This window comes from Oryzias latipes, chromosome 10 (genome assembly GCF_002234675.1).
Source record: "Oryzias latipes chromosome 10, ASM223467v1".
In the NCBI taxonomy this organism is placed as follows: domain Eukaryota; kingdom Metazoa; phylum Chordata; class Actinopteri; order Beloniformes; family Adrianichthyidae; genus Oryzias; species Oryzias latipes.
The window spans coordinates 13,830,286-13,953,489 of NC_019868.2; the positions used below are offsets into that span (position 1 = coordinate 13,830,286).

The following is a 123,204-nucleotide window of genomic DNA, read 5'->3' on the forward strand; positions in this document are numbered from 1 at the left end:
TGCAAAAAGTACCGGTAAGTCCAAGAAAACAACACATTATTTGATTTTGCCCAAAAGCAGCATAAACATAATGAAAAGACCACTGGGAAGGCTTTTGCAGTTGACCAAATGATGATTGGAGTGGGACTTACATTTTTTTTCTGCTTTCCCAACTTTCACAACATACCTGCCTAAGATCTGATTTGCTGAATAGCGCTTCTTCTTATCCTTTGCTACCTAATGTTTGCGATTTATTTCATTCAAGAATTTCAGTCCAGTTCATAAAACTTGACGACAAAAAAGTAGGAGTCGCTCCAGACTCAATGATTTGCAGGGGTCATAAACACTTCAGCCTGTGTCAGTCAAAACTTAAAGAAACAGCAGTAATGCTTCTCTATAAACCGTCAAATGGTGTTTTAAGAGACAATAATCCTGATCTACAGTGAACCGCTGTGCTGTAAAACAATACATCCAGGGAATCTGGGAAACGTCTCTCACTTCTGTGAAATGGCATTGACTTTATCACTCTACTTCGAGTCGTATAAATCTAATGCAAAATACAGTAAACCCCTTTTTTGCACCTGACAGAAATGCATCAACACAGACAAATAGTTCCCGTCATTTTCTCAAATATTTTTTGCGTCTCTGTGTGTTCTGGGGTTTAACTTTATTCATTTATTTTTTTTTTGGCACATTGTAGCATACATGTAAAAACATTGCTCTGGATCCTGCAGAGAAACACAGTCAGAATGACTATTAAAGAAAGCAGCAGATACAGAAACTAATCAGGTTCACATGAGGACATGTTCTCCTCTTCATGTCACAAACAGTTGACTACTGTTTGGGCGCAGCTGAAAGCCAAGGTGACACCACAACCCTGTTTACCTCCAAAATAGTATGCAAACATGAAGTAATCGTTTTATGGCTTTAGTGATCTTTTCGGGATTCTATTCGTTCTTTTTCAGAGTTTAAGAGACTTCCACCCAGAGCTGCAGACGGATCACTGAAGAACCAAATTCATGCCTCAAGTGACATCTTCTTCCATGCCAATCTGGACTTCCAATCAAATTCCATTAAAACTGATCTTCAGTGGCAGTTTTGTAAACATTGGATGTGATGTGGTCTGTTTAATTACAGAAAAATTACATTTTTTTTAACAGAACAGATCACAATAACAGATTTATTCATTTGTGCATGAGCAATATCATGTTTTCTGGAGAGAAAAAAAACTGGATCTGTCTTGAGAAATAAAAACAGAAGTCACATTCAGCCAAAAGGAAAAGGACAAAAGCATCACAGTGTGTGTCAGACGGGACTGTCCTGCCTCATCCACATCAACCTCTCACACATTTTCCTTCCTCTTGGCTGAATGTCTCTTTTATACCATGCCAACCTCAACTGTGCCTTTTTTCATTTACACGTGTCTCAAGCTCAGCCTCAGTTCTCTTTTCGTTCCAGTCTCTAGCTGAATGTCTGCAAATGTCTCATATGAAGCCATAATTATAGCACAGTCTCAATTGTTGGCACAGGGCGGATGATAATGCGATTATATACACTTGTTTCCTGCTATGAAAAGTGAAAATGCTAGAAAGGCTGTTTGCAGGAGATCACACAGTAAGTAAACCTCGAGGCAGCACAGAGAGCTGTTAGCAGAGATTAAACCTGAATGACATTAGAGAAGACAGCTCAAGTGGGTTTCATCTTACAGTCCCGCAAGCAGGTTATTGCTCTGCTTCATTACGGGATGTGATGTCCACATATAAACAACTTGCAAACTAGCTTTTGCTGATGATGACATCCTTTTTTAGGCAGTTTTAGCAATAACTTCCCCGACCCTGCTGATTGCATTTTTACCATGTTTGTACCTGCAGTGGGATTCTATATAAATCCGCAAAGATTAGGTGTCTTTCAGCAACAATTTTTTTGTCACTCCTCGATCAAATGTAATATTCATGCTCAGCTTTTCTCATTGTTGATAATTGCAGCAGCAGGCTTTGTGTTTTGACCTAATTAGAAAATAAATCATCTCCTGCAGGAAAAATAGAAAGTTTTAATTGGGATGATCCAGTGTTAAAAAAAAATAACAGTTCAGATTATTGTTTGCACAGATTAGGGACATATTGATGAGAGTCTGGCAAATAAAAATATTGTGCTTTCATGGGGTTGAGCCAGCACACCAGACGCCTCAGTACTGATGTGCAAAAGGAAAATAATAAAACATCCAACTATCATTAAATGTGTCCATCACTGCTCAAAAAAAGATTCATGAGGAAGTATTAGAAGTTGGTTTCATCCATTTTTACTTAAAGGAGAGAATTTGTTCTGCTGGATAAGAACAGTCTTAACCTCTTATCAAAGTGGCTGATATTTTCAAGACCTTAGAATAATTTGTTTAGTTAGCACATCTTGTTTTCACAAAAATAATTACATTTTAATATCACTTTGCTTCAATATTTCTTCACTGTCTCATGATTTGAAAAATGTTCCCCTATCTTAATGTTGTTTGTTTTATAATATCACTTTTGCTAATTTATTTGCAGATTGGTTAGGTGTTAAGAAATCAAGAGGCATTAAGAGATTCTTGGGTAGAAATTTCAACCACATGTAAGATTAAATGAACTCAGTGGGCACTATTGCTGACTGAGGTTTTTATCCATACTAAATATTTTTATTAGAAGGAAATAAGGAAGTAGTATTTCAATTTGATTTGCTCTAGCCCAAGGTTGCTGTCACTTCTGGTTCTGGATGAAAACATAAATAAGAGATCAAATCACAATTTTTGCATCCCATCCAGTGCCTAACCCTATATCTAGGAAAAAGTATTTAGTGTAAATAAATATTTTATTACTTGTTTATAAAGTTTCAGCTTAGTGCTCCCATTGTACGGTGGCCTTGAAGTGTAAATCACATCAACAAATCACTCATCACAAAAACACATTACAGATCACAATGAAAAATAAAAATAAAAATACAAAAAAAAAATAAACATAACATTTTAAACCAAAACAAAATTACATGAAAAACCATTACAAGAAAAGCCACTGGTTGTCTTAAGACTGCTAAACAGTTACAACACAAATGTGTTTTAAATCCAGATTTTTACCACAGTTCAAAATGAACAAATGTCTGAAAGTTAAATGGACATTTTTTTTCAATTAAATTGGTGCAGAAAATGACTTTTATTTAGATACTAATTGTGGATGATATTCTTTTAGCCAGCTACAAAAGATTTCACCACCCTGAAGCAATCATTATATAAAATCACTTTCATTTTTACTTCCTGCAGGTCCAACAGAAAAAAGACAAAATTTTTCTAATCATTTTTTTTGGTTCTGTCCAATATTTATTCACTCTACCATCATATCACTTCAACAGGCCCACTCTAAAAACCTGTTTTTCTCTCCACATTGGTCAAAAATGTCAGTCACGCTCCATTCTATGACCCCACTCAGCCCTCATGCAAACCAGACCTCAATCCCCCCCTCCCATCAACTCATCCTCAGCTTAAATTGATCCTTTCTTATCTTCAGCTCCCATTAACAACATTTTCCTGCTTGTTTCTCTCTTACCAAGTGTCCACTCTAAGCGGTGAGGCTGGTCATGCTGCACTTGATTCCAGCCTTTAGCAAGTCATTAAATCCCTTCACAGCACAAGTCAGAGATATCTGATTAAAGCCAATTGCTGCTAATTAAACTGCTATATTTCTGTGACTACTCTCCCTATGAACTCCATTTTTTTGTCATGAACTCCTGTTTGAGCACATTCCTGTTTTTTTCTCTCCCAAACTAAAATGAATGTAAGAGAATGTGTTGCAACGCAACAACCTTGTTGTTATGCTTTTGTTGATCTTATATTTTATCATGTCCTTGTTCATTTGTGCCATTTTAGGTGAAGCAGCTGCTGCCTGATGAGGTCAATGCAAGACCTTCTCATGTCTGCAAAAGAAGAAAAGCCTCCCAGCTGAGCGTGCCATTACAGACGATGTGCTCCTCAAAGATCCAGGGCATTTCTAATCAGTTTGAAATGTGTTAGAAATACCCTGATTAACAACCGGCCCAATCCCTGTCAGCAGCCTTACAGCAATGTGTCGAAACATCGTCATGCTATTTTCTTTAATTTTTTTTTTAAATCAGATACCTGGTGACATTTCTGGAGCAAGCTGCTGCATGACAAGTTTGTTGATGCAGTCTCATCCCTGTAAGATGTCAATTTTAGTTCTTATCTGACTCTGCAATTCATAAATCTACATGAAATTAAGAATTTCAAGCTTTAGAAGCCTACCTGATGGCAGCAGCCCACTCTGCAGTAAAATCTTCGACCACTAGTGAGCAGCATGCCCTCTGATCAACCAGCACTTCATAAGACCTTTTATTCCTAGTTGGTGAGTTACTCAACAGCCCCAGGCCCAGTTTAAATCCCTGCAAAGTGTTTGGACCACGTCTCTGTGGCTCAGCAGCTCAGAGGAAAAGATTGATAGCAGCCTGACTCAACAGCATGGCAGCAACACATTCTGTAATGCACTAATGTAGTTCATAAATATCGACCACAGAGCTGAAATGGCAGGTATAAATTCCAAAGGGATGTCTTATGGCTGTGATGGAGGACAACAGCCGGCAACGGGAAACAGATGAAACTGCTGACACTCAACAAGAAGTATCCAGGTGCGGGAGTCTGATTATAACATGGGAAAAGAATAGATTTAAAACATGCCAGTGCAAACATGAGATAGGAGCTGATGCTTATCTGATTTGGAAAAGTATTTCTGCCTGCGTGTGTTGATTTATGTGTGTTTCAGTTAAACCTTTCAAGCATCGTCTCAGTTAATTTCTTATGAGAATATGCGTAAAAATTAAAACAATTTAAAATTTTAACAAAAATGTAATCTAAATGTTTTTTTATGCCGATTTTCTTAATATCAGGTAAAAACAATGCAGTGCTCCTTGTTTATGGCAGAGTTTTATCATCTCCGTCATTATTTTTTGCTGCTTCTTTCTGCTCTCTTGCTCCATTCGCCTACTTTTATGTCTTTGGTCACGCTTCCTGACCCCACGAGGAGACCACAAGGTAACCGCTGTTAACAGTACAGCAGCTGTACTACTGTTGTCTGAACAAGAGCTGAGAGTGCAAGACAGTTGTTTTGGAGCACTTGTAAATGGAATGTTAGACATTTTAACTCTAAAATTCGACAAAAGCAATCAAAATCAATAACGAAAAAAACAAAGTAACAATAATGTTCATCCACAGCCTCAAGGCCATGGAATAGGCGAACAAAGTATAGACAAATTAGATTTTTAATTTTATCATTTCTTTTGACAGAATTAATTAAACGGAAATTAGAAATGATTAGTTTTATGTGACTGTACATCATGTTAATATAAGTAAGGACAGAAAAACACCAGAAACATGGTGCAGTCTCATGCATTAAAAGGTTTGACTGATGACTGTATTCAAGATTAAAAACATGTTGTGGAAAAAATGTACCGAAATAAAATATGAAAGAACACAAAAAAGAATCTAAGGAAAGAATGTTCAAACATGTCTGTGATGAAGTACTGTCACAGGTTGCAGAACAGCACCTCAAAAATGGTTTGTCTCTTTTCTCCGAGCCTAGTGGCAGTTTATAGTTTTCACCGGACACACCCAGGCAAACAAATATTCACATTTTAACACAACTTATCATTTCTTTAATTCTAAGGGTGCACACTTAGTTTCAATTGAATCTTACTCACCATCTAAGTTTCCCTCCACAAACTATAGCATTGCACACATCAGCATACATATCATCCACAGGAAACAGGAAATGACGTCAAATTTTAGAATTGTTTGGGTGTTTTGGTTTTTTTTGCTTTGTTTCCCTTTCTGTCTAACTGATTCAAACTTATTTCTGTATTTCATTTGTTGCTATTTTTTTTAAATATCTGTAATTTTGGTGTAATGTTTAGGAATCCTCCAGGCTGCTGCAAGGCATGAATTTCTTCTAAAGAAGTGTGTGGTGAACTGCCCTGTGGGAGGGGGTAAGCTTTTATGAGGGGTGAATTTTTCCCAGTTGGGACAGAGCAGTCTTGGTTGCAGTGGTGGCAACAAGCTATCCCAGAGACAGTTGTATTCTTTCTCTGATATTTTCTTTTTCTTTTGTGAACAATAAAGTCCCATTGTTAGATCTTTGGAGTCTGTTGGCTTGGTCATTTTATTTTCGAGTTTTTTATTTCGTCACTGCTGAGAAAAACCCTGTCACAGTCTCCAGAGAAATTAATTAGAAAAAATGGGTTCCAAGTATAAAAGAAAATATAACAAAATGGAAAAATAAGCTGATTGCGACAAGCCGGGTTAGGCTCCGACAGCCCGTGATCCCAAAAGAGACAAAACGGAAGAAGATGAATGAATTAATGAATGAATTAATAAATAAGGTGTCAGAAGTCAGAGCTGTTTCTCCCCCTCTGGTCATCAGCGGGAAACCTCTCCAGAGTTCTAAACACACTACATCTCCCAACCCCAGCACAGTTTCTAGATGCCCCACACCTGACTCTCATGTGCAATCACTGACAGTACACTTAAGCACTGTACTGAGCGTCATTCAGTGCAAAGTATTGTTTGTGCCACTCTGCCAGCATTACAGAGTGGCATATTCAGACCTGATCTTCTGATTACCTGACCCTATTTTGTCTCCATCTCTGTCTCCATCTCCATCTCCGTCTCCGTCTCCGTCTCTGTCTCCGTTTGCCTGTCACAAGCCCAGATTCTCGCCTGGATCCTGACTACTCTAGTCTCGTCTCTGATGCGCCCATGCTCATTATTTACCCCTGCCTGCCTGACCCTGATTTAGCTTTGTGGACTTTTAGCTAAGCTAATAAACCTTCTACAATTGGAACCAGCTGTCTGCCTGTTTGGTGACACAAGCAAATTACAGAAAGGGCATACGGGTAAAAAAAAAAAAAAAGAGATGGGAAAAAGGTTGAAAAAGAAAAAGAGTTACTACATTAGAGCAACTACGAATAAAGAAATAAACTAAAAACTTCTTTCAAAAATTGTTTTTACGTCCAGCAAAGGTTAAAAAAATGAGCATTTAACCCTAAAGGACAAAAATTAGAGTTTCAAATAGAAACCAGAAATAATTTTAACATTTTTGCAACTTTTAGTGATTTTTGTCTTTTGTCATACCAGCAGACATGGGCAGAGAAGTAAAAAAAATTAATGCTTAACCAGAGTAGCCTTGCTTTAAAATAAATTTTCCGTTCGAATAAAGGAGACTTTGCTGTGGGGTCACCACAGCAAATCACCTTCTACTGATTAGCACGTATTAAGTAATATTTTACATTCAAATGTGAACATTAATAATGTATAAAACCTTTGAAAATAGCCCCAAAAAAAAGTGAAAGTTCTTGTAAAGACTGTAAAAAAAAGAAAAAAGAACGAAGCTAGGGTATAGGTACTGCTACAAAATTATGTTGTGGTCATTTGATTTTTCAAAAAAAATTAGCTGGCACAGAGAATTATGTGAGCATAAGATTTACCTAAAATGATTTGTGTCATTTTTTGATGGTTGAGTAAAGTAGTTTTTTTGGCAAAAACTACAACTTAAAAAAATGAACTTAACTAAGGAAAAATCAACCTGAGGAAGGTCTGACAAAATCTGAAAAGTAGACTGACAGAAAAAAAGCTGATAGTTTCAAGGGAAAATCTAGCCTGACAGGGAAAAACATAATTTTAACACACAAACTAACAAAGAACAAAGATAAAAGTTGAAAAGCTCAAATTGCTTGAAGAAATTTCCTCTACAACCCCATATCATTTTATAGATCATAATAGAATATCTTTTATTTTTACATATTTTTATACATGGTCATTTTCACTGTCTTATATATCGTAAATTTTACTAACTGATGTGAATGTCTTAGTCTGAACTTCATGCTTGAATGACAACAGAAGAAGAGACTGAAGAAAATATAACATCTGCTGCTGATACAGGAGTCAGTAGCAGCAAAAATAATGCAGGATCCGCCAAAACAACCTATGCATCAGTGTCTGGCGGTGACACTGATGTAAGTAAGAGACTAATAATCCCTGACGTACCAAAAGCTTGACTAATCAACGAAATATATTTGAGACTTGATATCTGTTCTTCGGGAGCACTCACTGATCAACAAACACATGGAGTTTAAATTAGAAAAACTCCAATATTCAGCCTCTCTCAGACCACTAATCTCACCAGCCAGCCCCTTCAAACCCTTCGTCCTCCTCACACTCATGCAGCCTCTCTTAATGGAAATTGATGCAAATGTCAAGAATCTAATTTATGTGTAATACAAGGATGAGAGCAAAAATATATATTGCTAAACCCAATTCCAGTTCACTGGCTGTTACTATACAGACAGGATTAAGTCAGTATGTGTGCACATGCACATCCATGTTTGTTCATTCCAACCCCACACTGTGAAGGGATTTGGCTGCTCCTCACACAGTTGTGTGCGGGTTTAGACCTGGTTATGGGTTAAAACAGGTTCACCTCCAAGTCAGTGTTATCTGTGTGCACGCAGACATTGTCTTTTACACAAAACTTAGTTTGCAAAACTAAAATAATTACAGCTTTATGTCACATCTTCATTTAACTCCTTCATCCCATGTCGTTAATTTACAAAGCACCATTTACTCCATGACTTCACTTGATAGGAAAAAACACTGAAGAATATTTTTTCATAAATTGGAAATAAAGTCAGGCATGAGGGGGTTAATTTTGTGTTTAGAAAATGTAAAAAATTATGATGGAAAACTCCACGAGTCAGTGCAACAATCTGAAACTCAGCTTGTATGACTGATGGAAAACTATGTCATTAGTAAAATGTATTATTATGTGTAATTTGGGTTATTATCTTTTTTTAAAAGATGTAATAATGTATCATTTACAATGTTTATCCTGAATGATAAGTGAAATTGTTTACTCTCAGTATATTTTTTGATTAATTTTTTAATGTAAACAGTTTAGCAAATTAAAAAAAACCCATAAACTTTGGTCTAGGAAAAGTTCATTATCCGTGGCATGTACAGAAAAATTGCAAGTGCCATCTGATACCTTCATCATCCTCACGACTTCCTATCAAATAGTAAGGAAGCAAGTAGGATTTATAAACTCTATGTTTGAGGAGGAAGCTGCAGGCCAGTACAGATATGGAAGCATCATATTACAGTTTTTTTGGATTTCTGATGCGTGCACTCATTCACAGATTGTCTCTGGAGTGGTCATATGGCCTCGCTGGCATCTTAACAGAAGGTGAGGTGACGGGCCCTAAGGTTCCTAGACTGTTTGATGAATTTGTGGTCAGCTGGCCCATTTTCACTTCGTACCCGGACAGAGCAAACTGTGGCAGCAAATGCATGTCCCATGAAGACGTTGCTGAATAAATGTTACTTTTTTCCAACATGTCATATATCAAGTATAAATACATGCATCTGCTAGAAGAAATACTAAATCTACAACAGAGGTTGAAAAAGAGCCTGAGCTTTGGTAACATATGTCTATTTTTAAAAAATAAACCAAAAACTGGAGATTAAAGAACTGTTAAAACATTTTGTTGTGATCATTTGTTACTCTCATTTCCGTTTATTAATCCCTCTTTGCGAGATACATAAACCCCACCTCAGTTTTAATTTTAAAGGATAAAACCCACAAAACATAAGTGACTGAGGAGGGGGGAGAAAAAGAAATAGTGTCTTTCAGTCCTCTACTAAATGACAAAACAATTAACAAAGTAACATTTAACCAGGCATTTTTGCTGGTAAACATTAGCAGCAGTGACAGGTGAGTGCAGTTGGCACAGACAAGTTGTCTTACCTAATAAAAAAACACAGTGAAACAATCTGTCTCATCAAATGCATACTAATTGCAAAAAATCTTTTAATGGTTAAATATTATTGCTTGTTGCCTTGGTAATGACTGTAAACTGCTCAAAGCCAGAGCTTTAAATTTACGCAAATGACACAGAGAGCAGCAAACTCCTTTTTGCATTATTATAGCTTCTTCAACAACTTTTTTTTTTTATTTAAATAAAGCTTTTTTCTCAAACTAAACTTGGATATTTTTATTTAAAGAGTCTGTTGCTTCTTGTGCCATTAGTCTCTTCCTAAATATTGTAAACTCTAACTGTATAGATGGAACTGGTGAAGAAAAAGGGCATCCCAGATCCTTTATCTCCACAGAGCTTCTCTAAAAGGCTTTACTGTCAATGTAAGGATCCGATTTTATAGCTTTTTACTGGTTTTAAAATCAGAAACAAACTAGTGTCTTCCTGTCTTTGATGGTTCCAAATAATAAGTCATTTTATTTCCATTACATTTGATCAAGAAACAAAAATGTAGCTATTGTTTGATGTTAGATTTTAAAAAATGAGTGAAAGAAAGAAACTGCTGTTACAAAGATTGACAATAACAGTGTTTGCTCTAACACCTTTTTCTTTTTCACAGTTTGATGCCGTTGGCTGTAGAACTAGTCTTGTCCTCTTGGCCACTGTTCTTTTTAGCTGTTGCCTCTTATTACTGCTTACTCAAGTTTGGCTAACCTTAGCACTCAGGTTTGAGGAAATAAAATATTAGTTTAAACGTGGTGTGGAACAGAGAAAGCAGGAGAAGACGGGTGATGGATGAGGGCAGAATGAAGCTTGAAAAGTCTGGTTTTCCAGTCAAGGTGCAGTGAACAGTGTGTGAAACCTTTCATGTGGCAAAAAATCCCAGAGCTGTGTTTGTTAAGGGAACTAAAGTTCATTTCTCAGTCAGGTTAAAATTTGAGTTTGATGCTCTGGTTTCAGTTATGCTCCAAGTCCTCAACAATGGGGGTGTTGTAGTTCTGAAACAGAGGCTGCACGAAGAGGCCCACTGTCCCAACCACACAAACACAAACAAAGATCCAAAGGAAGAGACGGTCAATCACCATTGCGACGTATTTCCAGTCTTCAATAATCTGCAGAGATGAGAAAATTTGATAAAAGTATAGAGAATTATTATTCGTAAACCGACCGTATACATTAAAACACAATAAAATGTTGCGTAATAGTAACACATTTATCATCAAAACTAGTTTTCACTTTGTCAACAGGTACCTCTTACCATAACGAAGTCCAGATTAGTCTCTGCTAACAAGCTGGCATTGACTTTCTCAAAGGGAAATTTCAGATTACTTCCTTTTCTTTTGTGTAACCCAAAGTAGTCAGTAATCATTTTTTATGCCAGCCGTTTTAGTGGATGATGGTCATCAATGAAACTGAGATTCTGCAGCTGAATTCAGATCTGAGTCTCAGTGACGATTCTGAAGCCTGGTTGCAGTACATTGTAAGGAGTGGCATGTTTTGTTTCTGTTAGAGCAAATTTAATCCCATGATATGCACTTCATATTATTGCTTTCCATGTGTCTTTTCTGCTAAATTTGGGTCTTCTTGAGTTTTCTTAAAGGTAACCTCCACAGTGTTCGGGTAGTCTTTTACTTTGTAACAGTGCAAATTCATTTCGATTTTACATCAATTAGTTAATTAATCTTATTCATGAAAACTAGCTTGTTTTGGACCAGCAGTGAACTAAACATAAAACTTCCAAAATGTGACTGTGTCTGGTGCGACCACATTTATTGATTGGTCTTGTGCACTGCTGCCTGTGTCTCTCTGCTTGGTGCTCATCATCATGGTTAGATCGGGCTGTTAAATCACCAAATGGTTGCTGACCACAGCGCTGACTGAAGCTCACCAACCCCCTCAAGAGATTGGTCTTGTGTGGAGGATAAATCCCAGACACTACACTTCCAGGGAACGCACCTTGAATTGTGAGTTTTATCAGCTTCAGAAAAGATATGATTCAATTTTTACATAAAAACGTCAAATAAAATATTCTGAAAGAAGAAATACTTTGAGAACGATTTACAGCGTAAGGTGAAATGCTGACCTGATCACTGTATAATAATTTGAATTGAATTAAAGAGAACCCCCTCGTCTCAAACAACCACAGAGGCTGCATGTCACCTTCAAGGTACTGCTTTACAACCATGAGAGGACTTTGCGTCAGTAGACCTACATAGCAACTCTAAGCATGTTTGCATTCGTATAATTAATTACAGAGCCATGTGTAACAATTTAATCAGTGAATCAATTGATATTCCTATGAAGCAACCTCATCCATCCGTCTGAGGCAAGTTGTTAATCGAATTAAACTGTACCTTTAAAAAATTGTTCAAAAATCAAATAAATTGATTATTTTGATCCTGGAAAATACCATTTGGATTGAGTTACGGTAGGTTTATTTTACTTTAACATAAAAATGACCAAGTGCATCACAGCGGAAAACACACACATGATGACAGTGAAAAATGATCAAGCCATCATTGCAGTCCAATGTGTGTAAACACTAAACACAATTTAGCAAAGACATGCGGCCATACAGTGTGGTCTATTGTAATAGTAATTAGGTTTAGTTTGTCTTATTTTAATGTGGTTAAACAGCGGGCTTACCTTTATGAAACTAAAATATGAATGAATTCGCTAATAACTTTTGTTTACTTGTTTGTTTGCACACGTTTAATTTACACTTGATTATCTTGCAAGAAATACAAGGAATGTGGAAAACTTCACCTGCACTAATCAGTACCCAGAAATGTATCTATAAGTCGCACTGGTTAAAATTTTGGCTAAAGATGTCCTGAATTGATTTAAGGTCAGTGAATCAACATCCACTATGAATTTGATCAGCAACAAAAAATTATGAGTCGGAAAGTAGGAGTGAATCATTTCCACCCCTAGGAGCCTTTTTTTTATAAACTGGTAAAAACTACTAAACATATAGAACAAATACATACCCCTTCATCATCATCTTCACTCTTCATCTTCTCAGCAATGTAGCGCACCCCATCCACTGCATCCTCCACATCAATGTTGCTCTTAAGAGTCATCCTCCTTCTGAACTCTGTGTTTTCTGACAGGTCACTGATCCTCCAGCCGTAGCGCTTGGCTGAGTCTTCGTTCACAAAGACGGAAGAGGAGGAATCTGCCACTCCGCCTCCAATCCCACCTTCTGCTCCACACAGCTTCTGCTCTGCATACTTCTGCTTCTGGTGCTTTTTCCGAAACCTCTCCCGGATGTTGGAGCTGCCAGGTCTCCGCATGAACAGAAAGGAGGGCAGCTGGTTCAGGAAGACACGCTTCACCCATGGTGGCATGGTGTGTGTGCTGGGAGAGCGATGGTGCACGTTGAGCACGCAAACGCTGGTGACAATAGAGAAGGTGACCAACACCATGGCGAACATCAAGTACTTCCCAATCAGAGGCACTGCTAGAGATGTAGGTGGCACTATCTTTGAGATCAGGAGTAAGAACACAGTCAGGGCCAGAAGAACTGAGATGCAGAGCGTCATCTTCTCACCACAGTCGGATGGGAGATAGAACACCAGAATAGCCAGGGATGTGATGAGGATGCAGGGAATGATCAGATTGATGGTGTAGAACAGAGGTTTCCTCTTAATGATAAAATCATAGGTGATATCCAGGTATCTGATATCGTTCGGATCTTCATTCTTCCTTCCTGGCAGCGACACAATGTCCCACTCACCGCTCGGTTTGAAATCGTCACGTGAGGCGTAATCGCTGAGGAGGATGAGATCGATTTCTGTGTGGTCGTAGGTCCAAGAACGGAACTTGAGGGTGCAGTTTTGCTGATCAAAGGGGAAATCCCTGACTTCAATTTTGCAGGCAGACTTGTAAATAGCAGGTGGAAGCCAGGCCACTTCTCCATTGTTAGATACTACAGCATTGGAGTAAAAAGAAACTTCATAGGTCCCATCAGCACTGCAAACAGATGAAAAGAAAAATTGTAAATGACTTTGATATTATTATTTTTAACATCTTCACAAAAGGATTTTAATTTTGTTAGAAAGTTTAGCCTGATAACAAACCTCACCAGAAAATATTTTCAGAGATTATGACGCACAAATCTCCTATTACAAGTACAAAACCTTTTTACAGACAGACAATATTTTAGCAACAAATCTAAGTTCATATAAGCAACCCCACTGGCTTTTTTTTCTCCTGTAAGTTATTCAGCATCAAAAATTTAGATTTCTTTTTAAAACCGCTCAGGTATGAACACTTTTCTACATTTAGGACTTCTCTGCTTTTTCCATTTTTTCCATTTTTTCCCCATTTAGATGAATAAGTTTAAAATCTTTTAGACATTGTCTAAACTCTGGTTGTTTTCAAGTTCCACAAACTTTTAGTACTACTGGTAGTTTTGGTTTTATTCTCTTTTAAATGATCCTAAAATTAAAGTTTATTTATACTTTTTCTGTGAGAAATCTGCAGATTAACAGAAACTGTTTCAAACAGTGGAATGGGTCAAAAGTTGAATTATTTTTTTCAACACATTAGGAAGGTTTGACCTCAGAGACATCCCAGCAGACCAGTGGCACATTTAACTTCTGCTGAGACCAACTCTTTTTCTTCACTTGTCCATTACTGCAGGTGTTGCATTATTAAATGAGTTCCATCAATTATAAAGTAAGCCAGGAATCAAACAATCTGTAATGTGATGGTTTACAAAAGCTAATTAAAAATAGAGTTACTGCAACTTCTTCCTCTGACTTTTGATTTCCCAGACCAAAAGACATCAAAATCAAAAAGGAGCTTCACCGATTTTGAGTCATCATATTGTTTCAGTTTATCTTAGTTAACCAATTACATGAGTTTTTATTGGCCTTGTGTTTTATTTTGATGGTGATGTCCTGTTTCCTGTTTTTTGTCTGTTTTAGAGAGCATTCATTTATTTACTGAGTTCAGATGTTCTTTGATTTGAAATTGGATCTTCCTGTTAGAGTAACGTTTTAAATGGAGAGCAAATAATTGGGTGTTTTAGAAGGGAGGTTTCTGAACAAGTCAAATTAAAAAGAGGAGTAGGATTTACACTCTCTGTGCTTGTAACAAATATTTGTTTTTCATTTGCTCAAACAAAAAAGATTTTCAATTTAAAAATGCTTTTTCTAATTTAAAATTGAAATGTATATCACATAAAAAGCACCTTTATTTGAAATACTATAGTTTTGACTTTAAATTAAACTCTTAATGGAAAATCTTTACATTATTTACATCAAATTTAATTATTTTAAATTGTAAACAGCAACACTGATTTTCTCATTGAACAACCAAATTCCAGATCTAATTGTCAATTGAGAATTTTGGTGCCTTTTGAACAAAAAGTATTTTTTGTTTAAATTGGGTGTCTATATCAAGTGTGTAAATAAGTACAAAACCCTGGTTCCATTTAACTATACATTTTGTTACTGCATTAATAGTAAATGTTTAAAAAATAATGACTCTTCAAAAAAATAAAAAAGCAAATCAATTCTGGGCTCTGACTTCTTTTATGGTTGACACAAAAGCCCTGCAACTACATAAGAGATTAGCCACTAAGATTTTGAATAAGTCTGTTCTAAGATAACATTTTAATAAGTTTGGATAATATAAAGTTATGTAAAAATCAATTGTAATTAAAAAGTCAAGTGTTTTGCCTCAAGTGGTGATACTGCTGGAAAATATTCTATTTTCTTTCATATTAAGGTCACAGAACCAATGACTATTTTTTGGATTGGTTGGTTCAGTACCCAGAGACTTTGGACGAAGATGTAAACTCTCAGAAGGCCTGTTCACACCGGGACGAATTTCGCCGGCGATTTTCGCCGACGTTTAACGCCTCGTGACTAAACAAAGGGCACCAATGAGAGTGTGCACACCGACGCGAAAAAACGCCACGCGCCAAAGCGTCAAAAAAAAAACGCCTCGGGTTCGTTTTTTTTTTTCGACGCGTCGCGTCGAAATCTATTCGACCAATGAGAATGGCGCTTTTGCACACGTGTCTGGAGCTTCTGAAGTTACAGTAAAACACAACTTGGGGGCGCTCAAACACAAAACTGCCTTGCTGAGCACACATACCAGCGAAGAAGATAGACGCCAAGTAGCGTCAACACTGCCGCAAAGAAATAATGACGGACATTCTAAAATATCCCCGAACCAAGTACCAGTTGGAGCTACTGATGCTTGAAATATTCATGTTTTCTTTGTATTATTCTGACAAGCGCGTAAATACTTGCTCTCTTCTTCTGAGTGAAAAGCGACTTTAAGAATCGTAAAGTTGCGCAGCGCCACCTTGTGTACAGGAGTATTTCTGTTTACATTAAGCGCCATCTAATGTCAGGGAATGAAATTGCATGTTCGCTCGTCTCACCGTCAGCGAAAATCGCCTGGGTGTGAACACAAAAAACGTGGCGAAAAACACTGGCGAATAACGCCTGGCGAATATTCGTCCCGGTGTGTACGGGCCTTCACAAATGCAGTTATTGCAAACAAGGGATCGCAACACTTTGTGAAAGCAAAACATTGTGTACTGCTGGATAGAACCGTTGAATCCAGACAGTTTCAGATAGAGCTGTATGTAGAGGTGGACAGTTCACTCAGCCACCTTCAAAGGTTCTTTTGCACAAACATTCCACTGGTTTTAGTATATCATTACCTTTTTAAATGCTTTTAGTTTTTTATGTGACTGATATTCTCTATCGTGCATATTTTATGCATAAACACAATATTTCTTCACAAAAGAAAGGAAACATACTTGTTATAAAGAACAATATCCGGCAGCCAAATGTGTTGTGATGGGAGACGGATTTTCTTGATTCCATCGTATTCATCAGGATCCCACATTAATCTGTAGTCGTTCCATCCCTGATGCAAAAGAGAACATGTCTAGGAATAGATTTCATTTGAGACCATGCAGACGGGGCAAACAAAAGCTGTATGTGCATTAGAATAACAGGTCCAATATGCAATATATCAAGTCAGAAAATATAAACATGCTAGTTCATCCACGAAGGTTCCAGTTGAGTCAGCTGTCAAATTGTGTTTTTTTACAAAGCCATGCTGCTGTGTTCGCATGGAGCCGACCTCACCAGTGAACCAACTACATATAGTACAAACTGCTCTTCTGCAACAAACTGTGAAGACGTACCAGTGTGTTAGCATGAATTTTTATGTGTTGCAATGACTAATACATACATAATACCATTTGCTTGGCCCCTGCAAGCGGCTGCAGACATAAGTGCACAGACCATTACAAAGAAAAAAGATTTTAAAAAAATACTGAACACAAACCTGAGTGAGCCAACAGTTGGTGGTCATGATCTGCTCCCTTTCATTCTGAAACACAGACAAATATCCCTGCAGGGTTGATACGATGACATGTGGTTCTTTTCAGATGATCTTGTGTGTGCTCACAAACCATTTAAAGTAAAACATGAACATTTGGTCAGTACAGACATGATTATCAGTGTCGGTACAATTATTACAGCTGAGGGAGGTCCTGGTTCAACTCCCAGCTGGGGCCATTCTGTTTGGAGTCTGCATGGTTTGACTGTGCATGACCAGGATTTCTTCAACTGGAAATGCAGGGTTTACCCAGCTTTGACTAAATACAGCTGGGATAGTGTTCGTCGTGCAACAAAGTTTTTCTCAGGCTAAAACACTTTTTTAATCATCAAGACTTCACTAAAAAAATATGTGATTCCTTAATAAACATTGAAGTAAAGAAGGATTTTTTTTAAAACTTCATAAAACATCAAAGCCCTGGCAAGCGTATTTATTACCAGATATTGGTCAAATTAACTCAGAATTACTAAAGAACCTGTCCTTGTGCTCCTACTTTTATTTTTACAACACACTCCACTCTCATTGCTTCCTTTGTAACCAAATTTGGATTTAAAGTAACCCCCTATTGCAAAGAAATGTTTTGTTGGTTGCACAATTCCCTTTTTTTAATGTGAACCCCAGAGAGAACGTTTTCAAACCAATGCTAAAAGCAGGTGCAGAAATATGTGCCCTATATGTAAGATTATAGCATTTCAAGTAAGTTATGAGCGAATGCTATTACTGACAACACAAGATCAGAATACTTTGTCAGTATTCATAATTTCTATTTTGGCTTTATTCCAGCCATTTTTTGGATCGATAGATCAATTAACAAATATGTTTATGTACAGGTGAATGGATGGATGGATGGATGGATGGATGGATGGATGGATGGATGGATGGATGGATGGATGGATGGATGGATGGATGGATGGATGGATGGATGGATGGATGGATGGATGGACGGACGGCAGACAGACGGATGGATGGATGGATTTATGGATTTATTAGTGTACTTCCTCACCACATTAATGAGCTGGGCCAAAGACACTTGGATGTAAATGGTGACCTGCTGGCTGTTGTTGACAGCTGGTCTGATCAGCTTGTTGTACCGTTCCGGTGACAACAGGTGATTTACTAGTCGCTCCTCTACCTCTGCACACGAGGCAGCTGCACACACAAAAATAAGGACATAATCACAAAAGGAAAACTGTCTTGATCATAACTGAGAATAAGACCTTGAGAAAGCTGGGATTCAGTTTCAGTTGTTAACATGTTGATCCCTTTCACTAAATCTGGGTTGAAGTTTGTACTTCAAAGAGCTCCCCCACAATTGTCATTATTCAACTTCATTTGATGTTAATTGGTGTCAAAGTTATTAAAAACATGTAACAGATCCATAACTGGAAACTGACACATAATGTGCAAAAACAATCTAAAATCTTGTGCCATACAGTCACCAATATGTGCTGCTGTGATAAAACATATTATGTAAAGACTTTGCAATAAGAGCAACCGTCCATGGCATCAACATACACGCGATTTTAATTCCTCCATCCTGCAGTGCAACTTTACACAGTACCATAGGGTCACATTTGTCATGGTTTTGAGTTTGTTGTCTTGTTTTTCGTCTTAGTTCTTGTTCTGTCTTGTTTTCTGTTTCCTGTTTTATTTTGAAAGGTCCTGTCTTGTCTTGTTTCTTGAGTTTTACTTCCTTTGGTCCCCATCAGCCCTGATCGTGTCCACCTGTGTCTTGTCTGCCCTGTCTGTATTTAAGTCTTGTCTTTGCCTTCCTCCTGTGCTGGTTCATTACCTCTGTTATGGTGTTCATGTCCTGTCTAGGCCATGGTCCTGTCTCTTGCCTCGTCCACGTTTCATGCCTCGCCAAGTAAGTTTTTGTTTTTGTTTTTGTTTTGTGAACCTGCTCTGCAGCGCTTTTTGTTTGTTTTCTTGTATTAAACCCACTAGTCCCTGATCCTCGTGCCTCCGCCTCTGCTTCTGGGTCCAACCGGCTCTCTAGCCACCCCCCTGCACATGACAACATTGTCACAAACAACACACACACACTAACACCACAGGCCTGATTTCATCCATAATTTACTTCAAACCATAAATGACTGGGTCAGAGAGCTTTTGTTACACCAAACAGTTTGAAATAATCCAATTTAATTCTCAGTTCCGTTATTTGTCCTTTAAACCCCACAATTCCTGCTGGATTATAAGTAATTATATATTATAGGAAATACAACAGAATATTCCTCATTGTATAGTTTTGCCTTGGTCGGGTAGTTAAAGTCTCACTCAGATGTCAGATGTGAATATCTTCTTACTGCAGCAGACACATGGAGTTACTTTTTAATGGGAATATTCCTTGCACTGTTCACATACTGTCCTGGCACATGATGTTCAACTGTCAACTATATTTTTGACACGTGAGAAGCAGCTATTATGAAGAATGAAGGTCTTAAAGTGGGCGGGAGCAGTGGAGACATGCATTCCTCTCACACCATCCGTCTGTAGAAACCCGTGACTGACTGCCCTCCATCTGAAGAGGAGACACAAGCATCTGATCTGAGCAGCTGTGACAGACACTCGGGGGTAAATATTGTCAGACACAATGGCCTGTCTGTCAGGAACAGACACAGACGTGTCACAGGAAAAGGGGACAACAGGAAACACATCACAACAAACCACAACAACATCAAACTGAGGGACAGAACTCCTCCCTGAATAGTGGAATTATCTGATAAAGGAGAATGAATTGAGGATTTGTTCATTTGTATAATGAGATTTAGACATAATACTCGACAACCGCTCTTGGTGTGCACATTTGTTCAAAGCACACAGAGAATTTGGTATACCAGTCTTAAACACACTCACAATTAGCTTCAACTACACAATCAAATCTCTGCTATTTCAAATAAAATGACAGTTTTTTAACAGGTTTGCAACATCATTAGATGTTTAAGAATTTCTGTTTCCCATTCTCTAAGAGAATTTTTATTTCTGGACATTAGGTAATGTCAACTCCTGCAGTTAAAATGAGGAAAAAAGCAAGAGATTGTTGGTTGTATTAGTATTAGTATTAATCCTTCCTTTCACTGCAAAGCAGATTGGCTGATGAGTTTATCAAACATTTACCCAACTACCCAACCAAGACAAAATTAAATTTAAAATTGTTTTTTTTTCCTGCTAATTCTTTGTCACAATCCGTTTTTAGTTTAGTTTTAGTTTTAGTTTTTCTCCCATTTGGTTGAGCAAGCAGTTCAAGGGTTAACCTTGAGATCCAAGCTCTTGTTTGATTCACCTTTTTTATTTCGTAGTCACAGGGCCCCAGGTAATCAGAATTAACTACAGTGGTAATCAAACCCACAATGTGATGTCCTCGAATGTAGACGCCAGTTCTCAAGAGGTCTAACGTCAGAAAGGAGGGTTTGAGGTTGAAACACAATTTTCTTTGGAATTTTCATGTGTCGAATTGGTTTTCTCCTGTGTTTTTTTTTGTCATTAACAGCTTTTTAAATTTGTTTTTTGCCATTAACATTTTACTTTTTGTAACAATATTTCATGAAAGTTGAAATTTAGTTAAATAAAATTAAGATATGCAGCTTGATATACAAGCTGTACATCTTACATACAATCCCAATGTAATCTATGGGGTTTTTGTTTTGTTTTTACATTCATGTGTTGCTCAGTCCCTGCAAAAATAAAAGCCCATTCTATGGTGAGATAAGTCTCTGCTTTTCACTGACTCTTCTCATCCAGACAAGAGTAGGAGCTATCATTGTTGCTTAAAAATGTAAAAGATGCGGCACAAAAATAAACCCATCTCAAAAAGAAAGAGAAGACAGTTGCCGTCATGGAGACGTTGACTCCGCACAGTGATGTAAGCGGGAAGGGTGTTAACTTTGACAGCATTTGTTAAGATGAGTTTAAAACTGGGGGACACTGGAGTGTTGAGTACCTATCAGCAGGTTTCATCACACTCAGCATGCTGCACACACACAGGCACACACAGACACTCCTGTCTGCTTCTGCACTTTCCACACCTCAATAATTCATGGTCACTAAAATAAAAATACCTGCATTTCTGATGCACAGAGGCTCCAACACAATCAGAGATTACTCTACAAGTCTGTCCCGCCCACATAAAATCCACACAGACGTCACGAAAAACCAAAAAAACAACGATGATTCAGATATATTGTTGGTTTGTGTCATCAGATTAGAATAATGACAGCACGGATTCACAGTTTACATCTTGCACATTTGTTTTTAGGATGTTCTATAAAGTGGACCAAAACAAGGTATTCTTCATCTGTCCTTGACCTGAATTCACACAGTGTGTCTTGCCATCCAAGACAAGCTTTATGCCACACAAATGCCTTTAATGTCATGTGACCAAATTCCAACTAGTCACTCAATCTTACACAACATGAACTACTGCCTGACAGATCTGTGATAGACAGATCTGAGGGGAAATGTAAAAATTGATCTTCTTTCTTCACTTCTTGCTCCCCTGTTTGCCCTGCTTCTAGAGACAGTGAATGTCATAAAGAAGCTTTTTTCACTATTTCTGATCTCGCACTGTTAACTTTACATAAAATTGCTGACTGTAAGACCATGCAGCCTTTAATCCGTCCATCCATCCATTCATCCATCCATCCGTCCATCCATTCATCTATCCATACATCCATTCATTCAATCAGTGACACCATGTAAACCTTTTTCTCCCTCAAAAAACTACAAAGTGATAATTAGCCCTGCTGATTGCTGGTACAAACAAACAGCTGCATGTTTCAGCCCACCTGTGTAACTGCAGGAAGATCATAAAAAATAAGTACAGAATGCAAAACGTGGATGTTGTGTTTTCCAGTACTCTCGAATATTTAATGAGTTTACAAAAGCAACAGATGAAAGATGTTACCTAAATAATAAAAGCATCTAACTGGCAAGTGAAACTGTAGGAAGCAAAGAAAATATATACTATAGCAGCAAAGAATTCTGGGAAAAGAAAAGTTAAGCCAAGGGACACTTGCAGAGAATGGAAAGGGGAGACAATTGCCCAGACATGAGGAAAAACAAATCCTATGGTGACGTATTAGGTTTATGTTCTACAGGAACAGCACAGTAAATGTTTGCTTGCAGAGAAAGAAACTGTCATGAACACCTCAGCTGCTGACAGAGCACGGGTGAGTCGTTGAGTTTAAGATAGACCTAAGATAAGATAACTGAGATAGCTCTGTTTAAATACAATTTTGCAAACAAACATCCTATGCTGAACCACTGTCCAGAGCTACTTTGCTTTCAGATATTTTATTATCAAATGACTTCATTTTAGTTTATATCTTATATTTTTTGCTACAGTTTAACTAGAAAATTATTTATATTTGTGTTAATCTATACTATTATTTATCATATAATTCATTATAAATGACACTCAGTAGCTGCACACAATTTTCTGAATATTATCAATCTTTCCTCAACAGCTCTTTCTGCATTTCAGCACCAGGGACAGCTCCTGCAACAAATCACAACTCTTTTGTTTTCAATTTGACAGGAACGAGAAACTCCAACTTCCACCAATCATTCACTGACAAGAACGTCTGCGTCAAACGTCTGGTACTTTCACAAGCATCAAGGTTTCCCATCAGGTGTTTTTTTCAGCGCGGTGGGGGCCACACACAACACCTACAGTACACGACTTTTCATGCACACCGCTGAACAATCTGCAGCGGCTCAATGAGTCATAAATGAAGTTAATGTGTCTGAAGCTTTAAATCAAGTGTAACATTTGCACAAAAACAAATTTGCGTAAAAACCAGCTAATCCTATCACGATTCAGTGGATGCGTTTAAGCAATACGCGGGTTAATTGTGGCGAAGCGAAAATCACGTGCTTAAATAAATGTCTGACGCACGAAAATATAACGACTTACCTCACTGGCCTGCCTGATGGTGCTGTCTAAAGGCAAACTACTAACAAACAATGCCCGAGAATTCAAATATATAGCACTAAATACAACTTATTTGCTGAAAGAGTAATAATTATTCAATTAGAGCGCTTAGGACAAATACAAAGCGGAGCTATGGAAGCTCCGCAGGCACAGCAGGAGTCGTGCGCTCCGTTCCAGAAACGCTTGAAAAGATGAAGCTACTCACTTCCTGCAGTGAGAACCAGGAGAGCCAGTGCTGTTTTCACCGGGACTGCCATCTCTTCCTCCCCGACAGTGCGAAAACTTACAGCAAAAGAAAATCAAGAGTCCCGACTAGTGATGCGCTCTGTGCTCAGTTTGGAAAAATGTCAAGGAAAAATAAATAATAGCTCTCTCGCTGAGGGGGGGGATCTATAGAGAGTCAGTAGTTTAAGCTTGGAGGTATGGAGAGGAGTACAGACAGTTGACTGAGCCGTGAGATGAAGAGGTTGGATGCTTTCTGCTAGAGCGCACCGACTCTGGTCCTGGTTGTGTGAATGCGCGTGTGGAGCTCGGAGTCCTCCTCAGTTCTTTTGGAGCGATGAAAACAAGGCTTCCCGGAGAAATGTGGCTCAAGCAAGACGAAACCCTGCTAAATAAATAAAACCCCAAATTAATTAAAGACTGGGTGTTCTGGTCCTTCCATCGACCCCTCTTGCAAGTGTGGTCCCCAGCCGGGTCAGTTCCAGTCTCTTATCGACGCACTTTGAAAAGTCTGCTTGCTGTCCAGACATGACAGCAGAAAGAACCCCAGGAATGACCAAAGAAATTAATCTTCTAAAAAACGTTTTTTAAGAACCAAAATTTCTTTTGATGAAATTCCCTCTGTGTTTTAACAGCCCCATAGAAAGCAGAGGTAATTAAACTGTCTTTATAAATGACTCAGTGGATATGCTGCTTCAAAAAACTAAAACAGCTGCTTTGACTAAAGATAATCGATGTGCATATTGCAGCACAGCTGCGAATCTGACTAAAATCTCACCCAGACAAAAGATTTGATTCAGTTGTGAATTATGCAGTAGTTAAATCACCAAACTGTTTAAATTTATTTTGGAAAATCATTGCTTGTTCACCTGATAATCTGTCAGGAAATTTTCCTTCAATTGTAACAGTAAGGAGCTCAATAAAGCTGAGCAAATTGAGCCTTGATGAATCCAAGTTTTATTTTGAACAAACATAACATTTCTAAAAATTTAACCAAGCAGAAACAAATAAAAATAATGCTGGCAGACCTTCTCTTGATCTTTCTTTTGTCTAAATTATTTACTTTTCGATGGTACTTTGATTTGGCAAAATAATTTTGCACTTCTTCTCAATTTGGGACCATTAGTCTAGTTGTTTTTATCTCAAACCATTTAATATTCTCATAACCTTATTTATTGCCTTATTTATTGCCTTATTATTGCCCCATTTGGAGGTGGTGTGAGGTTAAGGATTCTCCTGTTGCCTTTTGGTGGCACTGGATTCCTCTCAGTGCGCGGACACTTTGAACTCTTTTTCCACCCACTCATACAATCTACACTCACTGGCTACTTTGTTTGGCACCCATGTCCGACTGCTTGATAACACAAATGTCTAATCAGCCAAACACATGGCAGCAACTTAAGACATTTAGGCATGTAGACATGTTCAAGATGATCAGGGGGGTATTCCAGAAAGCATCTTTAAACTACCCTGACTTTAAGCCTGAACTCTGGCTGAAATCCGCCTGAACTTGCTTACTCTGGGTATGTCGGTTCCAAAAGACGATGAGATGAGAGTTAGCGTAATTACGCTCGACTTGGTAACCCTGGGTTAGTGCGCGTGCACGACAAGTACATAGAGACATTCTCAATGGATCGCCGATTTCCAGAGTCACCATGGAAATGCGTGGAGAAAAAAAGAGAGCGCTATACTTAAGTGAGACGGAGTCTGAGATTTTAATGACGGCGTATGAAGATTGTATGTCCATCAAAAAAGTAATACGGCTGCATCATCAAAAGAGTTTCTGCTTTACAAATGTAGTATAAATGCAAGAGTTTCTGATCTTATTTTCATTGTGACGCATATGTATATAACTTATCCAACTTAAATTAAATCAATTGGTAACAAGTAATAGAGTTAAATTTATTCAACCTAATCTCTTACGTCTATCCAACTCAATATTTTTTACAACTCAAATTTACATACTTGTCTAAGTAAATGTAATATGAATCCAATTCAATTAAAGTTTTTCCATCTTAGTTTATTGTAATTCTTGAACTCTCATATGTCTAAGTTTGAGGCTGCAGATATTCTCATTTTTATAACAATAAAATAAATGAAACAAGACAGCTTTTGAAACATGTAACTTTACACCATTTATCTGAATTTATCATAACCCCAGTAACCAATAGGGGTGCAATATAAACTCATCATCCTCTCCCTTCCTCTCATTCATGGTAGAGAAAGAATTAGATATAACAGTACAAATAACTGGGCAAAACACAGTAAAACAGCTAAACAACTAAACACATTTGGTCAAAAACCCACACTTAAACCCAAAATCCGTCCTGACAGGCAAAGGTAATGGCATCCCACAATTCCTTGCAGTGCCGATCTAACAGCAGCACCAAAGTTACACCAACTTAATTGAATTAATTTAAATGGTAGTAAAATAAATGTCTGATAACTACGTGTTATTTTTAAGCTGACTTAACTCAAAAAATGATTTATCTTGACTAAAGCAAATAATTAAGTTGGATCAAAGTAAAAAAGTTTATCTTTCCAACATCCATACATGGTCTTATCACCCTCTCTCGGTGGAAAAAGTATTATCTGAGCTTCTTCATCCACTAAATCATCTTCAAATGGACACGCCATGCTGCTTCACCTCTCTGAAAACAAACTAACCTTCAACTAAACCTGCTCCAGACCAGGTTATGTTCAGAGCATGAGTTGCCAGGGGAACTAAGCATACCCTGAAACATACCTCTGTTTTTGGAACCGAAAGCGTTGTACACTTCTTTAGCCTCAAACTTACCATTGGAGCTAGCATAACCTGCTTTCTGGAACACCCCCCAGATCTCAACCCAATAGATCACCTTTGTGACTGCGACTGTGTGATGCTGTCATGTCAGTACAGACCAAACTCTCTGAGGAATGTTTCCAGTACCTTGTTGAATCTATGTCACCAACGATTGAGGCAGTTCTGACGACAAAATTGGGTCCAATCAAGGTGGACCTAATAAAGTGGCTGGTGAGTGAATATGTGCTTTGTGTTGTGTAGGGTCAGATGGGTAACTGAAGCCATTTTCAGCCACAACAAAGTGAATGCATACAAATTACATCTTGCATGTGTCATTATGGGGTGGCCGTGGTGCATAGGTAGAGCAGTCAACCTCTAATTGAAAGATTGCTGGCTCAGTTCCCGCCCTGCCCTACCATGTCTCAAAGCATCCCTGAGGAAGAAACTGAAACCTGTATTGTTCCTGGTGGTTATAGGTTGGCACCAGTATCAAGCAGCAGAGCCACCATCAGTGTATGAATGGATGAATGGGTGAATGATTAGTAAAGGTAGTAGAGCGCTGAATACACCGTTTGATGTTCACCCTTTTTGACTTGACATTTCTTTTGGTTGAACCATCCAGTTTATGTGTGATCCAACAATTTATTTATCTCTATGAATTGGATTAGGTCTAATATTTGTTGTCTTACAAAGTCCTACTTGTCGGTATTTTATTGTTTGTACAAATGTTGTCAGAAACCGATTGGAAAAGATGCCGTGGAGCCCCACACGCAGCTTCAAAAAATGTGCAATCACTGGAGGATGAGCACACAGTCCCTGAAACGATAAAGACGGCTGTAACAGCCAAATTATATGATCATAACACACTCCATTCCAGCAACACTTAAGCACTATGCAAGCATCAGTCTGCCAAAGTCCCCTCCCGTGTCTCTTAATGAGCATTATCTCTGCATCCTCAAAGCAGTGGAGAGAGGCCAAGGGGAGGCTAGATGTAATTAGAACTACTTAGAGCTCTCTGTTGTGCCTGCTGAAGAGCCAGCCAGCAAGCGCACAAACACTGCCACTCATTATGTGGATAACATCTCTGCCCTCACATTTAGGGTATACTGTAACTGACAAACACAACATTAGCAAAATCACACGCATGCCCTCAGTATTCACTCTGACCTGGCACGAAAAGGATCAATTTCACTCCGGTGGACAGAGTGACTCACACACTTACCCTCTGTCTTTATAACATACCCTGCTGTCAATTCTTCCTTGCATAAACGACGTTCATTTCTTTTATTGTATAAAAACCATCTAAAAAAGAATCTTAATTTTCACACACCAAAAAAGTTTTTATAAAAAAATACATTTTCTCTTGATCTAAATATTAATTGTAAAATTAAAACCTCTTACATTTGGCTGTAATTGTAAATTATTTACACCGTCCTTACAATTGCCAGTTTTATATTTAAGAGCATCTTAGTCCAGACTCTTAAGAAAACACTTGACATAAAGTTTTATTCCTGTTTAACATTGCAAAATGTCATAAAAAAGAATAATGAAGCTATGTTTAGTTTATTTAAATATGTTTATTATGTATTTGCTTTTTATGGAGCAATTTCAGAACCCAATTGTGGTAATTCTCCATGACAAGATCCTGGTTTTAATGCTAAATGTAATTATGCTTTTGTTCATATGAAGGGTTTTGCAACTCTCTGGTCTTAATTGTTTTTTTAATAATAATAATCTTCTGTAAATTTGTTAACATAAATAAATCTTGACTTAAAGTTTGTTTTCTTCAGTTACATTGGGCCTCGCACATTTCTAGGTGTTGCATTTTGAGGTTCCTTAACAAAAAAAATGATTTATGTTTTTGTCATAATTTGCCAACAGTGTACAAGAAAACAAATTCCTAAATATCAATAGCCTATGTGATACTGTTTTATTTAAATTAATTTTTCTAAAACAGTAAAGAACCTTCAGATAAGAAGGTTTTATCTTTCCTAATTTTTCTTCTTGTGGAGTAAAATTCAGAAGAAAAAAATGCAGCTGAAACACTTTAGTTGTTGTTGTGCCACATGTGTGTCTATTTGGAGTTACAACACCACAGTCTCACTAGCAGAGCGACCGATAATTGCGTCTTTTGGGTGGCAGTCAGGTTTTGAGCCAACCCCTATTTGTGCTGCACATGTGTGTTTGGCAGCAAACAGCTGAGTGGCTCATACATGAAGCAGCTGGGCCTTTTTTACTAAAAAACAATTTACCTGCTAGAATTAAGATTTGTTAACGTTGCTGGAGTAGCAAGACTTGGAAAAGCATCAAAAACTGAGTTTAAAAAAAAATGAATAGATCGTGTCAAAATGTACTTCCATCTATCCATGCTCTAGTTCTGCTTTATTCCTATTTAGGGTCTGCCCAGCTACTGAGGGGTGAATGCAACCTGGACATTAAATCTGCCTGTAGCCTGGCAACACTAAGACAAACATCAATTAACCCATCGAGCATATTTGGACCATGGGAGGAAGCTGGACTGCCCAGAGAAAACACAATCATGCACGAAAAGAACATGCAAAGTCCCCACAGAAAAGACCCAGCTGGGATTTAAACCAGGACCTTCTCACTGAGAGACGAGAGTGCTAACCACTTCACCTCAGCGCAGCCTAGAATTAACACAGAAAATGACATTTTGATTTATCAAAATATTTTAACTTTTTTGTCCGGTCTGTTAAATATAGTTTTCAGCACACAAATTTGAATATTTATAACTCAAAGTTCCACTATTTGTTCAATCACTAGTTGTGTTGAATTACTTTATTAAAACCGAGCAAAGGTACATTTTGAATAAAAATTTGAAGAAAAATGAACACTTTAATTCATAAAACTGAAAATTGAATGTTGAACCTGTGGATCAAAAATGAATCAAGTAAGGGAAACACAGCCGTACTTGTAAATATGATTACGTATAAATGAAACCCCTAAAATGCCTCTGCCTCCAGGCAAAGAAGTCAGTAAGAGTTCCTGTAAATGAGCTGACGGATTCCCCACATGCATTAATGTTTGGATGAAGCTATGTCATTCATTGACATTTGTTTCCTTGATGGGGGAAATGAAATGGGCTCTTTTGAAAACCAGTCTGGTGGCCCGTCAGGGCAGGTCATTGTCACTGGCTCTGGTGGGACAGAATCAACATGATGGGGCCTTATCTTGTTGCATCTCATCATCTGATTCTCCTGATGCAGCATTTTGTTTTGTTTTTTTGCAAGTCCTCACTTTGTGTCCTTCTGTATTTCCTTTTGAACTCATTCAATACAGATTTTTCTCATGTCTTTTAAAGATCCACTTGAATGAAAATTGTGTTTTTGATGTTTTTAACATGTTTTTGTTGCATTTTTCTGATGATGGAGGAGGGAGCCGGTTTAGCTCGTGCTGGTTTGCGGCGCCTTCCGTCCATGAAACCTGGGTTCAACTCCGGGCTGCTCCCTGTTCCCTTCTCTACTTCTGTGCCGGTCCCAAGCCCGGTTGCTTTGAGAAGGTTGCGTCAGGAAGGGCATCCAGCGTAAAACATTGCCAAGTTTACCATGTGACTCCTTCGCTGTGGCGACCCCTGATGGGAAAAGCCGAAAGAGAAACAACAAACTTTCTGATGATGGAGGACATAAGCTCTACAAAGATAATTCCGCTCAAAATGCCATTTCTGAGGGTTTTTTTTTAAATCATTGTGAATCAGGAGAAGAAGAAAAAATACAGTTGGAAAAAGCTTGTAGCTGTGATGTAGAACCTACATCCAGGTTTTCCTCATCTGAGCTGGTATCTGGCTCAAAACTCTACAGCTGGATATTATTTCTCTCTTTTTGTTGTGCCGCTAATGTTAGGTTGGGGGTGTGAGGGGCTGTAAGCTAGTGGGATAGAGTGTAAACAAAGGGATGATGGGAAGTGGGGGACTGCTGTAACTCGGAGGCAAATTTTTAATTAACTACTGCTGATCTGCAGAAACTAAGTCCTTGTCTTTTAATTTTGGCTAAAAAAATAAGCATCATCATAATTACAAGACTACTGGGAAAGCTTTAAAAATAGATCAAAAGGTGAAAGGAGTAGGGGTTTTAACAATAGGGGCAAACTGGATTCAATTAGATGACTTTCATGTGTCAGAAACATTGTGCAACTCTTGTGTCAATTGCATTAGAAGTTTTTTGTAAGTCCTTTACCACTGCAACTTGCTTGACTCCGTTCTGTGTAAAGAAAGATAAGCTGTGTTCCAAAAAACCTCCCTTGAGCATCTAGATCGTTTATTTCTTATCATTATTGCTGGATTTTTCTTCAAAGCAGGTAAACGTCTGGGATTAATCTAGAGGACGTTTCTTAATGGTAACCATCAGTGCGTTTGAGTAAGATACAAAGGTTTAAAAAGCAAAAGTCACAGTTTTGATTAATAAAAATAACACTTTTTTATTGTACTGTAAGAAACATTTTCCATCATTTAAAAGCAAAATGAGACACTTTTTCAAAGGAAATATTTAAAACAACATTCTGGAAAAATAGGTAAATACTCCCCTTATATCCAATAATAAAAACTTCTCGTTTCATCAATACACATTACACTTTTAAACATGCTTATGGTTATCTACAAATTTTCATGAATGTCCATGGAGATCTCATTTTAACCCTTGTGCTGTCTTAGATGACCCCACCCTTACATTGACGTGTTCTCCCTACCATGATAAAGGTGGATAAAGGTGGAAAGATTTCATGTAATCCATGGACACCAGTGAAGATCACAAACCATTGAAGAAAAAAGGTTCAGAGCACTGTCTAGTGGGTCTAGATGACCCAACTCCCAATGTTGAAGTGCCTAGGATAGCACAAGGGTTACGTGTACTTATAGGATTGATGGTGCCCATGTTGAAGCATGATGGTTCTGCTTCTGCAGCAGACCCTTTTTTATGAGGACTCAACCCTTAACCAGAGCAGAGGGAGCTGTGCATAATCCTGAAACAACAAAAATCTGACAGGACAACACAGAACATGACAACATTTCACAATCCAGCATGTATTCCTGCACAGACATGAGCAGGCAGCAGAAGAGGGCACTTTGAAGAAACTGTGGCTGATGGTTGAAATACTTGCAAAAGACACGTAATATATAAATATACAGTATAAAAAAATACATATATTGAGAATATTTATTTATTGCTGACAACTTTTATATATTAATTCTTGTTTTTAAGAAAATAAAACTGAAACCATTTTAAGCCTCATGAATATCTACTGTACATATTTTCAAGGCAATTTTCTACTTTGTTGCTTCAAAAAATACAACATTTCTACAGCAGAGCAGCCTTTACGTGAATGACCTAGTGAGAAAAATACAGAAACATTCCATAAAATTAAAAGTATAGATTCCCTCTATCATAATAATAATAGATTGGATTTGTCTGCGCTTTTCCAGACGCTCAAAGCGCTGACAATGTATGCCCATTATTCATTCCCTTCTCATTCATACTTGGTGATGAAACTAACCTGTCTCACAATGGTCTAACACCAGCTCACGTTCCCTATTACAGATGTAGCCACAGCTGCTCCTGGGCAGGCAGACAGAGATGTGGCTGCCAGTTCCCGCTTACAGCCCCTCTGACCATCACCGGGGTATTTATGCCCATTCACACCCCGATGAGGCAATGCTGGAGGCAGGGAGGATGGGGTGTCTTGCCCAGGGACATGACGATGGTTGGATGGGGGTGCAGGGATCGAGCCGCCGACCCTTCGATCATTGGACAACCTGCTCTACCGCCTGAGTCACTGCCGCCCTCTTTAATAGCTTAGCTCACCTTCCCTCTGTGAGAATCCCAGATTGTGTGAACGCCAGTATACGGTCTTTCATTTTGCATCCCCTTGCCTCAACTTGAGCATGAATGCGCAGGAATAATTAAATGTTTATCTTTTTTTTCCTGGAATGACTTTGTTTTTTGTCAGCAGGACGGATCGGATCTGTCTGTATTGTTGAGCAGGTCATACTGAATTTAATAGAATGTGTACATCTGAGAAATAACCAAACCTATTTATCTTTTTCATTTTCAGAGGTGCGGTTTTAGCCGAGCAGCAGAGATGGAAATAGGTCATCATGTGAGCAATGAACACTTCTGACACTCCCGTGTGGACAAGTCAAAAGGAAAAAGAAGATTGTTGTAAAGGTGTTCTGTGTAATTCACCTTAAATTGATTTTCCAGTTTGCTTTTTCCATTTACATACAACAAAAAAATACACTTCAACCGATGCATGACTTTATCAAAATGTCAAGACAATAGTTGCAGCTGTAGATGTGTTTGAACACTTTTTTAAAGTAGTTCCACATTATCACCATTTTGAAAATTTTGTAAACATAAAGATTTTTTTTTTTTATTTGGAACTATGCCCTTTTGAGCGCAAACTTGACTTTAATGTTTTAAGTTTTGGTTTGAACAAGCCTTCTCAATTATTTCAAAACACATTTTTCATGAAATAACAGAGAGAAAAACTGATTTTCATTTTATAAAAAGACAAATGGAAGTCAATATTTCTTGTTTGGATGTAAACAATTTAAAAAAATTATTGCAGGACCACTGACTTTGCCCTTTTTTTTCCCTTTTAAATCAAAACGCATATTTGATGTTTCCATAACATCAACACAGTATATTTGTTTTCCCTCTTCTTTTAACATTAAATTCCGAGAGGACTCCTGGCATTAACTGTCATCACATGTTCTTACAGTAAACTGCAGATATTACTACACACTGTCACTCAGCATTTGCTCATGAGGTGCTTCTAAAACTGTCACTCCAGGTTTGAGTCTCATATAATAGGATTCAAGCACCTTTTATGAGTTAGAAGGAACTATGAATGCTGAAAGGTTGTAAATGTTTTAGAGAAACGCATGTTCCGCTCCAGACAGTATCTGTTTGAGAAAAGCTTTATGTATTTCAGCATGAAAAACAAAATTTCACACAGCGTCTTCTGGAAGACCATAGCTACATTCTAGACGAGTCTGGACTTCCTGCAATCCAGATCTTTATAGTAGGGTTGCCTAACCTTGGTCCTCATGATTTGCCACACTGCTCGTTTTCCAGTCATCTCTGCACTGCTTCCTGCTGATTAGTTGACCTAGGTGTTTTCTCATTCTGATGGGTTCTGATTCTCTGGGGGACCCGGTAACCAGCAGCAAGAAGTGCAAGGAGAGCTGCAGGGTGGTAGATCTTGAAGGATTAGGGTTGGGCAGCCCTGGTCAAGTGGAAACATTTGATTATTTTGATGACAACCACAGGCTCTTCTGAAGCTGGAAACCAAGCAAGAATTGGGATTTACTGTAAGTTCAGCTCTAAAACATCAGAAAAGTATGACTTTGCTTTCCAACTGTTCTGATAAGAAGCGGAGATTGTTCGCTGTCGTGAAAATAGGTCGTCAGATGTCCCACTGATTTTGAGCCCTAGCAGGCAATAAAACTAAAAAAATACGTTTTCTGAGTTTAAACATGTGTTATAATATTATATATGATCTGTTATAAACAAAATACAAATGTTTTAATTTTGAAAGTACTTAAGGTTTCTGCATTTAAATGTTTTTGTGTGAACAACACAACTCAGATACTTTTTGCTGACAATTAGCTGGTTAACAAGCTGTAGTCACAAGCTCATCCTAACATTTGTCCTTAGGGTTTCATATTAAACCCTGGGGAAAGCTCCAGCAGGGATAACCTGTAAGTGACTTCCATTTATGCTATTCTCAGTAATAGTCAGCTCTTGAATGAAATAACTTAAAAGGAATGACATTTCTCTTTGTGCAAACATTTGTTTAAAGGGTAAATATTTATTCATTTGGAGAAGAGAAAGTCTATTTTTAGCTCATGAACAGGCAAAACTGATTTTACGAAAACAATATTTTCAACGAAATATTTTGTTTAATTTTTTGTTCAGCTCTGCGAGTTACGACGAGAATGCATATTTTTCATGTATTTAAACTCATCATACATTCATAAAGCGCCTGCAAGTTTCAATTTGGAGCATTTCTCTTAAATAATACAGAGTAGCAGCCTGTCTTGCTCCATCTGTTACAAAGAGAGAGAGAAAAAATAGAAAAACTGCCTCATAGGTTAGTCGGGTCATGACATGATCACTGTCAGACTGTAACTTACGTCTCTCATATCACTCGAGTTAGTCACTGTGTTCCAGCCGCCAACCCTCCATGAAATATAAGCTAATCCTTTTTCCTTGTAACCCTTTTGCTATCCTAGGCACTTTAACATTGGGGGTGGGGTCATCAAGACCCCACAAGACAGTGCTCTGAACCTTTTTTCTTCAATGATTTGTGATCTTCACTGGTGTCCATGGATTACATGAAATCCTCTTCACCTTCATCCACCTTTGTCATGGTAGGGAGAACACGTCAATTTAAGGGTGGGGTCATAGGATAGCACAAGGGTTAAGAGACTTCAGCTTTGTCATGAGGTCACCCTCTGAGCATTTCTGTGAGGAAATCTGACGTAAAGGTCTGACAGAACATAAGGGCTAAAATAAAAGAAAATGACCATGAATCATTAATCAGATAAAATGGCTCAAATGTTTCAGTTTCTGACAAAAAGCAATAAGTGATGCAATAACAACATTTCATTTGATTTCCAGGGACAGGGGCAGAGAATCACACACTGCAAAAACTGAATCTTAAGAAAGTAAAAAGAACCTTGTTTTAAGAAAAATTCTCTTGACAAGGAAAATCATCTAATCAAGAAAGTTTTTAATAGCAATCTTTGTTTGAAAAAACGTGTCTCAGATAGTAGAATTATTTTTTGAAATCAGAATTCTTGCTAAGAGCATTTATCTTACTAGATTGGCAGATTTATTTTTGCTTATTTAAAGAAAATCTGCCAGTGGGGAAAATTTTTAGACTTATTTCAAAGGAGCCTGTTTTGCAGTGAACTACCATGCGTCATCCATGCTAAAATAAGAATAGTTCTTTTATTTGTCATATTGTTGCATATATGCAGCTCCACCTCTTTAAAAAATGCTTCACGTTTCCTTTGACATGCAAGCTTTCAGATATTTCTGAAAGGAGCATGATTTTTTCTAGTGGTTGGAGTGAAAACTATAAATATTTCTACTTCCTCAAATGACTTCATGAACTTTACTCATCTTTGTGGTTCCCACCATTTCCCTGGAGAGAGAATTATCCAACAGACTGAGGACGACCAGAGGGGGTCTGCTGTGTTCTTATATTCTGTGCAGTGGTTCCATGGTTTGTTTTTACACTACACAATGATATTTATCATTGGATCCTGCCTGAGATATTTTTTAACTTCAGCTCCAAGAAACAATTTAAATGTTTCTAACTCTCTCATGGAGATCTAAGTGGTTTCCACTCCAAATATTCAAACGTCTGGCTGTGTCTCGCTAACGTGTCGTGCTCCCCAAGTGACAGCGATGTCCTCTGACAGCTCTGAATATGATAACATGGCCAGCAACCATCCACCATGCAGGGAGGGGAATCCCTATGAAATAAATATTGCAGACACTTCACTCTGGGAGGCAAGAAAAGGACCATCCAGGCTGTAGATGTGGTCAGATGTATCTTCTCTTGGCTGAGTGAGGACAGTTAAAATAGAGTAAAGAAACCATAAAAAAGGGGAGGGTGGGAGGACATAAGCATGCAAGTGCGTGCATTCTTTTAAGAAAATTTTAAAGAAACAGGCAGTCAGTGTCCTCACTTTCTTTTTATAAACCAGCAGGATGGAGAATCCATGTACACTGACAGACTAGGGCAGCTGGCATGAAACACACATTCTTTTTCCATCTCTCACACACTCACACACAGTTTTGCAAGTTTGAACAAAAAACACTGTGGAAAACTGCAGGAGCATGAAATCTTCTGCTACCATAAAGCAAAAAGTGTATTTTCTGTTCTTAGAATAGCAGCAGAAAAGCATGCAAACATTAATATTTTACTGCAAAATATCTAAAGAATTCCTCAGGTGTAAAATCAACCCTAAACACACAAAAGAAAAACCGGAAAAAGCTTTTTTAAGTCAAAGTCTCACTGCAATCAGCTTTTGAACAAATGTAAAATCATTCCCAGTGGTCTTTTAATTATGATTAAGACAATTTCAGCCAAAATTTAAAAATCTGTGTCGTTTTTAAAGTTTCTGCAGAGCAGCAGGAGTTCATTAGAAATGTGCCTCTGAGTGGGGCTTTTGGCACGGAGTAAGTCTATCCTCATTCCCCATCATCCCTTTGTTTACACTTTCTCCTGCTAGCTTATAGCCTCTCACAACTCCAACCTTACATTCCTTGAAACAAAAATAGCAAGGAAATATTGCAGCCATCCAGACGTAGTTTTGAGCCAGCTCGGATGAGAAAAACAAAGACATTCATTGATCTAGATGTCTGCAAGTGGATGCATCAGAATGGAGCAGAGCAGGTGGCTGGGGCCCCGCTGACTATAGCACCTACAGCACTGCTAAAAGAGTTTTTTTCTAAGTGCATTTTTGCTTGCTTGTATTTCACCACAATTTGAATACAGAAATACTCATAAATCAAAACTTTTCTGAGATATAGGTCCTAAATGTTTTGCCACAAGAACATGTTAAAAACACAATTTTCATTAGAGTGGGTCTTTAAATTCTGAAGCAGCAAATAGGATTTCTTATATCTTCCACTATTAGGCCAATGTGATTGTGTGCCGATGTACAGTACAGACCAAAAGTTTGGACACACCTTCTCATTCAAATGAATGGGAAGGTGTGTCCAAACCTTTGGTCTGTACTGTATGTTTATTCAGCTGAGAAAGTTCAATGCAAACAGTCCTTAAAGACAAAAAAGGGGCCACATTAAGCAGGTATTAGAAAATGCTAACTGCTTACCTATTTTTATTAATGTAGTAGTGAGGTGGTCTCAGTGAACATCTACTCAAATCATGTAATTGTTAGAGTAGCTAGACGTTTATGTAGAAGCTTCAGCAAGTCAAAAGCACAGGGAGTGCTCAATTTTTCATTCATTCTCTCTTTTTAACATTCAGCATATGACATGTTTGAGCACAAACAGTACACCCCCTGACACACAAGTAACCGGGTTGGGCAATTAAATCGAACAGAACATCCAGACAGAACTTCTACCAACAGCCACCCTTTTGGACAGGAAAAAGAAAGGAAGGAATTTGCATATTAAGTGCAAATGCTGTAAGGTTTTTGGTGCAATTAAAAAAAAAAAACCTTTCAAAGAAAATAAAAAAGAATCAAAATTTCTCCAGAATTTTGTGACAAGAGAGGTTTGTCTGCTGCAGAGTTTAGGTGAGTGTGCACAGATTCCATCAGGACATGTCACGTGGTGCAGTGGGAAGTGGGAAGCAGGAAAGGCCAAATTATGAGTCTCCCGGAAGTAACTGGGCTGACAGTTTCAGACCAAAGTTCCCATTCCCTTCCGCTTCATCGCAGGAGAGCCAGGTTAAAGGAGTGGGTGGTGATCGCAGCAGAAGCAAAGAGGAAGAGGCGGAAGATGCATAAGTAAAAGGCAGCAGAGAGGAAGAGCGTTAAGTGCACCCAGCTGAGGGGAGGAAGGGGAACAATCCTGGGAGAACACAGTTACTGGAAGTAGTAGTAGAAAATAGACTGCACCTGATGGAAGAGATGATGAGAAAAGCAGGGGGGATGACTCTTCAAACCATTGAAGTTTCTTTTTCATTTGATAAATAAAAAAACTTCAAAAACCCTCACTAACACCATCAGAAAGTATTTTTGTCACATTTCCAGTTTAAACATCCCAATATAGATACAAAAACTAACTTAGTTACAACTTTTCTGTGAGATGTTAACTTGTTTTAGGACATTTAATCTTGAATATCCTGAAAACATTTTCTTTTAAGTAATATCTCTAATGAAACTAGTTTTTGTCTCGTGATTCTAAAAATTCTTTTTTTTTTTTACTTATGACTAGAGGAAAAACATCTTGTGTTTTATATCTTTTAATTTGTTTTGAGAAGAATATTTTTCCAGTGAAGAAGTGCATTACCAGCACTGCAAGTGCATCATAATTTTACATATGTCAACCTTTTTGTTGTTGATCTTGGTGTCTTTGAGGTTAAAGGTACAGTATTGTTCTTTAAAAGACCCTTCTCCAAACAGCAATGAGGGATATCTAAATACCGGTATTTGACAGGATGGTGGTTCCTGGGATGCAACCAATGATACCTCAGTCCAAATGATAACATATAAGCTGGGACTTCTTCTGACAACAAAATCTGACTGTCAGCCTATAATGAGGCTTTTTTGTTTAAGTCAAGTAAATGTGAGGTTAAAGTGGTACAAAGAGAGGATGAACGCTGGCCGTAAGTGTTTTTTAATGAGTCCTGTAAACTGTGGACATTGAAAAACAATGACATTTGTGTTCTGTGTGCCGCAAGCAACTTTGTGCGAGTGCGGGCTGGATCTGGGCCATTTGTGTACAAAGCCTGGAGGAGACACCTGGCCTTTCGAAATTCAACTGAGCAAGTACAGGAGCAGTTCCTGTGAAGTAACGGACGACAATAGATAACAAGATGGCTGCTGCAAGAAAAACATGCGACATGCATTTGACAAAAATCTTGTATTTGATGGTTTTATTTTGGTTCAGATTTTAGTGGGACTTTCTGACCATCAACTGGGGTTCTATTGAAACATTTCTACTAGACTGCTTTTTAATAGCATTTGTAAATAATCCAAAATGCAAACGTTTCCGCACAAAGGGAGATTTATGTTTATAGTGACTGGTTAAAAGAGAAACTTTTTTTTTTCCAATCTACCTAAAATTAGAAATCCAGAGAAAAAAAAAAAAAACCATCACATTTACTAGTCACAAATATGAAGCTCTAAAATTCCCCTTTGTTTGCTAACAACCAGCCGTCCGCTTCCAGAATGCATACATAAGGATATTAGTTAACAAAATACAGATTTAACCTAAGAACTCTGCCGTCATCTAGTGGCTATTTGATGCTATTGCAAACTTTTTTCCCAAAACAAAAGATTGAAAACACATATTGCAGTCATCCTGAACAAACAACAGCAACTATATACATTTATTTCCATATAGATACAGGTTTTTAGCTTATGTCTACACTGAAAGGTGATTAGAAAATTTAAAAAGAGAAATTCATACCTTCCAAGAAGTATGCATTTCATTAGGATAAAATAGTTGAAGTATAAAAGTTCATAAGTTTTTTATTTGGTATACATTTTAACTGATTTACACAGTGTGTGTATATATATCTATATACACATATATACATGTATAACATGTGCCACTGTTCAGAAAAAAAAGAGGGAAAAAAAAACGAGTTGTTTGAAAACAATACAGGAAAAAAAATGTGCTTCATTTGAAATCAGTGCCATGTAGCACATCTAATGAGTGACCGGACTGATCAGATGACTGTCATACAGTAATTCTTAGCTTTACTTGCAGAATATGCTTAAAGACAAAAAATACCATTCTCATTATTATTATAATAAAATCTACCAGGAGAAAATCCAACAGGCAACCCAAGACTACAGTGGCAGCACGGACGCTTAGTGTCAAACTAGAGAGAAAGATTAAGTCTATAACACACACACACACACACACAATATGCATAAGACAGTGCATACACATACAAAGTAATGTCACTCTTTAGAGCAAAAACACTTGTCTGGTACACAAGAGAAACTCAGGCATGCTCCAGAACGTCAGAAAACATTTCTCTCACACTTGCATACGCAGACACCAGAAGCACAGTCGTGTACCTCAGCCCTGCATTACTGGGCAGACCCCAGATATGCTTGCACATGTGAGGAGCATGCAAATGCCCCCCCACAGACACACGCAGACACACAAAACCTGCAGGAAGTTGGGTCATTCACTGAAAACGTGAGGACCTGAGGACCTATGTGCACGTACAGCAAAAAAAAAAAAAAGAGGAAGTCATCTTGATGTAAACCACCTGAAAATCTATGAAGGAGGGAATCAACCAAAGAGGAGGGTATAACTTGTAAATATGTAAAGCCGTTGTGTGTGTTTGTTTGTGTGCTAGTACAGACATGTGCTTTGAGTAAGAAGGAGCAGGCAGTGCTGGATGTGTTTATTAAAACAAAGTCTCTGGCTCCCCCCTGTGGTCACTCTGAGTCTCTCTGGACCTCCGAGGCATCTGCACGACAAATGGGACAAGTTCTGTTGGCCTGAGGAAGAACAGAAGAAAGAACATTTAGCTTAGAGGCCATTGTGATGTTATCATATTGTGATGTTATCATATTGTGATGTTATCATATTGTGATGTTATCATATTGTGATGTTATCATATTGTGATGTTATCATGGTGAGTAATTCAAAGCAGCACAAAAAAGGTTTTTAGCTTGTTTTAACAGTACTTCGTTCAATTTTTAATTGTATTAAAAGCGCTTTATAAACAAAGATGATCATGCTGATGATGATGACCCCTGATCACTTTGGGGGGAAAAAATAATAATACAATTCACCATACAAACAAAAGACATAGAAATAGTGCTCCTAGAAAAACACAGAACACAAAAGTTTCAAGTTTTCGTTGGAACATCATCAGACAAATGTCATGTTTACTAACCCTTAGCCACTTGTCAACACACTTCCCATGAAACTCATGGCTGCAGGGCAGGACTCGCAGCAGTTGACGCGACTCAAAGTCACTCATACACACTACGCACCTGCAACAAAACACAAATGAGACTCCAGCAAAGTCTGTTCACACATGACAAATCCCATGGCCTGTAAATGAGTACATTGTTATTTATTGGACATTCTATGTAAACACCGCAACTGTTAGAACAGCATTCATAACAAAAAAGTACCGATAAATGTATAAAACTACTTATACAACCTTTTTTGTGCCACCTGTAGGTAAGAGAATAGGATAACTGAATCAAACATGTTCAGAAGGAATAGTTAACTTGAACTTGGATTCTGACTCCATAAAGGGGACCATAAATGAAATTCCCCCTTCTCGTCCCTACTCGGAACGCAGAAGGCTCTGAACGCACGGAACTCACAGTGTTTGTTCCGACTGGTGGTTATTTGGATTGAATCGATAAGAGGGAAGCTGTTCGATGTCCCCTTTGGTCAGTCCTCTCAGCTTAGCCTCTCCCAGTTGCTCGGCGAGGTTCAGGAGGGCCTTTGGGATAAAATACCATCAGCGCCACAGAGAATAACAATCTGCTGCAAACAAAAATATAAAGATTAAAACTTAAGGAAGCTAAACCTCATAGTTCTCTACTTCTCCATCATCTACATCCAGCTCTAGGCTGATTGCAGGACCTGTGGGCTGAACAGGCAGCATTGACCTAAGGAGATAATAAAAAGGATTCACACCTTTGAGTTCATCAGGTATTTCTGATGTGAAGCAGACACAACAATGAAACTCAACTTATTCTATCAAACATTCATTTTTTTTGTTGTAGCTTTTGAATTTTTCTTTCCCCCCTTTTTCCAGCCAATGAGATTCCGACACCCCCTCCCAAACTTGGATGGTTCACTCTGGTCTGTTGTTTCCCAATTGAACATAAACTGAATCAATTTCCTGAGATCAAGTGAAAATGAATTTCTACTTACAGGAAGTAACGCAACAGGCTCGGGTGGTAAGGCGAAAGTGGAAGCTGCTGGGAGCGGTACCGCCGCCCAGGGAGACGCCGAGGAATGAAGTTAGGATAGGACTGCAGAGACAATTGTCATGAGAAGAAAAAATAAAGAAAAACAACATATAGATAACCCAACACCTTAAACCCCAATGCTCACCATGCCAAAGAACTCCTGTGACAGAGGATCATGGGAGAGGAAGGGGAGTTGTGTGGAGTGTGGGGTCAGAGCAGGGTGGGTGGCGGGGGGATAATGGAGCCCCGCCCCCAAAGACAGATGCTCTCCAAGCAGCTCCACATCATTCTCTATCCTCTGTAACGGCTAAGAGGGGAAGAGCGGAATGTAAGCATAGACGTTTAGCTCATGTTCCAAAAGAAACAATATTCACACCAAAACAGAAGCAAACAAGGAATAATGAAGTCCCAAAGCTCTTATATAATGCTCTGTTTTAAACTATTTCAGTTTAATTCAATTTGAAGTCTACCTGTCATATAGTGATTAAAGTGAAACAAAGCACCACTGAAAGTGACTATCATACGTAAAGAACTACTATAGCTGAAACGGGCTGCCCAACCCAGGTTCTCTACTTCTGTTTCATCCCTCCTGAAAGCCAGAGGCGGTGCCTTGAGCACTGGATGATCATTCTTGTTCATGCGTAGTTGGAGAATTTACTGACAACAAAGTCACCCGTGACCTCCCAGTGACCCACACGAGGCTGTAAAGTCATATAAAGGAGCATGGCCCCAAACCCTTCTCGAGAGAATGCAAGGAACCCAGAGGGACCGGGAACTCTGCCGGACATCCGGGATTCACAGAACCGTAGTTACATACATAACTCTCAATTTACAGCCATGCCTGTTTCCCAGATGTCCCTGCACTGCTGATTACCTGGATCAGGTGTGTTCAGTCATTCAGAATGTAGAAACACCTGAGCCAGTTAATCAGTACCAAGGGTGGTAGACCTAAAGCACCAGGTTTGGGCAACGCTCCTCTGGGTGGTTTGTTTATAAAAAATAAAAATCAAATAAGGAAAAGTGAGGTAAAGAAAGTCTACAGGTTGCTTGTCGCAAAAGAAGCAAAAATGTGAAAACAGTCAAATCAAGTCCTGCTAGAGGTCAATTTTGACAAAGTCGCAAGCAAAATAAATAAATAATAGAAAAGATCTGGAACATTCTTTACCCCGATGAGTGACTGAAGCTTTGCAGCCAATTCATGTGAATAATACAAATAAAGAGTTCATTAGCACCATTGAAGCCCTGTGTTTTGCCAATGCTCCACAATCAGAAGTTATTTCTGTAACTACATCACCATTTCCATCACTTCAGAGTGCTCACAGACTAATCATAGAAATTAATTTAAGCAAATAAAAGCAACTTTTGTCTACTGAAAATCTATTTCTCGGGGCATTCATATTCCAGTAGCAGACTTTATATTATAACAATAACATTAGTGGGAAGAAGAAAAAAATTCCAACTTTTTTTTGAATTTCTAGAAAAACTTGATCTAATTTTAATGTTTTCATGTGTTACTTTCCCCAATATGTGCCAGAAGGTTAAATTAGACCAAGAAAAACTTTATATATAAAACAAGAGCATTATACTCCAGAACAGGAAAATCTGAAGCATGAGCAGCAGGTCCATTTTACTCACTGAACGGGCTTGCTGGGCAGGATAAGGTCCAAACTGTCCAGGCTGTGGCAAGTGAGGTGGATGATGGGAAAGGTGAGCGGGGGCATGACTGAGGTGAGGAGGAGGAATCAAGAAGGCTGGGTCACTTGATAGTAAGGATGGGAATGGGTATGGCATGGGTAAGTGCTGAACAGAACAGGTCTGAAGTACCTAAGACAGAAAAAAAAGAGGGGGGGCATATTAGCGCTACCTTTTTGTTTACTAAATCTAAAAAGAAAACTAAGTTCTGAACAATGCAAATTGCTACGAAAACTTTTTTTCCATTTAGAAATGAACTCACGGGAGGAGGGACGCTGCAAACGGGATAGTGTTGCCCACTGAAGACGACCGAGCATGCTGGGATCTGCTGTGGGCCGGAGCGAGCCTGCAGGCCAGGCGGCGCTCCAGGAGGAGACACAGGAAAGGATGCTGGAACTGAACTCTGAATATGGACACCAGAATAGACGGTGTTTAAATTCAAAGCACAAAAAAAAGAATTTGACGGTATTAGCAGAAACTTACTGCCACAACTTTGATGGGAACAGATAATGCTTTTGTATTCAGCTCCCAAACTTATTAAATGTTTTTATTTAAACTGGACTCTATCTAAAGACATAAGTTGATTATGCTCTGAAAAAATATCAGACCGTGCTGTTATTTTGAGTAATTTTCCAACACAAACAGGTCTTAGCCTTGGTTAGACTCAGGATTTCTGTTCTGTGTATTAACCAAAAAAAATTGTTTTCAATTCGTGCCAAGCCAATGTAAAAACAAATTAGACTGGATGTGGTTTAATGAAAAGTAAGAGATTAGCTTAACAGCTTTCAAGTGCTGTTAATGGTGCCAACATGAGAGCTTTAAAGTGCTCTTATCGGTGCCATTTCATGTTATTATGTTCGTGTATTTTTTCCCCACAATCTCGGGGGAGGGGGGGGGGCGTCCCGCAGCTTCAGGATGCTCAAATTTAAGCCATCCTGCAAGAGTCAAATCTATTCATTTTCAGGCAGACATTTGTTTCATTAGGTTTCTGATTTGACAAAACTGAAAATAAGCTGAAATGTCACCAAATTTGACTAATTATTGAATCTCTAAAAATGAAAAATAAATAAATAAATAAAATTATGACAAATTAGCTGGTCTAACTTCAAGGCCGTTACTGCAGTGTTTGGATTGAACCCGAGTTCAAACAGGACCAACCTGCTCGTGGAGGTCAAGCACAACACTGCTCTGCTGCTGAGGCGGGTGAGGGTGCTGTGGATGGGCCCCAGGGTGCAGGAGCCTGGGAGACAGGTTCGGTGACTGGTGGAGAGGCCTCGGAGAGGGATTTGGGGGATGGTAGCCTGGACGTTCATCCAGCCCTGGGCCTCTGGGGGGTTGCTGGCTGTACGGTGGGTAACCCTGAGGTGGAACCAGGTGTCTGTAGTTCTCATCTTGATGGCCCAGTGCAGGGCCATGATGGGAGTGGTGGTGGTGGTGGGCGTTGGGGTGGTGATGGTTGTGATGATTGTTGTTGCTGTTGTAATGGTGGTTGTTGCCGTTGCTGTGGCCATGGTGATGATGGTGGTGACGTGTCAGTCGGTCTCGACGGCCACGCTGGCGTCTCATTGGGGGGCTTGGGTGAAACAAAGATTCAGTTTTACAAATGATTTAAAAAAAGGCGTTTTGTTAACATCAGCATTGGGTTTAAATAAATATAAATAAATAAAAACATATCAAGCTATGTGTTTTTTAACAAATGACAACATTAATTTAGAAATGAGTGTTATTTATATATAGAAAACAAATTTAACTTTCATTTATTAACAATTACAGGAGCTAAATCACCAACTACCAAATAAGATGTAGATAATTTGGACTATCAAATACTTATTATACAGACAGGAAAGTTTCCAAAATGTCTCACTTTTTTTTTTTAATGATTTTTGTGATTTATATCTATATGGTCAACATAAACTAAATCTGCCAAGCAAAAAAAGTACGGTAGGTTGTTTCGAATTAGAATGTCACAAGGTCGGCATTTTGTAAATATTTTGTGTCATAAAGATATGTTTGGCAATTTGTCCGTTGTGTTTGTGTCCCAAACAGACCTGCGGCGGTTCCTAACAGGCGTATGGCATCTCTCTGGTATGAAATGAGGGTGCGGTCTTCGACTTGGAGGCAACTCCCATGGGCGAATAGGAGAAGATGGAGTGGAGGGAGGGGCAGAGCTCAGATCTATCATAGACTGCTGGGAAAGACGTTGTCTTTTTGGGGTGGGACTGTCCTCCATCTGTCCATGAGGGGAAAGAAAAGGGCAGCGGAGAGGAAGGAACAAGTAGAACGAACAAAATGAGGAGAATGAGTTGGAAAGGGGGAATGATGGGAAAGCAAATGTTATTCAAATCAGGAGCACGGCGGAAAGGAACACACTGTGGTGGGATCTCATACTCACCTTGTCCCGATCCTCAACGCAAACATTGTCTGGATGGAAATGCAGCACTCCACCTGGAAATGGCAGAAAGCACAGAAGTGTGAGAAACATCAACTGCAACACAAACATGGACAAACTGCTAACAGTATTGCACTATATAGATGCAATTCATCTCATTTGTAGTGCAAAGAAACCACAATAATCCTCCTCTCCTTTGGTAAATGGCGTAAATGGTAAATACTTATATAGCGCTTTTCTACCTACAAGGCCCAAAGCGCTTTACAGTCACAGACCCATTCACCCAGTCACACACACATTCACACACTGGTGGCGGCTCCGCTGCCGAACACTGGCGCCAACCTAGGCAAGGTGGGGTTCAGTGTCTTGCCCAAGGACACATCGACTCATGGGCGTGCAAGGCGGGGATCGAACTTGCAATCTTACGATCATGGGTCAACCGTGAAGGCCGCCCCTTCTTTGATTCTGAGCTGCTCCCTTTAGCGGTCCCCACAGCCTCCATCAAACCTCATCCTCTGGATCCTCTTCACTCACACCAACCAAAAAAATTATACCCCAATATGCTCAAAATGAAAACATCATTTAGGTTTTCATGTGTTTTACCGGAACTATTACTATGTAAAACACAATACTGGTCAGAAAACATTTGACAACATTAAAGAGTTGGTCTTAAAATAGAATTTTGGATTTTTTCCCCCTTTACTTTGTTTTTATTTTATTGATTTATCTTCACTCTAAACATAATATGTTTTAGTTAAAGGAGCTCAACAGCAATTAAGTTACCAAAAAATTAGCTCAATTTTTTAGATGGCGGAGACTTGGGGTCTATAAATGATTACAATGAGCAATGATTATCAAACGTTTAAGCTTTTCTCAAGGTTAAGGTGTCAGTGAGTGCAATAAGTACAGTATATCACTATGATTTTTTTAAAAAGTCATTTATGTTCAATTTTAGATAAAGTCCATAACAAATCCTGGTGAAAAATTGTCAAACATTGAAAGATGTTTACTTTACAATTTTTAAATAATTTTTTTAAAGGTGATATGAATACACATAAACTTTATATTTTTAATGTAATGAAGTCCCACAACCAGAGGGGAACTCAATAGCTATCAATAGTGAGATGGCAATTGTGGACTCAATCAATAGGTAGTCTGGTTAGTTATCAGTTAAGATCCAAATTTTGATATACTTACAGTTTATCAAAATTTGGATCTTAACTGATAACTAACCAGACTACCGTAGTAGTGATTGAGTCCACTACTCATTTGTCTTACCCCAGGTATATTATTGAACATTTTTTATTCAAGTCAATAAAAGCTGAGATTTTATTCCTCTGATGTATTATCTTAAAGTCCCACTCCAATAATCTTTTGATTTATTCTAAAAGTGTTTCCAGTGGCCTTTTCATTACGATTATGCTGTTTTTAACTTAAATTAAAAAAAATGTGTGTCAGCAGAGCGGTAGGAATTCTTAGAAATGCATCTTGGAGTAATGGGCGGGACTATTGGCGCAGAGCAACCCCGCCCCCACTTCCAATCGCCCATTACCAAGTTGGGTACACTCTCTCCCGCTAGCTTACAGCCCCACACACCCCCAAGCTAACATTATCAGTGCAACAAAACGTCGAGCACTATTAGAGCTATCCAGCCGTACAGTTTGAGCCCGATGCCATCTCAGACGAGGAAAACTAAGACGTAGATGGATCTAGTCATCTACAAATGGATGCATCGGTATAAAGCGGTGCAGGGGGCTTGTGGCCCGCACACTTGTGGCTCATTTTGCATATAGGTACACACACACACACGCGCGTGCGTGCCATTTTCATTCCATTAAGTATGTAATTGAAACATCCTCAGTTTAAAGTATCAAATTCAAACCAATGCATGATTTGTCATAGAAAGAATAATAGAGCTCTGGTTTTTCTCTCTAATAACCACATTTTTACTATTAAATCTATCTTCTAAAAGCAAAATGGTGATGTGAGACAAGTGTCCAAGGTGGTTTCTATATTTTAAATAAATAAATCCTACAAGACAGGCTATGTTTTTTTTTCCTTTGGTCAGATTTCTTTATAAGAATATAATTAGCGTGTTTTGTTTCTATAGTTACAAGTCTTCTTTGCAGTATTTACGCCTGGCTTTGACACTTTAGGCATTCAAATCAGGGTTGTTGTTTTTTTTTTTTGTTTTTTTTTTTTTGGGGGGGGGGGTCGCATCTCATCAGGGGGTGTATCCCGCGTGGGAGTGATGCGTTTTGCTTTAGGCCCGGTTTACTGAGATGGCTTACCGGCCCCGGGGTTCCGGTGGGCTCCGTGCACGGAGTGGCGCGGTACCCCCGCGGACAGGTAGCTCCTCTGGATGTGCTGCTGCTGCTGCTGCAGCTGTTGCTGCTGCTGCTGGTTCTCCGGGTAGCTCCGACCACCGTGGTGCAGCGCCCAGCTCGGGCTGCTCTGCGGCGGGTAGCTCCCTCCTCCTCCGCCGCCGCCGCCGCCGTTGCTCATCACATTGCCGTTAGCGGCCGCGTTCCCGTTGGTCCCAACACTCCCGTTAATGGCAAAATGATAGAAGCCAGACCGAGATCGAGACCGAATTCTTGGGGGGTCCATGGTTTGGAGGGAAGAGGGCGGTGGCGGATGGGATGTGAGATCAGGGGGAAGGACGAGGAGAAAGTCGCTCTGCAGCCTCCTCTCCTCCTAAGCCCGCGTCTTGCCTCTTAAAGTGGGAGTTTACACAGAGGTGTGTCTGTGGCATTTAAAGGATGTTTTCATCTAATGAGACTAGACATAGAAGCAGCAGATTAGGGGACAGCCTTTATTACAGCTACCCAAAACACTATCTCATTTATTTATTGCAGCCCGGTTTAATAAAATAGCGCCTTTGGGTGATACAATCAAACTCAAAATAAATCTGAGCTAAACGACCAGTTAGTAAAACAAACCAGATATTTCCTTCGGTCCTATTAAGCTAGCGCCCTCGTTCTGAGTCTTTTCTTCCCTTTTGTTATTTTTCCCCTTCGTTGAATCCCACAACATTCATTAATTTTTCGCCTTTGGTTTCAAATATTCAAGGTCCATTACCGTTTAGCACCTGTGTTTTGAATTAGCAACCCATTACTTTTGCGTGTTTTTAATCAAACGAAAGAGAAGAAAAAAAGCCAACCGTTAACAGGCAAATCCGTCAACATGAGCAAAGATGGCTAACTCAGTCGAGCATTAGCAAACTAAATGAAGCCAGCTGGCACAATAGTAATAATAAAAACAACGTAAATATTACAAGCTTTTAAGAGTAAGTTCCAACTTAACTGCGACGACTCGCCACCAAAGTTACACCCCTTTGCATTGACTAACTACACCCGCTGGTTATTGGCAAAACTACGCTTTCCAAGCTAGCCCAAGGCTAACAGGAAGGAGATCTAAGGGAAAACAAGAGCAACTGTGCCATAGTTACAACCAGGCTACGTACCGATGCTTATCTAGCACTCTGAGAGGTCAACAACAAGGCTACGCCGACCAACATAAGGCGAAGACTTGATACCCTGTCCGCCAAGTAAAGCCGACGATGTTTCTCATTTAAATCCCTCTTCGCATTCGCTATCGGGTGTTTTCTCTGGTCAGCAGGGAGCGGAGATCAATCAATGGGAGTCTCGCATCTCTGCCGAGTCTTACCCAATCGATTACAGATAACCAGTCAGGCTGTAATTTGCGTATTTTAATTCAAATGACTTAAATTTGAATCCCAAATATTCGTACAATTATACTCTCCTCCATGTAATGATATATTTTTAAACTTAAAAGCTAAATAAAATCGATTTTGATATTTTTTATCTTTCTGGAATTGATTACTTTTGCCTGGCAGACCTCAGGCAGCGCCTGCGCCCATTAATAATTCAGCAGTTCCACAGCACAGCTACTATTAAACAAGGCTTCGAAGAGGGAACTAGCAAAAAACACGCGGACTACACGCACCCATCTAAAGAAATACCTCTTATCCTAAAACCCGAAGACCATTACAAACATCCAATCTTTTTTTTTTATAGATGATGCCATTGTAAAACGGGAACCTACAGGGAAGATGCAATTCAGATCAGAAGCAGGAACTTATAGGAACATGAAAAAAGGCAATATAGAGCACGTATTTACAAAATTATCTATTAAAAAAGCTGTTATATCTAGTGTAGAAGTACAATCTATCCTACATCTTATTGGAAATTTTAAAAAAAGTAATACAAACAACAAAAGAAACAACAATTTATCTTTTTTATAGTGAATACGAAGAGGTCAAATTCTTTATTAACAAATAATACATTTGAACTATTTATCACCGTCTGTGACGGACTCTCTGATTTGGAGAGAAAACTTTTTCACCTCCAAAGTTCTCATCTCCAAACGGATGCAAGTCCTTTTGCTTCTTTTTCTTCTTACTTTGTAAATCTTTAAGTTTGCTTTGCCATTTTTTTCTACCAACTAGCTCCTGGTTGTTTTTTTTCTCAGAAGGGTGCACGGACTGCCTGGTTTTTGGTTTTTTTGATAGGTCAGCTGTCCCTCCTCTGTCCTCAGAGTCATAGCGAGACCTCCCCAGGAGCCCGCCTTCCCTAATCGCTTGGGCCTTCCTCCTAAGTTGCTTTATTTGGCGCCTCTCTCTGCGCCTCTCCGGCCACGTCTTCCTCCTTCCAGCTTGGCCACTTGCCCCTTGCTTGATCTTACATCTTCCCTGGAGCAAAGAATCCTTCTCACTCTTCTCATCTGGTATTTGGCCTGAAAGAGAGCAAAGCAGATGTTGATGTAAGACGTCCCACATTCTTGCTCTCATTCTCAGTTAAAAATGTTGTCACCCTTAGCCCCTGTCTCCATCCTGGTCTGGCGCCGAAGAACATCCTCAAGTGAGTCATAATGGCAAACATAAGGCAGCGTCGGAAAGGTCCCCCTGACCATCCTTATCCTTGCACACTCCTGACGTCACACAACACAGATGAGTCACAAAAGGCTCAAGAGAAACCTTTAAACTAAGAAAACATGAATCAAATTCTCCCTTACATAGCCGTAGTGTCCACGTTTAGAGCAGTTGTAGCAGTGGGCACAACTTTTCTGGCTAAGACGAGCGACAGGCCTCGAGCTGAGAGGAACACCTGACCTGACCTGGGGAGGAATAAAAATAAATTAACTACGGTATTTGTTTAAAAGCACAAAACTTGTTTGCATTTGCCAGAAAGATTTAGCTAATTTTACAATAATTTGTCTCCTTTGTCAAAAAACAAAAAAAAAAAAAACCTTGAGATTTCATTTTAAAGACAATCAGATTTGGAATGTATTCATTTTTTTAAAGAATTATTCAGATGATAAAGATATCTTAAGGAATTACCAGCCATCTGTGTACCTTATAGTATTTAAACTGACATCCATTTACTCTTTTGGAACATCCCTTCTAAGTGTGTAATTTAAGTGTAAACTCTCTTAATCAAGCAACACCAGCCCTAACATGAAGTCTTATTTAACAGAAGGTTGAAATCCTCAATTGTCAAGCATTGTTTAAAAAAAAGAGAGAGAAAAATGAGGATGAACGCTAATAAATATGACCAATTATTTTACACTTTTAGTCACATTTTATATAAAAAAAACCTGAGTATCTATTTCAGGTGAGATTCTATATTTTATTTTTAGTTCCTGAAATGTTCATGCTCAGAACTAAAAGTTGCACAGAACCAAATGCAGCCCAACAGAATGCCGTCTTACTGTCCGGTGGTACTGGCGCCATGTATCCGGGCAGGTCTGCAGAAATCCACAGCAACAAAGACAGAAAAATATATGATAAACATGAGGAGGGAAACTTTTTTCCCCTTCACTGATAATGTAGAAATAAAACCGAATGTCATGCTACTGAATCTGCAGCACAACCCTGACAGATCCCTGCAACAAGTCTGTCCTACTGAATGGAGAATTGATGTGCAAACTCACAAAGGAAAGGTGGCCTATCATCCCACAGCGTCTGCAGTGTTGGTTCCACACCGGTGGTATTCTGCAGGGATGGAGCCCATGAGCAGGCAGGCCGCAGTCCGGACAGGGGCGACCCGGGCAATTTTTCTGGACGTGGCCTTGAGTCCCACAAAGGACACAAGTAGAACTTTTCTGCACGATCAGAGAAGGAAAACATTTTAGCTTTACTTCTTTTTTTTCAATTAAACTTTCTAAAAGTTTTTTTGTTTTTGTTTTACCTTGTCAAAAGAGCACCTTTTGGCCACATGTCCAGACTTGAAGCACCGGTAGCAAAAGGAGGAGCGCCCAGGGAAGAAATATCGGCCGAACAAAGACTGATCATAGCCGTACTATTAAAAAAAAAGAAAACAGAACATCAGATTTTTTTTAATGCCAATCCATTTTAAAAGGAGGACAAAAGTTACCTTGTCTTTGTCCGAAACAAGCCAGGTATGACTTTGTGATGTAACACTCTCATCTGTCACATCTGTGATTGAGAGAAGGTCAGTAAGGGACTGTGTTGCTTAGATACAATTATTTACCAAAATAAAAGACATTTGAACATAGGGAAAAATTCTGTTTTTTTGGGCAAAATGTTCACTGATCTTTTTTTTCCTGTGTGTCTTTGGAGTGTAACAGCGTAAAGACGTGTACTGCAAAGATCACAAATCCCTCATTCAAATGCAGTGGACACCAGGATAGGAAGCCTGCAAGTCCAAACATAGGTCATCAAGCAAATTTAATTCTCTATGCAAATTCAAATAAAGCCCATATTCAAGCTTTACACAACTGAAGCCACTAAAGTCAACAGATTGCAAAACAGCCTGTGGGTTTTTTTTATTTATAACTTTTTAAAAGCAGAGAACATTTAAAAGATTTTTCCTTAGCATAACCCTGAGGATTTTATTAAAACTGCTTGGTGGTGCAGTGCAAGCAGTTTGTTTGTTGGTGCTACAGTTAATACTCTCCAAGCGTTATTAAGACATTTTATCTGTGGTTTTATTTGTCGTTTTAATGCTTCAAATAATTATATAATTTTAACTCTCACCAATGTAAAGCACAGCACTTTTAGATACCAATCCCCTATTTGGAGGTTTTGGTACGGTCGTCTTTATTAAACTTTTAAGTTTTCTTTTTTTTGTTTACGTCAGCAGTTTTTGTCTTTTTATTAAGTTCATGATACCTGGTTATTTTATTGTTCTTATACTCTTATGTCATTGTTTTTATATTCCTATTACATTGATTATTATACTTTTATGACATTGTTTTTTTTCTAATACTTTTTATGTCATTGTTCTTATACTTGTTTGACTGCTCTATTTTTATCCTTAAGTCTTTTATATGTTTTGTGTATTTTTGTGGCAAATGGGCCTTGAGTCTGTAATAAAGCTTATATATATGATAACCTTATTTTTTATATATATAAAATGAGACTGTATTTACCTCTTTGAGGTGATATTATGGTTAGCAATTAGATTGACAGCTTGGGTTTATATAAAATCGTACCAGTTATTAAATCCATATACATAGTTTTTGTTAGACTTAGGGCTTTGTTGCTTTGCACAGTGGATAAAAAAATACACATTAAAACATTTTAAAGACTCACTTCAATGAAAATGATGTTTTTGGTGTTTGTAACATGTTCTTTTCTCATGATGGAGGACATTAAAGAAAATTAAGGTTAAAGTTGCATTTATGAGTATTTTTTATTATTCAAATAGTTGTGAATCAGGAGCAGATATAAAAAACTGCAGCTTGAAAAAGCTTGTAGTTGTGACATTGAAACTACAGATCAGCAGGCAACAAGCTCCCTGCTCCATTCCATTCTGATGCATCCACTTACAGACAAATAGATCCATGTACGCCTTTTTTTCCTGGTCTGAGCTGAAATCTGGATCATACTGTACGGCTGCATAGATCCAATATTGCTCACCATTTTTGTTACACCACTAATGTTAGGTTTGGAGGGTCTGTAAGCTAGCGGGAGAGAGGATAAACAGACAACAATGCCCCTACCCACGACTCAGAGGTGAATTTCAAACTCCTGCTGCTCTGCAGAAACTATGTTGTAGAAAATAGACACATAACCAAAATTTAAAGACCACTGGAAATGCTTTTAAAATACATCAAAAGGATGACTTTAAGTTGTGTTTTTCTTATGCCTGGGTCCATTATAATTACCTTCTGCTTTTTGCAAAGCACATTGTTACATTCATTTCATTCATTGATTTCATCATTGATGTGAGCAAAAAGATAGACAGAGAAAATAGACTGACCTTTGCAGTCCTCCTCTCCACAGTAACTCAGGTTGAGTTGGATGTTTGAGTCCGCCTCATCTTCTCCCCCCAAGATCATCCACTCCTCAACAGAAAAATCACTGTCCTCCTCTCGTTCCTCCACCTCAGCTTTGGTGGCCTGCTCAGTGTCCCGGGGAGCCTTTCCAGAGGTGATGGAGAAGGCCAGCAGAGGCAACGCAGAGCTGTCCTTGCTGAGCTTTGCAAAGAGTTTGTTTGAATAACTGAAGTCAGGTTCTTCCTCAACCTCTGAGCTACTATAACTTTCAATAAAGAAAACGTCGTGTTTGGCCTCCATTCTCAAATGTGTACCATCCGTAACTAAATGGCGACACCCAGCGGCACGTTTGTGTACTGCTGTCAAGCTTGGGTGGCTAACACATGTCATAAAACTTCTGGATACCGATGGGTATAAAAATCATCAGCTGATCATTAATGATCCTTTATCCCTGCCAACACAAAACAATGGCATGTAATCAACTATATCAAAAGAATTTGGATAACGACGTGAAATAATATTAACCACGCTTATCCGGCAGCTAGCGCTAGTAGCAGAAGAAGATTTGTTAAACTAACTTATAGGCATAAAATAAAATAAAATGTTTTAGTTTCTTATTGATTGTTTACTGAGCTTTTATAGTATCGTTCATGTCGATGTAATTCCTTCAAGCGACACAGTTACTTCCTCCACGCTTGTTTGCACATTTTATTCGGCTTTAAAAAATGTTGGTCAACCAAAACTGAACCCCGCGTTTAATCACCGCCCCTATACGCACAGAAACTATGGTCCAAACACGGTTGGTCCAACACAATGGTGCATGTAATAATCACATACTACACACACTGATGTAATTTTAAAACCTTTTTGTAACACTGCTAAAGTTAAGATATGTGTCTTTTAATAATCCTAATTTCACTGAAAGACCATTTACATTTGTCAGTTCTTTGCTGGGTTCGACTTTTTTGCCCAAACTCCTGAAAAAATGTCTTCGTCTGTAAACGTCATTAGGCATTTTACTGTGTTTGTTTTTCAGTTGTAATGATTTACTCATAGTTTTGTGCATCTACAACTGTTTAAAACATGAGAAGAAATCAGATTTATTTATTTCTTTTTAACTTGTTCTGTCCAACAACTGAGCAAACAGATGACAGCTGAAAGCTGTTGTTTTACTATTACAATAAGAGGTTTTATAACTTCGGAAAACCAGAGTGTAAACTTGTATAAACCCCTTTTTTGTTTTTTATTATTTTTTATTTATGTGTTACTTTTAGTGTCTGTGGGGAAGGAGAGGGGGAAAGTGTGAAGGGGGGTGGTGGTAGAAGAGAATAGAAGTGAGAGAGGGGGGGAGGGGGGGGGTGTGGGATACAAGCGCTGATTTGAATAGGTTAGTAGGTTATTATTTTTAGCTGTGTAACAATTATAACATCTGCTGAAAAGACTAATATTACATCCAAAGGCGATATTCTGACACTATGATGAGCGGAAGACATCTGTCCATCAAAACACTGTGGGTTAGGAGGAGGGATGAAGCAAACAGGGAGCATTGTGGCAGTGTGCACGTGGAGATACATGCATGCTGCCGAAGTGAACCGTGTGTTCATAAGTGGAACAAGATCCTCCCCAGCCAGACCAGGGGAGGGGAGGGAGAGACCCCCAGTCCATGAGCACCCCCGGCGACGGGACCCACGCAGCCAGGGAGGTGAGGGAGAGGTGGGGGTGGGGGGCACCCAGGGGGGGGGGGGGGGGGCACCCACCCGGGCCGCCCACCCACCGAGCCAGGGACAGCACTGGGAGGCACGGGCGAACCCAGCGTCTGGGCCCCCAGGCCACAGGATAGGCGCGCTCCGCCGTACCAGGCGGCAGCCATGGGCGCCACCGAGACGCAGGCCAAGAAATTAGATTTTTTAAGCGCTTATGTAAATATGTGTTTAAAGCGAAAAGGTTAAAATGTAGGCCATTTTTATTTATTGAAACCTGCTAATGAAATGATCTATTATTTTAACAATTTTATTTTAACTTTTTTAATTGGCAAGATTATACCCAATTTAATTGAAATGTCAGTATTTTTCCCATTTCCCATCAATGATTTATTTTACATTTTAACTGTAACATGCGTCTGCCTATTTGTGTAAATTAATCTCCGTGTGAAAATGTATAGATTTATTTTTAGAATGATTTTAGGTCATTGTTCAGCTTAATTCCCTGAAATATGGGAAAAGTGTTAAATAAATCAAGTTTAATTTGGTTTGTTGGTCGGGGTGGGGGGGTGGGGGTCGCTGACCACCACTCAGGTGCTGAAAGCGGCAGCGACGCGGTCACCTCTGCTGTGGTGTAGCTGCTCAGAACTTCAAAATAAGGCTTGATGTACTTTGTTGGGGGACAGGCTTTATCTGACTTGAAGGTACCAGACTTTGATGCAAACCCGAACGCATCTGCAGCTTAATGAAGATACGGTTATTGAACTTTTGTAGATTTTAACTAAAACATCTCTCTCTATTAATAAATAATCTATTCACTGAAGTTTACGCTCGACATGAAATTCTAGGCTAGGATGGAATCCTTTGGACAGAACTGGATTTTTACGCACGGTCAGTTTCGTGGTGTTCCTGAATGTTTAACAGCATCATGGCGCGTGGATCTACTTACGTCGTCTGTCGCGCTTCTTGCCAGGGCACGGTGGGGTGAACCAGCTTGGGGGGGTCTTCATCAACGGGAGACCGCTGCCGCAGGTGGTACGAAAGCGCATCGTGGAGCTGGCGCAGCAGGGCGTGCGCCCCTGCGAGATCTCCCGTCGCCTGCGCGTTACTCACGGCTGCATCAGTAAAATTCTTAGCAGGTAAGGAATCCAGAGACGTTCTCATTTTATTTAGATGTGTTTATGTTTCAACATATCCATAAAACGTCAAACACCAAAAATGTCCAAAGTTCTACCTTTCCCAGCACGTGTTTGTGCATCCACTTAAATAACGTGTTTTTAAACGCTAAACAAAATGACATTTTGTTAGGCTATAAATTGTTTTATATATCACTTTTTATGCCAGCCAGCAAAAACTGAATACTCTCCGCTGATACTTCATGTAAGAAGCCCAAGTTGCAGATAGCTTCCGCTTCAGATTGAGCATTGTGCTTTTAAATTGGCAAAATTTACTAAACTATGCGCACATTACAAAACTGATTTATTTTCAATTTTCAGAAAGCTTTTGCTTGAACTGACAGGCTTAAAACTACACTCCTGTTTGCTTTAACACCAAAAAAATCTTACATTTAAATAGAATAGTTCACACCTCCTATAGAATCTTTGAAACGTTGATAGCTTTAAATAAAGCAAAGACGTGAATTTCCTTTGGTAACAGACAGCAATAAGTACAAAATCTCAAGATTTCCATCCTCTTGTTTAGATTTTATCAGCATCTCAGTGGAGCACAATGATACTGAAAATTAGTTTTTTTAAAAGCCTGTGAGAAAGTTCAATAAAATAACACCACTGAGCAGCAATAGCAAAGATTCAGCGTTCTCGCCTCACAGTGAGAAGGCCCTGCTTCAAATCTCGGCTGGGACCTTTCTGTGTGGAGTTTGGATGTTCTCCCTGTGCATTCGTGGGTTTTCTCTGGGCACTCCGGCTTTCTCCCACAGTCCAAAACCATGCTTTATAGGTTAATTGGACCCAGGGTGTACCCTGCCTTTACTCAAAACTAGCCGAGACAGGCGCCAGCATACCCATGACCCTGAAAGGGATATAGCGGGTTAAGATAATGGATGGATAAACATTCTAAAAAAGATTGTAATTTAAATTAACATGAATTAGGTTTGGTATTCATTGGTCATGCAGTTACATCCCACTGCTTTCTTCTCAGCATCTCTACTTTTCCTCTCCTCCAGTGGATCATGCTGATTGATCTCAGTGAAAACATGATCCTCAGTGCACTCTGTTTGGTCCAGTGGGAGCTCTGTAGCAGATGATGCCATTTTTTAAGCCATGAAGCAAAGATCCCTGCACTGGATTTTTATCTATTTATTTATTCGAGCACAACAATAACTGTATTTTCTAGACTTTTTTTTTTCTATAAGAAGTTAGCTTATTACAGAATTATTAGGGTACAAGGATGTTGATTTGAGCCTGGATTTCACTATTTAGGGCACAACAGTCAACAAATTCAATTGACTGAACATTTACCAGGTCTGTTTAAAAAATATTTAAAGAAATCCAAAGAATCAAAATACACTTTTATAGGCTCAAATCAACTGAACCAAAATATTTTAAAATAGAGAATTTGTAGTTGGATTTGTAAATCCTCTTTTTCTCAAAAACAATTAAATATTTAGCTACAATCAACTTTAAAAATCCAAGTCCACATTAACTGCCTCATGTTTTTTTGTGATGCTAAATATAGAATAAACTTAAGGACCAGGGTATCACATTTTTATTTACTCATCAGGTTATCACCAGTAGATGGAGCAATTTCATTTTCATGTCATTCATTTATAGAGCACCTTCCACCACCATTCAAGAAGGCCCAAAGTGCTGTAAACAATATTGCACCAATAAGCAATATAATGCTAAAATGATAATAATTCAGCCTGGACAAAACAAAAGCATGCATAACAATTTCACGGTTTGGCTTTGATAGGAAAGACTTGATCCTAGCCAAACGTCACAGCTGAAAAAAGCATGACCTGGTTATTTATGTGGAGGTCCAGCTTCAGGGCAGCATCAAGTCTCATTCCCAGATTTGTGACTACTGACTGCTCAAGTGGGGAAAGAGAGAGGAGGTCAAGACCACGATCCTTAGAACCATCAGGGGGAAAACACAATTATTTTAGTCTTTCTTTCATTAAAACCAAGAAAGTAAACAGACATCCATATTCTAATGTCAGCAAGGCATTCAGCTAGTGTTCATTTGTATTGTAATGGTTTAATTTCTAATCACGTCACCCTTTAGCTTCCAAAGTTGCCTTGGACCCCTGCAAAATTCCAGGTGTCTTTCATTGTGATCCTTCTCTTCAGCTACTTGAAAACAGAATTATTATCATTTGGAGAGCCTCTGCATGTGGGGAGGGTGCATTGATGCAGCAGCAGGGATACTTCTCAGTGGAGATGAAGTTTAACCCTAGAGCACTGTTGCTGGGTGATTTTCACCCGAGCAAAACCATTTACACAAATTTCAATATGTCGTGTGTCAAGGAGTCTGTGCCTTCACCAGGGAAGTCTCAAATGTCCCAGGAATGGGTGGCCCAAAGACCAAGTTTCAAGTATCATTTCATTATTTTTTAGGAATTTGTGTTCTCAAATTCCTAATTTTTCCGTAATTTTTGAGCATGTTTTTAGGAACTCCTATGTTTTTCTTTTTTATTTTGTTACAAATACCACGGTTGAAAATAAAAGAAAACCACTGTAATTTATCATGTTTTGATTTATTTTTGTTGGGTATATTATATCGGGTAAAAATCACCCAGCAAAAGTGATAGTGCACCTTTTTATAGCGAAAGTATTCTGAGGTTAAGAAAAGCTTTTGGTGGAACACTGAGGCAGTCATGTCTAATGCCGTTTATCAGCTCTCTCAAAAAGTTAACCGTCATGACAGATATTATTTGGTTTCTTCCAGGTACCACAAGACAGGAAGCCTCAAACCTGGACTCATGGGGGGTTCCAAGCCCAAAGTGGCGACCCCAATAGTGGTCCAAAGGATCCTGCAACTTAAACATAAGAACCCCTCCATGTTTGCCTGGGAGATCCACGACAGGCTAGTACTGGAGCGAGTATGTGACCAAAACTGTGTGCCCAGCATCAGCTCCATCAACAGGTAGGACAAAATTCTGTTTCCAGAATGTGGAACTCAGATCTAAAATAGGTTTGGTCTGTCTATACAGGATTATCAGAAGTAAAGTCAAGTCTGAGTCCTGGGAAGCTCGTGAGTGTTTTTCTCTCTTGCATGCATTGCTCTTAAAGTTTCAAAGCCACTTTTCCCTCATCATTTGTCATCATGGTAATCAGCCTTCACTTTGAAATCAAATGTTAAATCTACAAATATAAATTGTTACATAAACAGTGGAATGTGTCTGTATTTGTTCGGAAAAATCTGATACCAAGTCCTCTAAAATGAAGTAAACTGAACATTTCTATTCACACTTTCCAGCCGTTGAAAAGTACGGTATTTAAATCATCATCCACACTTATTAAGGGTGCATCTAAAAACATATCGAAGACAGTTTGGATTAAAAATAAAAAGTTTTAAGAAAACTTTCTAGAAAAAGGGCTTTTGATGAAAGATATTTAAAACATTTAAATCCTGTCATGTGGCAGCATGATGACCCTAAGAAATTGTAATTATTTTCATTGATCTATTTAGTTTGGTTATTTTATCTTCCAGCTTTTAGTACACAACAGCTTAATTAATCAACTCAAACTGTCTTGTTCCAAAACCAGCAGTCAGCCTAATCCTGATTCTTCCACTGCCGTGCTTCACACAGTCATGCTATTATTGTCTGGAAAGCTAACTTCTCTGTTTAAAGAGCAATAAGTATACAATTCTATAGCTTTATAAAATAAACTGCACATTTTCTCCAGATACATCAATCTTTTTACCTCCATTGTTCTCTTTGTATAACTCAGACAAAGCTTACTCATATACAAATGTTCACATTTTAGAAATAACAAACCAAAACAGCAAAGAAATGTCAATTTTATAGAATTTCTTATTGTGAAATCTCCATGCGAGGTAAGCGAAAAAGTGTATCCTTAATTGTTGCTGAACTTTCAGCAAACATTGACTTAATTTGATTCACCACCAATGCTTCAAGGATCTCACAAATGTTTCTTTTTTTAAACAAAACAAATCCAAACTGAGATTTTTTTTAGGTCTGATGATGTTGACACAAGAAAATCCAAGAAAAACACAAAAAACACAAAATAACAGCAACCACACATACACATATATAAGCATGGATTTGATCTAAAATATAAAACATTTTATCCTGAATTGAACTGTTTTTCTTAAAAATAAACAATGGCATTAATAGTCACTTAATTCACTTTATAGACATATGTATTACATTTATATGTTGGTTTTCAGCCATTTGTTAGGTTTATCAAATCAGAATTAAACTTCCTCACACAGCTGTGTCTCGGGTTGACTGGATGAAATCCCTTAAAATTCCCAGTTGTGGCTGGGGGTTCTCCAGACCACACAGCAGACTGATGCTTAAAGCCTTTGCTCCGTGTTAATGTAAGTCATATGGAGACGGGTTCCACAGCAGGAGGCCCGCCTCAGCTCCCCAGGCTTCCCTCCGATCCACCATCAGGCTCTGTTCTCCTCCATGCAGCCTTTCATTACAGCCCCACTTAGACCCCGAGCTCTCCATCACAGCAGCATTACAACAGGAGATGAAGTCGAAAACCTTGTATGGTTACAGTTAGGAAAGCACCCATGTGTGCGGGCTTTTTTTTAAATCATTCTGCTTATTAAATTGGGTGAGGAAAAGCAACATTTATAGAGGGAAGGAAGGAGGATGAACCTGCCCTTTTGTCTTACAGGAGGGGACATTTCCAGCTTTGAAAACCAAGAACAGCAGCGTTCCTGTTTGGACACTTTGGGACAGCCTGACCCCCACTTGACCTTTCACACCAACCTGACAAATAATTAATCCTGTTAGGCTACTTTGCATGAATGTCAAACAGCTGGATTTTTATGTGAGGTGAAGGAATGAAAATCAGAGACTAAACAAAACAAAATTTAAATACCTAATTTAATCCATTTGCATTATTTGTAACCAGAGTCAATGTATCGTCTCAGAAAAGCTAATAACAATTCATTAGTTCAACATGTGTCTGTTTGCATCTTTGGATTTTTTCCTTAAGGCAGTGGTTGAAAAGAAGCACCATTAAGGGGCCCCGTGATGAAGAACAATGTCTGGTTCCTCTTCTTTCTGTGCGCCTCTCTGGGATCTCATCTGGGATGAAGGATTTCATGGGAGGATGGTAGCCGCTGAGAGGGACCAGCACTGACACAAAGCATGTCCTCAGCGGTGTCTGCATCCATGCAAGCAAATGAACCATCGCCCCCACAATCCCATAACCCCACCCCCCATGTTAGGGTCTCTGAAGCTTGCCAGTATGTGTCTAGTTTAAGAGTAAGGAAGAAAAAAATTAAGAGAATTGTTTTTTCTTAATAAGTAAGCACTTGAAAAAAGTAATTAATGCAGATCACCAGCAATTAAATCAGGGGTCTCCGACATAAGGCTCCAGAGCCACGTGTGGCTCTTTTCTCTCCATAGTGGCTGAAGATAAATAGAATAATACAAAATTTTCAAAGCAAGGGTTACTAAATCAGCATCCAATTCAGATTTAGTTTATAAATTAATGCTGAGGTGCACCTCGAAGTAAAATAAAGGTTTTTGCATTCCTGCTAACATCTAGAGCCCGTGTTTGCTCTATACGCCGCCTCCGGAATACACAGATTTTCATTAGGAAACCTTTCGTAAAAAGTCTGATTACTCCGTTTATTTTATCAGTTGAAAACACACATCATCTAATGCTGCACAACATGGTTAGTAGCTATCCAGAGGGGAGTTGCTTTTCTCCTTGATCATAAACCAGCAAATTCCTGTTTATGTTCGGGTTAACAGCAGTATTAAGTAGGAAAAAGGATGGCGGCTCACCAGAGAACAAGAGAACCTGCCATTAGTGTCTTGTGTTGTCTAGGAGAACATGAGCTGCACTGGGATGATCCTGTTTGGCACAAGGCATCTAATTTTAACAGGACGTCATGCAACCTTCTGCCAAATTGTAAAAATCAAAATCTCAGGAAAATACTAGTTTCTCTTTATACAGTACAGACCAAAAGTTTTTTACACACCTTCTTATTCAAATGAATGGGAAGGTGTGTCCAAACTTGGGTCTGTACTGTATATATGACTTTTTCATGTCAAAAATGTCCCTGCTGGACACAATTTCACATTTGTTTTTAAAAGTCACAATTCAATGCCAGCAAATCAGCATTAAATTTTCCTGAAGGGTAAAAGTTAGGCTCCTTCTAGATTTTTTTACTTTTACTTTTTTTTTACTGTTTAAGGCTGAAGACCCCTGGTTTAAGTGGAATATCAGGCAGTAGCATTGAAGAAAAAGCTCCACATAAAGTGGAAAAAGTCAGATTATTTGAATTTGGCTTGAATCAAAGTGATGTGATGTGAGTGGTGGAGGGAGGGTTTAGTCCGCTAAACACAATAAGGAAACAAAGATAATACTTAGGATTTTATTTCAATGCTCTAAAGGTCAATAATTTGACAACTTTGAAAAAAGATAAAGGAAAGTAATGATTAATCTGATTGGAGCTGGAGTTACTGTATGTGTCACATTTTATGGGGATAGTTAACACCGTTGGGAGGAAAATCCTTTCAACACTTTAGGTCCTAATATCGTTCTTTTTTTTGTCTGAAAACAGAGGAGCCATTTGAAAAAGTGTGTCCCGTGTCCTCTTAAATACCCGAAACAGGAAAGTGTGTTTGTGTGTGCACGATTTTGTTGCTTGAGTAGGTGGTGCAAAAACAGTCAGTGTCTTGAGTTCTGCTGTAGTTCAAAGTACAAAAGGAGATCTTGATTTGGGAGTATTCATGCCACCACTTCCTTGTTCGTAAATCAGAGCAGCATTTCCTCCTTCCCAGTCCTTACAGTGCAAGAAAGTATAGGAAAGGAGGCAATTTCATCAACAGAGGCTTACAAGTCACGGGTCAACTCAGATAAGAACTAAAACGGTTGAGACAACCCTTTCCCAGGAATCAGTCGAACTCTTCGTGACGACTGTTCTGCTCAGAAAAACAGGAGTAAACGGAGCAACAGTAAAAAACAGAGGAAGCCTGTGGATTACACAGTAACTGGACAATGTCGCTCAGCAGCAGGGTTGTCCACAAAAGGAGGGAGACCATCACTGCTCTGCCTCTCTACTTTCAAGGGCGCATGCAGAAGAAACGCTCCAAAGATAAGGTAGGAGTAAAGACAAATGTGCTAATGTCAGTCTAGATAACAGATTATAGTTGTGAAATCCACCTATTGTTATGGCACATAAATTAAAGTACCTCAATTGTTGGCTTTGAGGCTCAAAAATAATCTTGACTATGTTGGATCCAGAGAGTCAGTAACTGTAAACTCAGATAAATCACAACCCTTGTCATTCTGTCTTTACCTATTGCCACAAAAAAAAAAAAACACCAAAGATACACACATCTACATCAATATCTTTCACATCAATAATTGTTCTCATTTTTGTTCTCAAACACTTTTTCAGTCTGATTAGTTTAGTTTAGTTTATAGAACAACTGCAAGAAAACTTAGTGTTCGGTTGTTCCGCTTTCCCTGTTTGCAGACATTATTGGCCTGTTAGTTGCTGAAACATTAACCTGAATCACAAGAGTTAGCTATCTGAGATAAAGTGACGTGTTTTTTTAACATGACAGTATGCATTATATATCAGAATTTTTATATACAGCTCAGAAAACAAAAAAATCACAAATGTTTTTGCTTGCAAGTAGATTCAGAGTTAAGGAATTTAGGATTTTAGGATATAGGATTTATATATATATATATATATATATATATATATATATATATATATATATATATATATATAGACAAAACATCAATGGAAGCTTAAAACTTGAAATAAAATATTTTCTTGTTTGTGGAAAAAAATGGATTCTGAATAGTTTGAAAATTTCCTTCTATAGTTAAAGTCATTTCAGCTGCACCTACAGTAGGTGTGTGGAATTTGTTCTGCGCATTTGCGCCATCCTCTGGGGGAGCGGTGAGCTGCAGACACAGCCGCTCTCAGGAGCCATTTGGTGGTTTAACCCTCCAATAATGCAGAGTGTCAAACAAGAAAACATTGAGTCTCCTTTTTAGTCTTTGGATTGACTCAGCCTCGACTGGAGTTCACATCCTTCCAGTCTCAGGGCGGACACTCTACCATAAGGCCAGAGCTGGCTGACAAAACGAAGATGCAATACATTTTTTCATGACAGAGACTTTACATCATTTGTAGTTAATTTAGTATTTATCTATGTTTGAGATCTGAGGACCCCTTGGTTCTTCTATCATGTGACATTTTTTAATCACCCTCACTGTTTAAAGGTCATCCACAGCAAGTTGAAATTGTTTTTGCAACTTTCAGGATTTCAAGCCCTACTATGTGGAGCTCAGAGGAGATTCTCTGTTTCTGTACACAGATGACACACAGGAATCAGTAAGAAAACACCCAGATTATTTAGCATTTCTGATCAGTAAACGGTAAAAAAAAAGATTTAATTAAGTGTAAAACTATAAAAAGCCTGATTAATAGCAAAAACATTTTCATGCTTGCGATTATCACAGTACACTGAAAAGATGGACCTGTCACAGCTGAAAACCATGCAGTTGGAGTCTTCCTACAAAAAGAAGGAGGAGACTGTCTTTATCCTCTCTCTGCCCAAAGAGGAGGTGCAGCTAAAGGTTTGTTGCAGTTACTGTGAAATATTTCATTGAACTTTAGGGTCAATTTTAAATAGCTTTTTTATTTATTTATTTTTTTTCCCCCATCACTTCTGTGTTTTTTTTTTCCATGCATACATCTGCAGATGGAGAATGCCGACACTGGGGAGGAGTGGAGGGGCTACATCTTGACCATGGCCAAAGTAACACATGCTCATATATATATATATCTACACATAAAGTTACATTTACTGCCAACAGTCCAAGTTCAAACTGGTTTAACTGCACATGTTTTGCATTTTTTGGTAATAAATGATTGACTATGAAATCAGAAGAAAAAAATGTGTTGGTTAAAGGTTAGATGATAGTTTGGCTCACAGTACTTCAAGAAAAGATACACTTAAAAACATACAAACTAGGGGAACTTCTACCTTGTAAAGGGGAATAGAAAGTGCTATTGAAAGCCAATAATTATTACAATAATCATGAAGGTTTCTAGAAACCCTTTGGTAGTTTTTTTTTCTGATAAAAAGGTGCTCCAGTCTCCCACAATACTGCTGTAATGTCTAGACAGTTTGCAGATGATCTGTGTTTGTGTGTTCCGGCAGAAAGAGCTTCCCAACAAGCTGGAACTGATGCCGGGTCAGAGAGTAAAACTGGAGGATGCTCTGAAACAAGAGAAAAAAAGAGTTTCACACCATTCTCGTCCAGCCCTCCCACCCCGACCATCTTTCCTGCAGTCTGAGTCCATGACCGATTCTCCTAAAAGCACAAAACCGGGAATGCCAGAGTAAGTTCAAGGACTTCCCGTCTGAACGGAAAACCAATAGAGAGGTAAACATCGGTTCCTTTAAACCTGCAGATGCTTCTATGATGTGACTCGAAAGGAGGCTGAGCAGATGCTGGAGGAGAACCCACAAAACGGAGGCATCATCCTCCGCCCATCAACCCTGCCCAACAACTATGCCCTGACCCTCAGACAGCGGACGGCCAGGTCAGAAATCCTACCCCCCCCCCCCCCACAGCTTTTCTGAGTGTGGAACTTAGAACTGAACTAAATGGGACAAAAATAAGACAAGGAGCCCTTTCATTGTCTTTGAGTGTTGTAACATATTTTTAAAAGCTTATAGAACTTGTGATCAGATAAAAAGAGTCAACAAGAAAGTCCTCAACCATCCAAACTGTTTTAAAAACACATGAAGCATGAGAAAAACTAAAAAAAAGTCTATTCAAACCACTCCCAAAAATAGAACAGACTGTTCAAAGCACTTCTTTTTTATTTTTATTTTGTGTTATGTCATAACATTCTGTTTCAGTGGGTATGTCAAAAAGAACTACAGGGTGACCTCCACAAACTCCGGGTTCGTCATTGAGCTGGACACACCAGTGAGTACAAAAAAAGGACAGTTTTCAACGCAACCATCGCATTTCAAAAATGAAGCAACATCTTCCTGGCCTGCAAGAAAACACAGTCAGCTGATCAACACTGCAGTTGTGTGGTCATTGTAGGGAGAGTGACACATGGAGTACAAAACAATAGACAAAAGTAGTACTTGCCAGGTACTTATAGTTGCAGTAAAAGTACCAATGCTGCTAAGGAGCACAGACTTTGAAGTAAAAAGGCCAACAAAACACAATAAGAGAACAAACTGTTACAACTGGAACAAAATAAAACTCTGAAAATGGTTTGGCTGCTTTCTAAAATGTCATCTGGGTTTGGGTTAAAGAATATGGCTGTCAGAGACTTCATTAAAGCTAAAACTTGAAAGACAAAAGATTTAATACAGAAAAGAAGTGAATTTTAGCTTGATTTTTGCAGTGCAATTATAGGGAAAACAAAGCAAACTTTTGGTTTCTATGGTTACGTGCATACTCAGAACTTTGAACCGTTTGTATTTGATGTAAGTTTATCAGTAAATATAAAACAAAGAGTAAAAGAAGAAAACTGGAAGGCGTTTATCAGTTTATCAGTATGTTTGGGCAAACAGATGAAATTAAAGATTCATGACGTGTTCTGTGTACAACATGAAGGAATATATGCAATAAAAATGAACATGTGGCTTTTGTTCTATAGGTATCTGTATCCTCGTTGAATGAAGTAATCGAATACTTCATGGAAAAGACCGATTACCGTGTTCATCCATACACTGCCTCCCAGGCCTACGACACCCGCATCGGTAAAGCAGAAGGCGGCTTTTACAGACGGTGGATCGTTTGTAAGCCTTCCTGACAAATGTTTCCTTCCTGCAGAGGTGATGCCGACCCCCCCACACCCATCTAAAGCCATACCCAAAGCACAGGTGGCCCCGATGCTGCGGTCGCAGAGCAACGGGGAGCTGGATCCTCATTCAGAAGAGTCCCCGTCTGGTGAATACATTTATCCAGACGATCACAGGCCTCCCAAACCAAGGCTCGATCTGGGTGACTGACTCCTTTTTATTTTCATTTCAAATACCACTCGTATCAAAACAAGATTAAATAATTAACCCGATTAATGACGCGTGATTTTGTTTCTACTAGTTCAGGAGGACGATGAATTTAAGGAGGCAATAAGGAAGCGAAGAGAAAACCTGTACAGCTCATGTGACGATGGAAACATTGGGATCAAAAGTCAACATGCAGAAAAACGCCTCAGTGGGACGGCAGGGTGGTCTTCTAGCAGCTCAAAAGCCTGAACCGTGACCTTCACAGCCCTGGAAGGTGTGGAGAGCAACCATAAAAAGTAATCATTCACGTCTGAACAGGAAGAAAGGGGAAGACGGAAATGTAAAAATGAAAAAATTAAATGTACATGAGCTTTACCCACTTACTGGCATGCTAGTGAACTAGGAAAAAGTCAGTTTTATTAGTTCAGTGATACAGAATGACACACTAAATGTTTCACAGAAAAGATACATGTTTAACAAACGTGAGTTTCAGTCAGAATCAGTGAATTGAATCAAATGTGAACCAGATGGAACAGAACTGAAGAGAGTTTAGACACAAATTACTTTATATGTTATGAGATAAAAAAAAGATGTATGTATATTTCTATTATTTAAGAAAAGAAATCCAGTCTAAAATAGTTTGTAAAAATTTAGTGGAAATAGTGAAGTACTGTTTGTGAAGAGCGTCACACTTCACATTTTACCAAATTTATTTCATTAGACGTTTACTCTCTGCGAATGATCATGCTTTCTCATCATTTTTGTGTTTAAATTAAAGCTTGTTGTGTAGCATTTCTTTGGCGCAGATCTGCAATACATTTTGGAAAATCTAAACCCAGACACATTTAGGAAAGATGCAAACGAAGCAAACTGCAAAGAAAGTACAGCAGTTTTTAGCCAACAATTGTGTCATCTTAATGTTTTTGCTTTGGTGATGCACTTGATGAAATGTGTTTTGCTGTCATTTATTAACAATAATCCAAAACAGTTTTCTGCAATTCAGAATTTGTAGTTTTTTTTTTAAATTTATTTTAGGTTTTGTGAAAGTTACACACACACACATACAACAAAACCCCTCCAAATCTGCATTTTTCCAAAAACGATAGATCCTGTTCAGACACACTGATCAGGTCTTACTTTTCTGATTTGCAGATAAAAAGTCATTTATTTCTGCTCACAAAAAAACACAAACAGATTAAATTGTGCTCATTGAAAGGAAATAAGTACAAATGAGGATAATCTTTGTAGTTTCTTTTTCACACTTACTAGTAAAGAATATTTATCCACAGCTTTCGTCACCTTTGTAGTAGATTATGCTGTAGGTTTCAGGTTTAACACCCAAAGACAGATTGAATGTGAAAACTGTTCCATAAAAAAGAAATAAAGATTTCCCTCCATCCTCATCACCCTTTCTCCGTCCATCCATCCTGACACGGTAACCATTTCTCTCACATCTGTTCAGCATTCTCATCCCTCTTATCTGGTAGCAGCCTTCTCGTGGAAAAGACTAAATATTTGTAATAACTTAACACATCAGGATAAAAACAGAAGGAAATAAATTAAGGTGATTGCTCCACAGTGTGGACCTGCCTCAGCTGCTGTGGTTTCTTCACTTTTCAGTAAGAGACAGTTGCAGGATTCTCTCCAGCTCCTCCTCTTCTTCCTTCTGCTTCCTGCAGCAAAACAAGAGAGGAACCTATCAGAACCGTGATGAAAATGACAGTTTTGACAAGGTGTTTCCAAATACTCAGATAATCCCCGTCTGTTCCCGAAAATTCAAGTACAAATGTTTGGGATGCTTGAGATCGCTTCTGTAAAAATACTTCAGAGACTCAGCGGGTTTGGATGGATGGATGGATGGATGGATGGATGGATGGATGGATGGATGTATCGATGGATCGATCTCAGGCAAAGTGATTATCACTATAGAATTTGTAGTACAATGTTTGATATTTAGTACACAATCAAAACAAAACGTCTGTAAAACATATTCAGTGTTGGCGTTTTTGTTTTTTGGCATTTTCAGTAAGGATGAAAAAAATAGTCAGTTTATAAAACATTTCTGTCAGTTTCAGATTCAAGGACTTTTTAAGTTAGAAGAGACAGTTTTTATTTCTGCATCTTCTTTTACTGCGTCCATGCAATCTCTACTGTACCTGGAGTCAGCAAAACTTCGAGGATGGATTTTGTTTTTCTGTTGAAGTTAACCAGGAAGTTGACAGAAAACCGTTTGAGTGTGACTTGGTTTAAAGTGATAAATATCAAATTTATTTTCAAAAGCTTTTGTGCATTTTTATGTTTTGTTGATTTTGATCTCCTGTTCTAAACAAAAGTATAAATTAATTAGACTTCATACCTCCAGTAAAAAGACAAACAAAGCAGCCGTTCAGAGATATTTCTATTAAACAGTAGGAATTGTGGTTTGATCTGAGAATTGATGATCTTGATTCGTGAATCAAATCAAAGGTGTTGCAATATTTCCATTGAAGCTTCATTTATTAAGGGGGGTTTTGCTGTGGAGTTACCGTAATTTCCGGACTGTAAGCCGCTACTTTTTTCCTGCGCTTACAGCCCTGCGGCTTATTCAGTGACGCGGCTAATTTATGGATTTAATTGGCGGCCGCCATGTACGTACTTTCGATCTCAGTGAATGGTTTGAATTCTCTATCTAACACCAAGCACAAGGCTTTTATTTTACTACACACCTGTTAGCAGCCAAACAGCATGGACTTGACTTCAGGTCTTAGACACTTCAGTCATGGTTCAACAAAACGAAACACGCATGCCCAGCCGCATCCCAGAATCCTTTGGTGCCATTAGACCCAACGTGCACGTGATCGCCATTACGGTATGATGCAGCTTTCAAGTTAAAAGCAATCGTTAAAAGCAGCGTAAAAAAATCCACCATCACCAACGGGTTTGGAAAAGCTGGTCAGCTGCGTGACAGAGAAAACAGCGCATGGAGTGAATTTACCTCTGAGTCATAGTGACTCGGCTGGCTGCACGTAAATATGTGGGAATAACATCAGCCTTTATTTTGTCGGGACACGACTGGAAACACAAATCGACGTGATCATTTTAAGGTTTCTAAGGACTGAGCGGAATTTTGCTTCCAGCTCACAGCCTCCGTGTGAGCTGGAGAAATCTTCTCCTGCTGCTCTTATAGAGCTGCGGGGCCGATGGCAGTCTGAAGTCTCCCACACGTAACAACGCATCCGCCCGTCATACACAAAACGATCAGTATTAAGTCCGATTGCTCTGCACAGACACGATTTGCTCCTTCCACCGGTGCAATGGGGACGAAGTGCTCCTTCTTGGAGCCGACCTGGCCAGAGCTGTCGGGGTAGATAGGAAGGGGAGACGAGGAGCGCGCGGGGCGGGAGCGGAGCGCAGAGGCTTCTGACTTCTGACGCACGCGCCGCGCTGAGGCGCGCGCTTTTCAGTCGCCGCTGCCTTATTTTACCGGTGTGTTTTTTTAACCAGCCCTGTTACTCCCATAACGCTGCCGCGACACAAGCGGAAGGAGAGCTTTTCCCGTTCACCCCTCCATGCACTGCTGATACTTGCTCATTCTTAAACACGTACAACAGTATGGCGAGCCGGGCGTTGGCCCCGCCTTTAGCCCCTAAGACTCATGGGAAATGGGGAATCGCAGATGTAAATTTCCTCATCATAACTGAGGGATGTAATGTTGATTATATGGTTACTGTTTGTAATTTTATGTATGATACCTAGATTGTCAATAAGTAAAAAAAAAAAAATGAAATAAAAACACCATAACTGAGGAACTTGTGAACAGAATAGAGGTCCGTGCTGTTTGACAGATGTTGACATACTCAAATACATGAGCCTGAGGCAAAGCTGACTCCACCCACAGTGTGCTAATGAATCACACTTACTCTGGGATTCAGGACGTGATCTGTCAGGATGACAATGTCGCCTAACACATGCGCAGCTTGTACTCCGACGCGGCTTGTGTATGTATAAAAGTAATTAAACACGTGAAAATGGGAGGGTGCAGCTTGTAATTGGGTTCGCTTTGTAGTCCGGAATTTACGGTACTGTTGTCTTAGGAAAGGCCGAGTTTCCTTACAAGGTTGTGAGAGTCCAAGTTGTGCTCTTAGGATATTGAAGGTCTGTGCATCAGAAAGGCTCTAATGGATTCTAACATGTGCAACTTCTTCTCAAGCTAAATTCTAACAGATTCTCATATTGACTTGAAGACTATTACAAAGCCAGAATTTCATTACATTTAGGCCGATGATGTTTTTTGAAGCTTTACTTGTCAGACGTAGTCCAAATACCGGTAAAGATTTGAATATTATATTTGCAAAAATTCAGGAAGCTCACCTGTCTTTTAGAGTTTTTAGATGCAGTTCTTCTTCAAATTTGTTTTTCTTTAAGGTTAAGAGACGTTCTAGTTCTATTAAAGCTGTCAGCCCTTTGGCTGTGATGCTTTCAGAGCAGCATTTAGTAGGCGCATGTCGACAAGTAAAATGAAAATTGCCAGAATAAATAAAAGAGATTGAGTCAAACAAAAATAAAAAAAATATGTTAAACGCAAATCTGAAAAGATTTGCAGCTACATTTGCAGCTCTACTATACATCTTTTTTGTGAATTGTCACTATAATTGTGTCTAACTGTTTCAAGTTAAATTATTATCAATTTATTTCAATGTTGAAATAACTGGAATTTTGTGGGACAAATCGTTCCACCCTCATCCTTTTTTTTTTATTTGCTAGTTTAAGTACCGTATTTTCCGGAGTTATAAGTCGCTGCGGAGTATAAGTCGCACCAGCCCAAAAATGCATTATAAAATAGAAAAAAACCACAGATAAGTCACACTGGACTATAAGTCGCATTTTGTCGGGAAATTTGACAAAACCTGAGACCAAGAACTAATAACTTTCACAAACTCATGTGACACAATCATAGCAGACTGTTTATCTCATAATTTCACAGTAATTCTTTCTCATATTTATTTATTGCTTTCATGAAGCATCATTGGGCAACTAATACTCTGTTTTCATCCTGTATTTGTAGATACAGTTGTCCTTTTTATTGCATTTCTGAATCTATGAAATCATTGGAAAATAGAATATTATGTTTTTAGCCTTCAAGATCTTACTGTAAAAAAAGTTTGCTGATTCTCTGAGTCACTTAACATACTCTTAACACTTAACATACCTCATACATCAAATTGACCCAGGAACATCATCTCTGTTCCTCACAAATGAACATAACAGGAGGGTTAACAATGTATTTATTTCAATTTATTTCTAATATAAGTCGCTGCGGAGTATAAGTCGCACCCCTTGCCAGGCTATGAAAAAAAGGGCGACTTATAGTCCGGAAAATACGGTACATGAATTCCAAATGGTCATTTTCTTTTTTTGCTACTATAATCCACAGGAAGTGAAAATGATCAAATTCTTGGAGCTAGTTTTAATTTGAGAGCAAATTTCTTTCAACAAAAGTTACTCTATAAATATGAACGAATAATGTAAAAATTGAATTTTTTATGTGAAAATGAAAGTCAAAAGGTTGTTTTTCTTTAAAGGAAAATTCTTTGTTTCAACAAAAAAAGGTTTTCACTACCTTTATAAGAATGCATATCCGATTTTTCTGGACAGACAGCATGTGCTGTCTGGTCTTGGCCAAACACTACTCTAGTCCAGCAGATGTGACTGCTTCCTTCTGAACAAAACTCAAAACTAAAACTAAGTTGTTTTTCTTTAATAAACTGCTTTATATTGTCTTCAAAATACTTTTTTTTCTTTTTAGAAAAAGTTTGAAGATTTTTTTAGGTTAACAACTAAACTAAATTGTCTTTATTAAAACAGACTTACATTTTTTCATAAAAAACATTTTCTTTCTTTTGAGGGAATGCAATGTGTTTTCGTAGTTCATCAGAAGTCGCGTTAACTCCACTCAATTCTTAAAAACGACATTTCATTGGGTTTAGTTCTGTGTCAAACTCAAAAGCAAAATGTTTTACAACATTCAAACCTTTTTTATGCTTCTTTGACTTTTCTTGGCTGCACAACTCTGGGTTAAAAAAACATACCGGTATTTAAATGTATTATCTCAGGTGGCGAGAACGAACGCCTCACCTGTCCATCTCTTCCTGCTCCCGGCAGGACAGCTCCATGGCGATGCGCATCTGTTCATCGAAGCTGCTCGCCACACCAAAGTTTTCAGACAGGCGCGGGTCGCTGGTTGGGTTGTAGGAGAGCGGCGGGGACGCGGCGGGCTCCAAAGGGGACACGGAAGACGACTGGTTGGAGTCGGCCATGTCTTCTCCATCTCTGCTGGCCAGAGAGAGCGTCAGGGACTCCTGGATCGCCCTGAAGACAGAAAAATGAAGAAATCATGTCAAGTTTTATTAAACAATAAAAAGTCAATTATCAGGATAGCTTCACTTCAGATTTTCATTAAAGGTTGAATGAAGTTCTGCTCTCAAGAGAGGATAGAAGAAGAAAAAACTAATCACAGAACTCTAATTACACACAGTTAATTAAATACTCCAAGAGTCAAACCTTTTCCAAGCAAAGAAAGATTTCCTATGAACTTGCAGTTTAGTTAATGTTTATAAATTGTAGGGGCAACTAATTTAAACATTTCTGACAGATTGGAGTTGATCAGTTTATTTTATGTATCAAATTCAATACTTTAAACCAGGGGTCGGGAACCTATGGCTCGCGAGCCATATATGGCTCTTTTGATGGTCACATGTGGCTCGCAGACAAATCTTTAATTATACTTTTTTTCCATTAGACCACTCCTTCTCAGGCGCGATGCGATGCCAGAGGCGCGCAGTAGTAGCGGTGCTTAGAGAGAAAAAACTGCGCCAGCACTGTCACTTTACTATTATCTATTATTTCACAGAGTTTGTACCAGCCGGAAACCTGTGAATTGCCGTGCCTAAAACTGCGCGCTCCCGTCTCTGAGAAAGAGCGCGCAGTTGCGGGGACGGGATGTGTGAGGGAGAAAGCAGGGGGTGAGGGTGGAGTTGTGGGCACGGTCAGTAAGGTGAACCGCGCAGGGATTGTAAAAACGTAAAACCCGCTGCCCGTCACTCACTGCAGCGTGTGAGTGTGTGTTTGGCTCCGTATCTGCATGTGAGCCGTCTTTGTCACATCTACAGAACATTCAGACCTACGATCACGTTTAAAGTCTCAACGCCTGCATGAAGCAGAAACTCACCACGTATCAACCAGACTAGACCATCAGCAAAACCACCACGAGAAATACTCATCATTTATTAGCAACAGCATAACAATGTTATTAAAAAGAATCCACAGACTTATTGTACTTTAAAAATGTTGAAATTACATCGAATGCACACATTCATTTGTATATTTAGTTTTAAACATATTGTTGCATACTGAGTTTAACGTGGCTGTTGGGCCGCGTTATAAGTTCTGGAGTTCATTAAACGCATCAAGCAGAGATCTGATTGGCCCTCAGTTCTGTCGCTCAGCCTGTTGTTAGGTAATTTGGACCAATGGGGTTCAGCGATGGGCCAAACAAGGGAAATGGGAGGGCTGGAGCGGGAGCAGGGGAATATAAAATTGGTAGAAGCGCTCTCTCTCGTCTCGTCGGGAGAGATTGAGGAGTTGCTGAATTAATTGTACGGCGCTTGTTGCGGTCTACAGTAACCAGAATAAAGAACCCTGAAAGAGGTTAAGTCTCCGTGCCTCAATGTGGGAAAGGGACACTACATTATTGTATGGCTCTTTCGAAATTACATTTCAAAATATGTGGCGTTTATGGCTCTCTCGGCCAAAAAGGTTCCCGACCCCTGCTTTAAACCAAAGACCTAGCTAAGAGGTCAGCTCACCTCTCCAGCTGAGAGTCTTCCTCATACAATGGAGACTGGAGAACCGGACGGCTATTAGTCAAGGCCTCCCAGATGGTCACCTGAAAAATAGGGTGCAGAGATAAGAGAGGGAAGACTCTCACTTCACTGAGCATTTCAATCGATGTGCGGGTAGAATGGATCTCACCTGGTCGCTCTCTGTGCCGGCGTCCAGCAGACTCTGCTGAATTGCAAACTGCAACAGGTTGTCGTCCTCATCCCTCATTGGCTCACTGCGGCCTGGGCCGAGCGTGGTGTAGTCTGCAGGCGGTTCAAAGACGGAGGGATCGACCTCGCATTGGAAGGGAGGGGGGCACTGACCTGAACACACACCGGTAAAACATAAAAGATTACTACACCAATTCAAAAAGCAAAACAAATTGCATTTTAGAACTCAAAACAATTTTTAAAAAATGAAACCAAACCAAACTGAAATACTTCAGAAAACAAGAGTAATTTCCAGAAATCAAAATGAAATGTTTAAAAACTGAAACTGGAAGAGATTGGTACTATATAACATCAATGGTTGGATGATGACGTTTGAGTTTTTTCAGCGTCAGCGAACTAATGAAAGTGTTATGATTGGTAAGGGGCAAATCCAGTATCGCTTCATGGCAAATAACATTTTGTTGAAATGATGGACAAAAGTCATCATCCAATCAGCAAATTCCCTTAGTACCCACCTTTTCTGATTTTGTAAGAAAAAATAAAAAAATTTGGAAAACAAAGTAAATTTCCAGAAATCAAAATGAAATGTTAAAAAAATGAAACAAACGAAGAAACTCAAACCTTGAGAGAATCCTTAGTTATTTTAAAAGAGCAAAAAGACGATCACTGTAACGAATACATCCATGATTAAAAGGTTACCAGCTTCTTCTGGCGTCTCTGGTTTGTGCAGAGTCACAGAGCTGACGGGCTCATCGCAGCCACATAGGTTACTGAAGGTCACTCTGGCATTCAACACGTGGAACAGGGGAATCTCTGCAGGACAGGGGGACAGCACACCCCAAACTTCAAAAAATGCTGCATTTGTTTTACCACTAACAACAAAAGCAGGACTGATTCAAACCTGCAACCATCTACCTGCAGGTTTGCGGTTCTCACCCACCTATTTTAACTGGGAAGCCTGGCGGCAGACGCAGGGTGATGAAGTCACGCAGCTTGGCAAAGTGGGCGTTTGAAATTGCCATGAGGTCTATGATGGGGGTCACCTGCTCAGCCAAGGACAAAGGATGAGTCTCACTCAACCACAGCGTCGCTTTAAACCTAAGAAAAGGAGACGAAGTAAAGGAAGAAAAAAAAAAGGTCAAATGATCAGAACCATCAAAGGAGAAAGTGAGCTGCTTTTTACAACTTCACTGTACTTTTGCACTTTGCTGGTGAGCTCGGTGGGTCGTCCGATGTCCCGGCCGTTCAGGTTGAACTCCGGGTCAAAGTATTCCTCAGCTGTGATGGCTGTTGGGTTGTGAGGACTGGCACACTGTGACACATTGCTCTGTGAGTGACAGAAACATCCATCTGTTAATGTGACGGCGCATGTGGCTGGAATGTAGTGTGTGTAAGTGTGCAGGTAATAAAAAACTTTACCCCATTATGAGTTGTATGTTGTTCAGCAATCCCCAAGAAAGACTGCAGAGGTGTTTTTGAACCTGAGTATTCAAAAAATATATATTCATATATGTGGACAAATTGGATGTTGTTTTAAGGAAAATGTGTTTTTAAACACACAAAATGATTTGTTAACATGAACTTTAGACACGGAGACAATAGTTACTACCTTGATTTGATTTGATTTCTCCATCACACCCCTTGATAGAGAAGGACATTGTGTTTTACCTTTACATCTGGACTTGTCCTGGTCTGAAAGATGCTCCGTCCTTGATCGAGTCACCAGCTCTACGTTGGTAGCACTGTAAACCTGGACACAGAGAAAAATAAACCCTCATGAACACAGATTTTTTTAGAACACATATATATATAAATAAACCTTTTTGTTCTGTATATCTTGACTTTAAACAATCGTTTGTCTGGTGCAAACAGTTCTCCTTTAATTGTCTAGAGTTTTTGGGATATTTCTAATGTTTTTTTTGTAACTTTAGGGCAAAACATTTTTAGAAGAGGGTGTCAACAGAGAAAACAGCTCTTTGTAAAGTGAACGATAAGTGTTTGTTCAAAAGTAGAGGACTCCACCCAGAGGCCACTCTGGGATTTTTCTATATATAAGGATTCACACAGACAAATGTTTTGTCACTAGTTTCAATAAAATTTGATTAAGGAAATACAAGAACCAAAAGTTTTCCTTGTATTCTGAGTACTTCTTGCTAACTTTTCTTTCTTTCAACGTTTTCAAACATTTTATTCTTATATAAATATTTTGCATCACTTAATAACATGAACTGACATTTCAAATAATTTTTAAAATGCATTAAAATGTTTTATCAACATTACCGCCCAGTTTCTTCAAATAGGGTCAGATTACCTTTGCTTCGTACCCGCTGACGACCTCACTCTTCTCTGAACGCCAACCCCAGATTCCGGATTTATTCCTATGAATTATATGAAAACAAGTTGTAGCCTTAGAAATATTCCAACATTTCTGTGTGTATAAGTACAAAGAAAGTAAATATATAGCGTATAAGCCTGAACTGTTGAGAAGTGTAATATAGTTTGTGTGCGGTTTACCGCTCGAAGGCGATGTTGCGAGTGTTGAGGTGTGTGGAGACGATGGGAGACGTGAGCCTCTGAGCTGTATTCTCTTGCGACGGTTGCATGGCCGCAAGGAGGGAGGGAGCGTCACGCGGAGACAACACGAGCGGCTCGGTGTACACCACCTGCTTCTCATGGTCCACCTCCATCACCACGGCACCGTCATCTGAAACCGCCCGGCGGGGTAAAAATGTGTGAAAACACGCCGAGGCATAAAATACGCTGAAACTTCTGAGCAGGCTTTGAATGTTTCATGCATTTGAAGACTGGCAACTATTTTTAACCCAGTGACGTGCGGTGAGGTTGATGGCTGGTGAGGCACTGACTCCTCTGGAGTCAGATTTACAATGAAAGACCTAAATATTTCACCTTTCATCCAACAGCAGCTAACGGCTTATAAAATACACACAACAAAATATTTGTACAACAGAAAATATTTATTTTATAAATGGATAGAACACTCTTCTTGTGTATAAATTATTCATATGTATTGTAAACAAATTATAGAATACAGATGTGTTCAGCACACATTTGACCCTCAGTAACTATTTCTGGTATTTTTCCAACTTCAAATTCTGGTGCTTTAATCAGTGTTATCAAATATTGTCTGTGAAAATGATCATAAAAATAAAATAAATGAATTTACTCAAATTTTGTTCCCACTTACTCCCATGTTATTTTCAAAAAACAAACATTGAAAAACATGTTTGGCCTTACTTTTTGAGTCCATGTCTTGATCCTTCTCCAAAAAAAGCTCTATGATCTGTTGGAAAAGTCTTCCTTATTTTCCTTTAGTTTAATGAGTTTCTCCCTCTCAATATAGACGTCTCCTCTTTCTGTTCTGTTTCTACGGCACCAGTGTAGCTACAAGCAGCTGTCACCTCATGTCGGGCCCCTGCTGGTGAGGCATGCCTCACCTAAAGCATTTTCTACAGACCTATAGCAGGGCTTCCACCGCACGTCTCTAACATTGAGCCCTGCCTTCAGACATGACGCACAGCGCTTCAGCGCCTCACACGGAGCTGTGTGGAGACGATGGGAGTTTCCGCTCCGTATGCGATCGCGCAACACTCAAATTCTGCGATTTTTACCTCAGAAACTGGAAAAAGTCTTGAGTTGACTGAAAACGTATATTTAACACAGATCAGGGGAAAATAATATTTACTTAATTTACCTTTTTCTATTTTATCACGATTATGACAGGTGAGGCTCTGCCTCACTTGCCTTACCTGACCGCACGTCACTGTTTTAATCTCAGCTCGTGGTAACAGAGGCAAAAATCACAAACCTCCGCCTTTGAAAATATAGCTGCGCCGCCCTTTCAGCCAAGTCATGTGCTCAAAACCAAGAAGAGTGGTGTCCACCCGCAGGCACGAGCCACTCTTCCACACCCGGTAAACGTCACTGGGACACACTTTTGACACCAAAGGCACTGACACAAAAGTTCAAGAAGAAGAAAAACGATCAAAACATGTAAAGTTAGCTTTGATATACCTGTATTTTACTAGAAATAGTAAATATACATATTTTATAGTTACATTGTCAGTAGTTTGTTAGTTTATCTTTTTCATTTTTCACAATACTTTTAGTGATTAATATCCATCCATCAATCAATGTTTATTTAGCTATTTATTTTGTTATTCCCAATTTTTTTTTACATTTTTGTATTTTTATTCCTTTTACATTCAACTCCAGTGTTGTCCTCAGGGGATCCTCCACATCAGTGATCAAGTCTTCTCAGTGAACTGGGTTGTGACCACGGGATCTCCCGGGTCTGGCTTCTTGTTTTGAGTGGGTGGGTGGGTCGGTGGGGGTGGGGGGGGGGGGTGTCCTGTGGTAGCACCCTCTGTGAATGTGAGTTGGGATGGGGGTCGCTGATGTGGACAAACCCCCCAAAAATGTATAATTTCCCCACTTCAGTACCAAGCCAAATTTCTACTTCCCAAATATGTTAACAATGTAAAGCACCTTTGTGTTACATTTGTAGCAAATGTGCTTAAAAAATAAACTTTGATTTGATTAGGAGAGATTTAATACTACATTAAACAATGAACGAGTCAAACTTGAAAGTAGTTTAGTTTTAAACAACGAAATCAAAAGTTTTAAATGCTAAAACTACACATTTTGTTTATGTGTTGGAGAGCTCTTTGGATGGCTCAGAACTGTACGGCTGGATAGCTCCATTGCTCGCCATTTTTGTTACCCCTATTAGGTTGTTGTGGTGAGGGGCTGTAAGCAAGCAGGAGAGCGTGTAAACAGATGGATGATGAGAAGGAGGCGGCTTTACTTTGCACCCACAGTCCCGCCCACAACTCAGAAGCAAATTTCTAATGAACTGCTGTCGCTCTGTAGAAACTATGTCCTAGAAACAACATGTTTTTGTTTTGTTTTTTGGCTAAAAACAGCATAATCATAATTTTAAAAAAACTGGGAACGCTTTTGCAATAGATGAAGATGATTGGAGTGGGACTTTAATCCCTAGTAAATTAGTGCTTTGAACAAACATGGAGTGCACAATAATCTGTCCTGAGTTTTGTCCATTGGATGAAGTCTGGTGCTAGAGGAGCTGTCCAGCTAATGTGGTGCTGAAATTGACCCATGTAAAATAAAAATAAAGGAATATTTTCACAATCATCTTACCCCAGCTGGTGAACTCCCACTTCATCTCCACGTAAAAGTCTCGAGCCTTAGGGAGCAGAAGACAGTTTTGTCAGATGTAACCCAAAGCTTTCCACCACTAAATCCTGGTGGATCAGTCTCTCTTTAATAGTTCAAACTGTAAACACTCCTGTAACACCTGAGCCATTCGGGATTTGACTAGGTTTTTTTTTTGGACTGTTAAGCAGACCAGGTGAACTGGTTTACCTGTCTCAGTTTGCTGAGTAGCTCTGGGATGCCTGCCAGTCTCTCAGTTGCTCTCTTGAAATCTCTGTACTGAAGCACCAGCTGCACCAGCTCGGGGTCCCCCGTGCTCACGGCCTCCTGCAAGACTAAAACACACGTGCACGTTTGATGACAGTCGGCTTCCTCGTCCTCCCAGCAGCTGAGCAGACGCCTAGCACTCACTGGTCCAGCCCTGCGCGTTGCAGTATGTCGGGTCTGCAGCGTGTCTGAGCAGCACACGCGTGGACTCCAGGTGGCCCAGACACACGGCCAGCTCCAGCGGGGTGCGTCCTCGTGGATCGATGCGCTCCACGTCGTGCTGCAAAGAGGAAAACACACAAGCATCATTAGCGCAATGCAGTGCACCCACCGCATTCATTAAAAAAGCACACACACACGCATTAACCGGCAGCACCAGCAAAAAACAGCTTCCACACTTACCCCTGTCTCCTGCAGCTCGCTCTCGAGCTCCAAGTACTGATTGTTCCAGACTAGAAAATGCAAAGGGAACGCCTCTTGAGCCATGGCTGTCGCTGAGTAACGAATTTCTAAGACTACGATTTGTGCAGCCAAAAGATTGCAGAGAAACCACAGCCCTGCCTAGAACTGCTGGTTAGCCACCTAGCTTAACTAGAGCAAAATAACTATAAATAAATTAATTAAAAAGCATATGCCGGAAAGTAAATATTCGAACTAAATTATATGTAGTGAGCAATTAAAATAAAATAAACTTAATGTGTATCTAAATTAGTGGGCTGAGTTAGTTCGGCTAACTCAGCCCACTAATTAAGTGTCCGTTAACTAGCAGCTAGCAAGTTTAACGTTAGCTAACTGGCTAACAACATTGTTCCCTGTTTGTCTCGGCACCTGGTTTCCATGGAATAAACACCATCTGACTTAGCTGAACACTAAAGCACCGCAGCATCCGTTCATTCTGAAGATGAGAATGTTCTCGTCAGGAGGGGAGGGTTGGAAAGTCGGCTGTCAAAGTTAGCTAGCCCCCCCAGTCAAGCTGCAACTATCCAGTTTCCATCGTCATCGCAGGGCTGGAATCTGTCAAAACACAGCCCTTCTTCTTCCACTCGCTCTGTCAGACAAGTTCAGATTAGATGACAATGGCGGCTGCTTGTCGCTCTTTTTCCGCCCATTTTAGCAGACAGCACCGCCAGAGCACATCTGCCAGCCTTGAGCGGATCGCAGCTTGGCCAGGAATGTGGTGTTGTTGCAGCCGCAGCTGCCTTATTTACCAGCCGCTTTGTTTCCAGGTTATGGAGAAAGTGGGCGGGGCCTGGATGCACGGATGCTTTTCCGATGTAAACAGTCAGCAATAAATGACAATTTATATATTTTTTATTTTTCTTGAAAAATAACACAAATAACATGGTGTGGAACGGGGGGGGGGCGTCAGAAAATAATTACAATGCTACACAATTCCCATTTTATAATCTAAAAGAGGGGAGAGAGAAAAAAAACACATTTACACAAAAGTAAATATTTATATAAGTATATTCACTTTGAAGCATATGGCCAGGAATCTAGAGCTTTCATACAGAGACAACACTTGAAAAGAAATGAGCAAACTCTCCAAACAAAGTCTTTACATCGAATTTGACAAGTGAAAAATAGATCACATTTGATTTCCATCCCTTACAAAAGAAATATGTATACCACAGCGGTGTGGTGCTAGGATATCAACTAAATGTCGTCTCTGTACAAAAACAAAGCATTACGAGTTTGGGAAGAATAGCACCTGAACTTTAACTGCAGTTTGAAAATGCACCATGTTTTTCTTAAATGTATCCTTGGCTTCTCATCCCTCGCTTAATGCAGCCTGCCGTAATGTTGGGGTGAGGTCTTGCTGCCATGTTGATTGCCTATTTACGCCAACTTTGTACCATCTAACACTCACAGCCATGTCCTCTTAAAGTTTATACAACTGGACTGTTGTTGCACTTAATGACTGGTAAACACAAGCTGTTCCAGTTGTCAAACGTGAAAGTATCTTTTTTTTTAACCTTTAAATAGATTTATTTAAAAAAAAAGGGGGGGGGGGGGAGCAATTGTGCATGTTGCATTACTGAAACAAGAAGTCTTTTCTTTAAGCATCCAAATCGTTCAGAAATGAGCTTCAAATATATAAACAAATAAGACAGCTGTGAATCCGACAAATCAATCAGAACTATATTTAAAGATGTATTTGCCAATCTCCTAAATTGGGAGCTTGAATCATGACCATCGAGGAAGTTGTTCACAGGGCGTTAAAACAAATACAGCTAAGCTAGGGGTCTCCTGCGTTCTTGCCAATAGAAAAAAAAACATTATGCCTCTTAAAGAGAGCATTATATTCTCTTAAAAACAATACAAAATCATCCTGAGTTTCTTTATAGGTATGCAGGAAAGAAAATCTGTTTTTGCAGCCGAGTCAACCCAGTTTGTTCCTCGCATCCAGCCAAGTGAGAAAGTCCAAGCCCTCGCCCTGCAACTGTAGACCCCACCCCCCTTTGGATGTGAATTTTACTGCCCGAGTGTCATGCAGACTCACACGCAGATCCACACCCAAAGCTTTTGCATTTCAAATCATGGCTGCAGTGAGACAGAAAGGCAGGAATCTAGGATATCCTCTGGATCAGTTTTTCATCTGACAGGCAGTAAAGAGTGTTGACCGACAGCTCTGAGATGAAGGCCTCACAGGCCTTCCTGGAAACCCCTTTGCAGCCTCTCAGGTCAAGCTCCGAGATACACGAGAGACGGCGCAGGAACTTCAGACAAGCATCTGTCAGTTTGCTGCAGCCTAGAAAGAAAAAGGGACAATGCACACATTAGCTCGGCTAAAACAAAATGTGTGGAAGTGGATGCTTGCGGTTGCTGAATATAAACTAAATTCTGCCTACAGCCTCTTCTCACCTCCTAGATTGAGTTCTGTCAGTGTGTTTCGGGTGGAAGAGCCCACTGCAGTCAGCAGGTTGATGGAGTGGTCAGTGAGGACATTGCAATGAGAGAGATCCAGTTTTGTTAAATGGGGCATGTGACGGATCACCAGCCTCAGAGTGGAATCGCTGATATCCAGGCCTGCAAGGCGCAAACACTGCATGCTCCGAAACTGACAGCGGTTATCACAGCCTGGACCCCATTAGCCATTAGCACAAAAGGAAAAAGCAGAGATACGAAAACATGATTAAGAGTAGTTCAAAAGGAAAAGAACCAGATAAAAGACTGGACCATGGGAGACTTGTATGCGTTTCCATGTACCTGTGGGGTTCCCATCTACTCACCTGGAGGAGTTACCAAATCCCTAATCTGCAAGTCTTTCACTCCATCTGCATATCCCAAGTCCAGAGAGCGGAGGAGAGGACAACCAGAGGAGCAGAGAGCAGAAATAGATGACCAGGAACAACCTGCCAGCATCAGATCCTTCAGCCCTGCAAATCAGATTATATCAAATGATTAAATTCACTTTTACTGTTTTGCAAAATTAAATGTATATCGTTTTAAAATGCATGTACCAGGTAAGCGACCAACAAGCCAGTTGAGTTGTTTTTTGGAAATGTTGGTCCAGGACAAGTCAAGGGTGACTGGCTGCCTCTTGATGATCCCCGTCAGAGTTTGAGGAGTAACTGTGCGCTTGCTGCTCAGGTCGATTCGAGCCCAAAGTCGCTTGTCTAAACACCTTAGGAGAGAAACGCATTTAAAAAGGCTACCATTGTCTTTGAGTTATAAATATGAACAGATCTGACCAACACATGTGTGATGATGGCACTTGTTAGGCTGTGTCATTATTAGAGGAAAAATAGATCCAAATCGCAGCATTAAAAGCTTCTTCAAGGTTATAATAAGTTTAGATGAGAGTTATGAAAAACGCAAGCAAGAAGAACATTTCAGTTTTAAGCCACTATTGCAATAAAACTTAAGTAGAAACGTAATCATTTTGTTCTGGTCTCCTAAGACTGAAAATGGGAGTAAAACACAGAAATTTCTATAGTACTGTTACAGCACAGAAGCAGCTCACAAAGCCTGCTTATCTGCTGACACGTCTGAATTATTACAAATGTCATTCTTAAAAAATTAACTAAAAATAAAGAATAGTAAGAAGATGATCCAACATGACTGTGAAATTAATTCTTCTCAGTTAACTCTAAACAATGAAGCTTCAATGGAGTATTGATATCAAACATGACAAAATCAAACAATGGAGGAATCACATATTATATAAAATGAGATTTTTAGGGTTATAAATCACCCCAGAATGCAGCTACGCTAACTCAAAGCTCTTGGTAAAACACACTACCTTCTATGCTAGCTTGTCATTCATGCCGCTCCTTTGTGCTTCAAATAGAAGACTTTATGTTGAGAGTAAAACCACAGTGATAAAATAACTGACAGCTAAAAACCTTAGAGACAAACTAAAATCAAAGAGGTTAATCGAGGTTAATACTACAAATCAGCCACAAAGAAAAGATGCAAACAAAAGCATCCATCCTAAATCCACTTGGTCACAACTGAACTCAACCTGAACGCTGTGTGTTTGGCAAAAATAACCAATCAAACCTGTAATTCCGTGTTTGCTTAGTTAGTTCTATGCATTCTTTTTCTCAGTTTGATGTTCCTTGCAAAGGCTTGAAGTCACTCTAATCCAAATTTATTCACAGTTAGCTCTGATGACTTAAAAATGAAGGAAAGCTGGGAATTGCTGCCAAAAAAAATAAAATCAGGATTGAACTATGCCCTATTATACATATCTAGTCCAAAATCAATTTTCCCAAGTCATTAAAACCATAACTATTGCTAAATGACTAGCGATAGTGAACATAAGTTGGGAGTACTTACAAACTTTACAGAACTAACAAAGACTAAAAACGATTGTATGAAAAAATATTCACAAAATATTCTAGATATTTTCCAAACAAAGATCAAACTGATCTTTTTTTTTTTAAACAGCCCTGGAAACAACACGGGAGAACAGACTACAGTAACGTAAAATCTACAAAATAAATGTTCCTGTTTGGGTTTGGTCATGTTTACATGCTCTAATATTTCCAGGCATTGTGTCAAAATCTTCCCATCTAAAATTTATCTTAGAATAAATCTGAATAAAAATTCAGTTAAAGGGATTTTTATGCAACAAAACTTTAGTTAGGCAAGAGCTCCAAAAAATCTGTAAAAACTGAGTCTAAATACAATAAACGATCAATTAGACTAGAAAAAAAGGCTTCTTTACATCAAGACAGTAATGCAGCCATCTGTCCTGATTAGGTTTGGGGTGGGAAAAGTGACACAGTTTCCATGAAATCGTTTGTCACAGACATTTACTTCAGACCAAAAAAAACTTGGGTTGTCCTTTCTGATCAAGGCTGATCTCAATATCTCAGAAAATAGTGAGTTATGTGGAGATAATTTTATATCAACACTTGTGTTATGGTTGCATCAGTGTAAGTGATCTTTGCAAACCGTGTCTATAATGAGATGATTGCAACATCCAGGAAACCAACAGTCTCATTGATTACCCCGAAACTACCTGAATTTTTGATTTAAGACTGTTTTATGATCAAATATTTGATATTATAGTTCTGGTCTTCAAAGCTAAGACACACAAACACACAGGTTGGAGCCCGTAGTGACACAGGTTAGTTTTAGCCTACTGATGATGTGTTGTTGCAATGGTTATCCTACTCAATACCGACGAAAGTAGAATTAAGAAAGAAACATAACCAGACAGAACAACAATAAGCTCCTAACTTTAAAGCTGCTTTTGCTTTTTTAAATAAAGATAACTTGGAATGAAACTTCGTCAGTGAACAGTTCTTCTTACCATTTGTACCAGTTCTTGCAGACAGCCATGCACAGGCAAAGATCTGCTCGACTTAAGTAACGGAAGACAGACACCCACACCTCCCGCTCACAGGTCGGGCCGCTCCCACTGCTCTCCCTGTCAGCCTCACCCCCTCCATCCTGCAGAGCCGACAGAGGGACGCGAAGATGATGAAGCTCGGCTGATGAAGATGAGGAAGCTCCGTTGCTCAGCTTAGCTGGCTTATCAAGTCTTATTCCTTTGGAGGAGCCCGTTCTCTCTGTTTGGGAAAAGCGAGAGCCTAAATTGCCGCTCCGAGTGAGAGGCGGCGTATGTCTTTTGGAGAGGTGATCAGAACACGGGCCATTGTTTCTAATTGGAGGTCTGACAAGGGTCCGGCTTCGGTTGTGTGTAGCTGAGGAGGCAGTGTGAGGAGCAATGGCTTCTAATTTAGGGACAATAACTGACGGGTCTTGCTTTGCTCTGATTGGTCTTTGGAGTGTCACTTTAAGATTTATGCCTTTATCTTCTTTCAAAGTGTCCTGATCCATCTCCTCCTCTGCACCATTTTGGTTAGTAGCCTCACTACCATCCTGATCTCGTTCTTTAGCCCCTTGTCCTTTTCTCAGCCGAGGCCAGTTCTCCTTATCCCCTCCCCTGCCATTGTCCAGCACGCCCTCCTCTTCGTCCTCGTCGTCGCTGCTGCTGCTGTTTGTGCTGCTGCTGCTGTCCTCGCTATCCTCCTCAATATCGTTCCGGCTTCCCACGCTTCTGATGCCTCGTCCTGCTCCTCCTCCACGAAGCCTAACCCCTCTTCCCCGGCCTCTGCGCGGTTCTCCTTTGGGCTCAAGCATCAGGCCGTGAGGAGTCTGCTGACGCTGTAAGGATCCCGTCCTCCCAGCAGCACCGTTGTAAGGCGAGCCTCCAGCCCAGATGGAGCCCCGGCCTCTGCCCTGAAGTAGTCTGCTGGATGGAGAGCGCAGGCGAGACAGCAGCCGGGAGCCCAACAACCTAGGAGAGCGATCTAGAGACGATCGTCTTCTCTGTGGGGACAATCATGTTGTAGGTATTAAAATCTTGAAACCAAGATCTAAATGAAGCAACATTAATAGAATGAAGAGGTGCTGGAAAATCATTGCCAAAAAGAGTTTCTTACTGTTAATAGTTTAGTCCGTTCTAGTTTTATCTGGAACAAAGAAGACAACTGCAATTAATAAAAGCCTAAAAGACAAGGAGACACAGAAAATCTGGGCAGAGGCACTAAAGCTCATCTCTGTAGCATCTATAAACCAGTTTACTGCTGAGAAGAATGTCATGAAAAATAATGTCTTCCTCCCAAAACAAAAATGGTGATAAAAATGAAACTTAAACTTAACATTTATTTTGATTGTGCCACTTAAACAGATCAACACAACTGGTTTAGTTAGTCATAACATCCAGACACTGAGCTAAGCCCCGCATCAATTGTAAACACTTATTACAACACTAGAAAGGGTACGGAGAGTCAGATTTACCCTTTTCTTGAGTCTGAGCTCCAGCGCACTGGCTCTTTTGCGGCTTTGCTGATGCTGCAGTAGCAGTTTCTGTGAAGGCGGGGGTGCTGTTGGCCTGCCAGGTGTTCCAGTGCGTCTCCCACGTCTTCCCCCGTCACCCATGCCGGTCCTTTCTTGATAGGAAAGTTTGGATGTTGAGGCATCTGACTCGTCACTTTCCTCACTGCTGGAAGACTGACGTGAAAGAAAAGATTCAATTCTACATTAGCTATGATCATTTATAAAATAGATGCTGCTGAAAACTTGCATAAGAAAGAAAGAACAAGGTTAGAATAAGGAGACAAAAAAAAACAGAGAAAGACAAATGAAAGCCCGTTTTATATACCTCTGATGCTGAACCTTTTCCTTGATAACATTTGGGACATTCCCAGCAGCTGGGTAGATCTTTATTGACCTTTCCTTCAGCAGGGTCCTGAAATATACATTTACAGGTGAAACCCAAACTACGCAAGTGCACCTTTTCAGGTAAGTGACCATATGATCTGGTCGCTGACAGAACAGACCAAACACTGGCATCAACAAGAGATTCTAGTGGATTTTTTATGTTGATCAAAAGTCTTAAGTTCAACATTCAGCTTCATCTGTACCACTGCACTTCTTTTGTTGCTTCTGTAATTCCAAATTTCCCCTTTGCTGTGTGAACTGCTCTGCTGTAGAAATGGCGTATACTTATATAGCGCTTTCTACCTTCTTACGAAGGCCCAAAGCGCTTTACAGTCACAGTCCCATTCACCCATGCACACACACATTCACACACAGAAAAGCAGAACACTTCTCATCAGTTATGTTGGGAAAAGACAATCAAAATAGCATCTAGAAAAACATCTTCCAAGTCAAATGTGCAAGATCTATGTAAAACAAAAGTCTAGGTCTTCCAACCTGTCATACATTTTAAAAAAAAACCTGTAAAAAGTTTTCCAACGTTATAAGAAAATTATTTCAATCCAGTTACTTTGCCCTCTCCTTTATTGCCCTTTTCTGCCTGATCTTCATCTAAAATGTATAAAAATTCTTTTGGTTTCATTTAGGGGTTCAACGGATCACAGATCACTAGCCACCATTTGGCACGCAAGTTTCAAATGTAGTTATACAAAGAAAGTTGTAAAGATTAAAAAAAAAAACATAAATGAAGAAAGAGACAAAAAGTTTAAAGACTTACTTTAACACACTGCAGATGGACGATCTGTGAGCAGGCAGTACACTCCATGAGGGAGTGAGTGCTCGGGTTGGATTCATCGAACTCCCCCTCCCCACATACGGCACATCTTGCTGTGTTCGGCAGTGCAGGCTGCAGTCAAATTTAAAAGACATTTCATTCGATATTCCTTATTTTTTTTACATCGTAGTTTAAAAAGAACAAATATATTATTATGTACAATAAAGATTTTTATGTTAAAAAAAAAACATGATTTGTAAAAAAAACAAACAAACATGATTTGTACTTTTAGGTACTTTTATCGTCATAACACTTGTGTAGAATGAAACACACAACATCTGCAACTTGTGTTTAGAAAGGTTATAAACAGAATAACTGTAATGAAATAGAACGATGGGGGCAGTTTCTTACCGCTAAACACTGTCTCATTATGCAGCTCTTTTTCATTCGTCCAGGTCCCCCAAATTTCCGCATGTCGTGGCAGTATTGACAGTCGCCACACTCCTTTCTGCAGCAGGCAGAACAGCGCTTACACCTCACCCGTCTGCGCCTCAGGGCTGAGATGGAAGAGCGTTTGGTAGGCCTCTGATGTTTGTGGAGCGAAGGACCAAGACGAGGACGGTAAAGAACAGGCGGCGGAGGAAGGAGGGGCTGGTACCAGGAGGGCTGAGGGAATTCAGCAGTGACAATGAACAAATAGGTCAGTACAAGACAATACCTGTCGTTTTTTGAATCGTCTTTGTGCTTGGAACCTAGCGTGCATAAGTGCATAAGACGATAGAATCCACAGCAGTATTACTTCTGCTTTGTGCGATTCTTTGATTTGTGGAGCAAATCAAAGAATCCTATCTTGGATTCCATAATACTTTTCTTAAGGCTTGTAGTTGTACATAAAAGTTTTATTGTTGCTTTATTAAAGTTGAATGGTACCTTGGGCATTACTGCAATCCTATAGAGGTGGAAATTCATAAAAGGTTCTAACTAAAAAAAGGAAATGGAAGTGGTAGATGGATTTTCTACAACTTGTTAATTCAAACAACAAGTCTGTTCTTAAAATACAATGTGTTCAAAAATGTTTGTCAATCAGATGTTGCATTTAAAATATTTGACACTCTTCTACTTCATAAACAAACATCTGTGAAGAAATGTGCTCTCTGCTCACCCTTTCAGGCCATTTGACAATAGGTTCTCCGGTATGCGCCAACTTGACATTGTCCTTTGCACATTCCTTCAGAACAGCCTGAGCCCAACAATAAGAGGTGGAAGGTGAGAAAGCATTCATCACGATTGAATGTAGCTAAACTTGCAGAAAATCTAAAAAGGACCCACCTTCATGTCATCCAGCAGGGCTGCTGCATTCCTAATCCCAGTGGGAACACACTTTTTGTGGGATGGCAGCTCCTCCAGCTTCCCCAACAGATTCCACAGTCCCTCCAACTCAAATGGAGTTAGGACATGCCGAGGAGTGATAAGATGGGCCTTCTGATCTTGATGAAACTCTTCTTCCTTGACCTTGATTTCATTTTCCATGTCGCTGTCAAATCCTTCAACGGCTTCGGTCCTCGAAGGGTCGCTGACTTCAAGGTCGGCTGGAATCAGTCCTACAAAAAAAAAAGGACACATTTAAGTCATTAGTTTTCTATGCAATCAACTCATACTGCCAAGTGAGGGGGAACAAAAAAACAGGAAAAAACATATCAGCAGTAATCCATAATGTTTATATTTTCTTACCGATGCCAAGTGAATATTTCTGGAACTCTGGTGTGAGGTGGGAGATGTTGGTCAAACAATAAAGGTATCTTTCCAAAACATACCAGCACATCTCATAATAAAAAGGGTAGCGAAACTTTGCTGGCACCTAAATGATCAAATTAAAAATAGAAATCTTAATCATATTGGATAACCACAACTGTAGTTTACAATTTTAAAACAAAATGCTGATATATTAGTAAATGTATCTTGTGTAAAAATGTAGAGGGAAATGAGTCTAACCCGTGTGCGATCCTCAATGTTGTAGATGTTAAGCTGCATGGGGATGTTGAAACTGTGAAGGAAATTCCCACCAAAGACCAAAGTGTCTTCTGGAGTGTACACGGCATGAATCCATCCTACATGTAAAAACACAGCAAGTGGGAATAGGGGTTGGTGCACAGCCTACAGGCTAGAGAAGACGTGGAATAGTTATGAAAGACAACACACCTGAAGGGATTATGAAGGTGTTGCCTTGCTTAAGCTCTATCCTCTGACAATCGCAGCATTTATCCCCCAAGAAGATGTCACCCTGCTTTCCTGACAAAACCCAGTTCTCATACATCTCCAGGTTCTGAGGAGTGGGTGGAATCAGCCAAAACACCTGTATGAGGTTAAAAAAAAAGAAACAACATTTGAAATGATTGAAGTCTACTTTGATTTATCAAACTTGCATTGACATTAATTTTCTGAGCATAACGATAAAATAAAAAGTGATAACGTGAGAATGTTTAATTAATATTTTAATGGACTGTCAAGTCTGACCTTTCCTCCTCGAAGGATGTGGTACCAAACTGAGGTCCCCCCAAAATCAATGTGGAAATCTGTGAAACAGCCTTGCACACTCATGAGACAATACCTGGGAGGAAAACATAGCCAGCATTTAGAGTCAAAGTATAAAGAAAACTGCAAGAGAGAAAACTAGACCAAGAATGAAACTAAGATTGTTGGACATGTTGAAGTGGCATCAGTACTGCACTGGTCACATTGTAAATACTGAATGCAGCCGAGTTTGCCATTTTACTCACTTTTGGACTTTAGGATAATGCATGTCTATAATGGCATTAGTTGAGTCTCTCTGTCTCTCCTTCAGATGACGAGGCCACATGTTGTCCACCCAGTCAATAAGGTCCACCTGGAGAAAGAAAAGAAAACCCATTTACTTACACCCATATGCAGTTCCCATTCTGCTAAGCATTAGATCAACCACATAGTGTTGCACCGACAGAGCAGAAGCTGCAGCGAACCTCATACTGAGCTAAAATAAGGATTCAAATAAGACAGCTTTTTTTTTAAATACTGCAATAAAACAGGATGATCTTCACTGAGGATACAATTGAAGGCAAAAAGCTTTTGACTCACTGAAGCCGGCCGCTTGACCAGATTCTCCAGCCTTGTGTGACTGAACTCCAGACTGATGACATTGTAAAGTTTTTCTCTTTCTGATGGTGGCGTCTCATAGTAGCGCCGCCACTGAGCCATCGACATCTCGATTCCTTTCTGGGTGTTCACATCCATAACATCGACAATACGCCGACTACCTGTAAGATAATCAAAAATAGAGCAATTAGAGGGTCTGTAGAACACAGTTTTAGCTTTGGTAACAATGACCCATTAGATCATTTTTATATACGTGTTGCGTAGCACGTCACACCTAGGATGGAATGATTTAGCAATACTAAATTAACAGTTAATTTACTAGACAATCTTTCCAAAAAGCTTTGACAAGAACTCAAAACTCCACAAGATGGGCCAGGAAGATGTGAATGGGAAATAAGGGAGACCCTTACAATCTCTTCTACTGGTTTTCAGATGTTCCTGCACTACATACTGCTGTCTCTGTAAGGTACGTTCAGCCAACAAGAAGCTGCTGTGGCAGAGGTGGCTGCCAAGGTTTCTTAAAAACATTTATATTTACTTGGGAAGTGAAACCAAATTTGAATAAAATATTTCTTGATGCACATACTATATTTTGAATGACAACCAAAATCATGTTAGTTCCAAAACCACAAACAAATACAACTTACCAACAAACAGTTTGACATCACTGACACTGAAATCGGAATCTGGCATTCTGTAAAAGAGAACATTTGTTTTAGTTCATGCTTTCACAAAGTTGATTGGCAACTTATTTTTAAAATAAAATAGATGATCTGCAAGTGTTTGGAATATAGCATACTAAGCAGTCATGCAATAATATTGACTTACTGTAAACCGAGGCCATCAGATGTCTCAAAAACAATGGGATCCCTGAGCCCTTCCCTCTGAATGTATTCAAATGTGAAATCTAGACATAAAACAAGAGATAGGAATAAATCTCAAGGAGTCATAGTTTAAATTATAATCTGATTACTTCTTAAAACTAATAGTTTAAATTCCTAAGGCAAGACAATTTGATTTGTGAAACATAATTCATGCACAGGTTATTCAAAGTGTTTTACAGAAACAAAGTCAAAAGAGAACCACAATAAATACTATAAAACAAACAAAATGCTATTCTGATTTAAAACTAAATTACAACAAATGAAAACCCAATCATCAGATATCTCAGTATTTAAAAACCGACCATCAAAACCAATATAACTCAATCAAGATAAAAAGTTAAACGACTGATGAGCATCGACATGACTGAGCGACAATAACCAACATCACGCGTGCTTTTGAAGATCCTCTCCTTACAGGCCATGCGAATGCAGGCAAGTCCCTGATGTTGTCTGGTTACGGTGGGCCACAGAGCTAATGTGCTTTATCCAATGCCCAGTTGATTCATAAGTAAACTCAAATAAAAATGAAACAAGAAGCTTTATTGTCAAAACGTCTATCTAAAGTTGGTCATAAAGGTGCTTGTTGCCAGTGCAACAACAGTGGCTTCTGTGTGAATTTGAAAAACATTTCAAACTGCAGAATAATGAGAATTCTTTAGTAGTTCAGATAACTTAGTTTTCCAAAATGTACAAATTCACAATGATGGGACATAAAAATGAAATTAAAGCAGTGTAGTGACAGACCATGTGGTACAGCAGATCCTATGGTGCAAAACGCTAATGAAAGCAGTACTATGCTGTGGTGTGACTACGCTACCCAGAATGCCTGGAGGGGGATGGTTAGAGGGGTTTATGGGACGTTCTGTATATTTTCTGGCAAATTGTGCTGTTATGCACATTGCCTCTTATCTGCAATAACCAGCCTTTGCAGAGAGAGCAACACAACAGAAGCGTTAAACTTCATTCACAACAACTTTCAACATTTTTCAGTTATAAGATAAAGTAACTAAACAGCACATCATAACTTTACATTTAGGTTCAGTATGCATCACTCCACAAGGTCCCGACTATGCAATTCATCAAGTAGCGTGACTTTGTAGCTTACCAAAAGCACACTGAAACATTTGGACAGGTTAGTAAGACAATTAAACAGTTTTAAGTTATGATCTAAAAACATAGTAGTTATTATTTTAATTTTCCAACAAATGTAGTGAATTTGTAATTCATTTGGGAACATCTCACCTTTTCCTTTCATGTATTTGATAAGCTCGGAGCCAAACTTTCCACATTGCAATTTCTCCTCCAGATCAAAGGTTCTTTTCCCTTCAATTTCGTCATCTGAAATGCCATCATCTTGGTAGCGACGGCGTGTACCTGTGCGCTGAGGGCAAAGACAGTTGTCATTTTGGACTATTTCTTTATATTTACCCTTTCTTCACACAAGAAGAATTATAACACCCAAAAAACAAAATACTGTTTAAAATAATATCATAATACTGTTACAAATGTGACATAAAAAAACTCTTACAAAGAGATTATGTATAAGCTTTACAGTCAAATACTTGTTTCAAAAATGTATTTTAGAAAAACATTTATATTTTTCAGTAAATACATTACACTTAATTTATGGTGTTTTATTTACCTTAAGTAGTAGCATTAGGTGATAAAAACAGGGGATGTAACCTATCACTATTTACTTTTTTAAGGTAAATAAATCACAAAGAAAAAAATTGTAAAGCACTAATTCCCCAAATCCACTAAAAACCAATAACAAAGCACCACCATGGTAGGGGGTTAATCTTAAATACCCCCCCTTGCCACTCACACTTATGCAAGACTGCACGGCCAGACAGATGGAGCAAGCACAACACTTCTGCCCTCAGATCTCCCCGCCCCCATCCATTCATCGCAACAGGCAGCATCATCATACATCCACGCTTCTTGTGAAAATTTAATGACAGATTCATGACTGATTTGTGTTACAAATATTTTTAATGGGGTTTTTAAAATCTAAATAAATACCTTGCAGTACAACTACAAAAAAATCATTTATTAATTGTTATGATATGTATTATATAGAGAGAAGGAAGAGACCAAATTAAAAAAAAAAAAAAACAAGAGAAAGCTATCAAACAATGTATATTTGCGTCCACGCCTGAACAAACAGCCTAAATATATTTTATTTTCAGCAAGGGAGTGTGAAAGTTTATTGCCCCACAGTTGAGGGTTGTAAAGAGGTGAAACAAGGTCACATAGCTGCCGCTGCCGTCAGGTCAAGTGGTGAACTTGACCTTTTTATGAACCCAGAGAATTGAAATAAGTTCATTATCAACAGAGCAAGGAAACTCAGACTGGACAAACAAGACTACTGTCGTGAGTCTGTGTGCCAAAATAATAAGGGGCCTTTCCGATTCTGATATTTAGCTCCCTGCATCAACTAATTCGCGTTCCTGGGTTGTAAAACATATGTAGAACAAAAGGCTGAAAGCCACGCACATCCCAGGGGGACTGCTGTAAAGGTAATATAACGATTAAAAGGGTACCAGTGTGGTTAAGCTACTTACCAGGCGTTTGCTGTACCGTGTGTGATTATCCTCCATATCTGTAAAACATAAAATAAAAAAATAATCTGCCTTTGAAAACTAAAACAGACTGGTCTGGTTTGGTCGCTTATGACTGTTTTACTGTATAAGTGTTGGGTAGAATGAAAAGGATAGAAACATTTCTCCCTATTATTGAGACTACTACTAGGCAGCAATGCTAACGCTAGCTGAAGCCTGCTAAGGTTAGCCTTACACAAAAAACATCGTTAACATTATGCTTTTGTCACTATATTCAGCCACCAGCAACATGGCGAATCTCTGTTTCAATATGAATATTTAGAGCTCCTACGTATTTACAACCGACGTTTAAATGGCATCACCCGAAAGCAGTAAATAGCCCACTTGACTATCGCTTTCTTAAATCGTCAGCTACCGCTGACGCTAGCTAGCTAGCTGTTGTTAGCCTGCTTACGGCAGTTGCAGGCTTTTATCTTTACCTCTGTGTTTTCACTCCGGTCGGATGCTGTAGTCAAAGTTGTGAGCCCCGGCTAGAGCGTCTGAAATCTCTCAGTGAAGTTTCTCCCATGTTATGTGACAAAAGCTCAATCACGGCGTTTTGTTTGTTATTGTGCTATAAAGTTACGCCGATTCGACGCTCCAAGCCGCCATTTCAGCTGGTCAAAAAACACAACTCACATACACAAAACCGAAAAAAGGAAGCCGCTGATGTCCCGCCCCTCTTTTGCACCACTGGTCTGAAATATTACCATAGAGACGCTCTGATTGGCTACAGCGGGTGACCTTTAAAGAAGATTACACCAACGGATGCTCGTTTTATCTTCTCGCATGGAGCTTCTTCGAGATCACTTCTTTTTTTTTTCTTTTTACAGAAGTTTTAATTTTCCTCATTCAAGTTAATAATACGGCCTTTTTGTGAAACCAATATAAAAACATTTGATCTTTTGTTTTTGAATGTATATATGTTAGCTTTTGGGAAGATTGTTTGTGTTTGTGCTGCTCAAACTTTCTTATTCTCATTTAATTACAAAAAAACACTTAATATAACTTGGTATGGCTTCTGGTGATAAATTGTTTGATTTTGCATTTCATATTTTATTAACATCTGGGAAATGTTTCTTTTCCTTTCAATGTTTCAAGAGCAGATTCCTTAAAAAGTAAACCATTATTCAATACATTCCATAAAGAGATCTGTTTATATTTTAAATCACCAAAGTTTATGAAAAACAAAAATACAAGAAAGCTGTCTACTTTCATTAAAGAAAAGATGTTGTCTGACAATCTCTAGTATTATATTATGACATTTGTATTAGACCACAATTCTAAATTGTTTTATTTTTCATCTTTATTTTCTTTTGTTTTATTCATGTGGATATATATGTGATCTTTAAAATTCTAAAAAAATAAAATAAATAATAATTCAGAACCCTAGATGGGACATTCAAAAGAATACATAAATGGTTCCCTCATACAGATAATCTTTGACCACAAATTCTATTATATATATTGTAGCAATATTTTAGTATTTTGTGTGCACAACTTAGTTTCCTTGCAGACATTAACATTTTATTATTTTGTCAGCAGAAATATGCATTTTGAGCGAAGAAAATTGAAGTCTGTGCACTCAAATTCATATTTTAGCATCGTCAATTGCTACTATTAATTTGTGGCCACAATTTTTTATTTCAGGGATTTTCTTTTCTTTCAAAAAGTCATGTTGAGGGCTCCATACAATAATGTCACATCTCACACAATAATGATAATAGAAAAAAAAACACCCTAAATGAGATGTTTTATTGTGCAATATTACCTTGTGCTATACAAAAATGTTTAAACATTTGCACACACAAAAAACATGACTAATCTTTATGGTTTACCTGACATATTTTGAAGTAGAAAAAGAAAACCTATAGGGAATTCATGCATATTTTGTAGTAAAAATGAACTTTTTTAGACACACCCTTAAAGGTTTTATTCATTTTTGTCACGCAAATTGTGTCCAATTTGTCTTCTAACTTTCAGTTGTAGAAATCTTTCTATTTTTGTCAATTAAAGTGTACTGCACATCATTGCAATTACTTAAAAAAAGGATGATCACCCTCTTTTTTAAAATACTTTCCCATAGTCGTCCGTTTAAATTAACTCAAAATTCAGTATTTTATACAAGTGGTTTTATAGTTTTCCTATACTAATAATTATTCTGTGTATCAGCACTTAAAGTGAAATTCTCTCCTGTCGCTGAAGACTGTTTTTGCCTTTCCCGATGTCCTCCAAATCGGGGCATAATAAACGAACGCACCCTGATAGACCCCGCCCCTCACGAAGAAGATGGGCCAGGCTATCCAAAAGAGAGCCGGACCGGCATGAAAATGAGGTCAGGGGGCTCCTCGTTCCACAGCAGAAGCATCTTATTCTAGGCTTAATGTCATCAAAGCTGCGAGAGTACACCCAAACGCAACACCGTCCAACCCAAAGGAAAACAGCGAACAGCTGCGGGAACTACCCAACACAAGGGGCGGAGCACGCACGCACGCACGCACGCACGCATTAGGTTGAACTCACAGGAAGCTTTTATTACATAACATGCTTGAACATACAGCTGATGAGCAAGTGGAAGCAGCTGTTACAGAGAGGCCATCACAGACAGATCGAACACACAATACAAACAAACATTGCATTTTTTTGTTGATTAACAATAGAAGCAGAAAACGTCACCAAACTGAATATTTTTAAGCTAATAAATAAAAACCTGCATGGCACAATAATAACACGTTTCTTTAAATCCTTGAAGACTTCATCTATAAATGAATATTTTTCTAAAACGCACCCCAGAGAGGCGCTAAACTGACCCAAGTGATCTGAACACATCATCCATCCATCCTTTTTTTTTTTTTTTTTTGTTCCATTGAATCCTGTGGAGGGTTCCCGGGTTGCTGGAGCCTATTCCAGCTGCTTTAGGTGCAAAGGCAGGTTACAGGTCGCAGTGCCTCCCAATATCATGCCATGTGTAAATCTGGCTATTTAATAACAGCCTAAGAATAATCTAAACATACATAATAGCACATTTTCAAACACTATACAGCTGGAAAATAATTTCAGGTTGGTATGGAAGGGAAAGCGTGAAAAAGTTTTTTTTGTAATCATCGGTAAAATTTTGTTATTTATCGATAAATTTTGAGAAGAAGAAAAAAAAAAATCACATAAAATGGAGGAGAAAGGGTTCATCTTAGGTAGGGTTTCCCCTTGGAGACACCTGGATCACTGGGATTAAAAAGAAAAAATAAAGATAAAATAAGTTTGAAACTTTGAAGTAATCAAACACATATTACGTTTAAGGTTGTGGTTTCACCTGTGTTGTGCAGCTTACGAAAAGAAGCTGTACATATAGGAGAACCCGACAATTCCAATGATGGCACAGCACAATGTAATCATCATTTTTTTCTGAAGGGTAAATGGAAACAAATAGTCAGACAATTGAATTTTACTGTGTCAATACAGTCGTCACTTGGGTTTGTAGTCAAAGGTTGGAGGAAATGTTTGGGAATAGAGGAACGTAAGGTCAGAGAGGTTTATTGTGTGGATTTAGGAGAAGGAAAAGGTAACAAAGCTTACCTCCTCTTTTCCAGTAGCCTTTAAAAACAAGGACTTTGCAACACAGTGGTTAAATTCCAGAGCAAACCGTCTGCTGACAGCAGCTACTAAGTCATATAACACACTTAAAACAAGTCCTCAGCTACACCGTCAGCAAGAAGTTTCAATTCACACAAACAAAAATGGGCCGTCAGCAGGTCAAGGGGACATTTTTATTTCTTTTAGGAAAGCCAACACGACCACAAAACATCCTCAGTTAACGACACTTATTTTTAAAATGTTTCTGGACCCACATTCTCATTGGCTGGTAAGACGAGGTAAAAATGTGTTAACGTTTGCAGAAGATCATGGAGAAGGAAAAGCGTGTGGGGTGAGCAAACATCGCCACCATTTCAAAAAACACCTGGAGAGGCTGGTAAAAGCAGAAATAAAAGTTGCACCGACTGGTTTTTAATTAACAGGCACCTTTTTATGGATGCCTCCAGTAGATCTTTTATTATATTAAAAAAATAACCATCAGGTACAAAATTTAAGTGACTCCAATCAATAAAATAGAAGTCAAAGTTATTCCATTAACAAAGACCAACAATTTCTATTCCTTACATGCACTTAAAAGTGAAATATTAACCTCATGACATCACTGACTTATCAAAACTGGGCTCATTTCTATTACTTTTTAAATGGATTTATTTAAACATTTTATTGAGAACAATACTTTTAAGCACAATAAAAACACAGAAATTAATTTGAAGATGTTAAAATTGTTTTTTGTTCGGGTTTTGTTGAGCTGTCCAACACTGGTACAAGTTAAGACAGGTAAAAACATAAAACCGCATTGGATTCTGGGCGATTGTTGCTTGTGTAAACACGTTTTATGGAGCAGATTGTACCGTTAAAAAGTTATGCTGCAGGTACGCTTCTATTTTGTAAAGTCTTCTAGGCTGCCATTAGAAAAAAAAAATAGTTTATGAAGTCCATATCTGTCATTAAACATAACACCCCTGCAATAAAATGCTGTTCAGCTCTTAACAAAAGAAACAGTCTCATACGTTTATATTTGCATGCTTAGAAGAAAACATTTTTTGATTTCCACTTTTAGTTACACTTACCTTTTGTTTTTTGAGAAGCTAAGATATAGACAAAGTTTTTAAAAAAACGTGCATACCCTGAAGTGTTCATGAAACACAGTAGACTTGAAAAATTTATCCTTATTCAGGAGAAGAGAACTTCCAGCATTTATTTTTGCCATTATACGTTTTATTTCATTTGCTATTTAATAATCACACAAAAAACATTGTTTTAAAAGTATTTCAATACTTATGGGAAAGAAGATAACCACTGCTATAAACATTTCTGCAAACATTTTTGGCAATAAAAACAGTTTTACTAAATGTCATTTTAGTTAGTCAAAATGAAACTTCAAGTTATCTTTAGTTAGCTGTCCTTTTGCTGCAGTTTTATCAGATATTTCCCATAATCCCTCATTCACACGGTTAAATTTGACAACAAGAGCACCTCTCTAAATTGAGGAATCATAAGAAAGTACTAGCAAGTTTAATTTAGTTAAGTGAACGGTGACATAAAAAAGAAAAATAGCACAAAAATAAATCTATTATTTACAAGACAATTACATATAATGGAGCTTACTTTGAAATTCTGAAGTGTGAAAGTGCTGGAACTCCCCTGGACAAACTAATCAACTAACTCCTTGTAAAGTGAACATTTGGTAGCTTTTCAGGCATAAAGTGTGTCAAGGCTCATGAAGGCAAGGAGTAAATGATCAGGAGGTTGTGTACTTCAACATGGTGTCACAAATGCACAACAAACACAAAGAGGGGAACAATTGGAGTCACATCTTAAAACAATGAAATGTTCAGCGCCACTGGAGTGATGAATTTTTCTGCTTCCCCCTTTTTTCTGACTCCAGAGGTACAGCAGGTAACGTACCTGATGTCAGCTTCAAGTGTTAATTCCTCATTTGCAGCATAACATCCTCAAAACAAAAATAAGAGTCCAAAAATGAGGGAATCTGTGACTGCACTTCTCTTTTCCAGTGTTTCAATGCTACACAGTTCTGTTTAAAGCGTGAATTGTTCAATCTTTTGATGCACTCATGAAATGTATTTTTTTTCCCACAGCCGGCCAGCTGATGCACAGTAGAGTGGAGTGGATGATGAATGGATGCGATGGTGGCAGTCCTACTTTATTGTCTGGGTGAGGATGATGATGAGGACGACGACAACAAGCACAGCACAGCATGCACCTATGATGTACATCTTCTACAGAAAGAGAGACAAGAGGGAAAGGATGTTTAACGTTTAACTGCTGTGAAAAAAACAATGAGCCAAAAACACACCAACCCAAAATCTCAAGTCTCCACCAACACCCCTCTTTGTGTGGTCAGCAGTAACCAGAGGCAGATCATGCAAAGAAGTGAAACTCCACGCCCAAGAACTTGCGTGCACACAGAAACACACCTTAAGTAAGCTCCCTGGATATTCAAAGCACTCAGTCATGCAGCCTACGGGGAACTCTTCAGCATGCCTTACACCCACACCCACTGTTTTTCTACAGCAGGTCCGAGGTTACTCACCTTTAACTCTTCTCAAACTCAACGATTTAATCCCACTCCCAACCCGATACTGAGGGTTATTACTGCCAGTAAGATGACCACAATCACCACTATTATGACCGTTTTCTATAAGGAATAACCAAGCACACATCAATTACACATCCTAAACATTTATGAGCATGAATGCCATTTCTTAAAAGTGCATGTTTATAGCATCAACGTCAGCGTACATGAAGTTTATGGAAGACATGGATCAAGATTTAGGTTTCCCGTCCAAACAACATTGACTGTTACCAAATAAATGGCATGTTCAGTAAGGGACCCTGCTGAAAGGCAACATTAAGGTTAAAAGGTTAAAGCAAGAGACAGACGAGACTTAAAAAAGTGTTTGAGGGGGTTCAGGCTTCTGTTGGGAAAGGCAAAAGGTGTCAAACACGGCAGGTTTCAGGGCGGGGGACCATCAACGGGTCAGTCAAGGTGCAGATGAAGGGTATATGATGTCTTCATGTTGTCCAACATCTGGTTTCCCAAAAGCACTTTGATCAAATGAATTCCATACTCCTTTTAGATGCAATATTTAGGACAAATACGTCTATAGCTGTCATCCACCTAGGTGTTTGAAATTTGTTCTCAGAAACAGCCGTGATCAGAATCCATTTGGTGGTTTAACCCCCCAATCCAACCCTATACTGCTGAGTGTCAAGCAGGGAGGCACTGGGAACCATTTTTAGCTTTTGGTACAATTCAGCTGTCGATTTGAACTCTTCCAGTCTTAGAGCGGACACTCTACCACAAGGCCAATGAAATGGTAAAGGTCACGGTTTGTTTTATGACAGACTAAACTGACAGGAGCTTTTTGTGCCGTTTTTAAAAGGTGATTACAGTCAATGGGCAACAACGGACATGCCAATGAAACTATCCATGTTCCCTTTAGCAACTCACAAGAACAGAAGAGAGGCGTTACAGTGCTGGATCTCAGAAGGTGGTGAGCCAATAACAGGAAGAAGATGACAGAGAAAAACAGTCACAAACCTACCAGCCATCTTGTTTTTTGGGTTTTTAAACAGCGGCATGCAGAGGGAACAGGGAGTTTTTGACAAATAAAATACATTCTTACTACAATATGATTCATGTTAAGAAAACGCTGCCTTTTCCCCTCAGAGCCTTCAGATGTTGCTTTTGGGAAACCAGACTGCTGTCGTTGACAACCGTCACTCACACGGCGAGCTTCTTGCTGAAACTTGGCAGCTTTTTTAGTGTCTGCAACCGCCCGCTCTACAAAGCCCACTGACTGGTCCATGTTGCTCTCAATCCTGTCAATCATCCCCCCCTTACAGGGTCAACATCAGCGGCAGCAAAAATAGAGTAAAAAGGAAAGAAGTAAAAGAAAGAGAATAAAGTCACACAGCGTGACTTTTGTGTGAGGTGTGATCTACAGGAAGACTGCAAGCTTTGAATGTGCCAAACAGAGTGAAGTGCAGGGTTGAAAACGTAAAAAAAGAGAGGAAGAGGTAGCAGCAATTTGTTGCAAAAGCAGGCCAAATGACATTACCTTGCGTGCTTTGGTTTGGTACCTTACAGCTTTTTTGGTTTGTTCTCTTGCCTCTACTATGTGGTCGACTGACTGGGAAACATTCTTCTCTATGTTGTCTATAACGTCGCCCTGAAAAACAAAAAGGTTCAATAGCATATTAAAAACACTTATCAAAGCATCAAAACTAGGCAAACAACAAGTCATTGCTTTGATTTAATAAACTATATTTCAACATGATACAGTATATAAGGAGACCAGGACAGGCAGCCGCTTAGAGCAGCAACAGTTAAGTTTAACCAGCCAACAAGTGGAAGTAACTTCATTCATTAATATCTCTAAATACAATCTAAAATGAAATGTTTCATTCGTTATTTTGAAAAACAAAATCTAATTGAACTGCAAAGAAGGGGGGAAAAAAATAAAGATTCCTGTAAAAAAGCACAGTGCAAAGACAAAGTGTGGAAGATAAAAGCCCTTACCTCACTCATGCTTTTTCCTCAGATTGCGTGATTTAAAGCAGCAAGAAAGAGGTGGTCATATTTAAGATTTTGTGCATACAAGGGCAGAGTGTTGAGCCTTTTGAGTTTATGACAGCTAATAATCTTGATGGAAACTAAAATAAATAAATAAAGCTTGACATTTATTATAATACGCTCATATTCCAGTAATGCTGGGTGATGAGATGAAAGGTGGCAAAGCCGGAAGAGGATGCAAGAAAAGCAAGGAGCTGGAAAAGACAAAAAGAGTCACGACGGCCATCAAAAAGACCAGAGGGGGAATTTAGGAGTGGTTCAAAGAATGAGTATGGATGAACTAAGGGTTAAAAAAAATTGTACAAAAGTTTACCTGGCTCTCCACTAGCATGGCGATGTCTACAAACATATCATGCAGCTCCTTGATACTACTTTCCAGACGAACAATGTCTTTATGTCTTGATTCAATTTCACTCAGAGCTTGTTTTGAAATCCCAGAGTCTACAATCTGCAAAAGAGAGTCAATTATTTGCACCAATCAACATCAAGATAAACAAAAACTTAATGTGCAAATCAAAACTGTCAGCTAATATGTATCTAATATTTATCAAGCACTTCGTAGGCAATGAATCAAATGAAAGACACCACATCAGGCTGATTTAATTCACATCCGTTTGAAAAAGTACAATATATTAATGGCGTTCAACAGGGGTCTGTGTTTGGACCAACATTCATCAAATCCGTTTTGATGACATATGACAAGTCATAGACAGATATTTATTAACGTAGATTAAAAACAAAAGGAAGCATACACTAATAACTGGCTTGTTGTGGTGCTATGACCAAGTAAAGCTCACCATCATCTGTCCCAACAGCTGAAACATTCGGGTTAAAAAGCTTCACTGAAGTCAAATCACACAAAAAGTTGATGTTTGTGGCTCAAAATGCCACAAATTTCCCCGGTTCCAGTGGACGGAAACACATTGGTGTTCATCTACTGCAAGTAAGCGTGAAGCCATTTTTCACCAGTTTGTTTTTTAACTCACACAGAAAAAATAAACTTCATGAGCCTCATTTTACCCATAAGATATTACTAAAATAAGTTAAAAGGCTGCAAACGATAAATGTGTTACTAGAACATTGACCTTGTGTGGATCATTATCAGTCAGTTTTCGGAATTTCTCCAAAAAGCCTTCAGCTTATCAGCTGCAGCAGGAAAACATGCAGGAGAATTTTTTCTTGTTTCGGCTTGTTTATTATCCAGCAATTCAAAGCAGACTGGAACTCAAAATTCTTGCCCCCACATGTGAAACTGAAGAAAAGAGCCACAGCGTTTGATAGACATTGCATTGAGACTGTGGGCTTCTTAGTGTTTCATAGAATTTCCTAAAAATCCAACGGGAGGCAGACCACCTTCTACCTTTTGGTAGAAAAGACAGGCTCAACTAAATTTGGATTAAGTTTGTGATCATGGCAGGTTTCCCTCGACCACAATGGAAAATACCAAACGCCACAAAGAAAGAGAGCGTATGAGAGATTGATGAGGATGCAGGAAATCAACATCTCAGCATTTTGAGGATTTAGTTTGTAAAAGGAAACCATTTTAAGATAAACAACATAAAATATATTAGTTAAATAACATTTTGAGCTGTATTTTTTAAGTCTGCTTTTTATTAAAGAAAATAGCAGATAAACACACAATGTTGTGCTAAATTCTTCAGTCCTTTTGGACAAGTCCTATTTCACACAGGCCACAGCCTTTCCAAAGCCAGAATATGGACATGTAAACCGAGTCTGCTGGCTTTCCTTTTCCTGTCCTCTTAACCCCCCTGTCCAATTGCAGGTGGGCCATATCCCATGAGCTCATTTGCTAGGTGTGTCCCCTTGTTCAAAGGAAGCTATTTTTCTAACATCACTGCACCCTGACGTTTTAAATCAGGATGAAGCCTTAATGCAGTTTGTTTGTTTGAAAAGCTCAGTTCCTTTTTTTTTTAAACGAGATTCAACAATAATTGAGCAGAACAAGTTGAAACAGGAATGAATTGGACTGCATTTAGTTCCAATTTCATTATACATGTTTTCTTTGTAAAGTGTCCGTTTAAAAATATGAATTTAATCAGCGTCCTTTTGCACCATTATAATCCCAAACCCTCTACTGTATCACACATCCCTCCCTTCTTTCAGTCCTTTTATTGACTGAAAAGGGAAAGCCTCAATATTACCTTGCTTTGTTAAATCTCACAATTTTCCTGCTGAGAAAGGAAAGCGACTAACCTTAAATAAATCAAGAAAAGTCCCAAATGTTCGGGAGATTTTAAAATCACGGGGCGTCAGATCAGCTTGAACAATCATCGACGTAGTGAGAAAAGCCTGCGTGCTGTTAACGTGAGGTGAAATAAAAGGTGCTCTCTTACCCCTGCAGTGAACACAGCGGCATTCCCGCTCTCCAACATCTCCTCCAGTTCTTCATCTGTTGTTGCTTTACCAGCTGGAAGACACAGAAAAGCATGTTAGAGAGTGGCGTGCGTTTCCTGTCTGTGCAAGTACGTGCAACTCACTGATTTCCAACTGTCTCTGAATGCGTCCTTTACTCCGCTCCCTGAAGTCCACCTGAGCTTCGTTATACTTTGTCATTACTTCCACAAACTTCCTGGACAGCACTGCATGCTGGAAGACATGAGAGAACAAGAAAAAAACATTTTTGAATTTAACAAAATACCTGTAAACATTTTTAAAATACACTACTCACAATAAGTTGTGAAAAACTCTGTGAACGACATTTTGACAGTGTTTGTTTGTTTCGGAACAAAATGGGAAAAGCGCTCATGTAAATAATAATCTCCCTAACATATTGTGATTAGTATAACCAAAAGAATTAAACAGCCATCAGAACATCAGTTTCATAAAGAAAGCAATTAAAGTTTTGGATATTTCCAGTTATTTAAAGGGAATCCTTAAATTGGAAGAACTGTAATGAACTGAGCTGTCAAGTGTTGCCCCTCATTTCTCGTGTTTGATTTGTTCTGTGTTTCTGAAAATAACACCAGACCCAAAGTTTCACACTAAAGAATGAAATAATGCAGTCAAAGCATTTCTGTTCATAATAAAAAAACAAAACATTGACTTAATTCCAAACGTACCTGTGATTTGCGTATCCGCATGTCAGCCGACACCCTCTCTTGCTGCTGTTCTGACTCCAGGTTCCTCTCGATGGCTGGAAAAGAATGCAGCCAAATACAGCCTTTAAGAAATCTGCTAGATTGAAGAGAACACTATTTTATCATAAAATGACAAAAATGGGAATTTTTCTCCAGATGTTAAGTAGAAGACACTCACTCTTAAGTTTGTTTCTTGCATTGTTGGCCATCTTCTTGATGTCATTGGTGATAGCTTCCAAATCATCTTGGGTTTCTGTTGGTAGGAACCACAAGGACAATACTTTTAACCAACTTGAAAGAACAAGAACTTTTTAAAGTGTGAGATCTGTATTGCAAACGTGTTTTTACAAAACATGCACAATACACAAATTTAGGAAATTCAAATGGGAAATTCAAGTTACAAAAGTGTTGTAATTTGGTCGGTCATTTCCATAGACCCACGCAAAAACCGTTACTTTTGTGCAACATCAATCCTGCACTATAGAGGACAGAGGCCTGCAAGTTCAGCGAGAGGAGTGGAGCTATAAGAATTTCTCTTAACTTGATTAATTGGTAAAAAGAGAAAAGAAAAAGAGAAGAAGAAAAAAAGAGCACCAGATCAACATTTTCTATCTGATAGTCTTCAAGATTGTTGCCGTAGACATGAAAACGATGGATAGTCAATTCAGTTTATCAAAGCTAATCTAAAACTCTTCCCTCTTAAAGTATATATTCACAGCCTGCAAAATTAATCCATATATTCAACACTTTAGAGAAGAGTCCTAAAAAAGTCAAATTCTCTTCAGTTTTTCACCATTTAAAACAGAATTTGGACCAAAAAAAGGCAAAAAAGGCAGAGGTCTTACTCTGATCTGATGTGGGTGCAGATAGGATGACGGAGAACAGCTTTTTGACTTCAGCCACGTTCTCATCAATTTTATCAATACTACCCCTGATGTCCTCAATCTGAAACAAACAGAGAACCATGAAATACATCACAGGTGACAATACTAAGACATCCAAGCTCTGTGAAGGTTAACGCACTGACCTGAGAGAAGAATTCATCCATAAAGGCTGCATTGTCCACAGCGATCTCCACCTCCTCGTCATCTTGATCACAAGTCTAACAAAAAAGATTAATAAAAAAGAAAAAAAGGTGTAACAGCAGCAATTATTAAATACATCAAATGTGTGTTAAAAAGACAGACTATTGCAGATAATTGAGCATTCGTCTTGTTTTCTACAATGCTCTACAAATGAGTCAGAAATTTGTGCCAAACTATTTTCTTTCCACTGAAGTTGGGACTTTTTCCACACTATAATCTAACGAGTGGCTTATTTAGCTGCCAGAAAGGGTCAATTTATAAAACTCCATGTCAGCCTGCAGTATTTAGTTTACAGATCATGTAATCCTCAAATGTTTTCATTATGTGCTACATATTGACAGATTTTCCAGTCTTACATTTTATACAAGTATTCTTTGTGTGCATCCATTATGTTGTGTGGCTTTGTGTTTCTAGGGTTGTTGACAAGGAATTTTCAAACTTATTTAAGTGGATTTTTTAAATCTACTACTGTCAGAACATGAAAAAAAATACTTAAGTGGATCAGAAATGCTAAACTGGTGGACTGGTTAGAATATATGCCAATCAATGGCCAAAAAAGAAATTGTAAATGTTTTTAACTACATCTTCAAAAAATGATTATACAACTTTATATGACGAACAAATGTGACACATCTAAAAAAATAAAAATAAACAAATAGTTTTTTTTTTATTTTCACAATGGCTTAAGGTAAAAAAATAGAATAAAATATCAGGGACAATGAGACTTGAACCAGTTTTAATGGATACACGAGAAAGGAAATGTCATTAGTTCTATAAGGTTTTGAAAGGGCAGTTTGCATTCACCATAATGGAATGGGCAGACCCCTGTGTCCTAAGCTAGAGAAGTTTATGTTTATGTCAAAAGGCAGAAATTAGGTGGCATTTTTAGAAAATTAAAGCAATATAAAAGTTGGGATAACATTTTATAATATGATCTAACAAATAGACATTTTTCCATATCTGTATAAACTGAGCACTCATGATGCTGAGCAGAATAAAAAGGTTTGGTAGCAAAAGGTCGCAGAAGGTCATGCTGATCCATGGCACATGATCAGAAAGTATGTTTGTATCAATCAAAGCATCTTTGGAAAACATTTAAACTATGTTAAAAGAAACCGAGTGGAGGAATTTGTGGAGTGGTGATATTTAGGTTTCCTCGCAGCCATGAGGACAGAGCAAAACCGAGTCGCCTATAAACTAGAGTCAAATGTGAGGCCATCTGTCCAACAACTAAAGCTAGGTCAAAACTGGGCCACGGGACATCACAGTGATCCTAAGCCTGGAGGAAAATCTGCAGAACATTTTACACAGAAAAAAAGTCTCACAATACAGCTAAAAACCTTAGCCCTCAATGGTGTGGTTGGACTAAGGATCACAAAGATGGGGACTCCTTCAAATGACTACAACTAAAAGACTTCTTCAAGCTATGAATCATGGGATGTTTTCAGATCATCACACCATTTTAGTGTAGTGTCCTTGTTTCATTTAGTTTTATTTTTTAAACTGTTTATTTGCCATCATAATTAACTTAAGAGCTAGTAATGACCTGATATGTGTCCAGATACATTAGTCGTTTACCAAAACACTTAAATTTGGGAAAAATACAACATGCACCCCTCCACTTTCTTTTTCAATCTCTCATCCTTTTAGATTTGAGATGTGTAACAAGATAATATTCAATAACAGTTGAAAACTGTATTTTTAATAAGAAATCTGAGACTACAGACTTCAACCCATATTAGGGCTGCTAGATTATGAAGAAAACTCGCGATTTGCGATATTAATGATCAATATCGCGATAACGATATGTTTAGATACATGAACAAAAAGCAAAACAACTAAATACATCATTTTAATTTCACTGCAACAGTTTAATTTAAATAAGAGTCAACATAACTTACATGATACTTCATATGACCCTCGTCTACATACGAGGCGAGCATCTAACATAAAAGGGATCCATCCGATTGGTCAAATGCATAAAAGGATTTATTTGATTCGCTAAATACTTCAAGCTGCCATAAGATTGTTTTGGCACATTTAAGGTAACAATTCATTGCAATTTTCGGCGACTTTTGCGACATGAGTGTTGCACAGCTTGGTATCGTATTTTTTTGTGCCTGCCTAGCGCATGTGTTGTTGTACTCTTCCAGATAAAAACAAAGAAAAAAAAATAAGATTAAAAGTTCATGTTTTAATTTACAGTTATACTCCTTGACACCTATTGATACAAATATGCATCAAACCACTTGAGCTCCAAACTTACCTTAATTTAGCATCAACATGTATACAAAAACTTTTTTGCTTTTTTTAACAGCTGGAAATAAATTCAGGTGTCGAGGGGTTAAAACACGTGTCAATATATAAAAATACTCCTTGCATTCTTCTTGTTGTACATTTGAATATATTTGGTCACTCACTGCCTCCATTTTGTATTCTCATTTGCCTACACAAAGATGAAAGGGAACTCCAAGTTCTGGATCCTACAGGGGCCTTGCTCTGGAAGATTTGCATGTTTTTTCTCTTTGTTAGCCAGAGTTTATTTACGGACTCTTCATTTAAAATGTACGTTTTAGAGGATTCCAAATGTCAAGTGTCGTCAAGAATTTGTTGCCGATATTATTTGTGTGGGAATGAGTCAAACAGAATCGGTTTTATTTAGTTACCAAAATGAACAACAAGGCCGAGGATCTATGTGGCTCAGTCATTACAAAGTATGGAAACAGAATGTTAATACTTCCTTTATCATCTCATCTACAAGCCAAAGGTACATCCAGGAAACAAAAGGTCTAGTCAACCAAAATAAGTTTATACATATTGATCATACTCGTACCATTACTGTGACTAATAGAAAAGTATAATTTTTCAAATATTAGTGCCAACTATTTACAGCGAGAGTTTGTCAAATTTAAATAATTCTCAATTTTCTAGCTTTTCGTCACAATGTCTCATCTTTAACTGATCTCAGGTTTTGCAAAGGTGGTAAAGGAAAACTACTTTATAACAAACTGGAGTTTCTTTTTAATTCCAATCAAATTTGATTGAAGGATTTGGGTTTTTGTCAATTATGATTGCGAAGCCTTTAATTTCTTTAATGGGTTAAGGTTTTACAAAAACCAAACAAAATTTTCTTGAAGAATGGCCAATTTATATTGTTAGCTCAACTTATTTCAACTTATCTTTCAAGTTTAAACAAATTAAATATTTATAAAACCAAAGGATAGTTTTTATTTTTTTAGATGTTTAAGCAGTACATTGACCAGAAGATAAAAAGCATTCTCTTGGTTCAAACCAAGAGAAGTGGTTAAGCTAGGACTTATGAGGACCTTCACTGCACAAAAATGAGATCAGTTAAAATCAGAATCATTACCATCATGTTTATTTTGTGCTCAGTTTACGAACCAACTTAATTTAGCCCCAGAGCCGGATATAACCAAGACTGAATATAACCAGATCCACTTCAGAGAGTGTAATGACCATGGAAATTAATTCTAGAAAGTAGCCTGGTTCAGAGCAGACCAACATCCAGGGAAGAACCGTTCTACCGCTTCTTCTTTCAATAACACTGGAGGAGGAAGAGGATCTTTTGCAAAGGTATTTTTTGATTCTTGGTCATAGAAGCATTTTCCTTTTTTAACTTTATTGTCAAACCTGGCAATATTTGGATAGGAAAACTAAAAGCGTGTTAACATTTAACAATCATTATTTTGTCCCCCCCCACCCCCCCATTTGAACAGCAAGCAACAGATTTCTCAGACTGTTTTCCCACATAATTCACCTCATCGAATAGGAATAAATAATCCATCTGAGTCTAGCCTTTATTATTGATCTACAGTGGTACAATCTATGACTCCTGTCAATGGAAAACTAATGTGACTTTCAGTATCAAGCAAACAAACTTTGGACATAGACTTTCCTTTTCAATTCACAACCTCAGAAGCTTCACAACCTCCATTACTTTTTCTTTTCCAACCAACAGTCTAGAAAGTTGATGTTTTGACAACAGACTTGATTGATAGACTTCATAAGGTCATCAATGACACTTCTGGGTATTTATATGTTATGACAACTTTTATCTGTAAAGCTCTGGTCCAACTAAATGAGGTTTGAGGGCAGCTAGTGCAGATGAGCGTAAGGATGCGATAACAGATATATAACAGATATTTCCCCTACAACTGTGGCAGATAGTCGATATTTGCCAATATCGATACCTAAGTGTCTAGTAACAAAGTTTAGATTTGTTTTTTTTTTCTTTACTAGAAATGCAGAACTTTTCTTTTACTGAAAAATCATGCTGTACTTGACCTTTTTAACATACAGCAAATGATCTCATAGGAACAAGTATCACTTTGAAATCTCCATATAAATATATCTGACAGCATTCAGATCATTTATTGAATATTGAACATAACTGTAAACCATGACTTCCCCATTGCCAGGGATGTATTAGGATGTATCCCTATCAAATATAAAGTTTATCTAAAAACAGTCAATTACTGACTATGACTGTAAACACAAGCTTCCGAATCTATTAGGAACAAGTATACATTTAAAAAATAAAGCATTTCTGAAAACAGAAGATATTGTGCAAATATCGGCCGACATATCGTCCATCTCTAGGTGAGCGTATTAACTTCAACTTTCAACATGGGCTTTTTATCCTGGCCTGGTGAACATGCTAGAGATTAAGCCATAGTTGGCTGATCAGACTTGGTCACACTAGGATTGAACTTATCCTGAATTTCCTCAGTCTGCTCCTGTATAACACTCCTCTGTATAGAAATAGGTCAAACCATATCATCTCACATGGAATCTTTCTTCCAGCCAAGTTGGCACAATACGAAAACCAGAAATACCAGTTTGTCTCCCATCTGCTAGAACTGAATAAATTTATAAGAAAGAGTGACGTTTTATGCACATTGAGAGGGACTGGAAATATTTACAAAGGAGGAACAGAGGCAGCTTCCAGGAACTCCGCCGGTTTTCAGCAAACTTTCAAAAATGGGACAGAGACAACACCCCCACTAAAGTTAGAGTGTAAACACATCAATCTATGTTAAGATTGTCACTTCTGTACCAAAAACGTGACAGTAATGTTCATGATTCCATACTATTGGAATTTAGTCTAACTTTATCTGATTAGTTTCTGGGGTTGGAGCAGGAGCTGACGTCACCAGCTGAGTTTGTAATGACTGACGCACTCTGAACTCCAGGTGTGACAGGTGTGTGTGTGTGTGTGTGTGTGTGTGTGTGTGTGTGTGTGTGTGTGTGTGTGTGTGTGTGTGTGTGTGTGGGTGTGTGTGTGTGTGTGTGTGTGTGTGTGTGTGTGTGCGCAGTGGTCAAAGTCGAAGCATGGAAAAATGCAGGCGTCACACCTGCACGACTTCCCTTCTCTTGCATCAACCCACTCTAGGCTCTGTGTTGAAGTGAACAAGCAGTATATGCAGATGACTAACAAAAACACCAAAGCAGCTTTTGTCTCATAGCTACCATTTGACTCTCAAATTGACAATTACATTTTTACGTTTTTAAACATTAAACTATAAAAAATGAAACACCCATCAAATAGCCAAATTTTGACCATTTTAGCATAATTGGATGGAGTAAAGCAATTTATTTATTTCTGAGTTGATAAAAAGAATGTCACAAACGACACAATACAGTTTTTTTTTTTAAAGTAACTTCTGCAAACATTGTGTGACATTTGACGTGTACTTGTGGCATATTTCTGATGGAGGACATGTATTAGGAAAGTTAAGACACAAAGTACAATCTGAAGGCCACGAGCTTCCTGCTCCATTTTATTCTGATGCATCCACTTGCAGACAAATGGATCAGGACAGTCAGGATCATAAATATTTGGACAGAGACACGTTCTTTCTAATTTTGTTACTGTACATTACCACAGTGAATTTTAAATAAAACAACTCAGATGCCATTGAAGTGCAGACTTTCAGCTTTTATTCTATGGGTTGAACAAAAAGATTGGACAAATGAAATAACTAAAAACAAAATGGTCATTGCTAATATTTGGTTGAAAACCCTTTGTTGGCAATGACAGCCTGAAGTCTTGAACTCATGGACATCAGCAGATGCTGGGTTTTCTCCTTCAGAATGCTCTGCATTTAGATGCTTTTTAGCAAAGTCCAATCTATTCTTCCTATTCTTGAGGATTATGAGTGGCTTGCATCTTGCAGTGTACCCTCTGTATCTACTTTCATGCAGTCTTCGTTTTATGGTAGACTTGGATATTGATATGGCTACCTCCTGGAGAGTGTTGTTCACTTGGTTGGCTGCTGTGAAAGGGGTTCCTCTTCACCATGGAAATGATTCTGCCATCTTCCACCACTGTTGTCTTCCGTGGACGTCCAGGTCTTTTTGCGTTGCTGAGTTCACCAGTGCTTTCTTTCTTTCTCAGGATGTACCACACTGTTGATTTTGCCACTCCTAATACTGTAGCCATTTCTCACATGTTTTCTTTCTGTTTTCTGAGCCTAATGATGGCTCCTTTGACCGCATGTTGTCTGTTCACAGCAAAATCTTCAAAATGCAAGCACGAGTCCTCTAATCAACTCCAGGCCTTTTATCTGCTTCACTCATAATGGCATAACAAGGGAATTGCCCACACCTGCCGCTGCAATAGCATGGAAGTCACTTAAAAGATGTTTAGTTTTTCACATTTTTATGCAATCTTTTTGTTCAACCCATAGAATAAAAGCTGAAAGTCTGCACTTCAATGGCATCTGAATTGTTTTATTTAAAATTCACTGTGGTCATGTACAGAAACTAAATTAGAAAGACTGTGCCTATGTCCAAATATTTATGGTCCTGACTGTACGTCTTTGTTTTCCTCCTCTGAGCTGGAGTCTGACTCAAAACTGTGCGACTGGATGGCTCCAATACTGCTCACTATTTTAGCCAAACCCGTCATGTTAGGTTTGGGTTGTGAGAGGGTGTAAGCTAGTGAGAGTTCAAAACAGATGGATGATGGGAAGTGGGTGTGGGCTTACTCCATGCAAATACCCTCATCCACAACACAGAGGTAAACCTCTGATCAACTACCACTCAGCAGAAACTATGTCCTAGAAAACGAAGCACTGGTTTCTTAAAATAGATTAATAAAGGTTTAGAATGAAAAACCTTTTGAATATGGAATAAACTTCCTGAGCTTCACCCATTGAAACTCTTTTGCATTCGTCTTTCTCCCTTTTCCGCATTTGATTTGCAAACATAGGAATGAGTTTAAGCATCTGGCTTTGCATCCAAGGGGAATTTTTAAAGAAAAACAGAACACAAACTGAAACATGCCCGTTTGTGAACACAACTTCGCACATTATGCCACCTCACGTGGAATTTCTGCAGTAGTGAGATAAGGACAAGCGCTCACTTCCTTCCACTGCGCCTCATTCTGCAGAAACAGAGGAAAGAGATGTGTGTAGTAATACGCTAAGCATGCCGCCACTGCCCTCACACACACATGAAATTTACGTACACAAGAACAGCTTGGAACACAAACAGTTCAGGTCATCATAAAAACTTGTTTTCAGATTCACAGCACTCCGTATCAGTCCACTTGGAAACAACTGTTGCTGTGAAACGCAGGCAAATCCTTGAACCTTTGTTCCTCATAGCTCAGAAGAGTGTGTGTGATGGGCTGAACATTGGGAAACTGTGCCGCCCTCCCCACATAAAAACACTTCAATCCCTTCCCTTCCTATATAAAAATGTCCTGCTGGCATTTGATTTAAGTCTCCATAAGCTAAAATGCTGGCAGCATAAACACAGCAGTAAACTGAACTTCATGTGAACATATAACCACTAATCTCACGCTAAATTCTTTGTAATCATCAAAATCTCACACAAACTGGACGACTGCAGGCATACAGACTGAAACGCACTCACTTTACATGTCCGGCAGATGTTTGCTGGTTCATGTTATGTAAAATACCACAAGTCTGCAAACAAAGTACCCAATGACAAGTTGCATAATTCGTTCGCATTAACAAAGCTATGCTGCTAAAGGAGTTTTTAGATCAGTCGGTGATCTTATACAACAAAAGTTCCTGTCAAAGCGGCCGCCCTTCCTGCTTCTCAAAGGGAAAGTTCGCATCCAAACCAAATATTTACATTCAGGATTGTTTTGCTCTTTGCCATCTAGATTGCTTCGACCTACGTTGAAGAGTTTTAGCGTTATCAGTTTAGAAGCCGTTTGACCTTGTTGAATCAAATGGAGGCGGATGGCTCTTGTCCTGAAAAATTGGTCGGAGCTCTGAAACTTTGATTTAAAAAAAAGACCAAATGTGACTACTTTGTCCAGGATTTAGGAACTTTAACGAAAAGCCCAAAGCCCATTCTTTCAAATGTAGCGATCAACATCTTCACAGGCTTTTATAACAGCACCTTCGCCCACAGACAAGCAAAACAAACAGATGTAAACTCCTCCTACTGCCAGGATGATAATAGTGGCTACACATTTACCCATCGAGATGTGTTACATGTGATAAAAAAAATATTATCACACATCATTACATGTACAGACCTTTCCATTTTTAAAGTTTGACACTGTGAGGTACATGCCTTCAATAATTGAGTGGAAAAGAGAAAGAGAGTGAAATGTATCATACATCTTGAAGTTATAATGAAGTTATAATGAAGTCAGATAATACTTTTCAAAAATGTACTCTTACTGCAAAAAACCACAATACCAGTTATATAAATTACATTTTGTAGGATTTAATCTTAAAATAGGGTCCAACGTTATTTACAAAACCAAAATAGAACGTCCTCAGGTGTATGAAAGAGAACCTTTAGTATCCTGAAAGCTCAACTCAAAAGGAATCATTAAGTTTACCGCTCATGCTGTTACTATATGTTGAAATAAAATACACTACCCCGCCTTTTTTTCTTTGAAACCCTTCATTTCAGAGAAAAGGAAATAGGTCAAAGATTGGACTGGATAGAGGAAGATTTATAGACATTCTTAGGTAACAGTTTTGCCATTTCTGGCCTGACACTGCTTCCAAGGGTCTTGTAAAGACATAAAAATGATTTCCATTGACCTTCTACACAAGAAAATGGATTTCTCCTTCCAAAAAACCTCTAACTGTCCACACAGACATTTGACAGTTCTTCATAGGACAAATAACTTAAGCCTGAACTTTAAAGACCCACTCCACTAGAAATTGTGCATTTAAACATGTTTTTATTTGGGGATTTTTCTAATGGAGGACAAACGTAAAGTAAGCACACAATGTCGTCATAATTAAAAGACTAATGGGAAAACTTTTAAAATAGATCAAAACGTGTTTAGAGTGGGACCTTAAATCTGTTTAACGATATTTGTTGTTTGACACCATTCAGTGCTGCCTTTAAGCAGTCAAATTTTGGTTTGACACATGCATGAAGGAGCAAGAGGCAGAGATCTTTGAGGAACCAGCTGGTGGTTGTGCGTCAGGCTAAGAGGTTCACAAAAGGCCTAAAACATTCTGCTAGTAGAATACAGCAGAGAAGCAGAACTGAAAATAGAAACAAACACATCATCTATTGTCTGAATAAAACACACTATGATGACAATGGTCATTCGTAAACTTTCACTCCTTCACAAAAGTAACCATCTAGCAAATCAATAGAACCCCGTTCAAATGCCTCATCAAGAATGAACCGGCTGAGTGTTAGCCTTTTTTTCTTGTGGTCTTTTTTATATTCATTATTCCTTTGAAAAAAATCCGCTTTCTGAAAAACTTGGTCAATTAAGGATACTGGGTTGGTGTTTAGTAAATTTACCAATGTCCCTTGTAACTTAAAATTTGTACAGCCCCTTACAACCCCAAGCTAACATCAGTGGGGAAACAAAAAGGGGCGAGGAATGTTGGAGCAATCCAGCCGTACAGTTTTGAGCCACATGCTAGCTTAGACGTACATGGATCTAGTCGTCTTGAAGAGGACGCATTGGAATGGAGTGAAGAAGGGAGCTTGCCATTGTAGGTCCTATGCCACATCTACAAGTCTTTTCCAATTGTATTTTTGCATCTGCTCCTAATTTAAAACAAGTTGAATAAGGATATGCTCAGAAATGCGAATTTTAGCTCAAGTTTCTGTATATACGTCCTCAATCATGAGAAAAATGCCACAAAAACACATTAAAAACACAATTTTCATCAGAGTGCATCTTTAAAGTACTGCAATAAACTGATGACTAAACGATGTTACTTTAAGACATTTTCATTAGTATTTTTTTGTGGATATATACAAGAAAAAGGAATTATCAAGTAAGACAGCAGTATAACCTTCTACTTCAGATTTAATGCTACACGAGAAAAGAATTTATTCAGTAGGGATTTGTGTTATTGAAAAACTGATGTCACTAGGGAATTAAAAGCTACAGATGTCATAGAAGAAGAAAGGTCAGTGCTCTTTCGGCTCCACCGTTCACTGTGACCTAAGGGCTGAAGCAGCCGTCTAGCAGTGCAGAGCGTATAACTAGTGTGCACACAACTGAAACAGATGTGGTTCCAGCTGAAAGTACGTATCCTGAAAGAAAGACTAAGAAATGAAACACGAACTTTTAGGAGAAACTGCAACAATGCATTACTTCCCTACATTTTTAATCCCAATTTCTGTCGTTCATGTTTTTATTTAAAAAAAAAAAAAACCTTACTCTGATTAGCTCTCTGCTCACGTATGACTCCTAAAGCTATAATGCTGAATTTCAGTAGGAAGCGTCAGGTGACGTGGTCATGCTTGTGGCTGCTTGAGTCAACACTCAAGACACATATACAGATTAGAACCCCGCCAGCAAGTTAAACATTAGAGAGGAAACTAGAGGAGAAAAATAAAATAAAAAAAGGTGAAAGGTGAGTATGGATGAGAACACTGAAGCAAGTGAGCTTCACAGACAAACGGCAACAGTTTCACAGCAGCGAAAAAAACCTGCTGATGACTTCCCATCAAATGAAAAAGCCTACTGTAGTTCCTGTCCACACTTCCTCCATAGACCATATGCCATCTGAGGTAAATGATGGGGGAGGTGGGTGTTTATAGGTGGACAAGGGGGGGGGGGGGGTTGCAGGTTGCAGCTCAGCAAGTTTGAACACTGCAAACATTAAAGCTAGCTCAGGTAGCTATAGCAACACAAAAAAAGAGGATATAAGTGATCAGCCATGCTTGAGTCACACATGAACAAAGTATTTGGAGAGTCAGACATGCTTTTTTAAGTGTTAGGTTTAAATAAAAGCATTTAATTATCCTCAACTACCCATAATGCCCCACAAAAACAATAGCGACAACAACAAAAACCTTGTTTAAAGTCCTATTATGAAAACAGGAGATTGTGTGCTTACTTTGCAACTTCCTACTTTGATCAGAGTGATAGATAATGATAATTTTGTTTTATAAATTGTAAGGGAATAGGGGGGGGGGGCTGTTTTTGCTTACTCTCCTGTATTCTAGATTAAAAACAACAGCGAAACCAGGATTTCCATTGCAATAAGCAAATAAGCATTGTAAATTAAAAGCCCAAAACGCCCAGTAAAATACAGCCCGTTGTGGTTTTTCAACAGACATTCAGACTTTAAAGGCAACTTGCGTTACACATCTCATATCATAATGATGTAAAGTTAACGTATTTTTCTTCAGTACTTCTTGATCCATCTACACATCCAATTACAAATGTCCTTATTTGACGCTTATCCAATCGCTCAAGTTTGTAGCAATACTTTGCGACACATTTGACATTTTTCCGATATAAGGTTACCTTTTTCTTAAAGTTCACATTTTCAGGGCTTCCTATAATAGACAACAACAAAAATGCTTTCATCTGTCTGAACATGACTTACCGCCTTAAGCTGCTCCAATCGGTCCTTCATTCTAAAGGTGCTAAATTTGACACTTTTCGTCAAAAAGAGAACAAAATAAAAAATACTCAAAGAACTTTACTAAATCTCTAGATTCCTTAGCCAACTGGCAAGCTAGCTGTGAAACCCAAACCCACCGCCAGAAAAAAAGTCTGGAAAAAAAGAACCCAACTTGAAGTCTGTTAGTTTCTTTGGGAAGACGACTTTTCTCACAAAAACATAGTCTGTCCGTCGTTTTCCAATGCAATATGGCTGCTGGCTTTAAAGCCAGTCTTTTTTCTTGCTAAATCTCCTCTCCCGGGGGATTAAAACAACAGTTGTGTGGAGCTGCATAATCTGTATCTCCGCTGACCACCAGTAATCATTCTGAAATGCAGTTTTGTAGCTCACGCATGCGCACTAAAGTCCATGTTCTCTCGGATGTAGCCACGCCTTCGAACCACCTGCACAGCTGATGCGTTCAGGCGTCATTGGAATAGCATTTCAATCCATGTAAATGTACTATTAATTTTCAATCTCTGTGACCAGTTTTTCATTATTATTGTTTTAAATTTCAAAACAGCAGAACAGAAAGGATATTTTAAGTATATTTTCATTCGGGAAAAATGTTTTACTTTCTCGTGATAAAGAACAACGCTACAAACGGTCTTTAAAGGTTCTGCAACCACTTATTTAGAAAAATACAATCCCCTTTTGTAGTCCACTCTGCTGAATAAGGCTCTTGTGATTTTTATTTTATTTTATTTTATTGGTTTACATACTGAAGTATTAAAGATAAAGTATGGGCATTAACAGTTAACCTTTCCTTTTTTGTTTAATATAATAATATTATGTTATGTAGGGCTGCACAGCGGCGCAGTGGACAGCGCTCTCACCTCCCAGCATGAAGGTCCCCACAGTTCAAGTCCCAATCTTACTGTGGGGAGTTTGCATGTTCTCCCCGTGCATGCATTCTCTCCAGGGTCTCCAGCTTCCTCCAAAAACATGCTTCATAGGTCAATTGGCAACTCTAAATTGTCCCTAGGTGTGAGTGTGATTGGAATGGTTGTGATTGCAGCCCTGCGACAGACTGGCATCATGCAGGGTGTCCCCTACCTTCGCCCACAAAACGGCAGAAGATGAATATAATAATATAAGCGACAGTGTGGTCACACACTGATATTGGTCAAGAAGGCCTGGCTCTCAGTCTCCGCTCTGATTCATCCTGAAGGTGTTTTATTGGGTTCAGGTCAGGACTCTGTGTAGGCCAGTGTAGGCACTCTGACTCTGTGCAGAACTGTCATCCAGTGCACCTTGGTTTGTGCACTGGTGAACAGTCATGTTGGAAGAGGTAGGGCCTGCTCCAAACTGTTCCCACAAGATTGGGAGCACGAAATTGTCCAAAAATGTTTTGGTGTCCTGAAGCACTCAGAGTTCTTATCACTGGAACTAAGGGGCCACGCCCAAGTCCTGAAAAACAACCCCACACCATGATTGCTCCTCCACCAAATTTCTCACTTTGCACAATGCAGTCTGAAATGTACAGTTCTCCTGGGAATGTGTGCCATGCAAAAGAGTGATTCATTACTCCAGAGAAGGCGTCTCCACTGCTCCAGAGTCCAGTGGCGGCCTGTTTCACACCACTGCATCCAACACTTTGCATTGTGTGGCTTGCATGCAGCTGCTTGGCCATGGAAACCCATTTCATGAAGTTCTCCGAGTACTGTATTTGGGCTAAGCTGAAAGTTACATGAAGTTTAGAGCTTTGTAGCAATCGATTGTGCAGAGAGTTAGTGACCGCTTTCCACTATGTGCTTCAGCATCCATGGACCTCTCTGTCAGTTTACATGGCCTACCACTTGGTGGCTGAGTTGCTGTTGTTCCCTAACTCTTCCATGTTGTCCTGATAGAGCTGACAGTTGACTGGGGAATATTTAGGAGCGAGAAAATGTCACCACTGGATTTGTTGCAGAGGCGGAATCCTGTGACAGGAGTTCACTGAGCTCCTGAGAGCGGTCCATTCTTTCACAAATGTTCTTGAAAACAGTCTGCAAGCATGCATGCTTGATTTTATACATCTGTGGCCAGACCAAGTGATTAGGACACCTTAGTCTGATCCTTTGGTTGGGTGAGCCAATACTTTTGGTAATCTAGTGTATGATAAAACATGTCACTGTTGTCAGAGGAACAATAGCTACACCCATCTGCACTTTATGCAACACCTCAGGCAAGTTTAGGCCTCTGCAAATACATGAACACAATTGCCACCTAGTGCTCAAAATGTTAATAGCTCAAGAGCACGAGTTCCAGGAAGCAGTCTTCACTCTGTGGTGTGCACATACTTTTGCAGCAATTAAATGTTTAACTGGAAAGATCAGCTCAGTCCTTTCATCGTTTTAGTCACAAAATATTGCTTTAGTTCTTTTAGAAATGGAACTTTTAGTGCCAATGTCA

At 38.9% G+C, this 123,204-nt stretch overlaps 8 protein-coding genes across 17 annotated transcripts; 2 read left to right on the forward strand and 6 right to left on the reverse strand.

Annotated features, from left to right (window-relative positions):
• Positions 1–9,548: 9,548 nt before the first annotated feature.
• Positions 9,549–23,681, reverse strand: LOC101163178 (neuronal acetylcholine receptor subunit beta-2-like). The gene is made up of 6 exons (XM_011480076.3): positions 23,334–23,681; positions 18,197–18,342; positions 17,140–17,184; positions 16,604–16,713; positions 12,807–13,791; positions 9,549–10,928 (listed from the first exon to the last, which is right to left on the reverse strand). Exons 1-6 carry the CDS (start codon positions 23,383–23,385, stop codon positions 10,773–10,775), a joined length of 1,494 nt encoding a protein of 497 aa, XP_011478378.1. The 5' UTR covers positions 23,386–23,681; the 3' UTR covers positions 9,549–10,772.
• A 15,477-nt stretch (positions 23,682–39,158) lies between these two features.
• On the reverse strand, positions 39,159–49,473 carry LOC101163418 (E3 ubiquitin-protein ligase RNF38). The gene is made up of 13 exons (XM_023959103.1): positions 49,305–49,473; positions 48,130–48,619; positions 45,842–45,894; positions 45,498–45,679; positions 44,608–45,022; positions 43,712–43,852; positions 43,393–43,581; positions 41,903–42,064; positions 41,720–41,820; positions 41,370–41,451; positions 41,161–41,282; positions 40,719–40,818; positions 39,159–40,317 (listed from the first exon to the last, which is right to left on the reverse strand). The coding sequence occupies exons 2-13, from the start codon at positions 48,446–48,448 to the stop codon at positions 40,255–40,257; spliced, it is 1,929 nt and encodes a 642-aa protein (XP_023814871.1). The 5' UTR covers positions 48,449–48,619; positions 49,305–49,473; the 3' UTR covers positions 39,159–40,254.
• Positions 49,474–50,084: 611 nt separating this feature from the next.
• LOC105354880 (zinc finger CCHC domain-containing protein 7) lies at positions 50,085–54,822 on the reverse strand. Its single transcript, XM_011480078.3, has 8 exons — positions 54,088–54,822; positions 52,237–52,298; positions 52,051–52,161; positions 51,794–51,964; positions 51,572–51,607; positions 50,876–50,977; positions 50,674–50,791; positions 50,085–50,596 (listed from the first exon to the last, which is right to left on the reverse strand). The coding sequence occupies exons 1-8, from the start codon at positions 54,491–54,493 to the stop codon at positions 50,160–50,162; spliced, it is 1,443 nt and encodes a 480-aa protein (XP_011478380.1). The 5' UTR covers positions 54,494–54,822; the 3' UTR covers positions 50,085–50,159.
• A 944-nt stretch (positions 54,823–55,766) lies between these two features.
• Positions 55,767–61,928, forward strand: LOC101163666 (paired box protein Pax-5-like). Its single transcript, XM_023959465.1, has 5 exons — positions 55,767–55,805; positions 56,728–56,942; positions 59,710–59,907; positions 59,975–60,015; positions 61,638–61,928. The coding sequence occupies exons 1-5, from the start codon at positions 55,767–55,769 to the stop codon at positions 61,745–61,747; spliced, it is 603 nt and encodes a 200-aa protein (XP_023815233.1). The 3' UTR covers positions 61,748–61,928.
• A 1,633-nt stretch (positions 61,929–63,561) lies between these two features.
• LOC101163907 (signal-transducing adaptor protein 1) lies at positions 63,562–68,334 on the forward strand. Of its 2 annotated transcripts, none has more exons than XM_020706531.2 (10): positions 63,562–64,082; positions 65,266–65,337; positions 65,466–65,582; positions 65,708–65,764; positions 66,170–66,351; positions 66,424–66,555; positions 66,878–66,947; positions 67,636–67,738; positions 67,812–67,982; positions 68,087–68,334. In XM_020706531.2, exons 1-10 carry the CDS (start codon positions 63,981–63,983, stop codon positions 68,095–68,097), a joined length of 1,017 nt encoding a protein of 338 aa, XP_020562190.2. In that variant the 5' UTR covers positions 63,562–63,980; the 3' UTR covers positions 68,098–68,334. The 2 variants fall into 2 exon arrangements, with proteins under 2 accessions (XP_020562190.2, XP_011478382.2); XM_011480080.3 differs by having other exon boundaries at positions 63,572–64,082; positions 68,082–68,334.
• On the reverse strand, positions 66,821–82,698 carry ankrd13d (ankyrin repeat domain 13D). 2 transcript variants are annotated; one of them, XM_020706527.2, is made up of 17 exons: positions 82,306–82,698; positions 81,880–81,929; positions 81,622–81,757; positions 81,421–81,545; positions 81,196–81,241; positions 79,844–79,987; positions 78,532–78,721; positions 78,329–78,395; positions 77,686–77,767; positions 77,437–77,498; positions 77,214–77,344; positions 76,958–77,115; positions 76,717–76,830; positions 75,998–76,170; positions 75,832–75,911; positions 74,102–74,335; positions 66,821–69,660 (listed from the first exon to the last, which is right to left on the reverse strand). In XM_020706527.2, exons 1-17 carry the CDS (start codon positions 82,361–82,363, stop codon positions 69,597–69,599), a joined length of 1,914 nt encoding a protein of 637 aa, XP_020562186.1. In that variant the 5' UTR covers positions 82,364–82,698; the 3' UTR covers positions 66,821–69,596. The 2 variants fall into 2 exon arrangements, with proteins under 2 accessions (XP_020562186.1, XP_004073278.1); XM_004073230.4 differs by having other exon boundaries at positions 81,880–82,698.
• Positions 82,699–82,914: 216 nt separating this feature from the next.
• Positions 82,915–97,235, reverse strand: kdm2a (lysine demethylase 2A). The gene is made up of 23 exons (XM_011480081.3): positions 96,986–97,235; positions 96,510–96,547; positions 95,188–95,326; positions 93,890–93,968; positions 93,709–93,755; positions 93,044–93,222; positions 92,710–92,816; positions 92,447–92,540; positions 92,132–92,285; positions 91,925–92,040; positions 91,664–91,790; positions 91,262–91,533; positions 91,095–91,172; positions 90,344–90,598; positions 89,936–90,064; positions 89,102–89,188; positions 88,738–88,950; positions 88,380–88,409; positions 87,245–88,266; positions 84,942–85,105; positions 84,711–84,857; positions 84,343–84,558; positions 82,915–84,229 (listed from the first exon to the last, which is right to left on the reverse strand). The coding sequence occupies exons 2-23, from the start codon at positions 96,543–96,545 to the stop codon at positions 84,048–84,050; spliced, it is 3,873 nt and encodes a 1,290-aa protein (XP_011478383.1). The 5' UTR covers positions 96,546–96,547; positions 96,986–97,235; the 3' UTR covers positions 82,915–84,047.
• Positions 97,236–99,053: 1,818 nt separating this feature from the next.
• LOC101164408 (syntaxin-3) lies at positions 99,054–121,158 on the reverse strand. Of its 8 annotated transcripts, none has more exons than XM_011480086.3 (12): positions 120,754–121,156; positions 108,862–108,936; positions 108,680–108,779; positions 108,013–108,087; positions 107,817–107,890; positions 107,235–107,343; positions 107,091–107,164; positions 105,050–105,184; positions 104,222–104,332; positions 102,691–102,795; positions 99,856–102,376; positions 99,059–99,767 (listed from the first exon to the last, which is right to left on the reverse strand). In XM_011480086.3, exons 1-10 carry the CDS (start codon positions 120,781–120,783, stop codon positions 102,709–102,711), a joined length of 870 nt encoding a protein of 289 aa, XP_011478388.1. In that variant the 5' UTR covers positions 120,784–121,156; the 3' UTR covers positions 99,059–99,767; positions 99,856–102,376; positions 102,691–102,708. The 8 variants fall into 8 exon arrangements, with proteins under 8 accessions (XP_011478389.1, XP_011478388.1, XP_020562188.1 ...); XM_020706529.2 differs by having other exon boundaries at positions 102,458–102,795; XM_011480087.3 differs by lacking the exons at positions 102,691–102,795; positions 104,222–104,332 and adding an exon at positions 103,889–103,999 and having other exon boundaries at positions 99,054–99,767; positions 99,856–99,947; positions 120,754–121,158.
• Between the last annotated feature and the right edge of the window lie 2,046 nt (positions 121,159–123,204).

Excerpts from the sequence above, each read along its gene's own strand:
- LOC101163178 (XM_011480076.3), bottom strand. The coding sequence starts at position 23,385 with ATGGCAGTCCCGGTGAAAACAGCACTGGCTCTCCTGGTTCTCACTGCA. Across the intron at positions 18,343-23,333 it reads CCTGGTTCTCACTGCAGGAA|CTGCCTCGTGTGCAGAGGTA; the intron begins GTGAGTAGCTTC and ends TTGTGTGTGCAG. Across the intron at positions 13,792-16,603 it reads GATATTGTTCTTTATAACAA|TGCTGATGGGACCTATGAAG; the intron begins GTATGTTTCCTT and ends ATCTGTTTGCAG.
- LOC101163418 (XM_023959103.1), bottom strand. The coding sequence starts at position 48,448 with ATGGACCCCCCAAGAATTCGGTCTCGATCTCGGTCTGGCTTCTATCAT. Across the intron at positions 43,582-43,711 it reads TTTGCAGCGTCCCTCCTCCC|GTACTTCAGACCTGTTCTGT; the intron begins GTGAGTTCATTT and ends TTTCTGTCTTAG. Across the intron at positions 42,065-43,392 it reads CTGCCCAGCAAGCCCGTTCA|CCGTTACAGAGGATAGAGAA; the intron begins GTGAGTAAAATG and ends TTCCCCTCTTAG.
- LOC105354880 (XM_011480078.3), bottom strand. The coding sequence starts at position 54,493 with ATGACATGTGTTAGCCACCCAAGCTTGACAGCAGTACACAAACGTGCC. Across the intron at positions 52,162-52,236 it reads TTGTTTCGGACAAAGACAAG|TACGGCTATGATCAGTCTTT; the intron begins GTAACTTTTGTC and ends TTTTTTTAATAG. Across the intron at positions 50,978-51,571 it reads GGCGCCAGTACCACCGGACA|GTCAGGTCAGGTGTTCCTCT; the intron begins GTAAGACGGCAT and ends ATTCCTCCCCAG.
- LOC101163666 (XM_023959465.1), top strand. The coding sequence starts at position 55,767 with ATGAGCACCCCCGGCGACGGGACCCACGCAGCCAGGGAG. Across the intron at positions 55,806-56,727 it reads GGACCCACGCAGCCAGGGAG|CATCATGGCGCGTGGATCTA; the intron begins GTGAGGGAGAGG and ends AATGTTTAACAG. Across the intron at positions 59,908-59,974 it reads AGCATCAGCTCCATCAACAG|GATTATCAGAAGTAAAGTCA; the intron begins GTAGGACAAAAT and ends CTGTCTATACAG.
- LOC101163907 (XM_011480080.3), top strand. The coding sequence starts at position 63,981 with ATGTCGCTCAGCAGCAGGGTTGTCCACAAAAGGAGGGAGACCATCACT. Across the intron at positions 64,083-65,265 it reads AGAAACGCTCCAAAGATAAG|GATTTCAAGCCCTACTATGT; the intron begins GTAGGAGTAAAG and ends TGCAACTTTCAG. Across the intron at positions 65,338-65,465 it reads CAGATGACACACAGGAATCA|TACACTGAAAAGATGGACCT; the intron begins GTAAGAAAACAC and ends CGATTATCACAG.
- ankrd13d (XM_020706527.2), bottom strand. The coding sequence starts at position 82,363 with ATGCTGCGGTGCTTTAGTGTTCAGCTAAGTCAGATGGTGTTTATTCCA. Across the intron at positions 78,722-79,843 it reads CTATATTTTCAAAGGCGGAG|ATGACGGTGCCGTGGTGATG; the intron begins GTTTGTGATTTT and ends GGGCGGTTTCAG. Across the intron at positions 77,345-77,436 it reads AACATACAACTCATAATGGG|AGCAATGTGTCACAGTGTGC; the intron begins GTAAAGTTTTTT and ends TGTCACTCACAG.
- kdm2a (XM_011480081.3), bottom strand. The coding sequence starts at position 96,545 with ATGGAGGATAATCACACACGGTACAGCAAACGCCTG. Across the intron at positions 91,173-91,261 it reads CCCTGCTGGATGACATGAAG|GCTGTTCTGAAGGAATGTGC; the intron begins GTGGGTCCTTTT and ends TGTTGGGCTCAG. Across the intron at positions 88,267-88,379 it reads AACGGACTAAACTATTAACA|AGAAGACGATCGTCTCTAGA; the intron begins GTAAGAAACTCT and ends TTGTCCCCACAG.
- LOC101164408 (XM_023959104.1), bottom strand. The coding sequence starts at position 120,783 with ATGAAGGACCGATTGGAGCAGCTTAAGGCG. Across the intron at positions 107,891-108,012 it reads TGCAAGAAACAAACTTAAGA|CCATCGAGAGGAACCTGGAG; the intron begins GTGAGTGTCTTC and ends ATTCTTTTCCAG. Across the intron at positions 105,185-107,090 it reads CCGCTGTGTTCACTGCAGGG|ATTGTAGACTCTGGGATTTC; the intron begins GTAAGAGAGCAC and ends TCTCTTTTGCAG.